The sequence below is a fragment of the Amphiura filiformis genome, chromosome 14, assembly GCF_039555335.1.
Source record: "Amphiura filiformis chromosome 14, Afil_fr2py, whole genome shotgun sequence".
Classification (NCBI taxonomy): domain Eukaryota; kingdom Metazoa; phylum Echinodermata; class Ophiuroidea; order Amphilepidida; family Amphiuridae; genus Amphiura; species Amphiura filiformis.
Window position 1 is genome coordinate 38,575,091 of NC_092641.1, and position 144,179 is coordinate 38,719,269.

The following is a 144,179-nucleotide window of genomic DNA, read 5'->3' on the forward strand; positions in this document are numbered from 1 at the left end:
AAATTGATTCATACTCATTTGATAAATAAAATACAGAAACTGACCTAAACTGCATTTTCAAAAATAAACTAGCATAAATTGACTAAGATCATATTGATCGCGTTATAAAAATAAAAACAAATATTTTCTGGTTGAGCTAGCATTTTTCTGACACCCTGTGGTCTACATTACACGAAAAAAGCGTTAATGGGAATATTCCATTTGTTTTAGGTTGATTAGTATTGCGATAGTGAAAGCATCCTAGTGGTATTCGTAGGTAACATTGGGTTTTGATATCACATTTACTATCACACGTCCTGGATTTATTTTTCAAGATTAGTAATGGCACTTTTGGTTCCTATAAGGCCAATATGTCATCAATCAATGGGCAAAAGGAAAAAAATGTGGAGACATTTTTATTTCGGACTTTTATTTTTGGCCCGTGGACACTTTTGGTTGGATTCGACCATATTATATAACTGCAGTCGCTCCAGCAAAGTGACTGATCATTTTGTATTCCCTAAAGTGATCGATTGTATAGATTTAGACTGCAGTCGGTCGAGTAAAGCGACCGATCGTTTCGCATTCCCTATCGTATCATACATAATAAATAATACATAAATATAATCTAAATTATATATTCAGATTGCAGTGGCTTGAGTACAGCGACTGTTCGTTTCGCATTCCCAAACGTGATGAAAGTATAGATTCATTTAAAAAGGTAACCAGAATTAGACAATAAATGCTGGCGAAGAGTTCCATTATGTCCGTGTTTTCTTTATTTACTTTAAATACAGGACGTCTCTGAACGCCCGAATATGCTACTTTTTTAAACGCCACTGGTATATTTATCTTTTCCATTGATTCTTACATTAAAAATATTTTACGATATTTTTACATTAACCAAAATATTTCCCCAACCTGTCAAGAGGTACCGAAAGCACACAGAAGCACTGTAATTATGATGGTAACCTGGTAGGAAGATCGTTGACAATTACGTTAAGACACAAAGAACATAATAGAACCAGAACTGGAAAACATATTGAAAAGATTGGGCTATTCCATTTAAAATCCACACTACCCCTTTGGAAAATTTTGGAAATATATTCCATAGTAGGAATAAGAATTTTAAATGAAATGAACATATTAGGCTGCTCAATCTGCTCAGATTGTCTATGAAATTCAAATGAAGCTGCCTAATATGTCTATTCCATTTCAAATTCATACACCCCTGTTTAAAAATCTTCCACAGGGGTAGTATGTATTTTAAATGGAATAGCCCACGAAGCTCACCTAGTGGTTCAGCTGAGATATTCAGGTATCAATGTCTCAAATTATAAATAACATAATAGCGAATAATATACCTCTTCAGTGTCTTACAATGGTGTCCGGTATACTTTAATTGTACTGATTGTCTCATATTGATGAACCAACGATATGATAAACCACCACTTTGCAGTACAATAATTAACTATAGAGGCCATCGTATGTGTTTAAACGGTCGCTCATTGTGAAGACACATTTGAGTCTTTAGGTGATGGGGCAGGCTAAAGCAAAATTCCCCGAGTCGGGCTTAAAACACAATAAGCATGCTGGGCGATATGGAAAAAAATTGAAGTTAAAGAACAAGGATACGGTTTTACTGTCAGCCTCTGGATCAAGATATAGAAAATTCTTAATCGAAGTTCAACGGCAATGAATGAATTTCTTGCAGTGTAAACCATTTCGGGAACGGTTTAATAATCTGATATTCGCCAGCATGCGGAATCAGGACAAGGTTACAAGTTGCAAAAAGCCGCTTTCATCCAGAAGCCATTTGAATGGTCACACAAGTACATACTCGTAACATCGCCCTCTGTAGTCAGAATAATACAGAGGGATGCGAAAATAGCGGACGGTTTATATTCATCGGCTATTCGACAGTATATGGTAATCACGCAGTATCTTAAAAACATCTGAAAAAAAGTAACTAACCCCCCTTAAATAATGACCATTATTCAAAAACGGGTAATTGTATTACAAATCTGAAAAATGCGTTGGAAGCAGAATTGATTTCTGCACATTTTGACACCTCGTTAGTAGCAATTGACTAAATATTGACGTCACAGCGTACATTTAAATCAATGTAACCCAAGATTTGAAAGTTGCAGTAAATTGTATTGATTTTGTATTCATTGTAATGGGAGGAAGTATGTGTAATGATATCTGAGTGTTTTTGTATTGTAAAAATGTGTTTGTAAGTGCAACTTTCAAACCTGGACCTCACTACATTAAGGGGGTTCGAAACGATGTTTCTGGAAAACAGAAACTGAATTTAGAACCATTTGAATAGATTGAATAAGTTAAGCTAAATACACTGAGCAAAATAGTTTTTGTTTGAAGGAAATCGGACATACGGTTGTCAAGATATGCATGTTTTTAGTTTCTTTGTATTCTATTGTTTTTTGCCAATATATTGATGAAGTTAATGAGGAAAATTGGCAAAATGTGCTCATGAATATTCATGTTTGCCAATATTATACCAATATCTTATGAATAAACCTTCATACTACTTTTATTTTAAATGATTTTGACATGAAACTTTGCCAATGTGTTTCTATGGCCTAAAACATTACCATGTGATTTTCCCGCCTATCTAATTTGCATATTTGCATAATTAATTAGCATTATACTTAAGGCTAATTAATTATGCAAATATGCAAATTAGATTTGCGGAAAATCACATGTTAAAGGTTTAGGTCATAGAGACACATTGGCAAAGTTTCAGGTCAAAATTCTTAAAGGTAAAAGTAGTATGAAGGTTCATTCATAAAATATTGGGAAAATATTGGCAAAAATTAATATTAATGAGCACATTTTGCCAATTTTCTTCATTAACTTCATCAATATATTGGCAAAACAATAGAATACAAAGAATCTTTCAACAGCAATATCTCAAAAACCGTTTGTCCGATTTGGCTCAAATTTTAGAATTAAGATTATTTTGCATATCTCTCTGCAACAAGTCTATTTTAATCTCAATCAGAGCAACTTGATTTTGCCTTTCGTACCACCTTAAATTAACCGGTATTTAATTGCTTTTTGGGCTATCGTATCAAATGAGATGACAAAATGCGCAGAAACGAATTTTACAGATTTGTAATACAATCGCCCCCTTTTGAATAATGGCCATTATTTAAGGGGGGTTAGTTACTTTTTTTAAAAGATGTTTACATAAATTGCGCAATTAAAGATGCAGTATGTACAAGTAAAAACACTGCCGATACTGCGTGCTATTGTGAGGCAGATGTTTTAATCAATCTCTACAAGTAGTTAAGTTAGATGTTACGTTTTGAACTTGGGAGAGTATAATTATATTTACGAGACATCGCAATCACGAAGTCATCGGTCTATTATACAGCGGTGTGATTGTTTCTGTTGGTATCTACCAATTTGTTCGTAGTGCACATTGTACCCCTCAAGGCAGAACATTCTCCTTGTCCACGTTGTTGTTTAAAACGAAGAAAATGCTCGGCAACCGCTCTTCGATGATCTGTGCTTAGCATAAATATGAGGCCAGGATCAAGAATGGAGTTCGCTATTGCCGAGTACATAGCTAGCTGAGTCATTATTTCTGCGTACGGAGTATTAATAACATGAGAGTAGTCAAATGCCACTATGAGACGTTGAACATGATAGGGCAACCATAGGATAGCGAACGATAATGTAATAGCCAGTAAGACTAGAATTCCTGCTTTTCGCCTAGCGACGGATCGTTGCGCACCAAGTTGGTTACTATGAACTGAACTTGATTGTATAATACGTATAATAATTGACGTATAGCAGAATGATACGATGATGAACGGTATAAGGTACTCTGTAAAGAAGCACGCGAGTTGGCTCCATTTATAGCCTGAATTTGTATTCCAAAGATCGGCAACAAAACAGATTGAGCCAAACCACATTGTAGCCCAAAACCAAGCTTGAATTCCCATGGTAAACGCAAGAAGAAGAGTAATAATTATAGCAGTTAATGTAAATATCCAAGGTTTCCTCGACCCACGTGAACCGGTAAGCGGGAACTTTACAATTCCCAGGTATCTATCAATGCTGCAAGCCGTCAACGAAAATACACACACTGCTGACGTGAAAGCTGGAGCCGCAAATTGAAGTTTGCACCATGTTATGGAGACCAAGGCGTAAGTTCGTTTTTGTCGCATATAGATAAAGAAATATTGCGATATAAGGTAGGCTATATTCCCTATTGCCATTAAAACTAGTAATATATTTGTTCTCTGTGTGGAGAGTTTCCTATCTACAAACACAACTAAGCACAAGAAAAGATTCCCTAAAGTTCCCAGTGCTGTGAATATACCTTGGGGTAGAAGTATATGAAGCTGTAATGTTTCTGGTGGATCGGAATCAGACGAATTTGGCATATAGATGGTGCCATTAACATAATCCGTATAACTATAGTCATAAAATAAGTCCATATCTGTTCTTGAGCTCTTATCCATATGCGTGCAGGGGTGTGTGCCTTTGTATTACACTTATCAATTTTCGAATATTGTTGCAAACCCAAACGCACACCGAATAAACACGATTGTCATGCACTCAATTCTCATCTCATGAAGTACTCCACGTAGGGTACGTAAACTCACATTTATAAATAAATCTGCAAAGTAGTGTAAATCTCTTATCTGTCACTATCTGTCACTCTGTTACATAGCAGATCATAATTATAGTTAAGTGTATTGTCTGTTGTGATATCTCATGAGCACGATTTGTCACCGGAATATCCTTTTTCGTGTTTTTGCACCTAAGAATAACAACTTGAAACGTGACGACTCCTTTCGTCTGGCAAGGTAGGTTGGTAGAAGTGCATTTTGCAATCTGCAATGAAAAAATAACAATGCAGGGGTTAATATGTGTTCACAATCCAAATAGGAAAATAGTACGTAAGAGATATATATTCTCAGAAATATTCCAACAAAAAAACCCATTAAACTGTACCGAAAACGAGCAAGGTGTACCAGCTTGAAGTGAGGAAACAAGTAAAATACAGACTAGACGGTACGACGATTGGGACAAAACACAATTAATGTAAGCGCAGACGTAGGTAAAGCTCGATAGCCAAATATTACCAATACCAAGGCCCACAGAAGTGTTAAACTTGCAAAAACAACAGGGATCAATAGGAACACAAAAGTACACTGGAACATGTGATGAAAATAACTGTGCACATAAACAATATCTCCTTTATGATTGGTCAATAACAGTTATAGCAGATACATATGCTACAGGGTGTGTCAAAAAGTGCAATAAGACAAAGAATCGATATTTACGTTAAAACCAAGTTGAACTTTTCCATCGTTGAAAGTTTTTTATAAATGCCCCACTCAATAATCAGCTTTTGGTTAAATACCACTAATTATGTATTACACGGGTTTCAATGGGAAAATGCCTAATTTCGGGTGGAATTTTCTCATATTCAGAACTCTCACAGTTCAATGCCACTAATATCAGGTGATACTATATGATTTAGATGCCAAATGATCAAAAATTCAACATAGGTTGACCTGAGACTTTTCTTGTTTTAACGCACTGAACCGTAAACACCTTAAAATGACAGTGCGCCCTCGAAGCTGAAAGTTACAATATGATAGGGCGAATATTTACTAAAAACCGAAGCCTGTGCGTATGAATTTTGTTACTATTACAACAAAAATGTCATATAATGAGAGAAAATGTACCATTTTGAAGCATCAAACTCTAAAAAGTACTTTTGGCTATATAACTCGATCAATTTCAGCGATTTTAATGCAGTCTTTTCGAATGCCATGAAAACAAAAAGTTACTCGTCGTATTTCAATGCCTATTAGTGGTATTTAACCTTTTGTGAAAAAATGAAATACATTTTACTGCAGCGATAGCCAATTTGACTTTTCGTCTACGAGACACCATGTATTTCGATTGAGAGCACACAATGCGGAGTAAAGGCATCAGATCCAAAAATGTGAAAATAGCAGCAATGTAATGTTTCTTCTACTTAAAGATCAGGGATAATAAAACTTCTACTTCAGTACCAATAAGGTTAAGAAAATGGCAGTTGTTTCAAATATACCTTTCAGTGTGCTAACAGTCAATATTTAGATGTCTCATGGACAAAATTAAAATGGGGTGTCGCTATAAAATGTGTCATAAAAATAGAAGGGTAAGTGCTAAATTACTTCGTATTTTCACACAAGGTCACTAAGGAATATATCATTCATTATAACGTTTTAAAAACATTTTAAAATTTTAAAATACTTTAAAAGTTCAACTTAGTTATCAAATAAAGATGGATTCCTTGCACTATTGCACTTTTTTATTCACTCTGTAATAGTGAAAAATGAGCATATAGACTAATAGCAGCAGTATGCTGATTAACTATTAAACATACAAATTCTACGTTAAGAATATGAGCGATAATATTGTCTCTACGGATTATATGGGATGTTGGTCTCTGATGTCCATATTGGGCGCAGCGTGGACTTGAATAATTCCTAATATCAACTTTAACATCCATATTATGTGATAGTTTGATATATTCGTTCTCTATCAGCAAAATTATATTGTAATTTGGTTTCTCCCCTATTAATACCAACATTTGAATGAAATTATATTCGAGCGCTCAGAACCAGAAAGCCGTAACTCACTATTACAAGCTCTCACAAAATGTGCATAAAGTTGGCTCCTTGCTTTGGTCTTCAAAAATCAATATTTCATCCACAATGTATTTTGTGTTCTAAAATAAGTATTTGTGGCAAGCACGTTTTGACCTTGCACTCTTTATAACGTTTGAATGTCTGGTTATCTACAGGGCATATGTGAGTAGCGGAAGAGCGCATGCAAACCTCACGATCGTGATAGTGTGGGTTCGAGCCCGTCGTGACAATGCGTGTTATGTCCTTTACCTCAATATACTCCTATCTATCCAGGTGTAAAAATGGGTACTGGCAACGCTGGGAAGGTAACAGACTCGCTGTGGAGGAGCAACAAGATGGAGTCTCGCCCAATCTCCAACGAAAGAGAGATGGACACTCCGTTCAGCGTTTATATACAGGTTCGCCTTTACCTTTATACCTTATAGCAAGGTCATGAAAAGTTTTTGAAAACGTCTTATATTAAAAAAATACTTCAACAACTTTTGAAAAAGTTGTCAAAATGTTATTGTAAAATGTATTTTAGCAAACAATTAATTATATCGAGTTTCCAAAATTCGAGAATATCGAGTTTGTAATACGATATTGCAAAAGTACTTCTAAACAGCCACTTATCACATTATCATTGATTGATAACCAGAGACTCTTTATTATAGACTTTGTTTGCCGTCGTAAACACAAGAATGCTAGAATGAAACCAAATAATAAACGGATATTAAGGCTTTGCAATGAGTTATTCGAGTACCATGTTTAATGAACAGGCACAAATAAACTCTCAGACAGTCTGCATATTTTCTTGATGAATTATCGCAAAATTTCCTCTGCGACAGTCCTTTTTTTTGTATATAACAGGTTGACACATGCTGGTTAACGTTACATTTTATGAAGATTAGTTTTTATAGTGCTGAGTTATTGTCATGACATAAGAGGTAGCCGTATATTCTTTAAAGATTGATATGAATGCAGATTTAAGATGACGTTGAGTAATTCGACCTCTTGATATAAACACAAACACGATGTTTACTGATTCAAAACGTACAGCCTTGTTTCATAAAAATCTAAAAGAAATTTTAATTTTGAACTACTCGGCACAGGAGATTAGTCTACAATATTACTGTACCGAACCCACTGAAATTCCTTATAGATTAAAGCTACAATGTGAAATCTTTTAAGATGATTTTTTTTCTTCAAATCTGATCTTAAATACCAGATAAATCTAGGTAAACAATGTAAATAAACTTTTCTTAACTTACAAAAACTTATTATTTGGCGGTTCCAGACGAAACGTAGCAATATTTCCAAAGAATGTTTACAACTACAGGATGATTAAGAACATTCACTCTTTTGTTAAAAACTTATTTCATTAACAAAAGTAATTGACTAGTTACTTTACATTTTGACGTTTTATTTAGAGCCATTAAAAAGGTCACAAAATGAGTAATTATTGGACCAAATTCTACTTTAGATCCTAAACTAAAGATAATCTATTTTAATTTGTGAATACATGCTGTCTCTATAATGTTGCCAGAAGCCACGGAACTGTTACACTTGTACTTCACGTAGGGACTAAACAGTTTCAAATCACATTAACTCTCAATTATTCCCGTCCCCAATAGCAGTTTAGTGCATTGTTTCTTATTATTACCTCAGATGATCACACATTAATCATTGCACATTGGAATATAGTTTGAACAGTCAGCTACCTGCACAACCGATTCTTTTGTTCTGCAAGGCTCACTCAGTCATTTAATGAGGCAATACAAACGATCGAAATTGGTGTTGAAATGAGCAAAATTTTGAGTTACACCTTTTCAGTGTAAAAATTTTTTCTCAGCCAAATGAAAAGCAATAATTTTCATTTTTCAGTAAATGGCTGGAAAAACTATAATGCTTGATACTGATTTTTTTTAAAATCCTGGTGTTAAACTTAGGCCTGAAATTCAGTCATTTAGTGTAAGATATTCGATTTTTATAGGCTTCAGCTCGGCCCGCGAGCTTTTTCTTGGATCAACCTTTTAGCTTTTCAAAGTAATATAGTTCGCTAATGAAGGATTTTCCCCAACTTTCTAAAGCACATCACCGTGAGCTATATATCATAGTTTTGTCAGAATTTCCGTTTTGATTTCACCATCTTTCACTGTCGGCTGAAAAAAATTTCTAAATCAACACGTGAAATCTAAAGGCTAGTACTAGCATTGTGGATCGATATCCCTGGGTTTAATAGGAATACCGGCATGGCTATAGTGTTGCCAGAACTTCAATATAGCAAAGAAATTCCCAGACCTATAGCGCTCCTACTGATCATGTTTAACCAGAACACCCAATTGGGGATTTAATCGCTGGTCGGGCAATTTGCTTTCAATGAAAAATTGACCTGGATAACAACAAAGGAAATATCGACTATTTCTGCTGGCTGCTCTCGAGATAAAAGTACTCACCATTGCCTACTTTTACTTAGTTTGACATTTTCGGAGCATCAATGGAAATAGGGTAAAACAAAAACGGAAATTCTGACAAAACTATAACATATAGACACACACGATGTGCTTTACAGAGGTGGGAAATATCTTTCTTTAGCAAACTATGTTAGTTTGAGACGCTAAAACATGAATTCCGTAAAAGCTCGCAGGCGAATTCAAGGCCTATAAAATCAAAAATATCACACTAAAAGACACAATTTGATGCTTAATTTTAACACCAGGATTTAAAAAAATGTATATCCAAGCACCAAGTTTTTAACTGACATTACTGAAGAAAAAAAATATTGCTTTATATTTGACCGAGAAAATTAATTTCATAGCAAAAAGGTGTATCTCTGAATTGTGCTGATTTTTACATGTATCGATCGACTTTTAGCGCGACTAAGCATTTCTAAAGAATTGGTTGTCCAGGCGGCAGACTGTGTATGATATATTGCAAATTTCAGAAAATCATTACAATTTATTATTAAAAAATATATTTGACAGACCGTATCGAATAAACTCAAGCGTAACGGTATAACAATTGAAATGGCAGCCACGTTGGTTCTAAGTTTTAAGTGACAGAGAGACATGTGTCTAGTTCGATTCCAAAATCATTCATACCTACAGCCTGTCTCAAAAAAATTGTGCAAGTGAAAAGCGCCCTCTCTGGCAATTAGAAAATACTGTTGTGAAATAATGCTTACATCAACGTCAAGTCTTAGCTCTCAAATGCCATTTGTTCTGTTCAATATGCTTGTTTTAATCTCGAGATATGTTTAGTTAAAGACGAGAGGGTAAAATCACAATTGTGCCACTTTTACTAGGGAAGAGGGATTTACATGTAACCATGGTAACAGTGATAGCATCAAGTTTATCAAGAGTTCCTTCGTGAAATCAAAAGAATGCATCAATTACACAATACAACATTTTTTCGACTTTTTTTACTGTTTTATCATGATGCAGGAATGATGATTCTCCTTTTCCACTTAAAAGAGATTAAAAGATAAATATATATTTCAAATTCTGCTGTAAAAATGGATTTCACATTCTGCTGTTCTGCATGTGCATGTCAATGATTTTATCATGGTAAATATTGTTCTCTTAGTCAGACAAACAAATATTGCGCACTTATACATGTTATAGGTTAATGAACGCGTATTACTTGTTGGGAGAGATATTAGACAAAATAATGCACGCGTGCTGATGTTGATGCGTCTAATGCATGCGTCCCGAAAGGGAGAGTGCATCCAAGACGCATCAACATCAGCTATCATTGATTTACATGTACAGCTCTCTTCCCTAGTAAACGTGGCACAATTGTGATTTTACCCTTTTGTTGTTAAATAAACATGTCTCCAAATTGGAACAAGCAAATTGAACAGAACAAACGGCATCAAGAGCTAAGACTGCGCCCGTGACGTTAAAGTAAGCATTATGTCATAACGGTATTTTGTAATTGGCAAAGAGGGCGCTTTTCACTTGCACAATTTTTTTGAGACAAGCTGTATATCACATGTTTTATTGTATTATCGTGCGAATTGCCCTGTGGTACCTTATGGTGGACAAAATTTAATTTAAATGAGGACGAGTGACGTAGTATTCGATAGGGTCTATTAGCAGAAAGACATTCCTCGTATTCAGAATGTAATTTAGTGTCTGATGTGCTCTCAGGTCCCACAAACATACTGTGCAGAGGTGGGTGAACGAGCCCTTAAGCGTAGTTTGGAGCCCCATGCCGAAATATTTTCTTTTTAATTCCACGATGATAGCTAGCACACTTGTGTAAATCATTTTCGTCTCTGTATTCCTCTCCATTTTCCAATTCGAGAGGTTATTGCAATAGCTGCGTTATAAACATTTATAGCTCTATAAACATTTTCACAATTTATGCATAGTGATATTATACACATCTAAAATAATATGTCACCGACAGCTATTGTAGATGGGTCCTTTTGCACAGACCCTTTTATTTCTTTCATTGTCACGTTTCTGACAATTCCTATTATTGATTAGATACAGAGTAAATATAAATATATATTCTGATGTCGACAGATGTAATCAAAACAATGAAATTAATTATTTAAAGAAACAAGTTTCTCTAAATGATTGGTAAGATATTTTACACAATTGTGATATGAATCTCTTCATTTAGCATGTTTAGATAATAATATTAATGGCACGGAATCCTGGTATTTGTACCTAGAAACGGTACTTAAAGGTGAGACGTCATTAGTCTGTGCTCAAACATAAGCGGTAACGTTATATCCGCAGGAATTACTTGCCAGACTGAAGTAACGTATGCTTAGTGCTACTTATACATTTTGATTACATTACATACAATTGTCATTATAATCATAATGAAGAAAAAACTAATCCTGTCTTTTTTTAAATCCATCCAGGAACGTATCTTGCCCTGAGGTCAGAAAATGTTTTATGAAATGTGTGATTGACAGAAACTGATAACAGTTTCTTCTTTTATTCGCGTTACATGAATGTTACCTTGAAACACGACCATGCACTTCTGACATTCCAAGAGGGCAGATTTAGTGTTAATGTGTGGATTTCTGTAATAATCTTCTGGTATACCCTGAGAAAATCTAATCAACAGTCTTGCGTAGATAACGTGATATGACAGTGAAATACAAGTGTCTTTTCTATCCTGTTCAGCTCTACATAGATTGCTTCGAAACACATGGGATTCTTTTGACGTGATCCATTCATCTTCATGGGAAATTATAGTCCTCCCAGGTAAAATCACAATAGCTAATAATCTTACTCCGTAGTAAATACTGGCTTTTACTTTATGAGCAGACTGAAATCATTCGAAATATCTTGCTCTCAAATGAACACGCACTGTGTTATTGAGTTGTTGATATTGTATTTTATTTCTACGTATCTCCGAGGTAGTAATCTTTTACTAGTTTATTTGCAAATAATGTGCTTTAACAGAGTCGACTTACAAAAGAGCATTTGTGTCTTTTGAAGCACGGAGGATACTTTTACAGGCCTTAGAAAAATAAAACATACGAGGGGCAGTCAGTATGTTTTAAGAGTTGACTCGTGACGTCATTTGTGGATAGTTTTCATGGCATTTCTCAATGATTACATAAACACTGTACTTTTGTCTTTCAAACAACACATGTAAAAATTCTATTACACACATGATTACGTAACAGCATTAGCATAAAATCAATGGTCTAGAGTCACCTGGTGAAATTGAGGCGTTTTTGTTAAGGGAAAAAGAGGCTGAAATGAGATATTGTTGTATTTTCTATATTTTCTATATTTTCTCGGGAATTAAAGAATGGAGAATGCTGCCTTTTGGAACAGTAATAGAACACAAAACAATCAGTTCATTAAACCATGTTTGTTGGGCTGTAAAGGTTTTAGTTTATTTAAAATGCGTGGTCAAATATGTCTTATTTTTGACAAAAACAAGGCTTTTCTTTCTTTAAAAATCTTGATATTGCCAAAAATAGCAAACGTGGAAATTTAAACTTTTTTGCCAGTTCTGTTGACTAATCTCCAAACATTTAAACGGGAGTCTCCCTAGAAAATATTTGAATCCGTGATTAAAATATAACTGTTATTGTACCATTGTTACATTTATACAAAAAGTAGTGGTACAAAGAGACAGGCCATCGTTTGAATGAGAAATTTATTTTTAAAACTTTTCTGTTCATTTCAGCTTGAGATCATCCATAAAAATTCATATGAATATTTAAATTACAATTTTCATAGCATTTTGTAATATTTTAGGCCCTATTTACATGGAATTTAGCAATTTTCGTGCATTTCCACCATGTTGTATATCGGTCATCCCACCTGCGCATGCGCAGATTGTTGTTTCATTTGCACCAGTTATCATCGCACTGAGTACCAGCTCTCACACGTGACCAGTCATTGTATTTTAGTCTGTTTCATTTTGGAGATAATTAATGTCATTTGTAATAACTGCTTTTTCATTTTCGCCATTTTTGCAGAATAATTTTGCTTCCATTCAAGCCCTAAAGTTGTTGAAGTTTCCAGACGTCCCATTTCCACCAAAGTTTTATGGCAAGTCTCATATTTTACCAAATGCAAACGGAGGACCTAGTGTTTATTCACACCCAAAACTAGCCATATGCACCTTGTACTTTTGCTGTTTTTGGACATTGCAAACACGTATTTTTTCTGTAATTTGAAAGGCCCGCCTTTTTGCGTGATTTGGCAGTGTCCCTAGTATATTGATTTTATGCTAATGCTGTTACGTAATCATGTGTATGATATAATTTTTACATGTGTTGTTTGAAAGACAAAGGTACAGTGTTTATGTAATCATTGAGAAATGCCATGAAAACAATCCACATATGACATCACGAGTCAACTCTTAAAACATACTGACTGCCCCTCGTATAATGCTCTTTGTTCTCTACTCTCTCGTTGCCCGTTGTCGCATAGCTCTATCTTTCTCCCTGCGTCTCTGAAATCGACACAAATCATTGGATCTAAAGCAATAGAAACATATTAGTTCGATCTTTCGATCGACCATCGATGCTTGATCGATCCTTACTATTTATGAAATCAATCAATTGGCCATTGTTAATTGTGATAACGTATGAATGTTTGCCTGTATTAATATTGACCAATATAAATTTAGCATTAATTCTGATTAATTAGTTGTTAGATCATTAATAACAAGCATCCATCCAAAGATCGAACGAATTTGTTTCTGGTGCCTAAAAGGACAAGCAAATCAAATTCAAGTCAAATATATCTTACGGTTCATTGGAATAAGTTACAACTGACGCAAAACATGTACATGTTAAATGGAACTATTATGAAATGTATTGTATACAGCTTTGCAAAATGAGCACGAAATGATCCATTCTATTGGTCACGTGATTCTGATTTCAAACATTTTCGCTAACGACCAAATTAGTGTGAAAGAACTTTTTACTAAGTCGTTGAGCGACGAGCGAATGATATTTGACTGATAAGTTTCAAAATAGTACATAGCGCTCCACCATTCGCTCATCGCTCTGTGAGTGAGTCTATTCAGTGGTACGGCTTGTCATAAGTATGTTTGAAGAAACTCGTGAAGGCTAATGAATATTAAAAAGCCCAGCACAATCAATGAATTGGTATATCTTAAATATATGTTGAGAATCGGATAAAATGTGTATTATATCACGAATTTAAAATAAATCAACATTATTTGATATCAGAAAGACATTCCTCGTATAAAATACATGAAAACGTCCCTATCCGAGCCCTTAAATGAGATTTGCTAAAGAGCTTGCGATTTCCAAACATACGTATCATACGTCCGTGCAGCGATTCAAAATCACTCTCATGTGAAGGGATTTTGAATAGATGTACAGGCATATGATACGTATGTTTGGAAATCGCAAACTCTCTGCTGTGTCAAGGGTTGATGATGATATTTTGAATTACCTAGGTTGTGATAGGTGTATTTGAGAGTGCACGTACAAAAAAATAATCATGCGTATCCTGCCCTGAGGTCACAAAATGTTTTATGAAATGTGTGATTGACAGAAACTCATAACTATATGATAACTGTAATCATCTCCCAGCATACCCTGAGAAAATCTAATCAACAGTCTTGCGTAGATAACATGATATGACGGTGAAATACAAGTGTCTTTTCTATCCTGTTCAGCTCTACATAGATTGCTTCGAAACACATGGGATTTTGACGTGATACATTCATCTTCACGGGAAATTATAGTCCTCCCAGGTAGAATCACAATAGCTAATAATCTTACTCAGTAGTAAATACTGGCTTTTACTTTATGAGCAGACTGAAATCATTCCAAATATCTTGCTCTCAGATGAAAACGCAGTACTATCTATGTTATTGAGATTGTATTTTATTTCTATGTGTCTCCGACGTGGTAATCTTTTCGTAGTTTATTTGCAAATAATGTGCTTTAACAGAGTCGACTTACAAAAGAACATTTGTGTCTTTTGAACCACGGAGGATACTTGTACAGGCCTTAGAAATAATATCACATAATGCTCTTTATTCCCTACAATTTTCCCACTCCGTCTCTGAAATTGACTCATATCATTGGATCTAAAGGTCATCCCAATCAAGCTCAAGTCAAATACGGTTCCATGTCAAAATACTATCCGTTCCATGTCAAATTTTAATCTGGATCTGAAATGAAGCACAACTGACGCAAAACATAATGTAAAATGGATCTATTATGAAAGGTAATGCATATAGCTTTGCCCTAGCTGCAACCGATTGGTTACAAACTCGGTGTAGTTGTTACAAAAAGAGCACGATTTCAAACATTTTCGCTAACGATTAAATTAGTATCAAAGAACTTTTTACTAAGACGCTGAGCGACGAGCGTTGATTTTTGACCCATAAGTTTCAACGTAGTAAATAGCGCTCCACCATTCGCTCATCGCTCTGTGAGTGAGTCTATTCAGTGGTACGGCTTGTCTTAAGTATGTTTGAAGAAACTCGTGAAGGCTAATGGATTTTAAAAAGCCCAGCTTAAAATGCAAATATAGAAAATTAAAATAATCTTGGGAATTGACAAAATCAGTCTTATCTCGTACAATCAATGAATTGGTATATCTTAAGTAAAGCAAGCTTTGTCGCTTGTCGCTGTTAGCAAATACAAAACGTATCAATTTCGGTAGGATTTACTTACACCATTAGTTTGCAAATTAGTTTTTAATATTTTATATTCACGAGTTAATCAAATTTAATTATGATGCCGTAGGATAATTGAATAGGAAGAACAGGTTGAGAATCGGATAAAATGTGTATTATATCACGAATTTAAAAGAAATCAAAATTATTTGATATCAGAAAGACATTCCTCGTATAAAATGCAATTCGATATGTCTGATGTACTCTCAGGTCCCACAAAAATACATGAAAACGTCCCTATCCGAGCCCTTAAAGAGATTTGCTAAAGAGCTTGCGATTTCCAAACATACGTATCATACGTCCGTGCAGCGATTCAAAATCACTCTCATGTGAAGGGATTTTGAATAGATGTACGGGCATATGATGCGTATGTTTGGAAATCGTAAACTCTCTGCTGTGTCAATGGTTGATGATGATATTTTGAATTAGGTGTATTTGAGAGTGCACGTACACAAAAATAATCCTGCGTATCCTGCCCTGAGGTCACAAAATGTTTTATGAAATGTGTGATTGACAGAAACTCATCACACTATATGACCCTTTCTTTTTCATTCGCGTTTCATGAATGTTACCTTGAAACAAGACCCTGCACTTCTGACATTTCTGACATTCCAAGTAAAATTTGAGAGGGCAGATTATCTAAGTATTAATGTGTGGATTTCTGTAATAATCTTATAGTATACCCTGAGCAATTCTAATCAACAGTCTTGCGTAGGTAACATGATACGACGGTGAAATACAAGTGTCTTTTCTATCCTGTTCAACTCTACATAGATTGCTTCGAAACACATGGGATTATAGACAAGTCTTTTGACGTGATCCATTCATCTTCACGGGAAATTATAGTCCTCCCAGGTAAAATCACAATAGCTAATAATCTTACTCAGTAGTAAATACTGGCTTTTACTTTATGAGCAGACTGAAATCATTCGAAATATCTTGCTCTCAGATGAACACGCAGTACTATCTATGTTATTGAGATTGTATTTTTTTATTTCTATGTGTCTCCGACGTGGTAATCTTTTAGTAGTTTATTTGCAAATAATGTGCTTTAACAGAGTCGACTTACAAAAGAGCATTTGTGTCTTTTGAACCACGGAGGGTACTTTTTACAGGCCTTAGAAAAATCACACATAATGCTCTTTATTCCCTACACTTCCCTCCATCCGTCTCTGAAATTGACACATATCATTGGATTTAAAGGACATCCAAATCAAGCTCAAGTCAAATATCTCATACGATTCCATGTCAAAATACTATCCGTTCCACGTCAAATTTTAATCTGGATCTGGAATGAAACACAACTGACGCAAAACACAATGTAGAATGGAACTATATTATAAAAGGTATAGTGTATAGACGAATCCAAGTAGCCAAGTCATGGTCAGGATTTGGTCGGACATCTTTGGGTAGCCGCTAGCACCAACCTGGTGCTTTGAGCGTCCAATTGTGCAAATAAAAGCCGCCTAACACCTAGAGAAGATGCAAGGACGAGGAGGGTTAATAGAATAATAGCTAATAATATATATAATGGAGATAATTCCGCAGGTAATCCCGTCGCATCTATTCATACATATAGCCCTTTTGTTCGCAAGTACATCAATGCATAGATACCGTGTATTTGGATTCGTCTATAGAGGAATCCAAATACACGCATTCCTACACCTGACTAGCAGCCTTTAGTTGGGTAGCCGTCGGCTACAATGCACTCAAAATGTGAAATGATTCGGCCTTGGCGGAAATTTTAAACTGCATTCCATCACCCGTTTTACACCTTCCGCGAAAACACATGCAGACAAAAGAATAACACAATACAGTTCCCTTCGACAAAACACACAGCATGGTCTATTCGCTGTTGAAGTGACATAATAATCGGATTAACTACACGCGGTATGTATGCATTGATGTACTTGCGAACAAAAGGACTATATGTATGAATAGATGCGACGGGATTACCTGCGGAATTATCTCCATTATATATATTATTAGCTATTATTCTATTAACCCTCCTCGTCCTTGCATCTTCTCTATGTGTTAGGCGGCTTTTATTTGCACAATTGACGCTCAAAGCACCAGGTTGGTGCTAGCGGCTACCCAAAGATGTCCGACCAAATCCTGACCATGACTTGGCTACTTGGATTCGTCTATACAGCTTTGCCCTAGCTGCAACCGATAACTCGGTATCGTTGTTAAAAAAAGAACATGATTCTGATCTCAAACATTTTCGCTAACGACCAAATTAGTGTAAAAGAACTTTTTACTAAGTCGCTGAACGACAAACGATTTATTTTGATCGATAAACTTTCGAAGTAGTAAATAGCGTTCCACCATATTAGTAAAAACACATTCGCTCATCGCTCTGTGAGTAAGCAAATTAGTTTTTGATATTTTATATTCAATTAAATTAAATTATGATGCCGTAGGATAATTGAATAGGAAGAACAGGTTTATAACCAAATAAAATGTGCATTATATCACGAATTTCAACCAATCATTATCATTTTACAGATATTGTAATTTTATGAAATTGTAGGCAATGTGTGCATTTTATGCAACTTTGCACAGTTTTCATTCGTTTTTGCATTATGATTAACATACTTTAATCGTTAATCAGTGATTTGCTCATCCGAAGGATCGTAAAAATCCTCAAAATTCATGTTTTGGCACCTTTGTTATAGTGTCACAGATGTACATTTTACATGAATCTGTAATGTCAGCACTTTTTAAGGTCACCCACTTTTGCTCAATATTTTTCATGGGACCTGAGAGCACATCAGACGTATCGAATTGCATTTCCAATACGAGGAATGTCCTTCTGATATCAAATAATTTAGATTTTTTGAAATTCGCGATGTAATACACATTTTATGGCAAATGATTAAAAATTGGTATATTTGAAATTTAAGAGGCCTTGTAGTAAATTGCATCAATCTAATGATATGTACTTATAGTGTATGTAGCTGGGATGAAAAGCCGTCCATCATATGAAAATTGTGCCCTTTCGTATTGAAGATAATAGGTTTTTTCCCCAAAACACCCAAAAAAACAATTGAGGCCTTTTTGGGAAAAAAATGCATATCTTCAATATGAAAGATTAACATTTTTAATTGATGGTTGACTTTTCATCCCAGTTACATACACTTTAAGTACATATCATTATATATAAAGTTTACTTTGAGGACTGTTAAATGTCAAAAATGTTCAAAAATATCAATTTTTGATTATTTGCCCTAAAATTGTTATTGTATTGCGAATTTAAATCAAAATCAAAATTATTTGGTATCAGAAGGACATTTATCGTATTCAAAATGCAATTCGATATTTCTGATGTACTCTCAGGTCCCACAAAAAAAACCGTGAAAACGTCGCTATCCGAGCCCTCAAGTAGAGACATTAGCTACATGTATTTCAATGGGGCTTCAACTTTGCCACGGATTTTTCACGGAAAATTGTCTCCTAGTGAGTAGTGCTGTTTCCTTGTTGTTGTTGTTGTTGTTTGTTTGTTGTTGTTTTTTTCTTGTTTTTTTGTTTTTTTTGTTTTTTGGTTTGTTTTTTGGCCCAAATTTCATTTCAGAAATACATTGTGGCCGTACACTACGGACGAGCTGTAAAGTCGGCAAATTGTATTCTGTGTTACAGTGTAAAATGTGCGTGAAGGTCGTATTCATAGGTACCTCAATTTGGTGCGACATGTATCTCATTTGATAGCGCCAGTCAAACACCGTTCAAACCAATCAATAATCCTATAGCTGAAGAGGATAACACGCTTCTACCTTTTTCTATAGAATCCTTAAATAGCTCTAGACTTTGTTTGCTTTGGCTAAATCCTGTTTAAGTGGTGGGTTACAAAGCATTTTGTCTAGTATGTATAACCAACAATTAACAATGAGAGGACATTCCTGAACCTCGTTGACTTAGGGATGATTTGAAATAACCGCCAACTCTGATTGTGTGATATTTATTACCAGCAATGTGGAAAAAGAGACACATGTAGAATCGAAAACAGGTACCATTTTGTTGAAGAAACAGAGTTCAACAAACCATAGGTCACATTTGTTTATACTTTCACTGAGATCACTGCTGAATGGGACTTTAACTAGGCCTTAGTGAACCAGGCGTGTACTTTCATCAAGCTGTGGCTAATAAAAATAATGACATGTAAATTTAATTGATTTACCGTTTTAAAGAAAATCCACGCCTTGTAAATAAATTGTAGGCAGCTGTGTGCATTTTGTGCAACTTTGCAGAGTTTTTATCCGTTTTTGCATTCTGATTAATTAGTGAACCAGGTGTGTACTTTCATCGAGTTCTAGCTATAGGTTTCGAAAAAAAATTCTTAGAAACAACAACAAGTTGTCCTTACGACGATATTACGCGAAATTGTAAACATTGGTAAATGATAAAAAGTATGTTAAGGGGGTACTACACCCTGCCCAATTTTGTGCCTATTTTTGCATTTTTCTCAAAAATTATAGCGCATTGGTGACAAGTGGCAAGGACTACAACTACTGCACTGGAAATTTTATTTCAGCACAGACAACAGTTGTGGAGTTACAGTCAAAAATGAGGGAAACCAATATTTGATCAATAAATCAATGACTACTTGCCTTGAGTTGTTAAATTTTCAGTGCAGTAGTTGTAGTCTTTGCCCCTATAATATACATATCTTACCTGTCACCAATGCAAAAAGAGGCACAAAATTTGCCAGTTACCCTCTTAATTTTAAAGCTTTAAGAATCTGGAGGTGGAATACACCCTCGAGCCCCACCCCCCTCCCTCTTGCACACGCACATTTCATTATTGTTTGAGTGAGTTTGCACTAATTTGATAAAAATCACCACTTTTTAATTGATTCTTGTTACCTTTGTGCATGTTTTCTTTAGTGCCTATAGTCTGCAACATCAAAAGGACACTTTGGTATCAAATTAGCTCATTTTCCTGTTTACGCCACTTAGGGTATAAGTTAGATACTTCTCAGTTGACGCCATTTAGGGTATGGTTTTTGCATGTGCTATGCCATTTAGGGTAGGATTTTGCATGTGTTTCGCCATTAAGGGGTTCAATTTGGTTATGTGAAAATTCGCCATTATGGGTGCATTTCAGAGGTGGTCGGACGCGGGTGGGTAGCACTTTTGTGTGAGAGTGACCCCCCCCCCCCCCGGCCGGTCACGTGCGTCCCGATCAAACTGCGCAATCGCAACATCCACGCATCCATTCGGTAAATAAAACAAATATTGACTGCTTTATTCGGGACATGGTTAAGATTATAGGCCCGCGGTGATCTCAAAACCATGCTATGACCCTCGGCTGCGCCTCGGGTCATAGCATGGTTTTGAGATCACCTTGGGCCTATAATCTTAACTATGCCCCTCATAGCAGTCAATATTTGTATAATATTGTCCTTATCTCACCTAACATAGGTGACGATATCCGAGCATGCCCCCTTGCCCCATGCTGTACCACTCCTCTTACCGCTAACTATTATGACATGTCTTATTGTTTAATTCATTATTGATGGATATTTTGTTCATAGTGTTAACATCAGTTAAAAATCAGGAATCCTAAATTTGATGTAATTTTCCTCAAGAATCCAATGACGTTTGTTTTCATAATAATGTAATTAAAGTGCTTTTCTTCCTTTTGAAAAGTTACCCCTCATTGATAGGTGAGTAGCAATTTTCTGGAATAAATAAATTTGTTTCTGTATTCGGTGACTTCAAAGGTTAAAAATAATTCAAATCTTGATAATTAATTACTGTTTGACGAACTCATGCTGTATAATTACAAAATAAAATCACCCCGTTTATTTCCCGTAAGTACAGTTAGCTCCCGTTGTGAATATCGGCAAAACTCAGACAGCTTCAGAGTTAGACTCAAGCATTAAAAAGCAGGTTATACGAATGCTCCGGAGGCGGACCTTGCGTCATTCAACTTATGAAATCTTAAACCCCATTTTAACAAGGCGTTCGTCAAAAGGTGGATGAAAATGTCATGTAACTTAATTCTTATCGGTGAAGCCTGTGTAACACTTAGAAATGGATTTAGAGAATAGCTTGTCTTGACGCGAAACTCGTTCTTTAGATTTATTTAGCGTATCCTACTTAGTTATAGACCAATGTAGCCATACAAACCTCTTCCGTACGTAAAATGAGCATTTTAGACCTACATGACCTACATTCTTTAGCCTGTTCCCATAAGGACTCAAAATTGTTTATCCGTGAAACAACCTGCTATTCAACAAACCTTATGTTGAAACTAAGTTTGAAACTCGATTACTAATGCATATTCATTATGCACAGAGGAAGAATTCTTCATAGGTTAATGCACAGCTTGACATTTTTAACATTAAATCAACGATATTACTGTTAGGCATTAGTGCTGTGAAACTTTATCCTCGTTCACCTATGTACAATGGAACTTTGGGTGGTACCAAACAAGTTGAGCCCCATTTCCAATGCATAATTTTCAGAAGAAGACTATTCTATTTCATGTAAAGTACTCTAGTCATAATAAAATATCGCGCCTCTTTTCGCCCATCTGTAACCGACATCCGCTCTTAACATATGAATGGAACAAAAATGTTTTATTTATTGATTCGTTAAAATGCATAGGCTTTTAAAAAAACACAAATCCCCCAAAAAAAAACCCAGCAAACAAACAGGATGATTAAAAATGTTGTGAAAACTTTTTGTAAGTTTTACTAGAATCGACATTTTAAAGGGCATTTCGTGATCCACAGCCTCATCCCCCACTTTTCTCAAAAAAAGTTGAGATTTTTATATCACTGGAAACCTCTGGCTACATAATGTTTATGTACAAAATATTTCTTGCAGATTAATTCGTTTAGCAAAGATATCGTGAAATTTGAATTTCTTTCTGGTGCACCAGAACGAAATTACAACGCATTGTCTATGGAGCAGTGTAATACACATAATCATGCATAACTCGCAAACGCAATATCGGAATCAACTGACATTTTGAGAATATGCTTTTTTCGTGGATATGTACTGAAAAATGTCATAAAAAGAGGATGCTAGGATCACGAAATACTCCTTTAACGTTAACTTTTCTGGTAACCTTTGTGTGCTATTTAAAAACATTGTGAAGAAACTGAAAAGGTTTGTGTGTTTGCTTGGCACAGCGCATAAAAGCCGATGGGGAAACTTAATCTAAATTACCAAATTGATATTTGCAAACTGGTTAAATTATATTGCACTGACTTTCTGTTAGTGTTAAAGGCCAAGGAAACAAGTACCGAAATGAGAGTTGACACAGATCAGGTGCAAGAACATGATGAACTGACAAATCATTCTGGTCACGGAACTATATTACACTAAGAATCCTTTATGGCTTCCTATTTAAGATCAACCAGTGCCAAGATTGGCTTTTCCCCTCCCCATTAGAAAACACAAACTACAGAAACTGTTGAACTGTAAATTCTTGATTTGAATCTATAGAGCCTTTACAATAAATTTCAATAATGTTAATTTGAATACTAATGCTATAAATTTAGGAAAAAATCTGTGAAAATAGGTTCCTTATATAGCAGGTGTATTTGGAAATAAGTTCGTTACATTGACATTATTCAATTAGATTATTACAATTAAGTGATCATGGAGACATGATCATCTTGCTATTGACTGATTATTTGTGGCATATAGAGTATATTGCTCAATTATATAGGCATATTTCATAAGTTCGTGGAGCTTGTATTCGAGGCTCATGAAAGGGTTTGTCTCATACTTTGTAATTACCGCAGTTTATAGATATTTAAGCATGTTGAAAGCGCGTTATTCAGCAACGCAGCCAACCAAAAAACAATAAGGTGAATTTGAACGCATATTTGACACAAAACGTGTGATAGCAAACTGTACAAATATGCTAACAATGATTACTCTCTACGCTAAAAAAATTAAGAGTTTGTTTCCAAAAGACGCTAAATCTAATACCTGCCTTGTGTCACATATTTCTGGTGAACAAAGAAGTCACTTGGTACCCCGGGATTCAAACCTTAGACCTCATCTCGCATGCCAAGCACAAGAACATTTTAAAGTTTAAATGACATAATGGATATGTTTGTAACTTTATAGCTTATTTTATATTTTAACTTTTTTCTTTCATTATTTTCCCCCTAAAATTCTCCTATGCAAAGTTTAAATATGGCTGCCATTGGGTTTAGCTTCTTTTGGAGAAAAAGGAAAATTGTTAAAATTTTCTTCTTCGCACGTGGGAGGTTAAAGAGATTTGCAATTATTCTATAAAGATAACTATTTTAGTGTTCCAATGTTGTTAGATACTGCTACTTTTAAGCCTTCAAATAAATTTCACACAAAAAGCAGCCTTTAGAGCAGGCCTTCTCAACTGGCGGCGCGCGCGCCACATGTGGCGCTTGGAGTTAGTCGAAGTGGCGCATGAAGTGACGCACGGTAAATTTACTAGTTTTTTCCTCATCAATTGTTTACAAAAAAGGGGTGAAAATACCATATCTGAGCCTTAATATCTCAGAGCTTCCGGGGCGCTGCCCCCTGGACCCCCGCGGCTGGGGCTTTCACACTGGAACCCTACAGTGGCCATAAGGCGCGGGCCTTCTGGATTCATGGACCCACAGAGGAGTAAGATAAGACAGAGCGCGTACCACCAGTCAAAGTCCCCGTGTATTGTATGGTACCAGTTCTCGCATATTCATGAGGGCCGATTGTTCGATCGTGCTGTGTCAAACAATCACGCCAGCGTTGCGTGCCTTCGCGTATACGCGATAGAGCGTTGCGTGCTTTCGCGATTACGCGATAGACCATGAAAATACGCGGTAATTGCGTAGCAGTCTCGCCTGTCGCATTTCATGGAACAATCGGCCCTCATTATCGGATGAGGCGGAGACTTTGACTGGTGGTACGCGCTCTGTCTTATCTTACTCCTCTGTGCATGGACCCCATCCGCTATATGCGTTCGATCGCGCACACGCTCCCTCGCAAAATGCTCCCTAAACATATTGGCACTTCATTATCACTCAAATTTCCCAGTTGGCACTTCAAATAAACTAGTTGAGAAGGCCTGCTTTAGAGTGAGCGTCTTTTGGAACCAAACTCTTCAAATAAAGCTAAATAAGTTTACCAGTGTAATGAAGAAATGTAACAAGATATGTCACCATCAAAAATGGATGAATTAAGATCAAACATTATTTATTGACAATCCAGATGAACGTATAGTAATATAAAATCCATACAAAGCTATACTTTTGTTGTTTGTTTTTTTGATCAACGCATAACATTTTAACACTGTTATACACACTAACTGAACACCATTTCAACACGTGTATACTTTTCACAACTGCAATTTTGAGGTGATAGGCCTGGAATTGGCATCAATATGATATTGTTCAGAACTTCTTTCCACAAAACACCCGGAGATTATTACGGTTCTCTTTCACTTTCTATCAACTCTGAGTCCCGCCGAGAGATAATTTCTACTATGTGGAAGTTTCATCACTTTCGGCTACCATTACATAAAACGGGCACACGAACCCAACATGGATCCAAGAATTAAAATCTTTAGTAAACCTGTTGTAATGACACTGAGATTACTACATAGGATGGTCGAGGTGCATTATTTCAATATGCCGATGACGATCATGTAGTCACAGTGTTATGGGAATTACCGAAATGGTTATCTACGATCACCTCGGGCCTGTTTTGGTGTGTTTTGTCTTACTCATGTAACTCCAACAGTATCTCAGAAATTCTTTATCATCAATAAATTACAAATGTTTCACGTAACGTTAGGGTTCTTGAAGTTTTAGTCAACTACTCCTCGTGTGTTCAACTAAAGCTTCTATAAATTTTATAGTTAAGTTGAATTAAAGAATAATACTTGAACAAGGCTTACCCCTTGAGATATGAAATAAATGCAGTAGAAAATAATTATTCAAATGTGCATGCTTGCACTCGTGACACTCGTGAGAGTATACTGGATATTAGCGTGAAATGTTTTTAACTACACCCGGACTACACCTTCATTATAAACTCTTCAAAAAAGGTTTGGAAACTTTCAAAAACGGCTGTATATCAGAGATTTTTAAAAATCTATCTCCATATTGTTTATATCAGTGAAAACATTGTTCTTTCCTGTCAACAATGACACCTCATTTGTGACGATAACTTATTCCACGGCTGAGTAACTTTCTTTGAAGACAGAGAGGTCTTAAAGAAAATGTGCCAAACTGACCATTGTCTGCGCTCATCTTATTGCTTAATATGAATAAAAGAATGAATGAAACGTTGTTAGCAGTATTATCATTTTGAATGAAAAGTGCTTGGATGGGATTTACAGTTCAACAGGTAGATCAACGCAAGTCAATCTCTCTTGCTGGTCACTTCTTTACAGTGGTCATTGCAAGAAAATTATAATCAACGATGGTTCGATTATAAGATCTGGATAAGGCTCGAACTATTGGTCAGCCTGAGGCTAGCATATCTCAGAATCAAGTTGTGGCAACTTTTGGATTTTCCCGCAGTATGATCTCCAAGCTAAAAGCCCAGTTTCGTCAGACCGGAGATGTCAAAGACATATCTAAAAGTGACCGCCCAAGAAAAACAACGGCTGCAGAAGACCGGCACATCAGGCTGGCAGCACTTCGAATCCGACTCCTTACTAGTGTTACTCATGTTTACTGATGCAGATGGCGCAGACAATGACAGATTTGGCACATTTTGTTTGAGACCTCCTTGTCTTTCAAAGACAGTTACTCAACCATGGAATAAGCCTTTAATGTTAGAATGTCATTAATCAAGATCAATTACATCAGTTAGAAAAAGGCTTAGCGACTGCAAGTCGAGAGCTCACGTAAGTGAACAATTTTTGTTGTGAGAAATATAATATCAATATATCATGGATATATGCGTCCAATTTCCCCATACCCAGCATATGTCCTACTAGCCTGCAGCTGCGTGTAAATGAGGTATCTGGGACAGTTCTAATTTACCACTTAACTTATATATATTAGTACTTGCAATCACAAATATCTCATTAACTACACTTTATATCAAAATGCAAAAGGATTTCTAAACAACGTACCATGTCTCTGTTATGAATTTCAACTGAAATAGCTCAATGTTCCCCATGGTCATATGCGCCAATCCGGCTTGAAATGTTTGGAGGAGGGACATTCGACCTGAATTGTCAAAAACTGCTTGAAAAGAACAAAAAAGTGGTAATTTTGCCGAAAGGTGGGGTGGTGGACACTCAAATACCAAATTGAACTATGAACTATAACATACATATTGCCATGGGGTAAGTGGGACACTCGGTATCGTATTGGCGTATTTAATGCTGCAATGAAGAGGAGTAGTCAGAGAAGTTACTTTCCCACTTACCTAAATTATCATACTTTATATTATTATTGATTGCACGTATTTCGTTTGAATTTTAAAACTGGACGATGCTCCCTACGGCCATAATGATTGGTAACAAAATTGTCAAGGTTAACAGTATGCGGGGGTGGCTCTGTATGAGGTGTATAATATCTCACTCTAGAGGGGTGTGTAATTGTGATAAATTATGGTATGGGGTGGGTATGCATTGCAATTACGTCCGAGGATTCGTGATGTCAAGGACCTACCTAGTTTTATTACGCACTGGAAGTGTCAAAACTACCACACCATACCAGGGCCGCCGCTAAAGGGGGGTATCCCCCATTCTTAATTTTGTCGGCAAAACCATACGATTCTACCAAAATAGAAGAGTCATATAAAAAATTAAATGTGTTGTTACCAACCTGTGCTGTTGTTGTTATTCCAAAGGTACATTGTTTATGTAATAGTAGGTACTAAAATGCGGAGGAATAATTTTGACCCTCATACCCCTCCCCCTACACACACACCCACACACACTTTTTAGATTCTTGAACACCCTGGCTAAAAGATGGGATCTACAATTCATAATTTTATTAGGGAAAAACTATTTCCGTCGACATATTCTGTAAACTCCTCAATCCGATTGGTCTAGCGACGCCCCTGATCCCTACTACTACATGGTATCGAGACCAGCGGCATCGCCTTTCTTTGTTACAAACTGACGATTCTGTGGATGCGATTGTCGTCGTAATAATGACAACTAGAAATATGTGACGTGTCGTGTCAACAGGAGACACTTTTGGGCAGGATCGTCAATGGAGAAATAGCTAAAAATCTGCCCGGGGTGATTTTTTTCACAATTTCGGTTTGTTGCGAATTTGTGATGTTATTAATGTTAAAAATATTGTCTTATAGTTTCAGGCCCGAATATAACTGGCATCTTGTATTTTTTGAGACATTTTTCAAGGTAATTCCTACTCTCAACATTGTAAATGATATTTTTAAAGGCCGATATCTCAATTTCCAATTTTATAATACCATAACTTACAAACTCAATATCTTCGCTTAGGAATGTCCGATTACATTGGGGAAAACGGCGTTGTGGAGCAATACATGTATATCCATATGTAAAAACCTCAGAATTGATAACATGCCCAAAAGTGTCTCCTTTTGACATGACACGTCACATACATGGCATATGAGTAATGCAAGTGGTGAGGTTTGTATGGGGTGGGTTGGTAGGTGTCAGATTTTTATGTGTTTTTCGGCGTGTTACTGATGTTGTGTAGGAATATTTAGATAAGCTGATTATTGCAAGGGGAGCGGTCATCTCATGCCAACGTGTGGTGTTCTTGGGCAAGGCACTTTATCCTCATTGCCTACTGGGGGATTGAGGTTGGGTTGAATTTGATGTTTGTATAGTTGTTTGTTTCAATGTTGCAATATTGGCGCTGATTAAGCTGCTGCCTGCAAATTGCATTGTGTCTGTTTAATTGTGTTTAATGTACTATTCTAGCAATTTGACCTGCGGGTCACCATTAGAGCTTGAAATAAAACCTTCATTCCTTCCAGCTTTCCAAATCTGCTTTGGACAGGACTGAGACAACTTGGTTTTGCGTTTACACATTTAATCACCATTTTAACATGACTGGTCATGATCGGTAGCGTCTAAATGCCAGTGTCTGTGCACGCAAGGTCAATCAGATATCAGTACTTTGGAAGCACGACAACTTAAATTAAGCTTTCCTTTCGACCGGTGATTCGGAACACGATTTTACTGTAAATATTTACTTATGGATATGCCACTCTAAAACGTCAATATATTTAAAAGCGTTCAATAATGTTGACAGAAAAGAGTATTCATGTACTACGATGCTAAACATAACCACTATAGCAAGTCAAATCGGAACCATTCCAGAGCATTGGACAGTCGTGGTTCCATACCTGCCCGCACAAGTTAGAAACGCAATATCTGTATTTGTACTTTACTTTTATCCGCCGCTTGTTCCTTTCAGCGTCGGGATGCAATTTAGAGGCGTCTTTCCTGGACTACATGAGTATCACGACATCATGTCGTCGTGTTGATATTCTGTAGTCAGAACTTCTGACTATAGACGAATCCAATTTCACGCATTCCTACACCTCAATGGCAGCCATGACCCAGCAAACACAAAACGTTTTCGACATCATTCGCAAAAGGTTATAAAAGGTTGTCAGAAAACGTTTAAATATCGGGTTATATAAAGGGTATATTAAGGGGGTACTACACCCCTGTGTTAAGTTTGTGAATATTTTTGCATTTTACTCAAAAAATAATAGTTATGTATATTATTGGGGCAAGGAATCCAATTACTACACTGAAATTTTAGTGACTCAAAACAAGCGGTTCAGTATATATGATAGGAAACGAGGTACATCCTAGCGGTACCTTATTTCTTATCATAAATAAGAAACCGCTTGTCGTGGTTCACTGAAATTCCCGTGTAGTAATTGGAATCCTTGCCTCTATAATATACATAATTTATGTTACCACTGTGTTATTAGTTTTAAAAAAAAAAAAAAAAATAGACACAAATTTATCGAGGGGTGTAGTACCCCCTTAAGAGTATAAAACGTTTTCATAACCTTAAAAAACATTCTTTGATAATCTACTGCTCAGCAAACAAAAATGTTTTACAGAAAACATTTAAATGTCGGGTTATATAAAAGGTATAAAATCGTTTTAATAACATTCCAAAAACATTCTTGAAAACTTGATACAAAACATTCTGAACAGAATGTTATTTTGGGGTTGAAAAAATATTTTACGAAAATTGTTTGCCCAAAATATTTGCAATAACGTTTTAAAAACGTTTTCATGACCTTTATATAACCCGACATTTAAATGTTATTAAAAGGTTTTGAAAAAAACATTTTAAGAACATTTCTGTGTTTGCTGGGTTCAAATATTTTAACATAATGTTATTTAAGTATTGACAAAATATTTGGTAAAATGTTTGCAAAAATAGTTTACAATAACATTTTTTGAAAACATTAAAAAATATTGTTGTAGTGTGTTTTCATACAAAACGTTTTAAAACGTTATCATGACCTTTATACAACCCGACATTTTAATGTTATTAAAACGTTTTTACCTAAACCAAAAGCCAAAATATAACTTATTTAAAACGTTTTTAAAACGTTTTTGTGTTTGCTGGGGAGCTGGGTCCCCGTCGGCTCCGTCTCACCTTAAATGTGAAATGATGCGGCCTTGGTGGGTATTTTAAACTGCATTCTATCACCCGTGTTACACGTCGACAAAATAATGATGACAATTTACAGCACAAATAAACATTGATTTTTAAACGGCTTTAATCCACCCATTGGGCAGTCACAACACCAGTTTGGTGTTGCGGGGACCCAGTATAATCCCGACCATGACTTGGCTCGTTGGATTCGTCTATACGCTGACGAAGTGATGTAATAATCGGATTAACTACATGTACCATAGCAATAGGTTAAACAATTTTTGAATATACCGTGCTGCACTGTTACGTCCACGCGGTACCTCTGCATTGAACCATATTATGCTGAACACTCCCACCTGTAAGATTAGATCTTTGAAAAGACCGGTATAGTATTCAATCTAAAGACTGCACAAAAAGTAACGCAGCTGTTATAAACACACCTATAGCGTCAGAACTAATGATTGTGTTCACAATATTTTAACACAGAAAGGAGGATGATTAATTTACGCTCATTTTGATACCCTATTTGTCCGATTTTGTTCAATATTAACAACACAGCAGCGTTTTTAACGGAAAGTACCCAAATTTAAAAGTTGCAGCTATTTGTATTGATTTGAAGTCACCGCAAAGATAACTGGAGGGTTTTACGTGCCACAATGCTTGCGTAATAACCATTGATCGCTGTGAACTGTAACTTTTAAATTCAGGTATTTTTCTTTAAAAGCACTACTGTGTGATTAATATTGAACGACATTTGGGAAATGGGGTATCAAAATGCGCGTAAATAAATCAACTTTCTTTCTGGAAAATATTGTGGAAACAATTATTAGTTGTCAAGCTATAGGGGTATTTATAACAGCTGCATTACTTTTTGTGCAGACTTTATGATTCCAGACGGATGATGAGTGCAACATGCTTGTAGTGTAGCACGATGTATTCAATAATAAATTGTTTTCTTCTATTATTATGGTAGTTCATGTGATTATTACATCACTTCGCCAGCGTATATCTACGGTTTGCAAGTTGTGAACTTGCCGTTCATAGAGGTACTAGTGAAGAGTACATAAATTATGCCATGCAAAGAAAATTCTTTTTAAAAAATCTATATATAATCTTTTTGGGGGACACCCTGTAAATATTGGACAGAGGGCAAGACCATCGTAAAGTGCATATTGCATGGTTTCCAGGAGCAGCCTTGTCTATTAAAGAAGCTGTTAATATACCAAAGACTACATTATTTATTTATTGAATAATATATATATCATGATATAATATAGTAGTGAATAATCCGTATTTTTCTGTACCATCGTAAGGTTTTACGCTTGAGTGCTTGAGTGCAAGATCATTTAAATTACTCAATGATGTTGAAGGCCCTTAATCAAATTGAATTTTAGTGTTAAACGGGCCAAAATTGAGATGTATGCATATTGATAATTTGGTCGATTACTATACAGCTAGTCGTGCTAGTCCGGCAAAGAAAAAAGAGAACTACCCAACCCCGCACCTTCCATCCACGTCATTGCAAAATCTAGCCGAGAGGTGGTGTATGAGTGTTAGTTGAAAATACACATGTAGTACCGAGGGTGGTGCCACGATTAGCCCGAGATATTTGGTACATCTGTTATCAGTAAATTGGCTCACACAGTGCAACAATTGTAAGGGTTAGAATTCTAGAGGGTCGTTGTTTACACAAGAAACATTCATCACAAAAGAATGAAGTAGTCAATAAAAATTCCTTTAAAAAAGGAATAGGGCGCCCAATGGGAGCTCTGATGTGATGTGCTGAACCGTTTGGGTACAATTTTCTTCTATAAAACAATAATGTAACCTTAGCATAGTACGCAAAGAAAGATTAGGAAATGTAAAGCATATCTATTACGGTGAGAGAGGTGTAAAATCGTACTGCATGGGATGTAAGAGGATTGGTTTCAAATAAAAAGGAATAAAGACCAGGTTACCATTTCGTTACTATTGTTAGGAAATCATGGAGGGGAGTTGTTTGAGTAGAATTATTTTATTCTGAATATAGGTTTGCATATTTAATTCTTAAGGATTGTTTTCCAAGTGGATTATAATATAGCGGTCGGTGGTAATACCTGACAATATTGCATGCCTAGCTATTGATTTAACGGAAAGTCACCGCGGATACCAGGTTTTAAGAGCATTTGAACTTGTTTAACATGTTTAAGCGATACAAAGATCATGGTGTATTGGGTGTTTTTATTAACCCATTACTTTTGTATTTCCAACAAAAAAGGGAAGCATATACGTACAGGATTTTAAGGATTTTTGCAACTACCGCGCTAGATTTTCCAGGGATATGAGACCATCCATGGTTTTTTTTTTAAAGATAAGAAACCATGTTTATCGATGGAATTCCTAGTTCCTTGATCGACATAGCAGCTTTTTGGATCAAGAAGTCGGACACCATGCTGTTTACCGAGGAAACAAAATACGTGTCATACGAGTGCACGATTATGCCGCCTCTGTTTATTCTAGTAAATCACGCTGCTCTTCACCTGGAAGGTAACGGTAAATCACGCTGCTCTTCACCTTTAAGGTGAAGAGCTCTGTGTTTGTAATAGCGCCATCTCCTGAAAAGTATTTTACAAGACAGTAAAAGGCAAAATTATTAATTTCATATTTCAAGCGTTAATTCCCGCTGTATATAGAACTACTTTACTTGCATTCAATGCATATTAGTAAACAGTAATAAAATCAAAACCAAAACCATGTTAGTTGTGTTATTTATTCTAAGCACATACTTTTTAAACAAAACAGATGCAGAATAAATCTAGAAAGACCGAAATTTGAATAATTTTGCAAAGTCAAACCAATATAGGGCGCCGCCGTAGCGGGCGCCCTAAAAAGCTTCAAAATATCACGTTCGAATGCTGGCGCAATTGCCCAATGCGATGTTAGGATTTTATCATAAATATTTAAACCATTTAAAACCATATTCCAAATAATTGCCTACCAAAATGAACATGATCATAGCATTTACTATGGTGTTTACTTACATATACAGAACTGTTACTTTTTTTAGCGGTATTTAAATTGTAATTTGTTCGCATATACTACGTTTTTCCTTGCGATCGTAAACATGGCGTCTCTGGGTATACCCCTTTGTCACCCGTTTTTAGTGCATCGAGTTGACACTTTAATAGTAGGGCACCTCTTACCCTTCCAAAACGAAAAATATTTGATCTAGATGTCTTTATTAACGGTAACTTTATCAATTCAGCACTTTAATATAATATAAGATAAGATATATGTGCAGATGAATAAAACAATTATTTAATGGAACAAGTAGCATGTAAACTTGTAGAACAAATTAATCTTAGATTAAACATAATGCAAGAACGAGAATGCTGTTCGTTCTTTATATATGTAGTCTGCACTCCTGAGGGAAAAGGTTTAACTTGGGAACAAATTAAGCAAAAATTTACTTCGAAATATTGGCCTCTCACATTGTATTTTCTTTAAGATACTGCATAAAAACATGTATGGGGAAAATTGATTTAAAAGAAAAGTCAATAATGGCAAATGTGTTTTTTTTTTTTTTCTGTTATCTGTTATGTTTTAAATAATCTTTTCATTCATTTGAGGAACAAAATTCAAGTCTCAATATTTTCCATAAAAGTTAACAATCAGGACTTAAATGTGTGCCGTGCTGATATTCATGAATTGAAACTCCAACACATCCTTAAGGGCTCTGTAACCCATTGCGGCTACCCAATGACCCCCTTTTTTTGGTTGCGGCTACCCAATGACCCCCTTTTTCTAGAATAGCATCATCAAAATGCAACAAAAAAATGCCGAAACTGTCAAATTTTGCTCCATTTTTTCAAAATTATGCCGACATTTTCAAAATTTTGCTCCATTTTTTTAAAATTTTCTACCCGATGACCTTTTTAAAATCTCACACTCGATGACCCCTTTTTTACAAAATATTGTACCCAATGACCCCCTTTTTTATTTTTGTTTGTACGCAATGACCCCCTTTTTAATAATAACGCTTTGTATTCGATAGGCCCCTACTTCGCGACTCCGGTAGGCACATACCCGTCACTTCCAAAGTTGAGTGCCCCCCCCGGGGAAATGTACCTGAGAGTACATCAGACACACCAAATTGATTTATGAATGTGAAAGAGTGTCCTTCTGATATCTTGAAATTCGCGATATAACTTTAAATTCATGTATATCTTCAATACAAAAGGTCAAAATTTTCATATGATGGTCGGCTTTTCCTCCCAGCTACATACACATTAAGTACGTAGCATTAGATTTTAAAGTCTACCAAGTTTACCTAGAGGACTGTTCAATGTCAACATTATCAAATTTTTAATAATTTATCATAAAATTTGCATTATAAAAATATAAATTATTTAATACATTCCGTACATTCAGAATGCAATTTGGTGTGTCCAATGAGCTCTCAGGTACAGCAACAAAATACTGTGGAACGGTGGGTGAACGAGCTCTTAAGGTGGATGCAGCGTATAGTCTCCAAGGGATCGTGTAAGTTCGCGGGCAAAAATAGCCGCGTACAATGCCTTGCGCTTTTCTACAACACGCACGTAATTGGTAACACGCACTGTGTGTAGTTATAACTTAGCATGACGCAAGAAAGAGTGAAGCTTAACTGTGATTTACGGATTTTACGTAATTTGAGGGATTTGTCTTCCTAAAGAGTAATCTTGTAAGTATGTGAAAATAAAACAAAAATTTTTTTCGTAATAAAGAATTCGAGTGACGTTCTGGTTATTTTGTATATAAGCACTGTACTTAATATCAAACTCAGCACCACTTCCGTTTTCTCAGATTTCTAATCGACCACATGTAGTGTGATCAAGCAAAATCAGTCTGAACTCCGGCATATTCACTTTTTAGTTTTTTACATAATTGTACATGTATAAAACATTTTTGCAAAGCTACATTTTGCAGAAACCCCATAAGCCTTTTTGAAGTATTGCGGGCACAAAATGAGAGGGCGTACTTTGGTTTAAGTAAACTTTTGTCTGCTGAGAAACAAAGATTTACTCAAACCAAAGTACGCCGTCTCCTTTGTGCCCGCCATACTCAAAAAGGCTTATTAAATTGAATACATGAATACAAAACCCACCCAAGTCCATGAGAAGTAATTTTGAGAAAAAAAAACCTATGTATCATTTAATCCTTTCATTTAGATTTATCTGGTCAATATGGTAAGTTTTATGTGCAAATGAGTGGGTTAAACTGTATTAGCTATGACGATTAGCATTTCAGGGACTCCGTGGGGGTTCATTTTAAATTCTGGACTTGGGTGGTTTTTTGAATCATATACAAAGACAACAATGTTGGAATGAGATCACCACGAGTAAGATAATACAAAATAAAGCGCACAGATATGTATGTTGTTAAGCATACTGCCATGTAATATAAATCAGACACTCCCCTTGATTAAACAAGCAAATCAAGCAATGAATGTGTTACAAGTTGTTCTTTTATACATACTGGATTTCAATCAATGTGTTACAAGACTCAAATCATGGACTTTGGGTGATTCTTTCATACACGCTATTTTTCACATGCTCAATAGACACAGAGGATGAATTTGAGTTGTTCTTTCATGCATATGACAGGCCTATGTACAGCAACAATTTCCTATGCTTAACTCAATTTGGCCAAAGTATGGACTTGGGTGGGTTTTGTATTCATATATATATATTAATGTGTAACCAAACAATATGAAACAATATGAAATAATATGAAGCGACTGATTTTGCTTGATCACATCACATAATATCAAAATATTGGGAAATTATATGAGCGATTTATGATAGTTTACCTTAAAAGTCATTTTATGCTGCATGGCAAAGAATGGTAAGTGTTTATGTATTACAGGCCCTAGTGTGTATTAGCTTTTAGCTTGGTACATTTGGACAGATTCTGATCATTAATGACAATCTAATGCGTAACTTGAGATAATACTTGAGACTTTTATGATTTTAAGAAATCTATATTCTATCGCCCACCCTACCCACCCTACACAAGAGACCACTCGCTGTCCACGTCCTTGTTACATCTCGGTTGGACTATTGTAAAAGCTCACTAATTTTTAAAAGCGGCACTCTGTTAAAACGTCTTCAGAACTTTCAACGCACCTCGGCTCGTCTTATTACCAGGAAGCAAAAATATAATCCCATCACCTGCGTTCTCATCGACTTGCATTGGCTTCCCATCCGACAACGTATTAACTTTAAAGTCCTCGTTCTGGTTTTCAAATCCATCCACCAGCAAACCTCTGCATACATGTCTCCCATGCTCCTTGCGCATACTGGTTCCAGGCGGCTCCGTATAATCGTTGTTTTTTCTTTGCTTTTTGTGCCTAGTTCATAGCGCCTTAGTGCAATTTCTTTTTGGTTTTTGGCCGAAATGGAGATGTATGCACATTGATAATTTGGTCGATTACTAAGAGCTAGTCGTGCTAGTCCGCCAAATAAAAAAGAGAACTACCCTACCCCGCACCTTTCATCCACATACGTTATTGCAAAATCTAGCTGAGAGCATATAGACATACCACCTAGACCTGCGACTGCCCATCCCTTACCACAGCGGGAGGTGAAGCCCCGTATCCAAGGTGATATTGACGGATTGACGGGGTTAGTAGGCGCGGAGATATATCGCGTACATTCTGACGCGCTCGTTTGCATGATTACTGCGCCGTTATCGCTCCGTCAAATGCAACATATTCTGTAGACGCGAACATATCTGCTTGCTTGCCTGGGTAAGTTGTCAAAGTCATTCCTAAGCAGTGTCGGCTCCACTACGCGAGTCAAAGTCACTGGTCTAGGTGCTCGTTTGTCTGGGGCTGAGAGGTGGTGTATGAGTTGAAAATACATGTAGCACCGAGGGTAGTGCCACAATTAGCTCGAGATATTTGGTTCATCTGTTTTGAGTTGGCTCACACAGTGCAACAATTGTCAGGGTTAGAATTCTCGCTATTCGCAATAAGGGCGCCGCCAGCGGTTTGCGATGATCGTGATGTATCATGGGATGTAATCGTGATGTATCATGGGAAAAGGTCGACATCCAAGTCCGCGCAATACGAATATTACCATGCTATTACATAGGAACACGTGACAATATTTTTTTAGTTTGTCAAAATAAAGGTGTTACACGCGAATCGATACTCAATAATACTTAATAATGTGATTTGAAATGTGCACAATTGAATATATGAATACAAAAGCCACCTAAGTCCATACTTAAACCAAATTGAGTTAAGCATGGGAAAGTGTTCCTTTATATAGGCCTGTCATATGTATGAAAGAACAACTCAAATTCATTATCTGTGTCTATTGAGCATGTGAAAAATAGCATGTATGAAAGAATCACCCAATTCCATGATTTGAGCCTTGTAACACATTGATTAAAATCCAGTATGTATAAAAAGTCCACTTGTAACACATTCATTGCTAGAGAGTGACTTTTGAAAAAAAAAAATGGGTTTAATAAAGGAAAGTGTGTGGTTTATATTACATGGCAGAATGCTTATCAACATTATACATACCTGTGCGCTTTATTTTGTATTATCTTACTAGTGGTAATCTCATTCTAACATTGTTGTCTTTGTATATGATTCAAACAACCACCTAAGTCCAAAATTTAAAATGAACCCCACGAAGTCCCTGAAATGCTAATCGTCATACCTAATACAGGTTAATCCACTCATTTGCACGTAAAACTTACCATATTGACCAGGTAAATCTAACTGAAGGAATTAAAATGATACACAGGTTTTTCCTCTCAAAATCACTTCCCATGGACTTAGGTGGCTTTTGTATTCATGTATTCAATTAATTTTTTCTCTATCGATTTGCGTGTAATACCGTTATATTGACAAACTAAAAAATATTGTCACATGTTCCTATGTAATAGCATGGTAATATTCGTATTGCGCGGACTTGGATGTCGACCTTTTCCCATGATACATCACGATTACATTGCAAACCGCTGGCGGCGCCCTTATTGCGAATAGCGAGAATTCTAGAGGGTCGTTGTTTACACAAGAAACATTCATCACAAAAGAATGAAGTAGTCAAAATTATCACATTCGAATACTGGCACAATTGCCCAATGAGATGTTAGGATTACCTAATAAATATTAGTTAAATATAAATGTCAGTGATTGATAGATAGATTGATTGATTGATTGATTGATTGATTGATTGATTGATTGAAAAACGTTATTTATTGTTACTGTCGCTGATTTGCTTTTTAAAGTCTACAGTCACTTTTTAAAGGAACACTCCGACAACCACAACATTGTACCTTATATGTTAGAAAAACAATTATCAAGCACGAATCACATGGTTTTATTCAAAACAAATTCATATTGACCTTGAAAACGAATAAAAACAGCCGGCTGTCAACAGGCGATATTCAAAATTGCCGCGCCGAAATTGTCTGGTTACCTTTGTGCTCAATTGTTGTCAGCCTTCATTTTGTAACTGGGACGTCATTGTCATAGGTTTCGGTGGCCGGGAAATTTGAATATCGCGTGGTGAGAGACGGCTGGTTTTATTTGTTTTAAGGTCAATATGAGTTTGTTTAAAATAAAACCACGTGATTCGTACATAATTATTTTTCTAACATATAAGGCATAATGCTGTGATTGCCGGAGTGTTACTTTAAAAAGGCACTCAAATCCAATAGTCCATTTTAAAAGTCTAATCATGATTTCGATTCATATAACGGTCAAAATTGTTGACACTATGTTATGAGAATTTACAATGGTTACTTATCCCATCAAGGCGAGTATTGAAAAATCTTAATTTAATAACTGAGATTCTTTGATGATTTACGAAATACGTGAAGATTTTACAGTAAGCTTACTTAATCTAAGGAAGAATTTGCCGTAAGGTGGGGGGATCTGATATTGTCATACTGCAGTTACTGTCCGTTTTCCTATACACAATACACAGTGCTCTTACCATTGACGCGTGACCTCTACAAATAGCCTACGTTAAAAGTATGGGGATATGCCTAGTTAACGTCGCTGTGTGAAAAATAACCGGCCAATATTAAAAGTACTCTTCTAAAGTTCTAGAAAATATAGTTTTGTAACATGTCCTAAATTTTTAGCTAATTTAGATGTTTGGAAATATGCGTACTTTGGTGTTTTAGTGTATGTTATAGGTAATAGTACATTGCCTAGTTAACGTCGCTGTGTGAAAAATAACCGGCCAATATTAAAAGTACTCTTCTAAAATTCTAGAAAATATAGTTTTGTAACATGTCCTAAATTTTTAGCTAATTTAGATGTTTGGAAATATGCGTACTTTGGTGTTTTAGGAAGGATATGTAAACGACAGATAACACCAAAAAATATGAAGAAATTATTTCCAAACCGTGTTAAGTCAACAATCATTATGTTGCTCATTTTCAAGAATGCTGGTTAACAAAAAGCAGGCTATTGTCTCATTTCGTGAACAAAGGTCCACATACCATTGTTTCCTCGCGTTTCCTTTATAATCGGTTACCCAACTGAAGCTATAAATACCAGCTCATTGCGATACCGCACATATAAAACAGACACATGTGCACAACCAGAGACGATATGATTTAATCAGTTGAGCTGTTTTCAATTAGTGTTATCTTGGTTTAAAAGCTTTTAATGGGGTTTAAGTCCTGCAAAGGTCGAGGTGAATTATATTGTAGACATGACTGCATCATGTTTCTCCTATCCCAAAATGTGCCCTGCCCCCTGCCCACCCCCCTAAATTGATGCCCATGTGCGGAGCAGGTGACCACAAGTTTCTTCCAACGTTTGAGATCTAGAGATATTATTTGGTCTGGTTGGAACATGTATTCACTATCCCCCATCAGGCATTCTTAGTCAGTGGGAGTGGTCTAGTTCGTAGACACATTTCTGATTGGACAATCGCATGATTTCGGGTGCCGTCTATCAGGCCGTAGACGACCCCACGTCATCATGCGTCTTGATAATTCGTAACACGCGTGTAGAGATGCGCGTATGTATCGCGCTGGATGCGTAGACTAGTGCGGAATACGCGAACGCGCTAGCAGTACGCGCAACAGAATACGTGAAGTTGTAAACAAGTTTCGTTCATTTTATAATGAGGGGAGTTTTTATGACGGTAACTTAGTTTTACTTTAAAAAATTGTTTACAGTTATTAAAATAATATTTAACTGACTAAGAATGAGAATAAACGATAGGAATTTTTATTTTGCCTATCCTCTACCTATGATAGACGACAGGCAGGTCCAATATTTTTATCGTAGTGGATACCGGCTGCGCCGGCATCCACTACTCAAAATATTGGACCTGCCTGTCGTCTATCACACGGTAGAGGATAGGCAAAATAAAAATTCCTCTCGTTTATTCTCTAACTGTATGGCATATGTAAGACATGTACGATGCCGACCTGGTCTCTTTTCTTTTCCCTCGCTGTGGTGTACAAAGAGCATACCGGTTTGTCATTTGGCATCAATAGAGAATGAATTTGGAGAAAACCTTCTGATAATTACAAACACTCGCTGAGCAGCAAGACCTTCCCTCTAAGCTTTTAATCCGATAAGCTGATTATCTATTTGTTTTCATGAATTGGAAGACATTCTTTGATGTATTAGGCAATAGAAACAAATTAGTTCGATCTTTCGATCGATCATCGATGCTTGGTCGATCCTTGTTACTTATGAAATCAATTAATTTACTATTGTGAAATTGTAAAAAATAGTAATTTGTACATGTAGTGATAGTGCCCAATATAAATTTAGCATTAATTCGGATTAATTAGTTGATAATTCATTATTAACAGGCATCGAAGCAGCATCGACGGTCGATCCAAAGATCGAACAAATTTGTTCCTGGTGCCTTACTGAGCTCAATCAACTGAAATTACTGGAGCGTGAGCCACCCAGGCTGGTGGCTTAGCATAGTATTTTATTAACAGAAGGTTTTCTCCAAATTCGTTTCCTAATGTGCGGGGTATGTGCCCAAGACAGCTTAAAACATAAAAAGCTGCAGACTTACACGTTTCACAAGACACATAGCTAGAGGTATTGGTGCCACTGTTCGCTAGCATGATGTGATAACATGTGGTGGCAAAAGCATTTATTTTTGTTTTGCATACCGGCAGAGACTCGACTGGCATTTATAGTGGACAGCAGTGACACATACTTCAGCTTCCAGAAAGCCGTCCCAGCCAGTACCTTGCGTCCTTTTAGAATACTTATGCTAGATGCCACCATGGCCATCAGCTTTTAAAGTCTGACACATGGTTGACACAATGATACAGTGTCTCGATTAAGTTAATTAATTTCCCCAGTCACCTTCAATCATTCCATAATTGAATCGTGCTCGTTGTGTATCAGAAGTGAGTACACCTAAACTCGATATGATATAAGCTATGCGTGTAAGTCCCAAGACTATTAAACAAACATGCGTGGAATTAATTTGATTTTATGAGCAGAACAGAGTCACTCAACGTGTTTACTTTCATTTACTGACTCATTAAGATCATACGCCAGAGAATACACATTTAGCTCCCTTTTTTCTGTAATTTTTTCTAGCGTCATAAGAATTGAGAGGGATAGCCCGAAACATAGCTAGGCTATCAAAATATTGACACAGAATGTCTCTGATACTACATGTATTTGTAATGTACGTTACCAGATGCTCCGGAAGAATTTAAATTGGGGGAGGGGGGGGCAATGATAAAACCTGCATCTCTATCAGATTACTAATACTGACCTTGCAAAAACAAAGCATCTGCTGAAGACTATCACATAACACAGTACCTGGCTAGCGGTAATATGTACAAAGTGAACTCAGTTCCTATTGACCCTTTAAACGGTCCTCTCAAAACACGTCTGTCAAACGCGTGCTTCAATACTGCGTACGCCTTGCAAAAGCTTTCTGGCGCAAAAGCGCGAGAAATAAAAAAAAAATCACTTTTTACGCATGTGTTTGCAGGGAGATTCTCGTTTTGGTAGCAAGATGACGGATCCATGCAAATCAGGCCTGTACAAAGTGAACTCAGTTCCTATTGACCCTTTAAACGGTCCTCTCAAAACACGTCTGTCAAACGCGTGCTTCAATACTGCGTACGCCTTGCAAAAGCTTTCTGGCGCAAAAGCGCGAGAAATAAAAAAAAAATCACTTTTTACGCATGTGTTTGCAGGGAGATTCTCGTTTTGGTAGCAAGATGACGGATCCATGCAAATCAGGCCTGGAGGTCACTTTTTTGTACCATCGATATGCAGCTGTCATTCGTCATCCACAACGAGTCAGAATTACCGGGTTAAATCGGTAATAAAATATTTAAAAAATCTAAATGGGGAACTTAGATAATTACTTAGAACCTCAGAAGGTGAAAAAAAGACGGTTTTTATTTGTTGCTTTTATATTCATACGAGAACCACTTTTTGTCAGCGCATATCTGATCAGCTCATTAATAAAATTACGCATTCGTGGTCACCTTTTGGAAGCAAAGTTACAAGCATTTGATTAGATGAAGGTCCAGTTTTAAAAGTGACAAACTGGCCTATTCAAAACTCCACAGACTAGACATCTGGTTTGAGAGTGGTGAATGGCTGATTTATGCGGTTGGCTTTAATTTAAAACAAAAGTAACAAAAGAAAACTAAAACAAAAGAACTGAAAAATAAAATGAAAGTTATGAAAAGTACAGAGAAGTAAAAACTTAAATAAAAACTGCTTTAAATAACGCTTCATTGAAGAAACTGTGTTGCCTCTTTGTCTCGGCTTGTTGGAATCTTTTTGCGCCTTGTATGGGCCAGTTTGTCACTTTAAAAACTGGACCTTCGTCTATTCAATTGCTTGTAACTTTACTTCTTGAGGTATCTGACCCCTGCTAAATGTTCCAAAAATGTTCCCCTGGTAATGAGTTTTGTTGTCACTGAGTTTGAGCCACTTACAGATGGTCAGATAATACAATTCTAAGATTTGACCCCAGATGACCTTTGACCTGACCCATGCATGATGGTCCTTAATGTTCCCCTGGTCTTGAGGTTTGTTGTCACCTAGTTTGAGCCCTGTACTTCTTACAGATGTCCAGATAACCTTTGACCTGCCCCCTGCACAGTGTTCCAGAATATTCCCTTGATCAGTAAGTTTGTTGTCACGGAGTTTGAGGCCCATGCCCCGTACAGATATCCAGGAAATGCATTTCCAAAATTTGACCTCTGCATGACCTTTGACCCCTGCAAAATGTTCCCTGGTCATGAAATGAGTTTGAGCTCCATACACCTTACAGATATCCAGAAAATGAAATTGTAAGATTTGACCCCAGATAACCTTTGACCTGACCCCTGCAAAATGTTCCAAAATGTTCCCCTGATCATTAAGTTTATTATCACCAAGTTTGAGCCCCGTACCCCTTACAGATGTCCAGGAAATGCATTACTACAATTTGACCTCTACATGACCTTTGACCTTACTCCTACAAAATGTTCCCCTGGTCATAAGATTTAAGTCCATACTTAAACCAAATTGAGTTAAGCATGGGAAAGTGTTCCTTTATATAGGCCTGTCATATGTATGAAAGAACAACTCAAATTCATTATCTGTGTCTATTGAGCATGTGAAAAATAGCATGTATGAAAGAATCACCCAATTCCATGATTTGAGCCTTGTAACACATTGATTAAAATCCAGTATGTATAAAAGTCCACTTGTAACACATTCATTGCTAGAGAGTGACTTTTGAAAAAAAAAATGGGTTTAATAAAGGAAAGTGTGTGGTTTATATTACATGGCAGAATGCTTATCAACATTATACATACCTGTGCGCTTTATTTTGTATTATCTTACTAGTGGTAATCTCATTCTAACATTGTTGTCTTTGTATATGATTCAAACAACCACCTAAGTCCAAAATTTAAAATGAACCCCACGAAGTCCCTGAAATGCTAATCGTCATACCTAATACAGGTTAATCCACTCATTTGCACGTAAAACTTACCATATTGACCAGGTAAATCTAACTGAAGGAATTAAAATGATACACAGGTTTTTCCTCTCAAAATCACTTCCCATGGACTTAGGTGGCTTTTGTATTCATGTATTCAATTAATTTTTTCTCTATCGATTTGCGTGTAATACCGTTATATTGACAAACTAAAAAATATTGTCACATGTTCCTATGTAATAGCATGGTAATATTCGTATTGCGCGGACTTGGATGTCGACCTTTTCCCATGATACATCACGATTACATTGCAAACCGCTGGCGGCGCCCTTATTGCGAATAGCGAGAATTCTAGAGGGTCGTTGTTTACACAAGAAACATTCATCACAAAAGAATGAAGTAGTCAAAATTATCACATTCGAATACTGGCACAATTGCCCAATGAGATGTTAGGATTACCTAATAAATATTAGTTAAATATAAATGTCAGTGATTGATAGATAGATTGATTGATTGATTGATTGATTGATTGATTGATTGATTGAAAAAACGTTATTTATTGTTACTGTCGCTGATTTGCTTTTTTAAAGTCTACAGTCACTTTTTAAAGGAACACTCCGACAACCACAACATTGTACCTTATATGTTAGAAAAACAATTATCAAGCACGAATCACATGGTTTTATTCAAAACAAATTCATATTGACCTTGAAAACGAATAAAAACAGCCGGCTGTCAACAGGCGATATTCAAAATTGCCGCGCCGAAATTGTCTGGTTACCTTTGTGCTCAATTGTTGTCAGCCTTCATTTTGTAACTGGGACGTCATTGTCATAGGTTTCGGTGGCCGGGAAATTTGAATATCGCGTGGTGAGAGACGGCTGGTTTTATTTGTTTTTAAGGTCAATATGAGTTTGTTTAAAATAAAACCACGTGATTCGTACATAATTATTTTTCTAACATATAAGGCATAATGCTGTGATTGCCGGAGTGTTACTTTAAAAAGGCACTCAAATCCAATAGTCCATTTTTAAAAGTCTAATCATGATTTCGATTCATATAACGGTCAAAATTGTTGACACTATGTTATGAGAATTTACAATGGTTACTTATCCCATCAAGGCGAGTATTGAAAATCTTAATTTAATAACTGAGATTCTTTGATGATTTACGAAATACGTGAAGATTTTACAGTAAGCTTACTTAATCTAAGGAAGAATTTGCCGTAAGGTGGGGGGATCTGATATTGTCATACTGCAGTTACTGTCCGTTTTCCTATACACAATACACAGTGCTCTTACCATTGACGCGTGACCTCTACAAATAGCCTACGTTAAAAGTATGGGGATATGCCTAGTTAACGTCGCTGTGTGAAAAATAACCGGCCAATATTAAAAGTACTCTTCTAAAGTTCTAGAAAATATAGTTTTGTAACATGTCCTAAATTTTAGCTAATTTAGATGTTTGGAAATATGCGTACTTTGGTGTTTTAGTGTATGTTATAGGTAATAGTACATTGCCTAGTTAACGTCGCTGTGTGAAAAATAACCGGCCAATATTAAAAGTACTCTTCTAAAATTCTAGAAAATATAGTTTTGTAACATGTCCTAAATTTTTAGCTAATTTAGATGTTTGGAAATATGCGTACTTTGGTGTTTTAGGAAGGATATGTAAACGACAGATAACACCAAAAATATGAAGAAATTATTTCCAAACCGTGTTAAGTCAACAATCATTATGTTGCTCATTTTCAAGAATGCTGGTTAACAAAAAAGCAGGCTATTGTCTCATTTCGTGAACAAAGGTCCACATACCATTGTTTCCTCGCGTTTCCTTTATAATCGGTTACCCAACTGAAGCTATAAATACCAGCTCATTGCGATACCGCACATATAAAACAGACACATGTGCACAACCAGAGACGATATGATTTAATCAGTTGAGCTGTTTTCAATTAGTGTTATCTTGGTTTAATAGCTTTTAATGGGGTTTAAGTCCTGCAAAGGTCGAGGTGAATTATATTGTAGACATGACTGCATCATGTTTCTCCTATCCCAAAATGTGCCCTGCCCCCTGCCCACCCCCCTAAATTGATGCCCATGTGCGGAGCAGGTGACCACAAGTTTCTTCCAACGTTTGAGATCTAGAGATATTATTTGGTCTGGTTGGAACATGTATTCACTATCCCCCATCAGGCATTCTTAGTCAGTGGGAGTGGTCTAGTTCGTAGACACATTTCTGATTGGACAATCGCATGATTTCGGGTGCCGTCTATCAGGCCGTAGACGACCCCACGTCATCATGCGTCTTGATAATTCGTAACACGCGTGTAGAGATGCGCGTATGTATCGCGCTGGATGCGTAGACTAGTGCGGAATACGCGAACGCGCTAGCAGTACGCGCAACAGAATACGTGAAGTTGTAAACAAGTTTCGTTCATTTTATAATGAGGGGAGTTTTATGACGGTAACTTAGTTTTACTTTAAAAAATTGTTTACAGTTATTAAAATAATATTTAACTGACTAAGAATGAGAATAAACGATAGGAATTTTTATTTTGCCTATCCTCTACCTATGATAGACGACAGGCAGGTCCAATATTTTTATCGTAGTGGATACCGGCTGCGCCGGCATCCACTACTCAAAATATTGGACCTGCCTGTCGTCTATCACTGGTAGAGGATAGGCAAAATAAAATTCTATCGTTTATTCTCTAACTGTATGGCATATGTAAGACATGTACGATGCCGACCTGGTCTCTTTTCTTTTCCCTCGCTGTGGTGTACAAAGAGCATACCGGTTTGTCATTTGGCATCAATAGAGAATGAATTTGGAGAAAACCTTCTGATAATTACAAACACTCGCTGAGCAGCAAGACCTTCCCTCTAAGCTTTTAATCCGATAAGCTGATTATCTATTTGTTTTCATGAATTGGAAGACATTCTTTGATGTATTAGGCAATAGAAACAAATTAGTTCGATCTTTCGATCGATCATCGATGCTTGGTCGATCCTTGTTACTTATGAAATCAATTAATTTACTATTGTTAATTGTTAAAAAATAGTAATTTGTACATGTAGTGATAGTGCCCAATATAAATTTAGCATTAATTCGGATTAATTAGTTGATAATTCATTATTAACAGGCATCGAAGCAGCATCGACGGTCGATCCAAAGATCGAACAAATTTGTTCCTGGTGCCTTACTGAGCTCAATCAACTGAAATTACTGGAGCGTGAGCCACCCAGGCTGGTGGCTTAGCATAGTATTTTATTAACAGAAGGTTTTCTCCAAATTCGTTTCCTAATGTGCGGGGTATGTGCCCAAGACAGCTTAAAACATAAAAAGCTGCAGACTTACACGTTTCACAAGAGACATAGCTAGAGGTATTGGTGCCACTGTTCGCTAGCATGATGTGATAACATGTGGTGGCAAAAGCATTTATTTTTGTTTTGCATACCGGCAGAGACTCGACTGGCATTTATAGTGGACAGCAGTGACACATACTTCAGCTTCCAGAAAGCCGTCCCAGCCAGTACCTTGCGTCCTTTTAGAATACTTATGCTAGATGCCACCATGGCCATCAGCTTTTAAAGTCTGACACATGGTTGACACAATGATACAGTGTCTCGATTAAGTTAATTAATTTCCCCAGTCACCTTCAATCATTCCATAATTGAATCGTGCTCGTTGTGTATCAGAAGTGAGTACACCTAAACTCGATATGATATAAGCTATGCGTGTAAGTCCCAAGACTATTAAACAAACATGCGTGGAATTAATTTGATTTTATGAGCAGAACGAGTCACTCAACGTGTTTACTTTCATTTACTGACTCATTAAGATCATACGCCAGAGAATACACATTTAGCTCCCTTTTTTCTGTAATTTTTTCTAGCGTCATAAGAATTGAGAGGGATAGCCCGAAACATAGCTAGGCTATCAAAATATTGACACAGAATGTCTCTGATACTACATGTATTTGTAATGTACGTTACCAGATGCTCCGGAAGAATTTAAATTGGGGGGGGGGGGGGGCAATGATAAAACCTGCATCTCTATCAGATTACTAATACTGACCTTGCAAAAACAAAGCATCTGCTGAAGACTATCACATAACACAGTACCTGGCTAGCGGTAATATGTACAAAGTGAACTCAGTTCCTATTGACCCTTTAAACGGTCCTCTCAAAACACGTCTGTCAAACGCGTGCTTCAATACTGCGTACGCCTTGCAAAAGCTTTCTGGCGCAAAAGCGCGAGAAATAAAAAAAATCACTTTTTACGCATGTGTTTGCAGGAGATTCTCGTTTTGGTAGCAAGATGACGGATCCATGCAAATCAGGCCTGTACAAAGTGAACTCAGTTCCTATTGACCCTTTAAACGGTCCTCTCAAAACACGTCTGTCAAACGCGTGCTTCAATACTGCGTACGCCTTGCAAAAGCTTTCTGGCGCAAAAGCGCGAGAAATAAAAAAAAAATCACTTTTTACGCATGTGTTTGCAGGGAGATTCTCGTTTTGGTAGCAAGATGACGGATCCATGCAAATCAGGCCTGGAGGTCACTTTTTTGTACCATCGATATGCAGCTGTCATTCGTCATCCACAACGAGTCAGAATTACCGGGTTAAATCGGTAATAAAATATTTAAAAATCTAAATGGGGAACTTAGATAATTACTTAGAACCTCAGAAGGTGAAAAAAAAGACGGTTTTATTTGTTGCTTTTATATTCATACGAGAACCACTTTTTGTCAGCGCATATCTGATCAGCTCATTAATAAAATTACGCATTCGTGGTCACCTTTTGGAAGCAAAGTTACAAGCATTTGATTAGATGAAGGTCCAGTTTTAAAAGTGACAAACTGGCCTATTCAAAACTCCACAGACTAGACATCTGGTTTGAGAGTGGTGAATGGCTGATTTATGCGGTTGGCTTTAATTTAAAACAAAAGTAACAAAAGAAAACTAAAACAAAAGAACTGAAAAATAAAATGAAAGTTATGAAAAGTACAGAGAAGTAAAAACTTAAATAAAAACTGCTTTAAATAACGCTTCATTGAAGAAACTGTGTTGCCTCTTTGTCTCGGCTTGTTGGAATCTTTTTGCGCCTTGTATGGGCCAGTTTGTCACTTTAAAAACTGGACCTTCGTCTATTCAATTGCTTGTAACTTTACTTCTTGAGGTATCTGACCCCTGCTAAATGTTCCCAAAATGTTCCCCTGGTAATGAGTTTTGTTGTCACTGAGTTTGAGCCACTTACAGATGGTCAGATAATACAATTCTAAGATTTGACCCCAGATGACCTTTGACCTGACCCATGCATGATGGTCCTTAATGTTCCCCTGGTCTTGAGGTTTGTTGTCACCTAGTTTGAGCCCTGTACTTCTTACAGATGTCCAGATAACCTTTGACCTGCCCCCTGCACAGTGTTCCAGAATATTCCCTTGATCAGTAAGTTTGTTGTCACGGAGTTTGAGGCCCATGCCCCGTACAGATATCCAGGAAATGCATTTCCAAAATTTGACCTCTGCATGACCTTTGACCCCTGCAAAATGTTCCCCTGGTCATGAAATGAGTTTGAGCTCCATACACCTTACAGATATCCAGAAAATGAAATTGTAAGATTTGACCCCAGATAACCTTTGACCTGACCCCTGCAAAATGTTCCAAAATGTTCCCCTGATCATTAAGTTTATTATCACCAAGTTTGAGCCCCGTACCCCTTACAGATGTCCAGGAAATGCATTACTACAATTTGACCTCTACATGACCTTTGACCTTACTCCTACAAAATGTTCCCCTGGTCATAAGATTTGTTGTCACCGAGTTTGAACCACATACCCCTTACAAAGTCCAGATAATGCAATTGTAATATTTTACCCCCTTAATGACCTTTGACCCCAATTCCATGTTCAAGTTATAGGCACCTGGTAAAGCCGATGCATATGTGCAAGTGACGTCATTGTGCTATGTAATATGTGGCAGAAGAAGCATTTTGAAGGTATTTGGTTATATACCAGAAATGCCCCTTTAATAATCTATAACCCCAATTCTCTTTACACCCTATGGGCACTGGATATAGGCGATACATATGTAGGCGATACATATGTACAATATTTGAACATAAAATGTTACTTATAGGTTAATGAATGCGTCTTACTTGTTGAGAGTGAAATTGTACAAAATAATGCACGCGTACTGAGATGTTGATGCATTAGACGCAGCAATATCTCATATACGAGGAAAAAACCGCGATTTTTGCTGATTTTATAACAAAATTGTCACTAAAAATGTTGGAAAATACGAGCAAATATAAATGCATCAACCAGCAAAGAAAACGAATCAATCCTACGATCCCACGCGATGCGAATGCGTGCGAAAGCACTGCGTAGTACGCGGAGTTCGCGCCCGTGCAATTATACAATATTAATGCACTCCGCGTATTTCTCTAACGGCTTTTCTGATTTGCTATGTGGTTCTAAGAGTGTATGAATTTGTTTTAATTTCTTTTTCTTCAAAGAAAGCTTTTCAGATTTTAGCTATTATATTAAATAACCTTTCATGTGGCTCATAGTACGGTTAAGAACGAAATCATCAAAGTCATCACAAGAACACGAATCGGTCTTGGCGCACGAAACGTGATAAGACATGCTCTAATTTGAAGACACCGAATAGTAATTCTAAATAAACTGGGCTCAGAAAGAAACTTTCACGTGGTCTTGTCTTGAAAATCTGTCCATCAAAATAAACCAAAATTACACACAGGATTACTTCAAGACTCAATGTCAATTATCCAAACGGTTACTTTACTAACACAACTGAAAAATGTACTGGCATGGAACCGCTTGCTGTATCACATGTCGCAGCTTGGAAATTTCAGCAACATAGAGTTTTTAAAGGCACATGAAGAAGTCAAAACAAATTGAAATGAAGGTAATGTCACTTACCGTAACACAGTAATCGGCTTGAGGTCCAGGGAACAAGAGCACCATGGTTAGTGTGTGTGCCGATGGTGTGTGTGTGTGTGGGGGGGGGGGGCACTTGTGCCAGCATTCTTGTGGGGTACTGTGTAAGTTACAGCGAAGCTTGTGCGGTACATGGGGTATAAATCATGGATCCCATAAAGAAAAAATTGCATATAGGACCCCATAAGGCCAGAAACGTCCAGAAATGCTATTTTTAGAGATACATCATAAGGCCACAAGAATGGTGTGATAAGAAAGATACCCCAGAAAGAACCACTGGCACATTTTTATATACACATAATGCTGGACCCCATGCACATGAATCCTGGTGAAGGGGGATGGGGGTGGCTGCGTATGCTGAGGGCATTGTTGTTATTGGGGCGTGTAGAAGAAGGTATTCGTAATATATTTTTCGGGCGCACGGAGTCGTATGTGTCCGTGTTCGCCTATGTCGGGGTGTGTTTATGTTCGTTGGGTACTGGTGTTTATTGTTGGCAATCTTGAGACAGGGAAGCAAGTTGATGCTTTACACACTTATCAAATGGGCTATGACATGTGGTCCAGGAATCCGGAAGCTGTTCCATGTCAGAATGCTTTTTGCTGATGTGTCAGTTAGACAACTGCTTGGTTACTGACATGTGTTTAGAGAAGAATATTGAAGTAATCCTGTGTGTAATGTTGGTTCATTTTGATGGACAAGATTTTAAGGCCTTTGATGTCTTTTCTATTGACGGATTATGGCATTATACAGTAAAGGTCCGTTCATACTACCACCGCATTTGCGATGCGTTGCTTTGCGATGCCGATATATCGATTACTTTTGCCGCAACTCAACGCAACTCGTCGCATTTCCAAGTAAAAATGTATTTAACTTTATTGCAATATCACAATGCAGTAGTTTGCAGTAAGATGCAGTACGGCAACGTACCGCATCGCAAAGCAACGCATCGCAAATTCGGTGGTAGTATGAACGGACCTTTTAAGCCAAATAATTAAGGTACCAGTTACGTTCGCCCCCTGTATATCCTAAATAAAGGCAGATATGTCATAATGAGAACCAACACCCAATAGCTGCATCTTTTAGCTCGAATTTAAGACCACATTCGTTGAAATTGTTCAAGAAATAAAGACACGACGATCAAAAAACCCAAGGAAGATTCAAATTTAAAAGTTGCAGTTTGCCACATTGCATGCCCTATTAATTTGTACATAAAGCGTTCGCGAAAAAGAGAACTAACACCGTGCTTTCATTGATTAGCACGAAAAACTAGCGTCGTGCTTTCATTGATTAGAACCACACAAAAGTGCAACTTTTTATTAGATATCTTCATTAGGTCTTGGATCACCGTATCTTTAATTCTCAACCAATTTCAACAAATAAGGTCTTAAATCAGAGCTAAAGAATACAGGCATTGGCTGCTTGTTTTAATTTTGACACATTTGTCTTTATATAGGATTATACAGGGGTGAACACAACTGCTACCTTAATTATTTTGCTTACTGTATAATGAAGGGAGCTCAAGGTCTTGATCACGGTTGAGCGCTGGGGTGTGTTTTCTGATTTGAAGGGCCTCCCGCACCAGGCGGGGGTATTCTCTGTCTTCACGATTCAAAACCTTATCCAAGTCAATTTGGTGATTAGTATCAGTACTCTGTTCAGACACGGCAGATGATGTCATGCTGGGGGCAGTGGATTAATGTTCTTTAAGTCTCTGTCCCAGTTCCCACTTCCGATGTATGATTTTGTGCAATCGGTGACAGGAGTATATGCAGGCACAGCGTTTTTCAATTGGAACTGATGGGTCCTTAGGTGAGACAAGGATTTTGTGAAGAGTCGTGTGGGGTGTGAATCTGGTAGCTACCCCATATGTTTTGAATATTCCAGCCCTCAAACGTGATCAAGGACTTAAACTCCCTTCATTATTATAATGCCTTAATCCGATCAATAGAAAGGACATCAAAGGTCGAGAGCAGGACATTCAACTCCATCAGTTCATCATCGGAACCCTCCTGATGAGGATCGAAATGTTGAGGTAAATATCTCATTATGTTTGTGATTATGTTGAATGACAGTTTAAATCTACTTTGCTTGTTTATCTACCAACACGTGTGAGTATATACACAGTGAAACAATTAACTTAATTTTTTTCTTTATCAAAATGTCTATATTTTGATTAAGAACTGTTTTATTTCATTCTATAATCCCATGAAACAATTAACTTGCTATTTATCCATAAAACAAAAATCTATTAAAATTGTAACACATTGTTCAGTTGTTATTTAAAAATAGCTCAGTGCCAAACGTGACTTAAACGATTTCTGGAGCAATAATATCAACATACTATAGTAAGAAAAATTGGATAAATATAATCGTGTTTGGAAAACAAACTGAGAGGCAGCCAAATATTTTAATGAATTTATTTGTTTTTAATTTGCCTAAAATATAGTCTTCTCGAAAGCAAAAGCCCGTAGCCATTAACAATTTGGCATGCTGATAATGAGAAATGGTGTATTGATTAATATAATATAAATGTTTAACCATTCCGTTCACATTTTCTCTGTTAATATTTTTTCTTGTTGTTGTTGTTCTTATTTTAGGAATTCTGACACAAAAACCCGTCCCGCTTATGCCGATAACGGAAATAGTTCAACAAGCCTACTTTCCAGGCAAATGCAGAATGCTTAAGGTACTACACCCCTGGCCAATTTTGTGCCTATTTTTGCATTTTTCTCAAAAATTATAGTGCATTGGTGACAAGTAAACTATGTATATTATAGGGGCAAGGACTACAACTACTGCACTGAAAATTCAGCAACTCAAGGCAAGTAGTTATTGATTTATTGATCAAATAGTGGTTTTCCTCTTTTTGACTGTAACTCCACAACTGTTGTCTGTGCTGAAATAAAATTTCCAGTGCAGTAGTTTTAGTCCTTGCCCCTATAATATACATATCTTACTTGTCATTAATGCGCTATAATTTTTGAGAAAAATGCAAAAATAGGCACAAAATCGAGCAGGGGTGTAGTACCCCCTTAACAGAATACGTTTAAATGTCGGGTTACCGGTAATATAAAGAGTATAAAATGTTTTAATTACATTCTGAAAGCAAATAGGGAAACTTAATGCAAAACATTCAAATATTTTGCAAGAATGTTTGCCAAAACTATTATGCAATAATATTTTTGTATTGTTTTTTCATATAAAAACGTTTTAACAAAGTTTTCATGACTTTTATATAACCCGACATTCAAATGTTATTAAAGCATTTTGATCCGAACCAAAATGTCTTTATAACACGTTTATAATGTTTTAAAAACATTGTTGGGTTTGCTGGGTTTACAGTACTTACCCATAAATGTTTCCGAAGTAAACTCCAGCGAATTACGTCTATGGGTATTCCGTGAAAAAAATATCAATATTATTATCCAAAGCTAACCAGTTGACGAGAAGCGCTGTCGCGGAATGACTGATTGTCATGATTGCTATACTTACTCCCGTGCTTACTATATTACTTAATGGGACATGCGCAGTAATATGGAACATGCGTGGCCGCGTAGTTCAACAATAAGTCATGTGCAGGAGGATCCTTTGACTGGCAGCCTCATCCCCTAACCTCATCCCAACATTATCATCAATTTTCCGTATCTAAGTGTCTTATTGTGGACAATGACGCAGACTCAGTTTCGAAATGAGGCCACGATCCTCTTAGGCATTTTTTATGGAAATAACGTTGAATTGAATTGAATTAAACTGAATTGAATTCAGCGTGTCCTGTCTTACTTTAGGCATCAGTATGGTCTTTTATTTCATTCTTCATCTTGAAAATCATAGCAGCTACCGGTAATGAATTCAGTCGTACTAAATAAACATCTCAAAAAAAGTAACTAACCCCCCTTAAATAATGCCCATCATTCAAAAATGGGCTATTGTATTACAAATCTGTAAAATGCGTTGGAAGCAGAATTTATTTCTGCGTATTTTGACACCTCATTTGATTCGATAGTCTATAAAATAATGAAACACCGGTCAATTTAATGTAGTGAGGTCCAGATTTGAAAGTTGCACTTACATACAAATTTTTACAATATTTCCATTACACTGAATACAAAATCAATACAAATTACTGCAACTTTCAAATCTTGGGTTACATTGATTTAAATGTACGCTGTGACGTTAATATTTAGTTAATTGCTACAAATGAGGTGTCAAAATGTGCAGAAATAAATTCTGCTTCCAACGCATTTTACAGATTTGTAATACAATCACCCGTTTTTGAATAATGGTCATTATTTAAGGGTGGTTAGTTACTTTTTTTGAGATGTTTATAAGTGAAACAGGACATAAATTATATGCTTAAGGGAATACAAGCAAATTGGCAATTCCCACCATGAATACCACACCAGGATTACCTTTACAAATTACAAATGTTCAGGTAACGTCGGTGATCTTACAGTCAATTACTTCTGGCGTAAGTTTTATAGCATTGAATTCAACCTTATAATAAGTTGTATAGTTGATGAAGAGAGTGATATACTGGAGAGTTTGCAAAATGACGTTTCTCATTTACTTCCCACTTTTATGTCAACTTTTATGTGCATTGCTCATTCATTGTAGGGCATTTTACAGTAGAAATGCATTTCCTTAGCATACAATGGAGAGCATAAAAGCAACAACATGAAAATCTCTCTGTGCCGCGGCTTATATATAAAAGAATAACACAGTTCACACGGTTTTCTTGAGAAACAAAATCGTCGTTTCACACAATTACCTATTGTGTCGTTGTATGTGTGGTTATCGTGAAAATTGCCGTTTTACATTATCATTTATCTCACATTGAAATACAGCGGTGTTATTTGCGTTGTATCTGACAAATATTATTGCCGTTTCACATAACGACGTATACGGTGCTTTAGTGAAGTGTTTTTGACTAAGCTATCATTCATTCTTTTTATGAATGTCTTCTTTAGATTGGAAGTAAATAGAATATTCTAATAGTATAGAAACAATGTATTTTAGCAAATTTAAAATTCGACTTTCTCGACATACGTATTCTGTAAGATACGTTGTAATAGGTCTGTCACACTACACCGAATAGGTCTTCCGTACAAGAAACGGATGGCATTTTAGTAAATCCGTTGTTGTTCGTCAATGATCGTTTTATGTTCTTTTTATGTCCTGCTATCATCCGCCAAATGCGTTTCGTGTTAGGTGATGTTCGTTAAGTCCGTCGGCAAGTTTGTGCATGCACAAAACTTGAAACGGAGTGTACCGAATACACATGTTCGGTATTTATCCGATGTGTGTACGTATGGTGCTGCATATTGCCGGAGTTTGTTCGCTCTCCTTTCGTTCATGTTCGTTCTTTATTCGTTGCACTCGGCCCGTGTTCGTTGCAAATACGTTCCTGTGAGGCCTTCACCACCGGATAGCATATTTTTGCATTCGGTGATGTACGTTGATCAAAACCGTCTTAGTGTCACACTACACCGGATCGGTCTTCCGAATAAGAAACGGATGGTATTTTAGCAAATCCGTTAGTGTTCGTCAATGTTCGTTTTATGTTCTTTATATGTCCTGTTATTATCCGCCAAATGCGTTTCGTGTTAGGTGATGTTTGTTTAGTCCGTCGACAATACGTTTTAAGTTTTGTGCATGCACAAAACTTGAAACGGAGTGTGCCGAATACACATGTTCGGAAGTTGTCCGATGTGTGTTCGTACTGTTCTGTATATATACCCTGGGTATGTTCGTTATTCTTTCGTTTATATACCGCGGGTGTTTCGCAGGCGCTTGTGCCGGAAGTAGGCCTATGGCGAACATGTGCATCGATCATGGGGGGGGGACTTTCTGAAGGGTGTGTGACGCAATATCATATTTCCCCCAGTACTTTAGTGACTGACAAGTAGAAAAAAGGGGGAAAGGAGAGAAAAAAGAAAAGAAAGTGAGAAAAATTGAAGAGAGAAGAGAAGAGAAAAAGTTAAATTGCACGTAATTTAGTATTAGGCCTATGCATGTAAGTAGTATTGAGGGAGGGGCACTTTCTGAAGGGTGGACGCATTATCAAATTCCTACCAGTTTTAGTGATTGACAAGAAAGAAAAAAGAAGAGAAAACATGGAAAGGTTAAATTGTATACGTTATTAAGTAGGCCCAGGACAGTAGTACTATAGTAAGCCTAAGTATAGGCCTGTGATTATTATAGACAGTGCTTAAATGTGGTTCCTTGGCCCAAAAAGCCTGTGAAAATTACTGCCGGCCAGTCCATATGCAGGGCCCGTGATATTTTGTCACCAAAGTCAGTATTTAAGACGGACTTATAGGTCTATTCCTGACTTTAACATAGGGCCTATCAATCCATGCATGCTTTACCTGAAATTACGAGTCTGAAGTCTTATATCTAAGTGTCAGTGGATCAGTGTAACATTTTAAATTTTGCAAATTCAAATCGGGCCTTCTTTGTTTTTTTATTTAAGGCAATAATAGTGTAAAAATGGTGCACTAAAAACAATTTTCCAAATTTTCCATTTTTAAAACTAAATTTATACACAATAGGCCTAGGCCTAATAATGTAAATAGGCCCTACAGTCCCCATGCAAATGGCTTCAATTGGACCTTCATTTTCAAAAATGGACAAGTCTTCCTTTTTGCTTCTGCTATGGACATCCACGTGTTATTTTTAAAACAATTGTTTATATTATACAATAATGGTGAAAACATTTTAATGGCTTCAATTAGGCTTTCGTTTTTTTCGGTACTAAAATAGTACCCAATAATAGTGCTAAAATTGATCCAAAAAATGACAAATGGCTTCAATTGGGCCTTCATTGTCCAAAGGTTTCTCACCTCTATTGCCCCGGACGCTGGTTGCCCTGATACCGTATATCAGATTTGTAGCCCTTTTGTACTTATTAGCCAATATTTGACCTTTTTCGTCAAAATTTACCCCCTTAAAAGTTGTCTTTCCCCACTTTGTTCACCCTCTGAAAAAGTGCTTGCTACGTCACTGCCTCTAAGGGGTCAAAACCCTTTCAAACACCCTCTCCTCCCCCACTTTTCTGATAGGGTGGACGTCCCTGTTGGTGCCACATGCGACGGATTCGCCGGTCATTTGTCGGACGTTGAACGATTGAATATAAAACGCCTGCAGGATTATTAGCGGCCACAACGCATAGAGAGACGAACGGGAATCAGACCCCAAATCCGGACATTTGTCGGACGTTGACCCCCAAATCCGGTCATTTGTCGGACGTTGAACGATCGAAAATAAGACGCCTGCAGGATTATTAGCGGCCACAACGCATAGAGAAACGAACGGGAATCGGACCCCAAATCCGGTCATTTGTCGGACGTTGAACGATCGGATATAAGACGCCTGCAGGATTATTAGCGGCCACAACGCATAGAGAGACGAACGGGAATCGGACCCAAAATCCCACCGAATCTTCTGCCGGACTGGTGATTTTCCACCGAATAAAATATTTTTGTATTCGGTGATGTACGTTGATCCAGTCCGTCGTAGTGTGACAGACCTATAATGTAAAGCGGATGACGAACTATCATGTGTAAGAAATGTCATGGGTCAGAACATGTCATTCAGTCATTAGTGAAAAATCGGCATTTTGCATATAAGAGGAAGGTCAGAAATAATGGATATTTGTTATTCATACAATTTGTTATATTATACATAGACAATTATTCCCCATATCGTTTTAGTACCAGCGAGTCTCATGATTTACTTTGATTCAGTCCCCAAGTTTACCACTTTCCTTGTTCTGTTCAGCTTATATTGGCAGACCTGATGTTTCATAAACTAGACTTCAGCAAGTTGACAGGAGAGCATTTCCTGTTTCGGGATAGATGCGTACCTTTGGCGTACTCCAAATCTTCTTTGTTCTAACTGGATAATTGGTAGCACATTGGCTATTCAAAGCAAATGACTAGTTTGCAAGTACCATTTTTAAAGGCACGCAGAGCTGTTATCACATTAAAGCCTTAATGTACGATCTTTTTTCAGAATATATCTTTATTTTTTTCAAAACCGATTTTTGTTTTGTTTTGGCATATTTGTAATACTTACACATGTTCCAACTTAAATCTATGAGCAAACTGTCAAATTCGCCCTAGTAAAACGGGATGATAGGGCGAATATTTTACTATAAACCTGTACACCGAGCATATGAATTTTTACAACATTGCAACAGAAATGTCATATAATGTGAGAAACTATACCATTACGAGGCATCAAACCAAAATATACTTTTTTTGGCTATATAACTTGGTAAATTTCAGTGATTTTTAAACTAATCTTTTCAGATGCCACACAAACAAATAGTTCATCGCCGTATTTCTATGCATCGCCCAGGCACTATTAGTGGTATACAAGCGTATAACCTAAAACGCATTTTCATTTATGAATATTGTTTGATATAGACACGAATCAGAGAAGACATCTTGACCCTTTTTGCTATTTTGCAAGATCGGGATCTTCTCTGCTTATATTGAGGCATATTTCGTCACTATCGACCCATGTTGCATGCAGTACAGGAAATTAAAATAAACATCTAAAAAAGTAACTAACCCCCTTAAATAATGGCGATTATTCAAAACCAGGCTATTGTATGACAATTCTGTAAAATGCGTCAGGAAGCAGAATTTATTTCTGCGCATTGTGACACCTCATTTGATGCGATAGCTCAGAAAACAATAAAACACCGGTCAATTTAATGTAGTGAGGTCCAGATTGCACTTACATACAATACAAAAACACTCAGATATCACTACACAGATTTCCTTCCATTATACTGAATACAAAATCAATACAATTTACTGGAACTTTCAAATCTTGGGTTACATTGATTTACATGTACGCTGTGACGTCAATATTTAGTCAATTGCTACAAATGAGGTGTCAAAATGTACAGAAATAAATTCTGCTTTACACGCATTTTAGAGATTTGTAATACAATCGCCCGTTTTTGAATAATGGTCATAATTTAAGGGGGTTAGTTACTTTTTTTGAGATGTTTATGAGAAATGCATGCGAAATGTATGTGTACAAAGCCAAGGCCAACAAGTATCATGTAATGGTGTATCCATTAATAATGTTATCATGAACTCTCCGTGTTAACATGCAATTATAAATAAAGATAGTTTGGATTGTACTTAGGGGATGTATGTAATCCGTCCCAATGATCAAGTTGATATATAGGCTGCATGCACGCATTAAGAGAAGTGTTGTGTTTTATTGAATTACTTACACATGAGATAAACAAATTGAATCAGATTTTATTGAATTTATATCTATATAGTGCTTGTTATATAAACTTATATTACATAGTATTTTCGCATTTTCGCCCGTGGTGTTCTCTGTTATCCCTTAATCAGTGATAGCTTTACGTTATCTCTTTAATAGCCAAAAGAAAGGTTCCGAACTGCTTTTTATTTGTCCTCTCAGGAGAATCCTACAAACTCCCTTTAATCGGTAAAATCTGCCCTTTCATGTAAAAATGTAGTGTCTGTTTTGGCGATATATTATTTCATTTGAACTTTGTATGCAGACTGACTCAAACGTTTGTGCCTCCGAGGTAAAATAAGCTTATACAGGGTGTCCCTGAAAGAACTGTATCGTCGTAAACGTAATTCCTTTGATATTTTAACGCCCAAACCAAACATAAATAAATAACATAGTTGCTTGAGGAATAAATCAGCTATTACATACTTTTTGAAATTTGAAAAAATTGATCACACCGTTCTTGAAATATAAGAATTTCAGGAAACTAACTCATTTTCAAACCTTTCCACAGATTCAAATATCAATCAGTGACCTATATTAAGACGGCCAATCACTGCGCATGAGGCGTCTATTGTCATTGAATGATACTTGACTCCTTGTAATGGATTGAAAATGAGGTAGTTTCGTAAAATACTTATATTTCAAAAAGGAACGATCTATTGTCACAATATTCAAAAAGTATTTAATAGAAGTTTTATTTCTTAACCCAATCAGTTACTTTCTGTTGGTTCGGGCACTATTAAAATTACCCAAAAATTAAAGTTTCAGATGATACATTTCTTTCAGGGACACCCTATATCTGTTTTGTAATTGTTCACAAATACTGAAATACATGATTTTGACTTCGGCCGGCCGATCTTGTGACATGTACATTCGTGACCATAATATCATTACTATAATAGCCTCTAATCATGTAATGTAAAGCTTGTCAAAATACATGATCTCTACGAATACTAACGTAATAATATAACAAGTCAATACAACCGGCAGGATATTAAACTCGTCACGTTTTTCAAAATATCAGTTACGTTGGCTGCTCTAGCATAGCAACATATTTCTTTCATGTGTTAGTAAAAACCTTCATCAATCTGGCAGGATGTTTAGGTACTTATTCTTGTTACGCATTTCAACACAGGCTTTTATGTTTAACGAGTTGAAGATACTGTGGGTATATTTATCGGTGCCCTTCAGGGCCTTTTAAGGCCATGGAGGACAACTTAAAAGTTGAGTATAATGTCTATCACAAGAACCTTTTAGTATACCAACGAAATATCCAAAAACTAGCTCTATTTTCTAAACATACAGTTGTTATGATGATCCATCCAAGGAAGAGGAACGTTATAAGAATCACCATTCACCATCCCAATCCATTATAACTTACAAGCAAACTGACACCTACAATTTTCCCACTTTGAATTAAGCTATCTACCCAATTGACAAAATACGTAACCATTACCTTGTATGGAATGTAACGTTTTACGGAACAATCAGTGGCAGTTGAGATTGGAGGAATCATTTCTCTTGGCCCAAAGGCTGACAGTAAAATTGTTCAATGGATTGTTGGGAGTTACCTTTTTTTCCTCGTTCTTTATCTTCAAATATGTTTCTCATTTCTCTTATATGACAGCATGCTTTTATAGGCTTTCAGACTGGCTTGAGCATTTCGTTTGAGCCTGGTCCCATCAGAACTAATGTGTCTTCACACAGAGCGACCGTTTAGATAAACAAACAAAGCTCCCGAGTACGCGAGTGGAAGATCAAGGATGAACCATGACAACAAGAAAGTTATACCAAGAAGAAATACCCCAGGGCAATACCGATATAAAATAGAAATGTCCGATTTTTTCTGTGCCACCCTGTAACGTAATCCTAAGGTGCATCTGTATGGTGCATTTGATTTTAGAACCACTTTCATGACAATACTGTTCCTGTTATGATGACACTTGAAAAATGTATCCCTAATTTTCGAAAAGTCCACTTTTTATTGTAACTTAAAATTAATGAACACCTACTAAGCAGCATCCGTGAAACTTGGTGACCCATCGTAACTTCAATGCAGTTGGCTTTCGATTCATTCACGATATAAACCATTGGAACTATGAAACGATAGCTTTGTGCTCGAAATCAGCAAATTGTAGTTATGTTCACATTGTGTAAGGCACTCTTGAACCTTTTTCTCCCACGAAAGTATCTCTATTGTGCACTCTAATTTCGTACTATTCATTTGTTTGAATAAAATCCCTACTCATTTATATTCGTTTTGATGAGATATACTGTTAAATTTGATTGAGTTTATTATCACTTTGAACCGACAATCTTATCAAAATAAATCCCGTTTTATTTCGACAAGTAACTATTCATATTGACAAGATTATAGATTTCTATTTTGACAAGATTCTGTTAAATCCCCCTCTGACAAGACAAACTACACAAATTTGATAAGTTTGTTCATTTTTGACAATACCAAATTTGATGAGTTTCTGTCACTTTGATGAGAATATCCCAGTCATTTTGAAAGAAAAATCTGTTATGTCCCCATCTGAATAGTTTCTCTTGGCAAATTTGACTTCAAAACTAAGTCGATCGTTTTAAGAGTGTATTGCAAACATTGGGTATGCATGTTATTTGAAACGACACAAAATAATAGACAATGTGAAACTCCTTCTGACAGGCAAATTGTATGTCCTTTAACAAATTAAACCTGTTATACATGGTATATAAAATTATATTGAATGTATTTATACATGAAAGTCCCGCCACAATATTCTAAACATTTTTGATCACCAACCCGCTCTTATGAACCTTCAATCTCATTTAGCCGTTTTCATATGCATTATTTAATCATTCATCCCGACATAATAATGGCAAAATTGATATAGAAATATTTGGTCAGAAATGATGGGACAATTAACGATTAAGTAAATCTGACGTATTATTCTGCGCTCAAGAATTGGCTAGGCTACTTCAGAAGGAGCTTGATAGTCATTTCGTAGACAGTGGGAGTGGTCTAGCTTGTAAGCGCAGAATTTCATGAGTTCCTGCATATTATGTCGTCTATCACACGATAGAGGATATGGTCTGCGTCCTTAAGCAACACGCTTGTCGAGGTGTGCGCTAGCTGCGCGTAAGTAGCGAGTTGTGAGCGTAGTGCAAATCCCTATCGTTTATTCTCTAAGTAACTCAATGGCAGGTTAATCTATTGGTAAATTAAGTCCCTGTCTTTGATGACTGCATATCGTGACTTAGGCTACTATGATAGTGTTTTCATTTTTCTCTATTTTCTTTTCTTCAATTTCAATGAAATTTTGTCCACCATATTCCTCAAAACAGAATTATTATAGCTAAATCGGTACCATCTTGTTCAGAACATGAAGGTCAGTATGCTTCGACTATATATATAAATACGTATTTATTATGTTTCTTACTTTCTTACTTTGTTGTTTCTTGCTTTCTTTTTATTTACAACATGTCATTTTCTCTTTTGCGGATACAAGGTAGCCTGAAAAGGGCTGTTTGATATGTCCTTGTTCTTCTGAAGTGAGTTTACTGTGCTGCTTTACCCTCTACCTGGTTGCCTCCTTAACGAATACAGGTTTCAGCCCTAGTCCTCATTGCATAAATTGCATTGCGTACCTTCCTTTTGCGCCGTATACTTACGAATGCATCAGTAATACGGTTGCGAAGATGTTGGAGGCTAGCTGGTGATCCTCGCTCATAGTGAATGCGTTCCAAAGCATAATGCTATTATCTATCCATGTCATTAACCGTGTGTTTCGTTTTAATCTTTGATGTAGCCAAACCTCATCCGTGGACAGCGTGAAAAATGGATGCAATTTGTAAAGAGGGCATATCTTCAAAAATTGTGAGCCGATTGGAATAATTGTTTTAATTTATTAAAGCTAACGATTTAATGTTTCTTAAGGTGGGCAATACTTTGTGTTCCCAGCCTCCCTTGACCGGTCATGATGGAGAAATTGGTGTTGTATCTGTCTAGTGGGTGCCGAAGTGCTATTTGTGGCTTTATAATGAGGCGCTGAGTATGACACTATTGATGTACTTTGAACTTTGAATGCACTTATCTCATTAAATTTTAATAACCAGGTAATGCTCCAACTGTGTACACGATATGCTGTGTGCATATGGGGTGCATTTGTTTCATAACCACTAAGGTATGGGGCATTTTTAGTTTTAGCTATAGCCTCTCTCCAGAAGTATTTGATTATATATTTGCTCAAGTAGCATTCGATGCGAATTTTGTTACACAATTTGATGCGGTTCCTTTTATGGGCATTTAAAGCCATATTATAACATTTGCTGAGGAAGACGCCCTCACTGAATTTTTTAAATTCCTTTTTTACACGATTAAATTGTACTTTATTAAACTAATATACCCTGCAAAAATCAAGACTCTAGGTGCTGTAGTTTTGTCAAAATCCGAGATTTTGAATAAAACGCCGGATCCGGCGCTTTATTATTACGATGGAATTATAAGTCGAACGCATACACGATGTTCATAACACACAGTACGTACACGGCGTGCGTAACGGTGATATACACAACAAAGGGTCGTACCACAACATGACCGAAGGAGTGGTACGTATTGGCGACATGTGCGCTGGTAGTAAATTCCAATTTTCTTTGCTTTGCCGTAGTTGTTCGGCTCAAAAATAAAAGGGATATATCTGACAGTAAAAGCTAACATTTTATGGCAAAAGAAATGCTAATCTATTTTGTTTGAAAATGTTATAATATGGCTTTAAGTGCCTAAACGGCAAAATTAGGCTACAGCGCCCTTTCCAGCCTTCTCTGATATTAATCTCCATAGACTTTGCATGTAAAAAAAAAAGAATGGCATTCAAGTTTAAAATACAATTTGCACAAAATGCTAATTGAGTAAGTACGTATGCAATGCACTAGTTTTCGAGAAGGGGCTATACGGAATATTTTTATGTATTATATGTCACTGGAATGTATGGTCTTTTCAACAATAAGATGTCCATCTGAAACATAGGTGGGTGGATATACGGTGTAATGTGTGGGTGTAGGTGTTTTTAAGGTTAGATTTTGGTATCTGAAGAAAGCTTATAATTTTCTCAAACCCAGTAAATTCATTTCAAAAGTGAGCAATTCAGTACTCACCTTTAAAAATTTACTAGCCTAGGATGCCTTTTACTTTGTATTTTAATGCATTATACAGTGTCTGAAATATATGTCTGGTAAGTTTAGTCTTGTTTGTTTATGCAACGAAATAAAACCTGTTCTGCGCGAGGTTGTGGGTCGAATCCATATGAACTGTTTGTAGTCTTGATATTTTCATTTCAGTATTTCATTCATTCACTACTACTGTGATCCTGACTGAGTTACAGTTATGTTATTCTATTTTTCAAAGCAAGTGTTGTCAGTTGTTACACATATAGGTGCCCTTGAACTATCGGTGTTCTCTAACTACCATTATGTTAGAGTGACGAAGAAAATCGTCAAAATCGTAGCAAAAACACAACCCAAAGTTGTCTGAATTTTGCTCCATCATTTCCAATACAAACATACAAATATAATTTTGAATTTTGACCCCTGTTTGACCTTAATTCTTCTTCTTCTTCTTCTCCTCCTCCTTCTTCTTCTTCTGTGCATCAGCAACTGAATAGTTTCACACTGCAGTTTCACTAATTCACCCATACCAAAAGTGCCTGACACTTTACTTTGAAGAGGGCAGCCTAAGTCAAATTTATTCAGTACCCTTCAGGCATGCCAAAAACACTTTTAAACCTTTGTTTAGGAAAGATTAGGTAACCAGACATTAGGTCTCTTCTTCTACTAAGACAGTGTTCGTCTGAGACAATGCCGCCACTTGAGGGCGATCGGCCGTAGAAACGGTGATACAATTTATTCGCTAAATACGCGCTGCTTAAACGCGAATAAAACATTTTCTTACGCGCTTGCGCCACATGTTATATACACAAACATTGAAATCCTTGTACTGGGGAGTCGTCTTACCGCAGCAGCTAAGGGCCGGAGTCTATAAAATGTACTAGGCCTGACTTTATTGTAGGCCTCCTTATTACCGAATCTAATCAAATCAAATCTGAAAACTTACCCACTTCTGGAAAATTTACCGATCTAGCTGTTATGAGCGAAAGACATCAAGTGACAACGCCTAGCTTCTTACCGAATCACCTTACATGCCTGAGTGAACAAACTCTGAAACGCCTTTGTTAATTGATAACAATTACGCTATCAATAAATGCTTACTCATGTATGCTTCATTTCTGTATAGAAAATACATTTATTCGCTAAATACGCGCTGCTTAAGGGCTGGGGTATGAACGTTTGGACAATATTTATTGTGGGACATTAGAGCACATCAGACATATCGAATTGCATTCTGAATACGAAGAATGTCATTCTGATATCAAATAATTTTGATTTTTTGAAATTCGCAATTTAATACACATTTTATGGCAAATCATTAAAATTGATATTTTTGATATTTAACAGTACTTGAAGTAAACTTTATAAATCTGATGATTTATACTTAAAGTGTATGTAGGTGGGATGAAAAGCCGACGATCAATTGAAAATTTTGACCTTTCGTATTGAAGATATGGATTTTTTTTCCCAAAACACCAAAAAAAATTAGGTCTTTTGGGAAAAAAATCCATATCTTCAATATGAAAGGTCAAAATTTTCAATTGACCGTCGGCTTTTCCTCCCAGCTAAATACACTTTAAGAATATATCATTAGATTTATATAATTTACTTCGAGGACTGTTATATATCAAAATTTGAAAAATATCAAATTTTTATAATTTGTCATAAAATTTGTATTATATTGTGATTTTCAAAAATGAAAATTATTTGATATCAGAAAGACATGCTTCGTATTCAGAATGCAATTCGATAGGTCTGAGGTTCTCTCATGTCCCACAAAAAATACTATCGAAACGCAATAAACGCTCATTTTAGATCCCTTAAACGCGAATAAAACATTTTCTAACGCGCTTGCGCCACATGTTATATACACAAACATTGAAATCCTTGTACTGGGGAGTCGTCTTACCGCAGCAGCTAAGGGCTAGCTCCCCTTCATAAGTGCAGCAAAGAACCGGAAAATCAGGAGTAGACATTAGGATGATCAACATTTTATTATTGAAAGAAAACCATCCTTACCACTAGTCAAGAATTATTGACTTATCAAAAATATAGTCAGGACACAACTGCTTAGTGTTCATTTTAGATTATACAAACATAATAACAACAATCCTTTAAATGCCTAAATTGAGAGACACATATTTTCTGACATCGTCAGAATCTTGAATGTAACCATCTTTAGCGTTCTCTGAACGCCATCTTCCATGCTTTTTAAAAAACCTATCTGGGACGCCCAAGTTAGCCGCAGCCGTAGCACCTCCTGCTCTTAAACTATGAAGAGAGAACTTTTTGGGATCCTGTCCTATCTTCTTTGTAGCATCACGGAATACTTCGCGCGCTCTTGAGTATGAAAGTTGTTTGTTCCTAAGCTTAAACGAGGATGATTTCTTGCAAAAAGAAAGCCCGCAAAAAATAAAATGATCTGATAATTCATTCTCCAGTAACCCTGATACTTGTACGAACCGCGTCACCATAGCTACCGGACAAGAGACTTTCCCAGTAGCCGATATGATAACCCACGCACCTTGCCTGTATATATACATTTTACTTTTCTCCACGAAAATATGAGCAAATTCTTCATGCAATTGGATGTCACATCTTTTAATATTTACCAGTTCACTAAATCTAAAAAATCCCGCGTATCCCAATAAGCACAACGTACTGACGCGAAGATCAAGTAATGACGCGGAAGGATAGGCAAATTGTGAACAAATCTTTAGAAGCATAGAAGCAGAGACTGGGGATTTTTAACAACTGGTTTTGATAGAATTATCTTTAAACCTTCTACAACTAGATGCAAGAATTTTGAATCGCAAGGATTATTGAGATTAGCAATATCGTGTCTCCACTTAATACCGTAAAAAGCTGCCTCTATTCTTGAAAACGGTGCATCTCCTTGAAACATTGAAACTAAATAACTTGCGACATGTTCAGTATTGCTCGGGAGTGATGGAAACCCTCTGTTGCTTGCCCATTTTTCCCAGGAATCAAACGCCGCATTGTACTTGGAAGATGTAGAAGTAGCTCTCGAAGACTGTAACACATGGTTTAGAATACTTTGCAAATCGTTTGGAATGTTATGAGACGCCATGTTGGTACTATTCATACTCATAGGTGCTTTGGGTTGAACGTAAACTGAAATAGCAAAAAAAAACCAAAACAAACAAACAACAAGGCCGTTGGCTATGCAATCGCATCTTAAAGCCAAAACAGATACGGGTCCAATTTAATTGTAATGTACCAAATTCATCAAAAACCCATATTCTATAGGCCTATACATATAATTATATTCCTTAGCAATTATGTCATTTGATATTATTCCAGTGACTTGTCTCTTACACCAGTCACAATATACCTAGCCCAGTGGCTATTTTCTTCACAATTTTTTCCCAGCGACTAACCCATCGCCTGGCCCATTGGCCTTGATGCCCAGTGGCAAATTGTCCATCGACTTACCCATCACCCAATGGCGATATTCATACTTCACGACATTTATAATTGTCATCAGATGCAATTTATCTAGCATCTAGCCTAATTACCATGACTGGTCCTTGAAATGTATCTGACCCAAACAATGAGCGATTGTTACGACCATGAATAAACACACCACGAGAATCTGTAATCTCAAACACACTTGATACTATATATCTCACACTATATCTGGAGAAAAGAATGGGCCAGAATGAAGAAGATGGCCATACAGGGATCACCAAAGTACCTACTGCTTTGGAAGCGACTAAATGAAAAATAGCTTTTGTGACGAGAGCTAACGGGGGAACTATCCAGTTGTTTTCTCCTTCCCAAGATAAAGAAAAAGCATCGACTCTATCTGACCCTCGGCACCAGAAACTGGAATTGAACTTAGGTAATTTTGAGTTCATTTCATCGGCAAAGCGATCTACTGTGTGAGGACCATAAATGTGCCTGGACACCTCGAATAAGCCGTAAAGTCCCCCTCTGGTAATTTTTACTTTTTTACATATTTGCAAAGAGCATGTTTCAGGGATTAAAATGACACCTCAATGAACTTAATATGAAAATCAGAAGCGAAGTTATGGCTTGTTAAAGGTTGTCATAAATCAAAACGCGAAACCGAGAAAAACGCGTTCAAAGTTAGGGAAGCATAATGACCACTCATCAGATGGGCCTCAGAAAATGTAAATTATTTCATATTTCCACTTATTTCTTTAAAATAAAACTTTGTATGTGTTTAGAAGAAAGCTTAAACATTTCAAATCTGCAAAAATCTCAACTTCGCCAAAATACGAGATTTGCATATATTTTCACCTGTAGCTCGAAATGAAGTTTGCCGAGTTTACGGCTCATTCGCCGCGTCCAGCCACAAATGTTATCTACAAAAGAGAAAAACTCCGATGACACGCCCCAGTCGTCCCAGTCTACAAATCTACTGATCTCATCTGCCAATTGATTCTCTTCTCTCGGTATCCACTGCACGTCCAACGTCACTGCCCGATCTCTACAAAAATTGTGAATAGCTAGACTCAAAACATGTAATTTCAAATTCATGGATCCAGATTGGTGTATAGAAACTGCATTCTTATCTGTAAAAACTTTGACAGAACTGGAAGTAATCCTTGAAGAAAACGAAATCAAAGCATAAAGTATGGCATGCAACTCTCTCCAAGTAGAACTCCAACATTTCAGTGTCGTCCCAGGTCCGATTGCTGATGATGTCAGAACCTAAAATAAAAGCTCCACAGCCTGTACTACTGGCGTCACTAAAGACAAAGGTATGTGGAACAAGGTACTTAGCAAAATCACGCTTAACTGGAATTTTAAACTTGGACTTCCAGAAAAACAACTCGTTAATACTCAAACTACTGGAAGGAATATTAAAAAAATCGTCCCATGATGTTCTCTTAATAATCTCGTGATGCAGAAACCGTGTCATAAGCTTGGTGGTGTTACCTAAAACAGGAAAGGTTGAAACAATCTTGCCAGTGACTGATGCTAACTTCCTGGCAGATGTTTTAGAAAGAGAAGAAATCAAGGAATTGATCGACTCGATAATATCCTGAATCCGACTTTGAGATATCTGCAAAGATCCATCTTTACTGTTCCACAGCAACCCGAGCCATTGCAACTGCTGTGTGGGAACCCAGACAGATTTTTCGCAATTTGGAACTAGACCAGCGCTAATCAGATCTGACTTCACTTTCTTAGCAATAATAGAACATGATGCTTCATCTGGAGCCCGACACCAACCGTCATCTAAATATAAAACAAGGAAAAACTCCAACTTTCTCCAGTGTTTTACCAATGGCCTCAAAGTTTTCGTGAAGACATAAGGAGCTAATGCCAGCCCGAATGGTAGAACGGTAAATGTATAGAATCTGTTTTTACCATTGAGAAAACCACGAGAAACCTAAATATTGCTGATGTGGGGGGAATATATCTATGGTGATATCTGGACTTCAAATCAAATGAAAATAAAAATCTCCTTTTGAAATATAACTAAGAGCAGTTTGCCAATCATCAAATTTCACTTTATCTTTCCAAATATGGACGTTCACATGCCTTAAATCTAAGATTAGTCTAAGTTTGCCTGATTTCTGCACCGAAACAGACAGTGGATTAACTACAGTTGGTTTACTATTTACTTCTACTGCTAGCCCTGCACTTACTAATTCTGAAATAGCTTTGGAAACAAATTCTGCATGAGCTATGGAACACAAGTGTTTCATAGCATAGGTCCTACAGCGATAATCTTTCTGGGTTTGGAATGTCTCCCTCTATATATAATATCCCAGGAACAACCCATGGCGCTGAGTTTATACTTACTGGTCGCTTAAGATTATTGCGATTTCAACTGCGAGACAGGACTAGAAGCTTTTGTTATTGTAGGAAAGTGCTTTTACTTGATTGATTGCTAATCAATAACTCACAGCTTGGCGACTGATTGTAGATCACTATAAATCGGATGTACTGTTGACCCCGCAGTTACGGTTAAGAATAATAGACATACACCGGTTAGTCCATGCTAAGCCAAATAAAAAAAATCATTTGTTGTACGTCCACCTCCTTCCTCACTTTCTGGGATCAGTCTATATTTTTTTCATTTTTCAATTTTCATATTACATTAAAAGCTTTCAATACATGAGTGAAATGTTAATGCGTATAAACAAGATTATTAGTCAGCATGAATCACTTGCTAGTGTCTTTGTGGAACTCTAAGGATCTTACCCCTCATTAATGATGGTTTCGTCGTTTTCTTGGCATATGCTGAAATGCCCGAAAACTGCTAGCAATGTCAATTTTACATGAAAACTGCTTTATTTGGTCAATTCAGCAAAAAAACAAAAACAAAAATCAACAGCCCCCTCCCTCCTCACTTTTCCAACTGGGATGCGAAACGAATTAAACAATTTTATGTGGCCATATAGCCGGGTGCTATGTTGGTATGTTATCAGACCAAAAGGATGTATGCTACGTGTCGGATGTATGTACTGTACTTCTTTTGTCGTGTTACAATAATCGTGATAAAAAGTCCCGAACATTTCTTTTAAAATTAGAGATAACACGCATTCTGCTGTTTTGCTTTTTGAACAAGAACTATTGTGTGAGCAAAATAACACGGACAGTTTTTTCTTTCGGGTGGTAGAATTGGTTGTAAATTGACAGATTTACCGAGGTTTTTTGTAATTTTTGTTTCCATAAAATGTTACTAGAAAAATGCCAAAAATATCACATTTTTGGCCAGTAAATTTTAATTTTTTCTGCCTATAAATTAGTTTCGACTTTAAAGTAAACATATATATGGGACATATCATATTTCATTGAGGTGTTCTATGAATGCAACATTCGCAAAGATCATGGTGCGTCACAACAAATTCCCAAAAATATGGCCACTTGCATGATTTATTTAGGTATTTACGTTTAAAACGATCCCTGCAGCATAGTCTTTACCCAAGACGAAAATTTAAAGTGTGCGCTGAATTTATGCGTGACCCTATCATATTATAGGGTGCTTGCACGGAAGGTCATTCGTTCAAATCATCCTCCAGACACGCTCCAGAAGACATGCAAATGCATGGAGTACAATACCAATTGCCTGTTTAACTGGTATTGATCAAAGTAATTCTTTTGTACTCCATGAATTTGCATATCTTCTGGAGCGTGTCTGGATGATGATTTGAACTAATGACTTTTCGTGCAAGCACTCTATATTCGGGATCACAGCGGCCTTCGCCGTTCAGCCAAAGTGTTTTTAAAATGCATAAAAACAACTTGGTTTTAATGCTAATTATTGCATGTTCTGATTATCATTATAAAATAGCCGAGTGGGCGAGTTTTCGCTGAAATATTTTTGTGTAAAAACTGCAGCATTCTATGTGGAATATATGAATATTAACTGCACAACATGCAGAACGATTCGTGATACCCAATTGTGGTACAGTTGGTGTTGTTTAGCAGGGGGAGAATTTTATTTCAATTTTATATACGTCAAAATATTTTTTGAATTTACTGAAAATAAACGCTCAAAAAATGATGAAAAATCTAATGTAATTTTTACATAGAACCCCGATAAAGATTACTGTGTCGTTTTTATGGTAATCTAATCTTCTATTTTCTAAAAAACATCTTGGGGTTCTATGTGAAAATCTTGAATAAACTGGGGGAAAACCCAACGTCTATACTCCGGGGACTATAAATAATAGGCCTACAAGAAAATGGCAGATTCCCTCAGATAGGCAGATAGGCCTACATTGTACGGACCGATATATCAATACCATGATGCACGATGCAGTCAAAGTTGATATTATCTATTGTGCTCAGCACAATACACGTATTGTTGTATTTCTATTCTATACCCAGAAATGTTGGAGTTGCCTATAAGCTATATGTTTAAAATTCAATATGGCTACCAGCAACTCATGTGGTTCAATGGATTAGCGCGCTGGACTTGGAGATACTGTATGCAGCTGCGGCGTATGTTCGAGTCCCACCTCTGCCAAACTGAAATTGACTTTTTTTTTTCACTTTCATATTTGGGAAATGGGACTGGGCGAATTTATGTGTGATTCGAATTATGACAAGTTTTGAGTTGAAATGCCAATTCGCCACTTGCACGGTTCGCCATTATGCACTATGTGCGGGAGAGCCTCGAACTGGCAGCATACATGAATGGGAATTGAACCAGTCATATAACATTCTGTGTAAGGTTACGTAATTCTTCCTTTCATGTATGCTGCCAGTTCGAGGCTCTCCCGCATATAGTGCATAATGGCGGAACCGTGCAAGTGGCGAATAGGCCATTTTTTCCCGGGAATTTTCTAAATCCGGGTGGTGTCGCGTAAGCCGGAAATTAATCTTTTCTAAAACAAGAGAGACTTGTGCCAGAGACTTGTGCCAGTCTAGGGAGTGTTCATAAATACTTTGGTGGGGGATGGTTGGAAAAGTTGGAACCTCGGACGTCAAATTTTTGATCCCCCTAAAAAAGGTGGATTTTTTATTCCCCCTTTTATGGTCTAAAATTTTTTGATCCCCCTTCATGTCCTAAAAAAGAAACCAAAAATATACATCACTAACAGTAGCATAGATTTCTTTTTGGGGTTGGAGAAAATTTCTTAAAGTCTAGTGAATGCAAAAATTGCTATATTGAAGCTAAACTGGTGAAATATAGTACAAAACCGGAATTAATTTGCGCGAAGCGCAAAAAATTGGCACTTTTTAGTTTAAAATTACCAAATATGGGGTTAATTTTGGTTAGAAACCCATATACAGGCCACAACATTGGGGGATGATTAAAATATTAGGAGGATTTATCCCCCATCTCCCCGGGATCTACCCCTATGGTCATTAACTCATTAGCTAAAAAAATAACACTAATAATAATAACAATAATAATAATATTAAATAAATATTAAAACTTTAAAACTTAATGTTATAAAGTTAAAATATTCCCACTTTTATTTTAAATCATTGGCCATTTATTTATATAGCCTATAGTATAAAGATACCACATAATCTACATTTCAATGTGAAAGTCTGAAAGACCATAGTTGAACCAGAGAAGGTGAGATTTTGAACATATATAGGCCTAGTTCAAAATTTAATAAAACAATATAAAATAATAACAATACTATTCAATGTTGCTACACTAAATATATGAAAATAAATAAAACGTATTACTAAAATGAAGCAACCTTCTCAGCAAACACAAAACATTTTCGAGATCATTCGCAAACGGTTAGAAAAGGTTGTCAGAAAATGTTTAAATGTCGGGTTATATAAAGGGTATACAGACGATATATAAAGCGTTTTTCAAAAAAAATATTCTAACATTATGTTATTTAAGTGTTGACAAAATATTTCACAAAAGAAATGTTTGGAATTTTTATTAAAAATAACATTTTGAAAACATTTTAAAAATATTGTTGTTGTGTGTTTTCATAACCAAACATTTTAAAACGTTTTAATGACTTTTATATAATCCGACATTTAAAGGGGAATTTCGTGATCCACAGCATCATCTCCCCCACTTTTTTCAAAAAAAAGTTGAGACTTTTACATAATGTTTATGTACAAAAAAAATCTTGCAGATTAATTCGTTTAGCAAAGATATGAATTTCATTCTGGTATACCAGAACGAAATTACAACACAGTCTATGGAGCAGTATAATCATGCATAACTCGCAAACGCAAAATTGGAATCAACTGAAATTTTGGGAATAAGCTTTTTTCGTGGATATCTATACTGAAAATTGTCATAAAAAGAGGATCATCAGTGCTATGATCACGAAATACTCCTTTAATGTTATTAAAAGGTTTTTACCAAAACCAAAACCCAAAATACAACCTGCTTCCAACGTTTAAAAAAAATTAATGTTTTGTGTTCGCTGGGTTAGGGCCTACTGCAAAAATGTATGTGTACAAATTGGAAAACACTTCAGATTTATTGTACTAATTTGTTAAAAAAAAAAAATAAATAATAATAATAATAATTTCATTGTAGGCTGAAAAAACTTCTCTCTCAGCCTATACCAACCGCGTGCAGTTAGGCCTATATGGCGTTTTAATTGAATTTAGGGCCTGCAAATATCGCAAAGCGCATTTTAATATAACATTTTTCTGCTAAATTGGATTGGTAGGCTATTGTTTTGTTAAAATAATTACACAAAAACAAATGATACGAGAAGCAATATTGTATAAATAAAGACAAAATGACAAACGTTTTCAACTGAGTGTTTTTAAGTTATTTGACAAGTTTATAATATTCATCATGTTCATGCTGTTTGTGTGGCCTATAAGATGTTGCGAAATGATATATAGGCCTATATTTAACATGTTAAATTAGGCCTATGATAAAATTTTTTTTATAATTTCTTTAATTTAAAACAAAATCCTATACATTATAGTATATAATATTATCATCGTTTAATTATAATTATTATTTCGTTGTTATTTTTTAAATCGTAATCATAAAGAATAAATTAAGTCATGACATCCTGCTGCTGAATCATACTATCAGATATCTGACTTTTGCAGTTCTGAGTTTGATCATGCTAATTATCGATTATCATGTCATCATTTTTGAGAGCTATTCAGCTATGATAGGCCTACATGTATGTTTCCAGTGCGTAAATTCTTATCCATGACAATCGTCGAACGATTTTACTTTGTATGAACTTTGAACTTTATTAAATCCTATGGTACCGGTATCTGATTTGTTGAGCCAGTCCCATAATCGTTGCTATGCATTGTTATCATGCAGGCAGACGCAAAACTGCTGATAGCCTATAATGTTGGCAACGTCGAATTTGCGACGGCGTTTTAGAATATACTTTAATACAATCACCACCATGCGTACACATTCTCAGAATCACGTATTGACTTTATCCCTTTTACATCAAGCGCACGTCCTTTTTCAGGTTGGATAGTAGCTGGATTTTGATTGGTTCACATGCCATGAGGTCATCGCGAGATGGCGTGTTTCTCACAAGAAGCCTAAAAAGTTTATTACGGGACGCTAAAGACGTGGGAAGACTTATTGTTCTTAAGAACTACGGATGTTGGTGATGAAATAAGTGGAAGTTTGTATCCTTGCTCAATAATACTTATTACAAATTCATTTGCACCAATTGAGCGCCAAAATTGAACAGACGTTTTGAGTCTTCCTTTAATGAAGGATCAGAAGTCCCCGGTTCGTAATCATAATAGTTCTTCGTCATGTCATAAAATAAGTTCCGGTAGATCCGGTAGATTAATGATATCAGAGGCGTTGAAGACCGATGTTCTTGGAAGATCTATAAACAAACAAGGCAAGAGAAAAAACAATATTTCCTATGCCAATCTTTTATATAGGCATAGACTACTTGCCGCGTCATCGACCACACCCCGCTGGTATGCTTTCTTTAAAAAGACCAGCGCCCCTATCAATTAACGATCATCAAGATCATCACACAATATTATATCCATCATGGATCAATTATTTTATCTTTACCATGTCAATTCATGCCGGTGCAAAATTCATGTTTTAATTAAAAAACTAACCTGTTGTCCTTTGCAGAGATTTCTGAGAATCAGTGGTTGATGACTGGGGGGCCAGTAGGTGGGGGGTGGGGGCCACTGGGTCGCTTAAACGGACAGTTTGCTCTGAAATGCCCTGGTCGCCCACATCCAAAACAGTTACCAGAGCTTTGCGGTGAGAATCCAATTCCAAAACTGCGTCTGTTGAATTGGTTAGAGCCGCGAAAAAAATCAGCAGAAGTAGCCGCCATGTTGGATTTGAAATTTGGGTCTTGAGCACGGCGCTTGGACGAATCTGATTTTTGACGAATTTGGCATTTTTTACGAGCTGCCCCACGATTCTGTGCTGACCGTATACGCTTGTCATCTTCACTATCTGACGCGAGGTCATCCTCTTCGTATTCTTCTACCGCCAACCAGCCCCCGTCACTCTTGTCTGCGAGACGAATCAGCTTATTTCTGTGTTTAATACTCGCAGCAGCCTGTTTTAGCACTTCTTTTGCTTCACCCACTTTACTCTTCTCAAGAAATACGCACGCTTCTTCAACTTTATCTCCTACCTCAGTATTGAACCGCCATTGTTTCTTGTTGCTTTTATAATTGAATTCCGGTTCTGGCGTTTGTAGCTTTTCCACTTTTTCCCTGGTCAGCACACTTTGATCCGTAATTTCCTTGCGAAAACTATCCAGTTTGCCTTCAAAGTAAGACTTGAAATTGTCTAACAATCCTGCGAATTCTTGTGTAGAACCAGTAGGTTTACTCTTGGCCCCTTGGCTTGGTCCCGATTCCTCCTCGGACATAGTAATTAATAACCGATGTACAACTGACTGCCACGAATCGAACAAGCATACACGCACAACGCCTAGCTTCTTACCGAATCACCTTACATGCCTGAGTGAACAAACTCTGAAACGCCTTTGTTAATTGATAACAATTACGCTATCAATAAATGCTTACTCATGTATGCTTCATCTCTGTATAGAAAATACATCACTTCACGGCAATATACATTTTACGAGAGAAATTTGTGAAGTAATAATTAACCCTGCAAGCTGATTTGTTCGACAAATAAATACATAGACAAGTCAAATTTGAACAAATCGCCGTTACAAATCGTAGCGTAGCATTAAAATCACAAAAAATAACTTTGCTGACAGGAGGACTCATAATCCTCTGTTGAGAGGGTCAACGCATTGAGAGTCCATTCATGTTTATTTAAATAAAGCGCCTGAGGTAGAGTCTTTTGTCTTGAAGTGTGAACAATGACCCACTTGATCACACAAAAGGGAGCAGTCGCTTACACATGCCCTTCTTTTGATCTCCCATTGATACATATGTCCGAGGTTAAGCAAGACGCTAGTGTAGTAGTGGTGCAGTAATCAATCAGACGTTCTTATTGAAGTAGGACTCATGAGCAAGAAGTCCAATCGATTATATGTAAAGTTGTCGTTACAGTTGAAGTAAAGTTTCAAACTTCATTGAAAGTAAATTAGATAGCTCGTTCTGCTCATAATACATAACTCAGTCAGCCACCTGGACAACCGATTCTTTAGAAATGCTTAGTCGCGCTAAAAGTCGATCGATACATGTTAAAATCAGCACAATTCAGAGATACACCTTTTTGCTATGAAATTAATTTTCTCGGTCAAATATAAAGCAATAATTTTTTTTTCTTCAGTAATGTCAGTTAAAAACTTGGTGCTTGGATATACATTTTTTTTAAATCCTGGTGTTAAAATTAAGCATCAAATTGTGTTTTTTAGTGTGGTATTTTTGATTTTTATAGGCCTTGACTTCGCACGCGAGCTTTTTACGGAATTCATGTTTTAGCGTCTCAAACTAATATAGTTTGCTAAAGAAAGATATTTCCAACCTCTGTAAAGCACATCGTGTGGGTCAATATGTTATAGTTTTGTCAGAATTTCCGTTTTTATTTTACCCTTTTTCCCTTCATGCTCCGGAAATGTCAAACTCAGTACTTTTATCTCGAGAGCAACCAGCAGAAATAGTCGATATTTCCTTTGTTGTTTATCCAGGTCAATTTTCCATTGAAAGCAAATTGCCCGACCAGCGATTTGGTAGCCCAAATCCCCAATTGGGTGTTCTGGTTAAACATGATCAGTAGGAGCGCTATAGGCCTGGGAATGTCTTTGCTATATTGAAGTTCTGGCAACACTGTACATTTTTGTAGCCATGCCGGTATTCCTATTAAACCCAGGGATATCGATCCACAATGCTAGTATTAGCCTTAGATTTCACGCGTTGATTTTGAAAAATGGTCAGCCGGCAGTAAAAATGGTGAAATGAAAACGCAAATTCTGACAAAACTATGATATATCGCTCACGGTGATGTGCGTTAGAAAGTTGGGAAAAATCCTTCATTAGCGAACTATCTTACTTTGAAAAGCTAAAAGGTTGATACAAAAAAAGGCTCGCGGGCAGAGTTTAAGCCTATCAAAATCGAAAATCTTACACTAAATGACTAAATTTCACGCCTAAGTTTAACACTAGAATTTGAAAAAAATACAGTATCAAGCACTACAATTTTTCCTGACATTTACTGAAAAAATGAAAATGATTGCTTTTCATTTGGCCGAGAAAATTAATTTTACATCGAAAAGGTGTAACTAAAAATTTAGCTCATTTCAACACCAAATTCGATCGTTGTATTGCCTCATTAAATGACTGAGTGAGCCTTGCATAACAAAAGAATCGGTTGTCCAGGATGCCAACTGAACTGTTCAATTCTGTATGCGTAGCGAATTGAATAAAAGGAACTTGGTAAATTGATAAAGAGTTATTATATCATTTATACATGATGATCAAAATTCTGCTCTCTCTCTCCGCTTATTTGAATCAAAATCAAAGAAGACATCGTTGATAATGTAGTCTCAAAATAAGTGTTTATATGAAAAGATCCTTCGTAATTAAATACATTACATATTAAATTAATATTGACATTGACTCAAAGACATAAATAATACGTGATTCGCATAAATCATTCATCAAGATAACAATTTGACATTTTACCCAGAAACAAGAATATTGTGTTCAGTTACAGTACCGACTTAAACTGTTTCTGGAGCATTAATAATGTTAAATTGTAAGGGAAAATTGAAAATTTACAACCACGTTAAGAACAAAACATGGCGGGAACCAAAACCCTGATGAATTTATTAATGCTTTGTCAATGGTGTATCAAAAAGTTGCCGAATAGCCCAAATCGTATATGTAAGACGTTTCGGTGGATTAGGGAAGCGCGCCGGGGGCGCTGCTTCAAAAAGACACATTGCCTCATTTCAAATATATAGTTTTAGTTTTGGTTTTGGTTTTGGTCACGTGGTTTCCTATTGTCCTGCCTAACCACTTGAATCATAAGATATCAAACTCATTGTTTCTACCTTTTGTTTAAAACCGAACATTTGTGTCAGTCAGTTTCGGTTTTGGTTTCAGTTTCTTATAAGTGGTGTGGATCGTAAAATTATTTGATTTGAAGTTACCTACTCTAAGTATACAAAAGAAATGTTTAAATTTCGCAGTGCAATATTCACGAGGAGAGAAATCGAGCATGGTAATCTACATTGCCTCATTTCAAATATATAGTTTTAGTTTTGGTTTTGGTTTTGGTCACGTGGTTTCCTATTGTCCTGCCTAACCACTTGAATCACAAGATATCGAACTCTTTGTTTCTACCTTTTGTTTAAAACTAAACATTTGTGACAGGTAGTTTCGGTTTTGGTTTCAGTTTCTTATAAGTGGTGTGACGAATAAAATTACAGGATTTTCGAGTTACCTGATCTAAGTATACAAAAGAAATGTTTAAATTTCGCAGTGCAATATTCACGAGCAGAGAAGTCGAACAAAACAGTCTACATTTGAAAGCATTGATTTAGTTTGAAAGCATTGGCTTGAGACTACGAAATAGCCTAAGCTGATTTCACTGTGAAAATATATAGACCATCGAAATATTTGCATTCGTCATTACAAAATGGGCCACTACTGTAATTGTATAGGTGCTATAAACAAAATCGATTCATGTCCTTAATCCCATGTACCAGAATCGATGGAAGGCCATTATATGACCTCTAATAACCTAATGGCTTTTACTGAAGCAATTTTTACTGCAAAAAGTAGAAGATAGAGGGGAGAAGATTGGGGTGAGTGTGTGTGTGTGTGTGTGTGGGGGGGGGGGTTGGAGGGCAAGGGGGATATGGGCCGGGAGAGAGAGAGAGAAACATATGAGAGAGAGCACTGGAAGTGAAAGAGAAGGGGGAGGAGAGGTCGAGATGAAGATATCGAATGTAGGGGAGGAGGAGGGGAAGGGGTAATTTAGGAAAGAGGTGATTATATAGGGAGGGAGCCCCTCTTAAAGAGGTATGGGTTGTGCTTTCCCGGGGATAATAAACTAATTCATAATCAAATCATCTCCATGCATCGTTTATGTTTCATACAAACAAACAAATTCCCCACCCCACCCCATCCTTCAGTATACGCGCATTTATATTATGATTTCTAGGCCTACAACTCGTGAGTGTAATATGCCACCTACCTTCGACAGAGAGCATCAACTGTTGTCCGCGGGATAGATTTCCGATATCAATCATGATAATAATTATGTTAGCACAATAGGCTATTGTATACTTCTGGTTATATACCCTATACTGTGTCCTCCCAGCATAATAGTGTTATGATTGCAGATCAGATCAGCTCTACTTTTTAATCCCTTGATTTTTGGTTTCTGAACAAAAGAGAAACCAAAACTATATATTTGAAATGAGGGATTGAAAGACGTGGTTTACAAAACCGAATAAGTCTAGGCTAATTCACCTGTGAAAAAATATAGACCATCGAAATATTTGCATTCGGCATTACAAAAAGGGTCACTATTGTAATTGTATAGGTGCTATAAACAAAATCGATTCATGTCCTTAATCCCATGTACCAGAATCGATGGAAGGCCATTATATGACCTCTAATAACCTTTTACTTTTACTGAAGCAATTTTTACTGCAAAAAGTAGAAGATAGAGGGGAAAAGAGATTGTGTGGGGGTGGTGTGTGTGTGTGTGTGTGGTGGGGGGGTGGTTGGAGGGCAAGGGGGATATGGGCCGGGAGAGAGAGAAACAGATGAGAGAGAGCATTGGAAGTGAAAGAGAAGGGGGAGTAGAGCTCGATATGAAGATATCAAATTTAGGGAAGGAGGAGGGGAAAGGGTAATTTAGGGAAGAGGTGGTTATATAGGGAGGGAGCCCCCTCTTAAAGAGGTATGGGTTGTGCTTCCGGGGATAATAAACTAATTCATAATCAAATCATCTCCATGCATCGTTTATGTTTCATACAAACAAACAAATCCCCACCCCGCCCCAGCCTTCAATATACGCGCATGTATATGATTTCTAGGCCTAGAACTCGTGAGTGTAATATGCCACCTACCTTCGACAGAGAGCATTCAACTGTCGTCCGCGGGATAGATTTCCGATATCAATCATGATAATAATTATGTTAGCACAATAGGCTATTGTATACTTCTGGTTATATACCCTATACTGTGTCCTTCCAGCATAATAGTGTTATGATTGCAAACCAGATCAGCTCTACTTTTTAATCCCTTGATTTTTGGTTTCTAAACAAAAGAGAAACCAAAACTATATATTTGAAATGAGGGATTGCCAGCGCAAGTCCGGTTAGATTCTTTTGAGGGGAGAGGGCTCGTTGCCATTTTAATGGCAACAATTCAGCATGCTTATCCCACAACAATGATTTATTTGTTGATAAACCATAAATGTTTGACCATTCCATCCAGACTTGTAATGGTCAAGAGTACTTTGTTTTTGTTTGTTGGTTTTGATCTTTTTTGTCATTTTTTTGGTTTTTGTTGTTGTTGTTTTTAGGCATTCTGACACACAGTCCCAGCTACGCCTTTGAACGATGCTGTAAATAGCTCAACCAGGCTACTTTATAGTATTTACCCATAAATGCCTCTAAAATATTAAAACTGCAATGTTTCGAACTTTGTCAGAATAAAAATATTATTATCTGAAGCTGACTTGTCGATGAGAAGCGCTGGCGAGGAATGCTTGATTGTTATTATTGGTATGCTTACTACTTGCTACTGTATGCTACTTGATGGAGCATGCGTGGCATTATGGAACATGCGTGGTCGCGTTGTTCAACAGTAAACCATTTTGATCTCTTCATTATAGAGTCATCTCCTTCCCTAATCCCAACATTATCACCTTTCCATATCTAATTGTGTTTATTGTCTGCATTGATGATAACGCAGACTCATGTTTCGTTGCCAAATATATAGTGATGGTAATTACGACCCCCTCTGGCTTGTACATGAGTGTGCCCTGTCTTACTGATGTAACTCCAACATCATATCTAAGACATTTACCCTCACCATGTTCTTTTATCTCCTTATTCTTCTTACAAGTCATAACAACTACCGGTAACCGACAAATTCGTACTAACTGTAAGTGAAGAAACACATAAAATGCTCACGAAAATACAAGCAAATTGGTAATTTTCACACTTTAACTTTTTACATTACATTATTGTTCAAGTAATAATCTCAGTGCTCGTTCAGTTAATTTCTCATGGCTCATTAAATTCCAGCTTTTAAAAGTTTTCTAGTTAAAGTTGAGACGGATATATCGAAATGCCATTCCAAACTCACTTCGACTTTAACTTCTACTTCTACGTCAACTTCATTCATTGCTCAATCATTGAAGGCGTTTCAGGGTAGATTGGTTTTGAATAGATAGACAGCAAAGTAACTGCATTTCGCAAACTCTTCATTTACATACTGGGTGAACAAGCAAATACTTGAATATAGACCCTCTGTGCTGCACAAGTAACACTGCTAGAAAATCAAGCTTATGTATGTGGAACTGTGTCAAAGTATTGACCTTTCCGGTAAATCCCGAAAGTTATTGGGATTGGACCTCCGATGACGTATTATCAATGCACACACAATTTAAGAAGACCTGTATATCAATAATTTAAAGTGTAATTCAAACTTTTGTGGTGCAAAAAATGGCTAAAAGGGTCCTTTTGTGGCCAAAATTTGCAGCCGTATACTTTGCAACTGGACTAAAATGCCAATTAATACAGGCAGACTTTGAGAATCTCATTCATTTCACAGATTGCGATTTTTTTTATGCCAACGCTTGATCTGTGCGTACGCAAGTTCAATCAACAGAAAACCAGTCAGAGTTGAGTGATTTCGAATTTACTTAACTGGTGTATGCGTAAATTCCTTTTGACCCAATTCGGTGTAGAAAAGGGGATGTACAGGATTAATTACCATAGCAATGGGTCAAAACTATTTTTGAATGTATTGTCCTGTACTATACGTACGCTGTACCCCTCTGCTTTGCACAATAAATTATCAAAGAATATAGGCAAAGACTTAAATCGTAATTCTATCTAAATTTTACATTATGTGCGTCCGTGTACGTTTCACTTGAACCTGAATGATTAGTGTCTTTGAAAAGAGCAGTATTGTATTTAATATATGACTGCATGCATACACAGGACTGACAGGTGATGAGTGCAGCCTGCTTATAGTGTTGGGCAATACATTCAAAATTTATTTTAACTCGGCATCGCTAATGGTAATTAATCATGTTACTTCATTACTTGTACAACGAATTGCGTGATTTTTTTTTGCTTGTGCAGTTTGTTAAGGAGCAGACTCTTTCAAAACAACGGTATGTTTACTTGGGATGGCAGATGTTAATCACCTGATGTCTAATCTGAAAACCATACCCTAATGAGATAAACACTTTTTTCTAAAGTTTCTGGATTCCCCTACAGTTATTGCACATACGACTCTCTTGCACGTACACGGCGATAGGTACCAGGAGTTTTTCAGGGTAACTTAAAGAATAAAAAGAAGATTGATAGTGTCTGTAATCCGTCTCAATTATCAAGTTACATGTGTGCTGCATTAACGCATTTAAGAGAAAATTACATATTTCTTGAATTACGTACATATGAAACGCGAGAGATATCATTTGAATGAGGGCCTTCATTTATCGTCTTGATACTTTATTTCATTATGTTCTTCCTGAATACCCCATTGCCTTGTGGTGTTCTTTCCTTCCTGTAATTTCTTCATCTGACAAAACGCATATCCGTGAACATAATATCAATACCATAATATTGATGATAATGGTCTCTCTTTTACATAGAAATGTCGAATACATATACTCGCGGTGCATCAAATAGAAGCAATAAACGATGTCAATATAATCATCGGGATGTTAAATTTTTAAATCAGATATCGGTTACGATGACTCCATTAGATTGTGTTAAAAGGTGTTCAATAATTCGTTATTCTCATGCGATGATTAAGGGTAGACTGTACCATATGACTCGTCGTTTCCAATATGTACAAAGCCTGTCTCCCTCCAAAAATGGTGTGTCCAAAAGGGCTGCTTTGTTCCTAAATGGTGTAGTTTGACGCAATTCATATTCTAATATTCATATTGTTTATTATCTAGGTATTAAAATACTTAGAGAATAAACGATATGAATTTTAGTTTTTAATATTCTCAATCGTGTGATGGACGACAGCAGGTCCAAAAATTTTGAGTAGTGGCTGCAGGCGCAGCTGGTATCCACTACGATGAAAGACCTAAAAAAATATTTAGTCTTGGTTTTGGGAAAAAATGAGTATCTTCAAGACGAAATGTCAACATTTTCAAATGATGGTCGGCTTTTCCTCCCAACTACATACACTTTATTTACATATCATTCGATTTATAAATTTAACTTCAAGGACTGTTAAATGTCAAAAATGTCGTCGATAATTTCGTGAATTTTAAAAAAATCTAAATTATTTGATATCAGAAGGACATTGCTCGTATTCGAAATACACAGTTCCCACAAAAAATACTGTGCAAACGTTGCTATTCGTTTGCCTTAAAGTGTCAAAAGGCGAAAAAAGTCGACCAGAAAAATAATTCAAAATCAAAAATCTTCAATTTGAGAACTCATTTTGGACATTTCCGTGTTTTTTTCATTCATTTTAATATTGTATTTCCAAGCTTGGCAACTAGAATTCCAGTCGTTTTCATAAAGCAAAGTTGTTAATCAGACGTTTCTTTTATTGAATAGTTACTCCTCTAAAGAAATTGTGCACTTATTTTCTGGAATAGTGCATTCTATCTCGCCTGGATTAATTTAATTAATCTCTCGTTTGGGCATGTCTCACAAAGATCATATTATGCTCATCTTGTCAAAAATCAATCAATGTGACCATGGCACACCATTTCTCAATGATTTCCAATGACTATACACATTAGCGAAAATATGTTTTTAAGTCATTGAATTGACTATGTCCTATAGTACATCGACGATTGTTCACTTGTGTAAATTATGACTCGTTCTTGTAACGGTCTGAAGACACAGAATAATGTTCTAGAGATATTTTATTGGTTGGCGCCCGGGGTTGGCGCAAGACTGAAGAATTCACTTCCCATTCGCATTCGTTCAGCATAGCCTTCCTGTGTCCAATCAGTACATTAATGAGTTGAACTTTTCCGTCCAAATGTTGGGTATGTTTGCTAATATTGATTTATTAATTTATTAATAGACAATATTTTAAATATCTACTGACAGTTAAATTGCGTGTCCTTTAACGTGTTCTATTATATGTCATATAAGAACCAGCAAATCAGTATAATGAGAGCCGCTGTTGCACAAAATTATGTTTGATGGATAATTATAGATCAAAGTACCGCCAGAATATTCTCAAAATTTTGATTACCAACCACTTTAAACCCTTCAGTCTCCCTTAACCTGTTAACCATTCTGAACTGCATTGCATGTGCTCAATAAATGATTAGCCTGCTTCTGAGTTTTAGATGTAGCCGAGTAGCCTACAAATATATTACTATAAGATAAGCCACTAGTTTGTGAAAATTAAGTCAATCACCGATCACGCGAATCTGAGGAGCATGCAGACGATGCTACAGACTTGGAATAAGTAGTGGTCGACATTTGCCTTTCTTAAAACGTAAATTGGCGAAAAACTAAACAAAATAAGAGTACAAAGTTCATTTTTCAAAACCAAATAAGTACTGTTTTTCACTGACCTGACAGTTTCGAGTGTCTTGGGCGACACTCTTCTTCAGAGTGATCTATGTCCACACACCTCCGGCGAATTTCGGCCTGTAGAGGGTGCACTGCTCGCGGAGATGATTGGGTCATAGATGTGACTTAGAAAATGGGCCCCCTCGTCTCTGTTCATGACTTGCGGGGATTTCTTCCTTATCCAGATGGATTCCATGAACCTTCTTGATCTCGCGTCACCTTCCTTGCTGAGAATTTTGGACCCTTGCCAATCGATGACGTGATTTTGTTGTACAGAGTGATCGGCTATCGCAGATTTGCTGAGTTCGCTTTCAGACTGTTTTCTGGTCTGACGGGTGTAGTTCTTTTTCAAACCCGTAACTTTGAAAGCCGATCACTCTGTACAACAGATTGTACACTCTGTACAACACAATCACGCATTCAAGTGCGCCGTAAGCGACCGGTAGTTCCTGATACGCGATTACAGGGTCAATGGCCGCTTCCACGCAGTAACATACTTCTGAACTTGCTGTCAGGGTCCTGATGAATCATTGTCCTTGAAGTCTACCATCTTCAACAAATGTGACCAACATTATTATTGTAAGCTTCCTTTCCATTGTACAATTTCTAATGGCTAAATTGATTGCGAACTTGTTGAGATCGATGTACGGGAAAACCGACGCTTTTAAAAACACTGTCTTATGCAGCTACCCAGGCTTTAACTATTATTAACAAGTCTCTTTTTACGAAGAAACGCGTGTTGAGGACCAAAATAAGTAGCACATTAATTGAAGTGGTTTGAGACAATCACAGTATGTCTCTCTCTTAATTTAAAATTGTAATACACAAAGTGTTGCCCGCTTTACTTAACCGGTCATTATAGAGAAATTGTTGTTGTTTCGGTTTAGAAAAAGGATTATAAATTACCTTAACATAACACGCAAACTTTTCTATCAAGTCAATGTCTTTTCAGACAATGAGTCCATTTATTTTTACTTGACGTTCGAGACAGACTCGAAATTTGAAGATTTAAGATGTGAGGATTCAAATCTGTTCTTGCATGTAGAATCTGTTAAGGATCTCAGCATTATTTTGGCGGATACCCATTACTACACCTAGGTGGAGAGAGGCAGTAGTTTAAAAGGCAAACACGGCACAATATAGTGTTGTCATGACCGTGATCTGTACCTGCGACCCTCCACACTATCGTATTCAGTTATGGCAGAGCAGTATGAATCGAATGTGTTTCATTACGCCACTGCATCGATACCACCCTTTGATTTTGACCCAACGGTGATTGTTTTCGTGAGTTCATTTAAAATATTTAATTTCAATTTTAAGACTATGAAGACGTCCAGCAGAAGAACCAAGTTTTAACCACGCCTTAAACTGAATCCTTTGGCCTGTAACATGTACAACTATTTGTACAAAGATAACGTAGGCCCCATTTAATGTATTTTTATCCGTTGCACTTTTTACAAACACCCATTATTACTTGCATTTCAGACAATTAGAATAGTCGTTGCATTTTAGACAATTGGGCAGTTAATCACAGTTTGCATTTAGCATTATTGTCTGGGTTGAATACGTGCGCGTTCGGAATACATTTCGTGATTAGGTTTACTCAAATTCGGCCACAATGGACAAAAATTGGGTCAAATGTATTTACGACGTGTCATAACCCACCAGCACAGTGTGAACCCCAAAAATTTAGTGGGATAAAATGATATTGGAAAAGAAAATTTTGGTCAGTGTGATATTTGGCTATTCATCGTTTTTGTTAATCATTCTATTATTGTACCAATATAAATACTACAGCTGACCCTTCGTCCTCTATACTGAGACTACACCTATTATTATGTATTATTGCTTGGTATAAAGAAGCCTCCCTACCTCCACCTACGATCGCCATTGGAAAAGCTGAGATGAAATGAATTGTTTTGCTTCAAATAAACACAAAGGGTCCTCCCACAATTAGTCCGTGTTATTTGGTGCAGGTGGTTAGTTATCGCATAGTGAATAAGACACTTACTGTCGTTTTATCTTTTCTGTTTCGGGAGCTCTATAGTTCAGAAACGAAAACGCATGGGATTATGTGAGTTGATCTGTTCCTTGAATTCATTGTTAAGTTTGATAAAAAAATGAAAATTATTTGATATCAGAAAGACATTCTTCGTATTCAGAATGCAATTCGATATGTCTGATGTGCTCTCATGTCCCACAAAAAATACTGTCGAAACGCTCAAAACGCGCATTCCAGATCCCTTAAGAATTGAAAATTATATAATGTTTTGTTAGAAAAATTAATAAATGATCACATCAAACATCCGTGCGTGCATGTTGTTTGAACTTAAAATGTGTGTTATTCTTCAACCACTGCCTCCTAATTAGTAAAAACAAGTAGGGCTTAGCGTATCTGCTTTGATAAATCCCGCAGATATACCGAAGATTGATTCAAAATAATATGAGCACAGTCATATAGTATCTACTATACTGCACTTAGTGTGCTGCAGGTAGTCATGCCGTCTCTGGGTAGACCCCTTTGTCACCTGTTTTAGAGCACCGGGTAGACAATCTCAAGTAGGGCACCTCTTACCCTCTTAAAATGTAGATTAGTGTATAATTTGATCTTTACGCTTAAAATCCGATATTTATTGTAAATGAAAAAATGCAGATGAATAAAACACTTATGATAGAAATAAGTGACATTTTTAGAACATATTATTTTTAGATAAAACACAAGACGGAAAGAAGAAATTTATTCATTCTTTACGTTCTGCTCTCCCGAGGAAATAAATGTCACCTACTTTGTTAGCTGCAAATATGATGGTTCGTTTACCTGTGGGAGCAAATTGATTTAAAATTGATTTAAAAATAAGGGCTTCTCACATAAAAACAATGTTTTCTTTCTTTTAGATACTGCCAAAGTCAAAACAAATTACCCGCTATGTCATGTATTTACTTAGTAAAATTGATATAAAAGCAAAGCAAGTATAGTTAGAATATTTTTCAATCAAGTTGTCATTTTGAGTGACAAGAATCAAGTCTCAATATTTTGCATTTGTGTGTGAAAAAAACCCAGGATTTAAATGTGTCCCATCAATGAATGCCCATGCTGCTATTTACAAACTCTAATCAGGGATCTTGAAAATTCGTGCGTAAAAAACTGCTTAGCTGCGTACAATGCCTTTTTCTACAAGACGCACGTAACTGGTAACACGCACAGGTCATCATCCGCGCGATTCTCATCATCCCGCAACGTAACACTCTTTGTATATATTTAACTCGTAAGGTACCAGATGAAAAAGGGTAGCAGATTAAGCGCACATGAAAATATCTCTCTCTTTATCTCTCTCTCTTTCCCTCTTGTCAGATGGCGACATGTCGGCCATATGTGCTGCTGTTACCCTTACAAGAGATGTTGCAATCCACCCTTGTCTTTTGCCATATTATCATGGACGAAGAATAGTGCACGTAGTGCGATGGACTTGAGACTATGTTCACCGACGTGAGGACAGTGACAAAAATTAAGTCCTTATAGAAATACGCGGGTCATACTGCAGTTACTGTCCGTTTTCCTATACATAATACACAGTGCTCTTTCCCATTGACGCGTGACCTCTACAAATAGCCTACGTTAAAAGTATGGGGATATGCCTAGTTAACGTCGCTGTGTGAAAAAATAACCGGCCAATATTAAAAGTACTCTTCTAAAGTTCTAGAAAATATAGTTTTGTAACATGTCCTAAGTTTTTAGCTACTTTAGATGTTTGGAAATATTCGTACTTTGGTGTTTTAGTTAATGTTATAGGTAATAGTACATTGCCTAGTTAACGTCGCTGTGTGAAAAATAACCGGCCAATATTAAAAGTACTCTTCTAAAATTCTAGACAATATAGTTTTGTAACATGTCCTAAATTTTTAGCTAATTTAGATGTTTGGAAATATTCGTACTTTGGTGTTTTAGGAAGGATATGTAAACGACAGATAACACCAAAAATATGAAGAAATTATTTCCAAACCGTGTTAAGTCTGCAAACCACCATGTTTCTCATTTTCAAGAACGCTGGTTAACAATTTCGTAAACAAAGACCACACACAGTTGTTCTCTAGCGCTCGCTTTATAATCGTTCACCCAACTGAAACTATAATCCCAGCGCATTGCTCCATTGGGCTATTCCAGATATTATCCACACTCCCCCCAAAGATGACATGGTTAAAAACAATTTTTAATGTGGGATTTCCCATGGGTGAATTCACAAAACCATGTGGGATTTCCCAAGGCTCTCATATATAATAGTGGGATTTCCAAAGACCAAAGATGACAAAATCAAGATCAGTTTCCTTTTTCCATGGGAATTTACCACAATTTGCTGCGATTACTCTGGGAAATCCCAAATACCCAAAGATGGCATCCATGAAAATCACTTTTTACATAGGAATTCCCGAAAACCCAAAGATATGTAACATTTTAAAACATTTGTTTACAAATATGTTTCACTTTCAAGATGGGAATTAGTAACTTCATTTGTTTTATTTTAATTTTAATATTGTTTATTGCCCAAGAAACTAATAAACAAACAAAATCAAAAAAGATGTATTGTGCAATTGATGGAACGCTAATGAAAAAGCATCAAGGCCCACAGTTACAGACCTTTACTCAGGGAAGTATATCGACCTGCGATTATTTTAGGCCTACTGTTTATAAATATTATCATGCAAGACATGCACATTTGCAAATAAGAAACTCATAGTTTATCATTTTATGCATTATGTTCAACTTCAAATTGACATAACATATTTCATTAAAAATTGTATTGTAAGCTATTTTATTTTATAAACATAGGCCTAATATGTCATTAGTGCTAGTATACTGAGCTATACCTAAAATAAAAGTAATAAAACTAAATAATAGATGACGAACACAACCTTTTTAACACAGACCTTCATGGCTAGAAAGCGAATGTGATTGATTTTGCCACTTAATTGTTGCATTTTTAGATTTATACTAGTCTTTTTTCATGTAAATACGTTGAACACAGAGAAGGCATTATGTTTTAAACACCTGATTCACTCCTATTTATGTGGTTTTCAAAACAATAGAATGTGTTTAATAATTATTGATACTCTAATATACCAGTGCTCCTTTATAGCAGTGCAAGAATTCTGCCAATGCCATTAACCTCTGCCCCTAGCTTGCCCTATTTGATCTTAGTAACTAAAAGTGGTAAGTTTGAACTCTCTTTAGCTCTAGTACTAGCTACTAGGCATAACTTGCTACTACTGTGACACAGTACATATTTACTATTTAGGAAATTTAAAATAAACTTGAACAAGAATACTAGTGTCATAACAATTACACATATTTTATAAATTAAATAATTATCTGATGAAGTAAATAAGTAACATGTGTACAAATCTACAAAGAACATAGTGATATTTGCTATGAATATACCCTAACTGTAAACCGTTATACTCTGAGAAATACATGTATACGTCTAAAAATCCTGAGAGTCAAATTAGTCATCATTAAAAAAACAGTTGTGTACATTATTTAACATTTTAAAATTAATGTTTAGCAAATTACCACATAAAAGTATGAGTATATATAAAATTGAGTATGATTTTGATGAAAATTGTGAATTTTAATTAAGTATTGTTGTTGTTGTTGTTGCCGACTTCCTGCAAAGTGTCGTTCGCGTGTTTTCATGTTTTTGGCCGGGGTTTTTGGCATAAATCTTGGTATATGAGTAGGCCTACAGTGGCCTATAAATTTATTTGCAGGCATATTCAAATTAGGTTTTAAATGCCTTTCAGACTCAATTTCATACAGCTGCAAACTGCATGTTTATTTTGGGCAGTTTTAAAATCAATATTTATCATCATCTCTTCAAAAGTATTAACAAAGAAACTATTGAAATTTAAATATGGAAGACAGAGATATATGCAATCAGATATTAAAAAGGAAAAATCATGTGTGTAGTGAATGTTATAAATAATTTTTTAAAAAGGCCTGAATAGTCCTTGAAAATTTGGTTCATTTTCAAACAAACAAACAAAAGTAACCGTAATATTCTGAAGTTGAGTTTGGGCTTGTAAAAGTTGGTGAAGGCCAGGCAAATATGCAGGATTTATTGGGGGTCAGTATGTCCAAAAAGTGGACCTTTTTTAAAATAAAACTATACTTGGGCAGATATGTGGACCCAAAACCATCTACAAATTGCCCTTTTTGGACCTTTTGAATGTCTATCACCAAAAACCTGAGTGGACCTTTTGTCAATGTTTTTCTCCTACTTTTGGACCTTTTTATTGGTAAAAGGAACAATAAGCAGACCTTGACCTCTGTGGATTTTTTTTTTGGGGGGGGGTTGTTGAGGGAGCGCTGCCGCAGCTCCCCTGTATGGCTTAGCCTTACGCACACCAGGCCCATAGATAAGAATTTCAAATTTTTATTTATGCCCTTTGGAATTTTTAGATACATTGTTTTAACAAAAATTGTTTTCTATTACCTGTAGCCCATTCATAAAACTTTTTGTTTCAAAATTATACTGTTGATATACGTACGTCTGCAACAAGCAAAATGAAATTAATAACAGTAAATTTTTAGATTTATAATATTAGCCTTTTTTTCCAAAATTGCAATATCAATCAAAATTAACCCTCAGTGTTACACAAACACAAAATATTTTTAAATACTTATTTTGTAAACAAAATCTAACTTTGGTTCAGGCCACCAGCAAAAAAACAAATTAACTTGTTTGAATAAGTAGGCTATAGGCCTACTTTGAATGAAAACATATTTTAATGTAAGTCATGACACATCCCATACCCCTATATATTTGCACACACATAAACAAACAAACATATAAACAAACACCACCACTAACAAACACACGGACACCAAGAAACAAACAAGCTAACAAACAATAAATAAATATTATATATAAATATATAGATAAATAAACCAAATAAATATTAAGAATAACAGACCAAGAATTATAAACAAATAAAATAAATTTGAAATAGGCAAAGGATGTTCTGTAGGGGAGAGCGGGGAGTGTTCGCCCTAGGGGCAGGTTCACCCACCCCTTGTTTCTCAGCACTACGGCTATCGGGGAATTTGGTGATGGCAAAATTAGGTGACATAGGTCATTATAAACTTCTCATATTAGCTACGCGACATATAGGGACGTGTTCATCGAACTGCAGCCAAAACAACAACAAAAAATACCCCAAAACGTAATTTTTTCTTGCATTAATAATGTTGTATTATCATTGATACATAAATACAGATGGTTTTAATGGAAATCTGTATTGGGAACATATGGGATTTGTCAAAGATTTAATGCAGTTATAAACTCCTTATTCGATTTGTATTTTGCATACCCTGAAGAAAACACAAAAATGTGCTCAAGGGGCACGTTCGCCCTTTTGAGGATGGGGCATGTTCGCCCTATATCTTCCCCGGGCGGACTTACTCCAAACTGGAGGGCGAGCCCGCTCCATCAGCGTATTATGCAAAATATTCATAATTATACCATTAAACAAGGTTAAACTACTGAAAAGCATGTTTTTTAAAGTTATGTTGTATCAGTATTACTCATACCACCGTTTAATATGTCCTAATCCACAATCCCCCGGAGTTGTAAACATGGTACGTTTAAGCTCACTTTGGACCCCTACATTTTACCCTGACCCGACCCCTGCAACAAATCTAGTGAGTCCCCAGAAGAGAATGAATGCCCTGTATACTCTTGCTAAATATGAAATGTTTGCATTTAATATGTTATTGTTATGCAACATGTGCAATGTTTGAACCTTTTTTGTCAGGCGGCATAGGAAGCGCAACACGTGACGTACGAGGCTGGCGAAGATACAGGGCTGACAGCCCCATTCAAAATCCGGGGGAGCACTTCAACTTTGGAGGTGACGCGTATGTAGGGCTGTTAAGACCCCCCTTTTTCAGCATCGCTGTCACCCAAAGACCCCCTATTGTTTTACGAACACATGCTGTCACCCGAAGACCCCATATTTTTCTATTTGATCTGTCACCCAAAGACCCTTACAAGTTCAATTTAAACAGCAACTTTCATTTTTCACTGATTTTGTTACTTATTTTGAAAAAACAATGAAATTTGAAGCCATTTAGAACTAGAAATTCGATTTTCGAGGTTTTTTGGCGCTGTTTCGGCCCTCACCCAAAGATTCCATTAAAAAAAAGGTCATGTTCTCACCCAATGACCCCATATTTTTACATTTTGCTCTCACCGAATGCCAAAAATCATGCTCTCACCCAATGACCCCATATTTTTTACATTTTGCTCTCACCGAATGCCCCTTGGTGCGAAAGTGCCAGCCCTACACCTATATCCATTTCATATTGAAGTGCCCCCCCGGTTCAAAATACACGGTTAGCAATTACAAATGGAAAATTAACATACTTGCAGTGGGGTACTTTGTCAAACCCCGACGGTTTTAAAGTAAGATAATTTTGCTTTGACACCACATAACAAAATTAAAATTATTTGTGAAGATTTCATGATTATGTGTTAATCCAATAGCGACCTCAAAATTGGTGTTATCGCTTCCATCACCGCCTGTTTTTTGTGATTAGGGTGAAAGTACCCCACCATATGGGTGAACCTGCCCCAATATGATGGGGCAAGTTCGCCACTTTGCAAACCTTTTTTGTTTGCTCTATCCTGTTGCTATTGTAAGGCCTATACTGAGTTCTGGGAGTGTGGCCGTATATAGCTAAGACGTAGGGTTTTCACATGGGCTAATCAGGTCATCCCTAACCTTAAAATTGACATCGCTAGACTGGTCAGAAAAATATAGGGCGAACACTCCCCGCTCTCCCCTACATGTATTTCTAAGCTAGGTTTATAGTGTTCTGAAATCCTTGTAGTTCATTTTGGCATTACAACAATGTTTCAACACAATTTCCTCACAAATATTGCTAATTATTGTGCCCATTGCATTAAATGGATATAGATTGATCTAAAATTCAACAAATTTATGGTACCCGACAATCTGCAGCTTTCTCAAACAAATTTGACGGTGTTTTTCTTCAGGTTATTTAAGTGGAAAGCTGATGAAAAACACAGCCAAATTTGATGATGTCCTGCGATCAATGTTAAAAAGCTGTAGATTATCGGGTACCATGATTTTTTTTCTTTAATTTTAGATTAGAAGTATTTAATTCCCTATTTTTCAGATTAAGGCCTATATATTGTCACATTGTTAAATATTGAATAAAAGTAAACTTAATACATCATAATACTTTAGTTGGACTTAAAGTGGCAATTAAGTCCAATTTTAATATTTGGACCAAATTTTTTTAATAAGGGCCAAAAACTGTCCCTTCTGAAAAATTTTAAAAAAAACAGCATGTGCATTGTATTTTACAAGCAAAGGTTTATTTTAAAGTTTTTGCGAGAAGTGTAGAGGACTGGGGGATTCACTTTAAAATAATAAAAAAAGTATTTAAAGAAAGATGTTTTGGAGTAAAAAAATTAGTTTAAAACTGTAATGAATGACCGACGTTACTTTAAAGGTCCGTGACCCGATCGACAGCATCATCCCCCGATTTTTTCATTGTTGATGAGGTTTTGGTATCACATAATAGATACTATTTTTCTCATTACTATCCTGAAATTTGACGCTCCAAGTCGATGTATTTCCGGAGAAATCATGAATCACAGCGGTTTTACAGGTATACCAGTTTGTAAACAATAAAAATTACTTCGGATCATGGGAAGAGAAAAAAGCGAACTACGCTAAGTGCTGAGGAGACGGTCCGCCGTATATAATTTAAACAATTCCTTGATTAATTCAGTTGGTGAAATAGCTCAGTTGGCTAGCGCGCCGTTCTTTTACCCAAGAGGTACCCGGTTCAAAACCCGGTATCGGAAGGTTTTTTTCCTCTCCATTTTAACCCAAACGTTTTTATATTAATTTGAAATGTACATATTGCAAGGGGAAATATATTTTGTTTCCTTTTTTTCTGAAACGGTACGAAAAAACAAAAAAAAACCAAATATTTTCCGTTCAATACGGGCCGGGCATTGCAGCATGTCAGCATTCGTCATACGAACGGGAATTGTTGTTGCATGCCTACCCAGAATGCAATTCACGTATACAAGGTATTGGATTGCAAATTTGGCTATTTATTCACATTTACGCTGAAAATGCTCTCGTTTTTTTCACAAAGCAGCATAAAGGGGGAGATATTTGATATTATTATGTAATTTTAAAGACAATCCATATCCAAAACCAATAGGGTTACCCCCCTTTAAACAATGAAAACAAAAATTGTGATCCATCAAAAAACAAACCTTTTATATCAATTGTACATTTAAACACGGTTCAAAAACTTGTACTATGGTCTTTTTTTCAAATGTGTGCCCTCAAAAAACGAAAAAAACATGCTGAGTGATTGCTTTCTCCCTTATCCGTATATTTACACTTAGTAATATGTTCATGTTATTTACACATTAATCCTATTTACCTTTAAAAGAAAACATAATATTTTATTTAACATATATATTTTGTGGCTAAACAAAAGAATAAGAACAATATATTTGTTTTCAAGGTTTTTTTTTTATAATCATGGTAAAATAGTGCACTTTCTCTTGCTATATAACAAATATTGATTGTTTTTAGGTAAAAAAAGTTAATGGGACCTAATCTACCTTGAATTTATATTTATAATTTATTATTTAAACCAATTAACAAATTAAAAAAAATTATCAAGTTATATATATTATTTAAAGTCAGTCAACTTTGTTCAATTCACCCCAAGTGGATCTGATATGGGGTAAATAGAACACCAAACTGATTAATTAGCTAATAAAATAATAATATGCATAATTTCATCATTAAAATCTACTATACCAATATTCAAATATTTAGGAATCAATACCCTTAAATTAGTATTGTTCACTCAATCCTACCACTACTTTATGGTTAGTGACAACCTTTAGCTTTTCTTCCGCTCCAGTATCAAGTAAACCCATGAAACAAAACGCAAGGCATGGAGGGGGGGGGGAATAGAACACTCGGTATAATGTTGCCCGATTTTGTTGATTGAGGAAATTCTTAGTATCCATATAATTTCATATACCCCACATCATGTTTTGCCCTCTCTGTGTCCAAAAGCATCCCTGTCCCCGCACATACTTAAGCTTTAAGGGCAAAAACAAAAGACATTATTAAAACATCACTTTATTGAACACCATTGCTACCCAGTAAACAAAAAAACGTTTTACAGAAAATGTGTAAATGTCGGGTCATATAAAGGGTATAAAACGTTTTAACAACATTCAGAAAACATTTTTGACAACTTAATGCAAAACATTCTAACATAATTTTATTAAGTGTTGACAGAATATTTTGCAAACATGTTGGCCAAATTTACAACTAATTGACAACACTTTTAAAATGCATGTTATTGTGGTGGTTTTTTTTCTTTCATATAAAATGTTTTTCAAATACCGAATCCAAAACGTGTTTATAACATGTTTAAGGGTATACGAGGTATTGTTGGTCGAAGCAGCCAAAAAATAGATTTTCATTTATATCTGAATCAATATATTATTGAAAAATAACACTTTGGTGTTTTGCAAAGTTCATTCTACAAATCATATACTTTGAAAACTTGCTTAATTTATTGTTCTTAATGAGTTACGTACGTTTTACAAAAGTGTTATTGTTTCAGCCCTCTTTACAACATAACTCAAGCACCGCATGACCTACAAAAGTATATCTGTGATATTTGAATTCTTCTACACGCTCGCTACGAATTGAGCAATGTGATTTTTGCTCAAGCTCACTACCATTTGCAAGATGCTGCGAACTACTTTTTGTTTTGGCTGCTTCGACCAACAGTACATCGTATACCTAATAATAACGTTTTAAAACATTTTTTGTGTTTGCGGGGAAAGCGATTTGGGAAAACAAATTTATACTATACACTTAAAATCAGAGACTCGAGCATGATACAACTGTTTGCGCCTTTGTTTAATCAAGAGTTCTATTGTCATATTTAAATCTTGCACGTTTAACAACGGCTAGTATCGTAGAACTTGGAAAAGAGAAAGAATTTGGACATAAAAAGGTTACAATTTTCTATAGATAAGATAGAAAAGTTTTTCGTTTTCTATCGGGAAGCAAGATATAAATCTTACTCTAACCCAACCTTAACCTTAAAATATACCCTGATCATAAACTAACCCAAGTCATAATCCTAACCCTATATGTAATACACCATTTTACCCGTCAATTATAAAATCTCAAATTACCAAATTCGAATTTTTGATGCCAGATAATTATATGGGCATTTTCAATCAAACTTTGTTTAAATTTTTTTTCTCAATAAGAAAATTAAATCCATATAATGGTTTTCCTGGAGAGTTTTGGATTCAAACAAACCATCAGAAACAAAAATTGCTACAATACGGCTATTTATAATACCTACTCATGATTTTCTGATTATGGTCTGCAGGTCGTCTTCTAAATGCTGATTTTACCTTTTCAGTTTATGTTTTTGTTGTCGTTTACACTTTTGGATGACATTGTTATTTTGAAGTGTTAAGGGCTGGGGTAAGGGCAAACTTACTGGTAACTGGAGAGAGGAAACTACGAGGAATCCCAAATCTCAGCGCCAGGTAATGACTGGGCTGCCATGTGCAAATGTTCATTTATTTTGGAAGGTTCATGTTGTTTTAAATTTGGGTGGCGTTTTTTCCGAAATTTAATATTTTGGTGATATTTCAAGAAAGCGACATGCCAAAGACAAATCTTTTTGCGCATACTCTGTCATTGTTATTTTTAATACAACTCTTTTCTGCATACCTACGTTACAATTGGTTTTGGTGATTTAGTAATTATTATAAATTTTGTGACTGCATTTTGGCATTTTCAATGCGTTTTAATCTTACCGTGGAATTAATGCTGATATCTGGTCCTGCTCCTTTTATACTTTCTGTCTGGTTGTCGGCTTTTGCTAAATAGAATGCAGATTGGCTCGCCAGACACCGAGTGATGTAATGGTTGGGTGGCCGATCGGTCTAAGGCGTTGTAATTGATTTATTTGATGCTGCTTTGATCGTCGCTGGTTCGAAACCTTGTTATTTTTTCATCTTTTTTCTTATGAAACATCACAGTTTAATATTTTGCAAAAGTTTATTCTACAAATCATATACTTGCTTGATTTATTGTTGTTTTAGTTATGTACGTTTTACAAAAGTGTTGTTGTTTCAGCCCTCTTTACAACATAATTCAAGAGTCACAGGACCTACAAAAGTATATCCGTGATATTTGAATTCTTCTTGAATGAAATGATCAATGCAATTTTTGCCAAAGCTCACTACCATTCGCAAGATGCTGTGCACTACCAAATCGCATCAGTTGCTAACCTTAATCGTACAGATGTTACTCAAAAAGGGTAGCTAAATTCAGCACCAAGAAAAAAGTAAAATGCTGGGTAAAATTGAACTCAAAAACTCCTCAAAATGTGTTTTCAACACCCTCTCACCCAATGACCCCCTTTTTTGTTTTACTGAACTCTCACCCAATGACCCCTTTTTTGTTTTCCTGTCACCAAAAGATCCTTTTTTTTCCAAAATTTTGGGAAGTTCCTGATAATATCTCACTTATGACCCCATTTTTTCATGAATTTTCTTTAAATTTTTGTCATATTTTGATAAATTAAATAAAAAATAAATTGTATCAACTTTTATATCATGACCCAAAATTATTCCCAGACTCACTGAATGATGCCCTTTTTTGGTCAGATTTTCCAAAGTCTCACGGAAAGAACCCCCTTTTGGGACCTTCTCACTGAAAGACACCCCTTTTATGGTGTTTAGGCTCTCACCGAAAGACCCCTAGTTTTGAACTGCTGTCCGCACATCCTCGTCACTTCCAAAGGCCCTCCCCCCCCCCGGGTCCGGGGGGTTCTTGGCCTCTTGACTGGTCTTGACTGGTGGTTTTATGTGTGTTCGTCGTAACTGTTAAATACTTGCTTAGGGTGAGAAAACAACCGCATAGTACTTGTTTTGGGTCCTTTTTACACTACTGAAAAATACTTGCTTTGGGTACTTTTTGAAAGTTCTTGTATGCGGGTGATATAGGCCTACATTTTGAAATACAAGTGGCTCACCGGATCCGGACCTGCATGGGCCCAATTCGTAAAATACTTTGCCTGTACAGTGCTATGAGCTTATTTTACGTTTGGTGCATTTATCATGAATCTTTTTATCCGTTATTTATCATTATTATTAGTACTATTAATATTAGTATTATCATTATCATTACTATTATTATTAGTATTATTATTATTATTACTTTTTTATAAGATATAATATTGACAGGAAGGTGAGTGGGAAATCCCAGTGTCATCTTTGGGTGAGTGTGGTACCGCATTTTAATGATGGGAACTCCAACTCAAAGAGGCATTTTTGTGATGGGAATTTCCATGCAAGAAGATGTGGGATACTACATTTTAATGATGGGAATTCCACTAAAGATCCACTTTCATCATGGAATTCCCATGCATTATGCACCTTTCATGATGGGAATTCCCATGCAATATTGAGAAGAGAAGGAGTGGGAAATCCCAGTGTCATCTTTGGTGGGGGTGTGGATAATATCTGGAATAGCCCATTGTACGTGTAAAAGCAGAAACATATGATGTGTGTATTTAACCAGAGAAGATATGATTTAATCAGTTGAGCTGTTTTCAATGAGTGTTATCTTGGTTTAATAGCTTTTAATGGGGTTTAAGTCCTGCAAAGGTCGAATTGAATTCTACTGTAGACATGACTGCATCATGTTACGTAGACTATATCGCTAGCTATCGTTGGTGGCAGCAGCATTTTTCTTTAATTATATATTCATATATTCATTATGTATCAAGATGGCGGTCTCTAATTCTGTGGTGGCAGCAGCATTTTTCTTCAGTCACGTGATAATGGCACCGGTGGATAATACACGGGGGAAGCCGACGGTGTCCACACCTTTTTGTATTGCGCTGGTATAGGAGTTGCAAGGGCCTAATATTATATGACAGCTGCCATACTCCACCAGTCTATTTCGTAATGTCATCAGTCCATGATGTTGTAGGATATCCACTCCCCTGTAATCTTTCATTGCTCCTTGAATGATCCGCTTTTCAATAACGTCCTTTTCTTTTCTCATGACCAAAGTAACGGAAGTTTCTATCGCTAATAGTACTTCTTAAAATCAAGTCTGTTCCAGTTTTTTCCAACAGCTTCCAACGTTCAGCTGCTGGTCCTTCTTTTTACCAGGACACTCTGGAAAGTCGCCTGTGGCACCACAATGACCCCTGTCATTCTTAATTAAAGCATGTCGGAGCCTCCAGGCCATATTCGTCCAGCTTGGGTAATTTTTGGTAATATATATCTGCAGGGTAATACCTTGATCGTATAGTAAATGAGTTAAGGAATCCACTGGTCACATTTATATTTACATATGTATTGCAATTACACAGCAAAAAATAAGGAGTAAAGTGCTACCGACTGAAGTATGTTGATTAAAAAATAGACCAATTATTTACTCATCAACGGGTAAAAAACGATATTTGACACAACTCTTTGCCAGAGTAAAAAATGGTCAATGGAAAGAAGTAAAATATTTTAATCGCCACATTGTATTTTACTCAAATCGCGTAGTAAATTCAACACGCGGAGTAAGTTTAATTCGACGACGTATTAAAATTCATGTCATCATGGCGTATAAAAGCGGAGCCGGGATGCGGAGGTGCAGTGTCTGCGCTGGTGGAATGGAGTTTGTCAGCAGTACAACCAATATTTGAAGGTACTAATTATTCATAACTTTATGTCCATATACCTGTTACACAATTTAGAAATCTTATTGTATGATTTGAACCGGATATAGACAGGTTTTTAGGTTAGTTAAGCTTATCAGTATGGGCATCGGCTCACCATGCTAGCTGTGTACTTGTATATTTGCGATCGTATATCTTATGTACTAGTCTGAGCAACCTCGAAGTACATACGCTGATGTGGACCAGGCCCGGGGACCAGGGGCGTAGCAGCAAGTGGATAGGGTGGACAAAGTCCATGGGCCCCTGAGCAAAAGCGAAAATGAAGTGGATAGGGATAGGGCTGATAAAGGAGATGTTTAGAAGGCCTCACACTACTCCTTGTCCATATGCCCCAAAGCTCTTGCTACGTCCCTGATCCTGATGTTGACTCGTGCCACATAACTTTTTTTTGCAGTTATATGTAGTAGGAGAGTGAAACCATTGCAAAATATCACTTGAAATTTTTTTCCATAGGCAGTTTTCTTTTTCAGTGCATTTATAATATTGATCTATATTTTACTTACAGATCAGATGTGACTTTGGGATTTTTGTGCTGCCCTACCTCTTTCCAGGAAAGGTATTGAAGAAAGATGCACGAACGTCAGTCAACAGGTAAATTTCTATCAATAATGTTGCATTTAACTTGCCAATTTCTTTTTACATTTCAGAATACATGTAGTTCATTGAATGTGTAGTTCATGAAACCTCAAATGCCAAGGGGAAAACCCCATGTAGAACCTCTCATCCTCACCCGACAGGTGTTGGCTATCGTGAACTTTGAATAATCAAGCGCGAATCTTATAATTATCTTGTTTACCATTTCTGTAAATTCTTGTCTCCTAAAGTTTGTGTCCCCTTGAAAATAGCATTGCCCGCTATCACAGGAATAATAATATAATAATTATAAAGATATTTTAAATATTTGCAAAATCGCATGAAAGTAGAAATGCCAATGCAATGGGTGATTACAATGTAAATTACATGTAAATATGTCATATTTGCTTTAATATTTCAAGAATTTCAGCAAGAGTTTTCATTTTGGTTATATACCATCTGACCAATTATAGACAGTTTAAAAATAAGACATCCATAAATTTGGTTATTTATATTTTAAACCTTCCATCTACTTCATCACTTTCGAGTACCAAACAAATTTTGATTTATGGTTGATACAATGAAAAGGTGGTGGATTTTCTATTTTAAGGCAGCTTTATTTCACTTGAATAGTCCCAATCCATGAAATTAATGTCCTTTATTACATTTTCTTTTATTTTACATGTTTCAGGAAGGCACAGCTTTGGACTAGTTCCTCGCCAACTTTACTGGACGCACGCTGCCATTTATATACTTGTGAAGCAAGTTGAATCCAGAACAGTGTTTTTATAATGGACAGGCAAGCTTTTTCAATGCGCAACAGTGATGAAAGTTGTAGAACTTGTGCACAAGATATACCAAATCCTTCACATACAATGACTTAGCATATCCAGTACATGTACAGGCTGATCACTGCTATTTGGCAGTTCCTGGACACTATATCAGCTACTAAAGAACCTGGTAACGTTAGACCATTCTTGAGTGTTAAAACATAATGAAGTGAAGACTTAATTTCTGTCCCTTTTAAAACACTCAGCATCTATAACATTAATTTTCAAATGACTTTTTCACATCAAAAGTTTTGGGAGAGGTGACCGGCTTCTATTTTATTCTATGTTTGCTCACATTGGGTAATGAGACAATAGACATGCTATATTGTGATTTATTTGATACCTATTTTGAAAATAAAACCAGGAAAATGCAGAATATTATATTTAATTTCGTATTCTTTTCATTCTTTTAGTTTAAAATACTGCTTTGTTCCAGCTGCAGATGGAGCCACAATACAACTCGAAAGTGTTTTTTGCTCAATATTTGTTGAGTAAAATACGTTTCATGTTGCTCAAAATGTTGAGTAACACTTTACTCTTCATCATTTTGCAAATCTTTTCACTTAAGTTTTACTCAAATAATGAGTAATCGTTTTAATCAACACTTGCGTAAACCTTTACTCAAGGTTAAACGAGTAAATTTTTCCTTGTTTCAGAGCAAAAAAGGGAGCTACTCAATATTGAGTAAAATTTAATCAACAAACGTTGAGCAAATATGACTCCATAGTCAATGAGTAAAATTTACTCTCATCTTTGAGTAAAAAAGGGAGCTAGTCGAATTTTGAGTAAATTTTACTCAACAAAAGTTGAGCAAATATTACTCCAAGTGAAAGAGTAAATTTTAGTCTAATCTTTGAGTAAAAAGGAACTACTCAATATTGAGTAAAGTTTAATCAACATGTGCTGAGTAAACAATTAATCAACCGAAGCTGAGTAAAAATTACTCAAAATTCGACTAGCTCCCTTTTTACTATCGTGATGAGTAATATTTTACTCAATATTGAGCTTTTATTTTTTGCTGTGTATTGAGTTAATTATAACAAGTAATAGCTTATTTGCCACTCCGGGGGAAATCATGCAAATGGGGGAAAATAAAACCCATTTTAATGAGCCTTCACGTATTGAACCCATACATTTCCCTGTGAGCGTTGGGTTTATTTTTCTCACTATTTGAACACAAACACCGCTAGCTCAGGCATCGCTTCGACTCGCCTTCAAGTTGGTCTTAACCATGGAATTATGGACACTTTTGGGCCTCGTAACTTGACCAATAAATCTGTGAGGTCAAATTTGAGCAAAAATGCTCAGTTTCATACCAAACATACAAAGAAACGGGTTTTTTTTTGACACAATTGTTTTCGGGAAAAGTAACATTCATTAAGTCTTTGCCATTCTATACTTTTATATACTTTAGATCAATTATGAAGCCCAAAGGACATAATTTCAGGGTTTATACCAACCTTAGCGCCCATGACTCGCATCCATACTGTTGCTAAGCACGTGTCATTAATGAGAGCAATGAGGTATTTTAATGGGGAATTAGAGCAGTTAAACCCGGTCCAATTCCCTATATATGATATATTTCGGCCAATTACCCGATTAATTGTCCATGTACAGTGATTCAGCTGCCCATCAAAAACATCTCCGAACAAATTACATGTCAAATGTTGGTTTATTACTTGGGAAACGTGTTTTTTATTAGTCTGTTTACAAACTAGTAAAAAACGGCAGTCGCTATATAGTAACTACCAGAGCAGATTCTGTGTCTTTACAAGTTGGAAAGGCAAAATAAGTATGCTGATAAAGATGTACGTTTTATCATTTATCATGTTTATTGCCCATGGTAACGTACATTACAAATAGTTTCCGTAACATTTTGCGTTAATATTTTTTATCGCTCTCATTTTTCCACTTTACGACCCTGAAGTGTTTTCTACAGCAAAAAAAAAGGAACACACCGTGTTTTCTTCACTTTTCTAGCCAGTATTCTGGAGAAGAAAATTGAAGTGAATTAAATGGCTCGTTTCTGCTAATGATATCAAATTAATTCCCTGCATATTTGCTTAAAGGTCTCAGGACTTAGGGAATAAACCAAAAGTTTGATGACGTTCTATAAACGAATGTCCTTTTGTTAGGGGGAGGTGGCCAAAAAGTCTGATTAACTTTTTTAAAAACTATTTAAAATAATCGGTAAAAGAGGATCTTTTGGGGTTGGGAGTTTCAATATTTCATACGTTACAGGGAGGGAGGGAGGGAGGGAGGGAGGGAGAGAAGGAGGGAGGAGAGAAGGAGGGAGGAGAGATCAGCCTAGAAACAAAAAGCATTTTCGTTTATATGACATAATCGAACGTTTTGGTTGTTGCCTTACTCACAGAGGTATGATATTGAGTTCGGATGCGGCAGGTGTAAAAGATAGAATGCAGAAATGATAGAAACAACAGAAATTGCAGAAAATGCAGAAATGGAGATACTGAGTATAGATTTTAGGAGTTCTAAAGTTTTATAGTCATGTTGTGCACAAGTTTGTTGTTTGGGAGTTGGTAGTTTGAACGCCGCATGTGTGTGTGACGTAGAATGGGATTCTGGTACATTTTCAATTCTGGATGAATGAAAGGCACTAAGTAAATGATTAATAAAGAGTTATTCTGTCATTCATATAATTGATCAAAATGCTGCTCTCTCTACGCTTATTTGATTGAAAAATCAAAAAAAGATATCATTGAGAATGTAGTCTCAAGATGATAAGTGTTTATATGAGAAGATCTTTCAAAAACAAATAATATGACTAAAAAACCAATCGTGAAGAAGTAGAAGTGTGATAACTGCCGTAATATGTGGTCCGCATAAACCATTTATAAGATAACAATAACGTATTAGATATTTTACCGAGAAACAAACGTCTATTAAATGTGTAAATGGAATTATACACATTGTTTAGTTATTAAATAGCTTAAGGCCACTTAAATACATGGCACTTGCAGTACAATATTGTGCGCATTTAAGTCAATGTCTGTGTTAATATTTCTTACAATTTAACTTTTTATTACTCCAGAAACAGTTGAGCAATAAAAAGTTAAATTGTAAGAAAAATTGAAAAATTCCAACCACGTTCAGTAGTGAAATACGCGAGTTACGTAGACTATATCGCTAGCTATCGTTGGTGGCAGCAGCATTTTTCTTTAATTATATATTCATATATTCATTATGTATCAAGATGGCGGTCGAGTCCCGTTCCCTGTCTCTAATTCTGTGGTGGCAGCAGCATGCATTTTTCTTCAGTCACGTGATAATGGCAGTTATTGAGTTAATTATAACAAGTAATAGCTTATTTGCCACTCCGGGGGAAATCATGCAAATGGGGGAAAATAAAACCCATTTTAATGAGCCTTCACGTATTGAACCCATACATTTCCCTGTGAGCGTTGGGTTTATTTTTCTCACTATTTGAACACAAACACCGCTAGCTCAGGCATCGCTTCGACTCGCCTTAAAGTTGGTCTTAACCATGGAATTATGGACACTTTTGGGCCTCGTAACTTGACCAATAAATCTGTGAGGTCAAATTTGAGCAAAAATGCTCAGTTTCATACCAAACATACAAAGAAACGGGTTTTTTTTTTGACACAAATGTTTTCGGGAAAAGTAACATTCATTAAGTCTTTGCCATTCTATACTTTTATATACTTTAGATCAATTATGAAGCCTAAAGGACATAATTTCAGGGTTTATACCAACCTTAGCGCCCATGACTCGCATCCATACTGTTGCTAAGCACGTGTCATTAATGAGAGCAATGAGGTATTTTAATGGGGAATTAGAGCAGTTAAACCCGGTCCAATTCCCTATATATGATATATTTCGGCCAATTACCCGATTAATTGTCCATGTACAGTGATTCAGCTGCCCATCAAAAACATCTCCGAACAAATTACATGTCAAATGTTGGTTTATTACTTGGGAAACGTGTTTTTTATTAGTCTGTTTACAAACTAGTAAAAAACGGCATTCGCTATAGTAACTACCAGAGCAGATTCTGTGTCTTTACAAGTTGGAAAGGCAAAATAAGTATGCTGATAAAGATGTACGTTTTATCATTTATCATGTTTATTGCCCATGGTAACGTACATTACAAATAGTTTCCGTAACATTTTGCGTTAATATTTTTATCGCTCTCATTTTTCCACTTTACGACCCTGAAGTGTTTTCTACAGCAAAAAAAGGAACACACCGTGTTTTCTTCACTTTTCTAGCCAGTATTCTGGAGAAGAAAATTGAAGTGAATTAAATGGCTCGTTTCTGCTAATGATATCAAATTAATTCCCTGCATATTTGCTTAAAGGTCTCAGGACTTAGGGAATAAACCAAAAGTTTGATGACGTTCTATAAACGAATGTCCTTTTGTTAGGGGGAGGGGGCCAAAAAGTCTGATTAAATTTTTTAAAAACTATTTAAAATAATCGGTAAAAGAGGATCTTTTGGGGTTGGGAGTTTCAATATTTCATACGTTACAGGGAGGGAGGGAGGGAGGGAGGGAGGGAGAGAAGGAGGGAGGGAGAGAAGGAGGGAGGGAGAGATCAGCCTAGAAACAAAAAGCATTTTCGTTTATATGACATAATCGAACGTTTTGGTTGTTGCCTTACTCACAGAGGTATGATATTGAGTTCGGATGCGGCAGGTGTAAAAGATAGAATGCAGAAGTGATAGAAACAACAGAAATTGCAGAAAATGCAGAAATGGAGATACTGAGTATAGATTTTAGGAGTTCTAAAGTTTTATAGTCATGTTGTGCACAAGTTTGTTGTTTGGGAGTTGGTAGTTTGAACGCCGCATGTGTGTGTGACGTAGAATGGGATTCTGGTACATTTTCAATTCTGGATGAATGAAAGGCACTAAGTAAATGATTAATAAAGAGTTATTCTGTCATTCATATAATTGATCAAAATGCTGCTCTCTCTACGCTTATTTGATTGAAAAATCAAAAAAGATATCATTGAGAATGTAGTCTCAAGATGATAAGTGTTTATATGAGAAGATCTTTCAAAAACAAATAATATGACTAAAAAACCAATCGTGAAGAAGTAGAAGTGTGATAACTGCCGTAATATGTGGTCCGCATAAACCATTTATAAGATAACAATAACGTATTAGATATTTTACCGAGAAACAACGTCTATTAAATGTGTAAATGGAATTATACACATTGTTTAGTTATTAAATAGCTTAAGGCCACTTAAATACATGGCACTTGCAGTACAATATTGTGCGCATTTAAGTCAATGTCTGTGTTAATATTTCTTACAATTTAACTTTTATTACTCCAGAAACAGTTGAGCAATAAAAAGTTAAATTGTAAGAAAAATTGAAAAATTCCAACCACGTTCAGTAGTGAACAGGGAGGGAACCAAAACCTAATGAATTTATTCATGAACTGCCAAGAAGAACATTTGCATGTGCAGAGAGTCTTAAAAGACGCATTGCCAGCGCAAGGCCCGTTCTTTTTAGTTGAGAGTGGGCAAAACCCTGTTGCCATTAAAAATTCGGTATGATCATATCACAAAAATGGTTGATTGGATAATATACTATAAATGTTTGACAATTCCGTGCACGTTTTTCCTTGTTAATAGGTTTTTTAGGCATTCTGTCACAGAGTCCCAGCTACGCCTTCGGACGATAGCATAAATATCAAAAAGCCTACTCTATATGGTACTTAACCCCCGGATTTGACCCATAAATGTCTCCAAAGTATTCTTAAACACTTGAGAATGTTCCTGCAACCTCATTGGTTCTTACCCGTGTGATATGACACAATATCACACACTTTAGCGGGTGGGTGTCGACGCTTTACTCATACGAGCTATTTGAACCAATCGGGGAGCATAGCAACAACGGGACTGATCGATTATAAGCCCTAAGTAATTCCATGCAAAATGTAAGATTTAATTTGATTAAAATTTGATATACTTATGATATTTTTTATTTGAATTGAAGTGTTTAAGAATGAGAATAAAGGTAATGTTTTTATCATTATTTTTGGCGTAAAACAACTAAAAATAATGATGTCACCCGTGTTACACAATACCTTTATTCTCTAAATGAAACTCTAATGTTTCAATTCTATAGCTATTCCGACAATATTATTCCAAAGCTAACAAGTTGACGGGTAACACTACCGAGGAATGCCTGATTGTCAAGATTGGTATGCTAACTACTTAGTAATGCATGCTACTTGGTAGAACACGCGTAGCATTATGGAACATGACCGCGTAGTACAACAGTAAATCATTTTTATCTTTTGATTATCAGAGTCATTTCCGTGCCTCATCCCAACACTATCATCTTTCCATCTTAAGCTGAATTTATACTACATGGCTGGGCGACAGCGATTGGGTTTTAGCTAATGAGATATGGCGCTTTTTGTTGCGTTGGGAAATGGCGCTCATTTGTCAAATACCAATCGCTCGTCGCCCAGCGATGGAGTATAAATTCAGCTTAAATGTGTTATTGTCTGCATTAAGGGTAGACGAGGTATTGTTGGTCGAAGCAACCTAAAAATCGATTTTCATTATCTGGATCAATATATTATTGAAAAATAACACCTTGATGTTTTGCAAAAGTTCATTCTACAAATCGTATACTTTGCAAACTTGCTTAATTTATTGTTGTTAATAAGTTATGTACGTTTTACAAAAGTGTTGTCTGTTTCAGCCAGAGCTCACTACCATTCGTAAGATGCTGTGAACTACCAAATCACAACAGTTTAAAATATTTAATAACCTTAAGGATGACACAGATGGATTACAATGGATTTAAGAATTAATTCGAATAAGATATTTCAATTAAATTCAATCAATAATTAATCAATGAATCACCCAATCAATTATCAAAATGGGTGTCGTGTTCGGAAGTATATCCTGTCTTACTTATGTTCTTTTATTTCCTTCCTCTTTTTAGAAGTCATTACAACTAGACCGGTAATTGATACATTCGTACTATATTTAAGTAAAGCTCACGAGAATACAAGTTAATCGCAAATTACACATCGAGATTTTTAAATTACACAATCTTCAAGTAACCTATCTTTCAGTTAATTACTCCTGGAGTATTCAATTCAAGCTTCTATAAGTTTTATAATTCAAGTATAAACGATGGATATATTGAAAAGTTTGCGAAATGTCGTTACAAAATTTTGACGCGCCATGTCAAAAGGAGATGTTGGGCAGGTTAACAATTTTGAGGTTTTTACATATCATAAATATAGAGATATTTTGCTCCACAACGCCGTTTCCCCAATGAAATCGGACATTCCTAAGCGAAGATAATATGAGTTCGTAAGTTATGGTATTATAGAAAATATTATAGAAATTGAGATATCGGCCTTTAAAAATATTATTGACAATGTTGAGAGTAGGAATTACCTTGAAAAATGACTCAAAAATACAAGATGCCAGTTATATTCCGGTCTGAAACTATCAGACAATATTTTTAAACATTAATAACATCGCAAATTGGCAACAAACCCAAATTGTAAAAAAATCAACCCGGGCAGATTTTTGGCTATTTCTCCATTTACGATCCTGTCCAAAAGTGTCTCCTTTTGACATGACACGGCACATTTACTTCTACTATTACTTCTACGTCAACTTCATTCAGTGATCAATCATTGTAAGACGGTTCACTGTATATTGCTTTTGAATAGATAACCTTTTAGACAGCGAAATCACTGCATTATTTTCGCAAACTCTTCCTTTCATATACCACGGAGGGAATGGAAGCAAATACTTAACATAGACCCTCTATGCTACATAAGTAACACTGCTACGGATTCCATAAAAGAAGAAATTAAAGTTATGAACCGTATCAAAGTATTTACCTTTTCGGTAAATCCCGAAAGCCTTTGCGATTGCACCCCGTTGAATTTTGCAGTCTTGCGCAGTAAAGATGTGAGAATCGGTAAACGTCATCAGCAGGGATCCAATCACAAAAGAGTTCGGAATTTACCGAAAAGGTCAATTATTGATCGTACCACATTTCCTTTTATTATGGGGCTAGCATGATTGAGGACAACTATAATAGTGAAATATCATGGTAAGGTATAAATTATAGTAATATTAAGTGTCAGGTTTTACTACGAGATGCGTATACAGTAGTTTCATTTTAGTAAAAAATATGTAGAAGGAGTTCGAGAGGAGTATGTTATCCCTTGTTATATACCAAAGACATAGGTTCTTGTTGTTTGACTAGACTACTATTAGAATAGACTAGACTAGACTAGAATAACTAATTTAGACTAGACTAGATTAGACTACGTACTGTTTTCGGTGCTTCGCTTTGGGAAAAACGTACGCTTTTGAGAGCCCCTCGGAGCAAAGGTTTTGACCATTCACCTCTTGGGCAGTCAATATCTGTATACTACAATCAAACATAGTATTTGGCCTATTTGACCCTTAGATTACCTTGTCCCGGGTTGGCGAAATGTTAAACATCATTTTCGAATGCATGGCTCGTTGTGTAGACCTATTACCTGCATTTCAGATTTATCGCATCACTACGCGCCTTAATCACAATAAATGCGCGACATTTGAAATCCGCACACTTTGCAATTGGACTACAATGCAATTAATTTCATAGATTTCACAGATTGCGATTTCTTATGCCAACGCGTGATCTGTGCACACGCAAGTTTAATCAACAGAAAGCCGGTCAGAGTGAGTTAATTTTGAATTGACTTAATTGACGTATGCGTAAATGCCATTTGACGGAATTGCGTGACTCTCTGTTGATTTATTTTCTCGTACATATACTGTATTTTAGTTAGGGAGCCGACTCTTTCAAAAACACTGATTTGACAAGTCTTAAAAGGGCATTTCGTGATCTACAGCATCATCCCCCCACTTTTATCAAAAAAAGTTGAAATTTTTATATCACCTGAAACCTCTGGCTACATAATGTTTATGTACAAAATATTTCTTGGAGATTAATTCGTTTAGCAAAGATATCGTGAAATTTGAATTTCGTTCTGGTATACCAGAACGAAATTACAACACATTGTCTATGCAGCAGTGTAATACACATAATCAGGTATAACTCGCAAACGCAAAATCAGAATCCACTGAAATTTTGGGAATCAGCTTTTTTGTTGATATCTACTGAAATAAGGATAAAAAGAGGATCACTAAATACTCCTTTATCATATACCTGCTTTGTTGTTTATGCTGCGCGTTTTAATAACTTGCGAGGGCAGATGATACCAAGAGCTCTTCGTGGTAACTCGTAAATTATAAAAGAAGATATATTATTTTATACTTAGTGGGTGTCTGTAATCTGTCCCAATTATCAAGTTACAGATATGCTACATTAACGTATTTAAGGGGAAATTGTATTTCTTGAATTACGTACACATGAAAGCCCATGAAATGAGAGACGACGTTTGAATACGGGCTTTCATTATCTAGCGCTGGTATTTTTACACATTATACTTCTTTTTACTTCCTGTTGCTATTTATTATTGCCTCCCTGGTAACCCCATGCCCGAGGGTGATCTTCCCTGTTATTCCTTAATCGGTGTTCTGACAATACGCATATCCGTGAACTCAATATCAATACCATATATTGACGATAATGGCCTCTCTCTTACATAGAAATATCGAATGCATAAAACTACATACTCTCAGTGAATCAAATAATAGCAATAGAACATGTCAATATAACCATCAGGATATTAAACGTGTCATCTTTAAAAAAATATCAGTTACGTTGACTCCCCTAGCACGTGTATATTGTGTTAAAAGGTGTTCAATAATTCTGATGGGATGAAAGCTGGACTGTACAATATCACCTCGGGCAATATCACCCGTCCTTTCCAATGTGTACAAAGTACCTCTCCCTCCAAAAATGGTGCATCCAAAAGGGTTAATTTGTTCCTAAATGGTGTGGTTTGACATGTTTGACGCAATTCATATTAATACTAAGCAAACAGCAAAAACGTCCAGCTCTTCAATAATTTTTATTCCATACAGTTTGACAGTTGGTGAGATTTTTCATTTTATTTGGAAACGTCCAGAATCCATTTTGTGCCACTTAAAGTTTTTGTGTATTATTGCTTTAGTGACAATAAAAAAATGGACAAAATAGTCCAGTAGTTCCATTTATCTATTTTATTTTGTCTTTTGCCGACAATAATCTTCAATGTCTACCACTGGCTTATCATATTTTGTAAATATTTGAACACATTACAAATGTGCGGTAAATTGGGCCCACAAGATTTCAATTTTGGTAATGGGTTAACATTTTCAGTAGAATCTAGTTAATAAAATTCCAAATCTGGTCTAATATTTTCACCATTTTCCATAATAGAAAAGTTAATATTGATATAACGAAGGTTCTTTATCTAAAGACTCTCTTTAAATATTATTATTCGTCAAAATTTCTTTTTCCGTGAAATAAGCCCTTTTTATCGAACTGCTTTTCAGGAGCTCAGTTTATAGCAACGCTCAAATGTTAGTCACATTTACAAAAAAGCTTTGAAATTTTAATACAAAATGCGATTTATTAACCAATAAATGTTACATACATTTTAAACCACAGAATCAAATACAAAGAACTTGATATTTCCGTTAAATTTCAGTACAAAGTATATAGGTTTGTTCCTGATCCATGAATACTTCATAAGGATAAATAAGGGCTTTAAGGGTACGAGATCTGAACTGCCAGTGAATTTTGAAGATAGAAATAATCATGAGAAGAATAAAACAGGAGAGGGAGCTGACTTAATATGTCGCTTGATTAACCAGCATTCGTTCGTTAATTCTACAGATTGTATAAAAAAATGTATACTATTTTTCACAATTTCTAAAGTTTTGTTTCAATAAAATCGGTGGCCTATAAGCGAAGTTATGACCAATTGTTTAAGGTAGTCCTAAATCAGCTTGGACCACTTTCGTGTCTTTGTTTAGCAAACGTTACTGAATTAAGTTGAATCACAAATCATCTGGTCGGTGCTCTCAAGATGTGTAAATTTAAAACAATTGAGCATTTAAAGTGGCATTTTAATTTATGAATTTGAAATAAATATCATATTATCATTTATTTACTAATGTCAATTCAGTGACGGAAAAAGATGAAAGTCCGTTGCCATTAACCATGCTAACAATTCGGCATGCTCATCTCATAAAATTGGTTGATTGGTTATACTATAAATGTTAAAACATTTCGTCTAGATTTTTCTTTGTTAACAGTCGAATCCTAGCTACGCGTTAGGACGAAAACATAAACAGCTCAACCAGCCTACTTTATAGTAATTACCCGAAAATGTCTCCGAATTAAAACTCCAATGTTATTAATTTTCTCTATGGGTATTCCCTACAGAATATCAATATTATTATCCAAAGCTAACTATATAGTTGACGAGTAGCCCTGGCGAGGAATAACTGATTGTTGTCATAATTGGTATATGCTTTACAGGAAACATAAAGTTTTACAGAAAAGGTTTAAACGTCGGTTTATATATAGGGGGTTTAACGTTTTAATAACATTGAGAAAACATTTTTGAAAATTTAATGCAAAACATAAAATTCTAACATAATGTCTTTTCGCCAGAATGTTTGCCCAAGAGTGTCCGCGAAGTTCAACAGTAAATCATTTTGATCTGTTGATTAGCAGAGTCATGATATTCCCTCATCCCAACATCATAATGAACATGATCATCTTTCCATATCTAATTGTGTTATCGCCTGCATGCATGACGACGTAGACTCGTATTTCATTGCATAGGACAACGAGAACTACTACGACCCCTCGGGCTTGTTCTTGAGTGTGTCCTGTAAGTAACTCCAACATTATATCTCAGACATTTCCCTCACCAGTATGTCTTTTATCTCTTTCCTTTTCTTACAAGGCATAACAACTATCAGACTATCGGTAATTGATACATTCGTACTAAATTCAAGTGAAGACACACATATTTTATTCTTCTTTTTTTTTTTTTTTTTACGACATGGCATAACTGGGCATCAACAGCAGAGACAAATAAATCATTTAGAAGCTGCTGACGAGGATGCACCCAGAAAGCGATTAACCTCCCTGCTAAAGCTGGCCCTCGATCTAATGGCTGGAATTTGGGCAGGTAGAGAATTCCATAATTGGGCTGTAGATGGTAGAAATGATCTTTCATGGCTGACAAGGTTTGATCTTGGGACTTCCACTGCTAGGTCATGGGATCTCACAGACAGTCGCAACCTGGGGTCATGGACATGGATGTCTGGCATCAGCTGGCATAACAACTCAGGGGCCTCCTTGTAAAACATACGATGGAAGAGGGTGGCTGCTCCAACTGCCCTGCGGTGGCTCAATGGCTGAATACGATGATCTTCATACTCATTTGTTGGCAGACCAATGACACGCTTAGCTCTATTTTGGATGGAGTCAAGCTGAGCTAGTGAGGTGGGAGTTGCACCAGTCCAAGCACTGCTGGCATATTCCATTTTTGATCGTATCATGGCCTTGTAGATGATGGCTCTCTGTGCAGGTAGAATATAGGGCGAAGCTTATAATAGTGCTTGTATTCTCACGAGAATACAAGCGAATCGGAAATTGGACGAGAATACAAGCAAATCGGAAATTTGCACCCTGAATACCACATCGATATATAAATTTTCAAGTAATAACGTCAGTGCTCTTTCAGTTAATTTGTTGAAAACTATATGTTGAAGAATTTGCGAAATGTCCAAATTTACTCTGTTACTATACACTTCATATGGAAGACGTGACCTTACTCTTTCACACAGGGAGTGTGAATTTCAAATGGGCCACCTAAATGTTTTCTTCCGTGGCGCGAGGTGGTAAATCCTGACGAAGATCAAACTTTGCAAGAAATTGCAACATTTTCTGAAGGTTTCGGCTGAAAAGGGGAAGTTTTCGACTAAATGACAGGCGAAATCATACAGACTTGACATTAAGTATGGAATATTTCTGTACGGAGTGCTAAGAAGGGTCTGGAAAGGGTCTGAATGAACATTATATATTTATTAAGGGTATACGAGGTATTGTTGGTCGAAGCAGCCAAAAAATCGATTTTCATTATCTGAATCATTATATTATTGAAAAATAACACTTTGCTGTTTTGCAAAAGTTCATTCTACAAATCATGTACTTTGAAAACTTGCTTAATTTATTGTTAATGAGTTATGTAGGTTTTACAAAAGTGTTGTTGTTTCAGCCCTGTTTACAACATAACTCAAGAACCACGGGACCTACAAAAGTATATCTGCGCTATTTGAATTCTTCTACACGCTCGCTATGAATTGAGCAATGTATTTTTTGCTAAAGCTCACTACCATTCGCAAGATGCTGTGAACTACATTTTTGTGTTGCTGCTTCGACCAACAATACATCGTATACCCTTAAGGTGTGTCGGGAGATGGTGTAAAATAATTGTTTGATAGAAATGTGCTTTCCATGAGTTTACATTATGGTACTCATAAATGTAGTGCATTTGCCTAAAACGGCGGATTTAAGGGGGCTGAATCTGAACTTTGGCAGGGACACAATTTCGGACATTATGCAACATTGTTCTATTAGTACCAATTTTATTGGGGTTCGTCAGAGCTGAAATGCACTTGCAATGTACCAATTTTTTGCAAATGGGAAGAGCTTAAAATATGGCTCTTAAAAGTGGTACGTAATCAGAAAGTTTGAAAGTCCCCCATTGGGGACAAATGTTATAAACTTACTATACAAAAACATCTGCGCGGATTCCTGGTTGTCAAATGAATTCATTCTGTTTATTTGTGTACAGTAAGTTTATAACACTTGGTTCCAAGGGGCCATACACTTTCTGAGTACGTACCCCTTATTAAGGGCCATTTTTTCAAAAGCTCATCCCACATTCAAAACTTGTACAGTGCAAGTGCATTTCAGTTCTGATCAACACAAATTTAGGTGTAATACATATCACTTCAATCTTCAATAAATTTGATAATATCAGCACAATGTTCAGAAATTCAGAAATGTTACCCCCACAAAAATCACATTCAGTCTCCTTAAATCCGCTATAATTTACTAAATTATGAGCACCATAATGACTTCAGGAAGAAATAATCCCATACTTAATGTCAAGCCTGTACCACTATACCTGTTTGTTTTTATATCCATGGTTATCAAGCATGTATATTTTATTAAAGATTTTGTTCAAACGTTTTACTGTCGTTTTTTCTCGCGCCAAAGATTATCTAGCAATATATCCTATTTGACAGAATTCCTAGATGAATCCACTCTAAGGCATTATGTGCTCAATAAATGATTAGCCTGATTATGAGTTTTAGGTAGAGTACTATAATTATTACTATAAGAGAAGCCACTCGTTTGTGCAAATAAAGTCAATAGCCGATCACGCGAAACTGATAAACAGACGATGCTACACTTAGATTAACCGATGCTACACTTGGATTAAGTGATGCTAGACTTGGATTAAGTAGCGATCGAAATTTGATTTTTAAACTAATAAACAAAAGATGAGTCTAATTGCGATATTAAAATAAATTACAGGAACTGTTAATTACAAATACTAATGTGTTACTTGAGACCCAATAGATAGATTGCGATGTTACATACGCGCTGCGTGGACATCCATTACCTTTCAAAATGAGTATTTTTCGTGGTGAAAATTAGGCGCGTTTCATGAGCCTCAACATGCCGTAAAAATCAGCATATTTCAACGTGTGTTTTATACGACGTTGGTGTCCAAAATGTGAAATCGCAATGTCATTTTTTCAATCTCTACGTATGAACTTCGCATTTGAATTAGGTCAAATTTTCGTACATCGCTTTAGCTTTATTATAATGATTTCTTACAAACAAAATGGATCATAATAGACTTTCCTTTGTATGTTCAATATCCTTGGTTCCATTTAATATATTCGCCTGCACGGTCGTTTCAAACGTGCAGAATGTTGGCTAAATATGTGACCTCGCTTCGTCACATGAGAGTGGTTTTAAATAGTTACACGGGCGTATGATCACAGCGTTTAGAAATCGCAAGCTCTCTAATATGTTTGCTTTGACATGTACGTAAATATTAAGCACGAACTTTAATCACGTAAGTCAGTGGAAGCTTAAGGTGGTATTTGAGGCATTTTGGACGTCTTCTATGCATGCTTTGAACAGACTAATTGAGTAGGGTAAAGAACACTGATCAATACGCTTTTTGTTTGAAGCTAATCGGATTTTTACAATGTGCACATTTTATATTTCTTTGTATTACATTCTTGTTTATCACTAATCAGTACAATTAATGAGCTAATATGACATAATCAATGCTCATTAATATATAATTTTTGCCAATATTTTGGTAAAAAAACAATGCATTAATATGTTCATAACATTTTTGTTTCAATATTTATTATATTTAAACTTGGTCAATAATAAAGAATGATTGAATAATATATAATGTAGATTGCCGCCCTAATTTACATAATTATTCAAATTAACTAAAATTATGGAAATATGCAAATTAGAGGGCGGCTAGATTATATAATACTTTGGAACATATTAAAAACACTTTGACCAAGTTTCAAGGCAAAAGTCTGCAAAATAAAAGTACCATGAACATTTATGCATTGATTTTTAGCAAAATATTGACAAAAACTACATATTATTGAGGCTTTGCAATGATTTTAGCTCATTAACTATATTGATTATTGATTTTTAAAAACACAATAGGATACAAAGAAAATATAAATTGATGTATTATAGAAACCGTATGTCCGATTTGTTCTAAGCAAAAGGCATATTGATCAGTGTACTTGACCCTACTCAATTAATCTGTTTGAAACATTCGATGGGATTAAATTCAATGCTATCAGGTTTTATTTTCTTTTTTCTTGTTTTCTTCCATATTTCTTTTCTTCAAATTTTTATGAAATATTGTCTTTGAAATCTACCATCCTCAAAAAAAAATGCGACTAATATTATTATCATTGATTACTTTAAGCTTTCTGTCCATTATCCAATTTCTGATCCCTGATACCGAAATTGTTTAGAATCAATCTTTAATAAAGATTCATCGACGTGAGGGAAAAAACGGTTTTAAAAACCCTGTATTATGCAGCTACACGCAATTACCTCAACCTAACACGCAAACTTTTCTATTCGATCTCAGCATTATTCTGGCTACCCATTAAGGGTACCTGTACATGATTTACGAATGTTTATGAGTCCAGTCTTTACCGCTAGGGCACGGGGCAGTTGGACGGAGACGAGTATAATGTAAAACATAAATCTCATAATACTGAGTTTAGCATTTTGTTTACATAAAATAACACATTTTGTAACGAACGAACGTTTGGAGAATGTCTCAAACAAACAATGAAGACACTGATACAATGATGAAATTTAACAAGTCGAACAAAAACTTTGTTTTTTGGAACTGCACCTAAAAGTTAACGACGTGGTGATATTATCACTCGATATCAACAAAAGATATTGCAACAATATATGGTCTCATTCTTTTTCTGGAGTTTTTGAACATGTATGTGAAATTGCTACAACAATGGTTTGCTGGTAAATAGTAAAAACAGCTTTGGACTAAAAAAAAGAGCGTGAGGTGCCATATTTACGGATTTAGGCTAAATTCAAATTTGATATAAAACGGGTGTTTTGATCGATTACAAAAATATGTTTTTGTCATTGATTGAATTGTGTCTGTCCATCAATACACTACACTACAATTTTAATTCCTAGGGCTCTTTGATTTCTTCAAATAATTTGTTTTAATGACAGAGTGAATCACCAGGCCCTCCACGGTTGTTTGATATAATCATTTATTAATGTTTCTGACAAAACATAACATAATTCTCAATTCTAGACCTTTACAATTACTAACAGCTATCACGCTAATATACACATAATATTAGTTAGCTATTTTTAAACTTAGATTTTCTTATCGTTATCAAATTTGCCATCTGTGCTGCCTTTTTGTGGTAGTGTTTATTCTATAAACTGTACATTTGTGTGAAAATTGAGGGCGCTATTTACATATATATTAAAATTAAAATTAAAAAGTAGTTTAAAATTTGCCTTGCTATTTTTATGATGCTTAAATGCCATTATATAAGTGTCTACCCCTTGTAAAGTTGCAAACAAATTTAAGATAAATAGCGCCATCAGTGTTCAACGTTGCTTAAAAATGAATACATTTCTACATGCCATCAAACAACCGTGCCTCTAGAATTACGCAGAAACAAAATGATCCCACCGCCTTAATGCACATACGGTAGGTGGAGAGAGGCACTAGTTTAAAAGGCAACGCTTGCAAACTCGACACAATATAGTATTGTCATGGCCGTGGTCTAAGCCTGTATTTGCATAGATTTGCTCGAAAATTACTTCATCTGGACCGATTTGGGGAGCCCTTATCAACCTAGTGTTAAACATGCCAACAAGAAGATGCACGCGCTATTTCTAACCGAGAGTCGTGCTGAACTGCCTAGTATAAATTAAGTAGCCAATGCAAAATCTAGCTGAGAGGAAATTAACTATTTTGCTTGAAATAAGCACCAAGTGTCCTCCCACAATTGGCCCGAGTTATTTGGTTCAGGTGGTTAGTCATCGCACAGTACATAAGACACGTTAGGCTAGGCTCTAGAGGGCCGTTGTTTGTATAAGAAACATTCATCGCAACAGAGTGAACTCGGATCGCACACCGAATAAATCACTAGCAACAGAGTGAACTCGGATCGCACACCGAATAAATCACTAGCAACAGAGTGAACTCGGATCGCACACCGAATAAATCACTAGCAACAGAGTGAACTCGGATCGCACACCGAATAAATCACTAGCAACAGAGTGAACTCGGATCGCACACCGAATAAATCACTAGCAACAGAGTGAACTCGGATCGCACACCGAATAAATCACTAGCAACAGAGTGAACTCGGATCGCACACCGAATAAATCACTAGCAACAGAGTGAACTCGGATCGCACACCGAATAAATCACTAGCAACAGAGTGAACTCGGATCGCACACCGAATAAATCACTAGAATAAATCACAAGAACTCGAGGCGAATGTAATCTAGTCATATGTTCTGTTGAGTGTGATAAAAATGTTATGTTCTTTTCAAATTTCTCATATTATTTATTTTTAGTTTTTATTATTTCCCGGAATTAGATGTGCATTCCGTTCATGTTGTTTGAACTTCCAGATACTAATTTCGGTTTCTCTAAACAGGGCAGGGCTTGGAAGAGGCGAATGATGGGTTTCCAGATTATGGGTAGGCCTACCGAACTACCGAAGTAAGCATCACACCTATAAAACAAACAGAGTTGATTAAGTTGTGTCAAGTTGGGTCTTGATCATTGAGAGACGCATTTCATATTAGTTTAAAAAGTCAGGGAAGGTATATGGGTAACGGGTTTGGGTAATTAGAAATAGGCCTATCACGAGAAGCGCCCGACCCGAGAACCGCGAAATCTAGTTCATAATATTATTTGTTGTTGTTTGAATTTGTGAGGTAACTCTCTTAGTTTTCTTATACCCAAGTTAATAAGCACACATCACCATTTAGTTTAGTGTTATTTACTTGGAGACGTCAAATATATGTATTAATGCAACAAGTATTCGTTATTCAATATATTTTAATTCCTTTTTATCTTCTGATGAAATTATATATTGGACATCGAATATCTGGTGCGTGCGTGTATCATTGCGTTTACATTAATACGTAATTATTTAGAAGTTAAACACGACTGGAAATAGAATAGACATATTAATATTGAATAGCAAAAACTTAAATGTGTGTTGTTCTTCAGAGTAGGGCTAAGCGAATCTGCTTTGTTAAATCCTACAGATATTCTGAAGATTGATTCAAAATATTTGCCTACATATGAGCACAGTTATAGTATACAAATATATACTGCCATGAGAGGTTCTTGTTAAAACTATGGGCCCAAGGTGAGATCAATAGTACTATTTTCCTGAGGGGCGCAGCCCCGAAGGAAAATAGTATTAATTGATCTCAACGAGGGACCATAGTTTTAACCAGAACTTCGAATAAAGGCAGTATATATTTGTTTTATATACTTCATTAATATATTCTTTGTTTATTGATTGGTTAAAAGAAAATTATTTGACGTTTGGGCTCTCCAGCTTCTATCCTGAGTGAACAGCACGACCAATTTAAGCACAACCTATATTTTGCCCTTCAAAAAAATCGAATAGGCTAAAATCGGGCTAACCAATTACAGCAGCGCGAAATCACGCTATGGCAGTTTCGCGTGCGTGTATGGAAGCATAAGTGTATCATTTTGAGCAAAACCCTAGAATCGGTCGCTATACCCGGGTTTCGCCAGCCCATTCTTGGGTTTTGCTCCCCAAACCAAGGAATAGCTCACCAAAACTCAAATCGGGTAGCAATTCTAGGGTTTTGCAGGCCATTCCTAAGAATGGGCAGCAATACTATAGTATAGCCTCCGAATCTTGGGTTTAGCCAAGCAAAACTCAAATCCGGGTAGCTATTCTAAGGTTTTGAAGCCCATTCTAGGAATAGCCCGCATGAAACCAGGGTATAGCCCCGAATCCTAGGTTTAGCAGGGTGAAACTCAAATCGGGGAGCAATTCTAGAGTTTTAAAGCCCATTCCTAGGAATAGCTAGCAATACCATGGTATAGCCTCCGAATCTTAGGTTTAGCTTGGTAAAACTCAAATCGGGTAGCGATTCTATGGTTTTTGTCTATTTTTAGGAATAGCGAGCAAAACCAGGGTTTAGCCGCAAAACCCTAGTTTCGCTCCCCATTCCAGGGTTTAGCTATGGAAACCTTGAATCGGGCTTGGAAACCCTGAATCGGGTCTGAAAACACTGAATCAGGTGCAATTTGATACGGTATTCGTTGTTTATACGGTCGAACAGCATGATATGCCCGGTGATATTCTGCAAGGATACAAGAGGTCATTTGACCTTTCTATGTTCAAAATATTATGACATGTTAGGCATGCATGCATGTTTGTTCCTCTTTGTCGTTAGTGTATTAATTATCATCATCATCACCATCGTCATCATCATCATCATCATCATCATCATCATCATCATCATGAATCATCATCATCATCATGAATCATCCGTCGACCATCCTCTCATAGCACCACCACCGCACCAACAAATATCAGATCAAACAATTTACTGCAAGTCCTCAGAGAAAATTAAATTATTAATTATACAAATATTTAAAATCATGTTTTTACACGCACAGCGTATCTAATTACAATTATAAAATACAACTGATAAATTGAGCTGAAGTAAAAATAAAATAGTCTATTAATAAAAATTCCTTTAAAAAGGAATGTGGCGCCCAATGTGAGCTGGACGGGATATGGTGAATTCCATGGTGATTAGATTTGGTATTATAATGATTTTTTTATGTTTTTGTAGAAGATGATCAAATACGAGAGAAATGCTTCATGGAATGAAGCTTTCGTGTCAATTTGCGATTATGTGGGGTGGGAGTTCTGGGGGCCGTTGTAGTGAGGATATTGCTTTGGATATTGAATATTGTTGAATTTCGTTATCAGGGCCTAGGGTATATGATGGATAACTAGGAGACACAAATAAGTAAGCTTCCCGCTAGGCATCTAGACACTCATTCTTGTCACACGACGAATTTCGACAAAGTCATGTAAACGTAATTTCGTTTTTCACCCGACCTCCGTCCAGAAACAATCCTGAAATGTTGAAAACTTGGGGTCGGCGCACTCATGCCAGTTTATAAGGTATAGGCTACTCTGTGTCTTTTGTAGCCAACCATGTGGCTAAGAGACGCTAGGAAATACTTAAACTAATACAAAACAATCATACCCTCCTTTCATATCAAACAATACCAAGAAATTGACAGGCCTGTTAAATCAAGGGTAAGATCGATCGTTATTCTTCATGAAACGGGCACAGCCCATTTTTATGTTATTAATTCTGCTAAAAATTAATTAATAAATAACAAAATTACGTCATAATTATGACTTTAAGTCGGCCATAGAACTCTATTTTAAACAGACAAAATAGCCATTGGGGTTTCTTTCACTTTACCTTGCTAGGAACCCATCCCAGCAGTTAGGCATATTACAATAAATATTATTTTGCAAATAAACTTCTGACCTTCAACACAGTCATGTCTTCTAAATTTATTCCTTTCTCTGCTGACCAGGGTTGATTTTCGTTAATTAATGTTTTGTTTTTTATCAGAGATAGTCACCACAAAGATACTGAGCTGTATTCAAGCACATAAACCATTAGTGATTTCATGTTTGGTCAGTGGTTGTGTTGGTCAACTATAATTAATTGGTGTTTGTTTAAGGATTAGGTGCACTGTGTGCAATCACTATATTATCAATAACCTCAATTAAACAATCATAGTGCAAAATTTGACCTTAATTTGCAAAGTATGAGTTTTTGTACTCACATTTTCAAAGGTCATTCAATGAATGCACAAATGTATTGGGGTTAAAGAACTGTGCCCTGATAGATGAGCATGTTGTAGATTCTTCACACTGTAAACAACTAGTTCATGTGCAAACATGTTCAAAACATACATAATTAGAATGGTCAAATGTCACCGTCTATCGGGTTCTAAGAGGCGGTAAACTGGTTTAAACCATACAAAGGTCACGGGTTATTTGGTGTTTTTATAAGTCCATTAATTTTGTATTTTAAACAAAGAATATACACACATCATTTTATCCCGTGCATATCAGAAAACAATAATAAAATAAAATCCTAGCATATTGTGGTTTTATTTCTGAGCTGGGCATAATTTTAGCAAAACAATTAAGGAGTAAATCTAGCAAGACTGAAATTAGAAGCTTTTCACAAAGTACATGCCTATATGTGGCCCCTCCGTAGAGGGCGCCACAAAAAGTGTAGGGCCTATTTTGAAAATAAATATTGTTTACACTAGAAAATAGGGAGGGGTGTATTAAATCCTTTATGGCACAGATATGAATTAATCAATTAATTAAATAATTCATTCATTCATTCCTTCATTCATTCATTCATTCATTTTCATTTATTTATATATTTATTTATTTATTTATTTATTTATGTATTTATTTATTTATTTATTTATTTATTTACGTAAAGAAAGAAAGAAAGAAAGAAAGAAAGAAAGAAAGAAAGAAAGAAAGAAAGAAAGAAAGAAAGAAAGAAAGAAAGAAAGAACGGAATTTAAATAAATAGCAGGCCGTCTTGGCATGAATATAGTGATGAACATGTTAAAAACAATATCGTGAAAACAATCCAACAATTCACTTCATGTGTTAAAACATAATTTTATTTTTATTTACTAAGCATGGCTTTTTAATACACTTTTTAATTGGGCATGGCCGTCCACATGGTAACGTCATAACATTCATGTCACTACAACAAGGTTAGTTAATTAATGACATTTGCGGAATTTTACCGTATCTCGTATTGACATAATTAGAAGTCCTTCGGTTTTACGAGCAAAACTTCTTTTCAGCTGCGAATCCGGGGTTTAGCGGCACAAGTGTATCATTATCGAGCAAAACTGTGGTTTTGCTGCCCATTCTTGGGTTTAGCCACGAAACCCTAGATTCGCCACCAAAACCTGGGTTTAGCGGCACAAGTGTATCGTTTAGCGAGCCAAACCGTGGTATTGCTACCCATTCCTTGGTTTGGGGAGCAAAACCCAAGAATTGGTCGCTATACCTGGGTTTCAACAGCCCATTCTTGGGTTTTGCTGGCTATTCCCAGGAATGAGCTTCAAAACTCTGAAATTGCTCCCCGATTTGAGTTTTACCGAGCTAAACCTAAGATTCGGGTGCTATACCCTGGTTTTGCGGGCTATTCCTAGGAATGGGCTTCAAAACCTTAGAATAGCTACCCGGATTTGAGTTTTGCCTGGCTAAACCCAAGATTCGGCGGCTATACCATAGTATTGCTGCCCATTCTTAGGAATGGACAGCAAAACCCTAGAATTGCTACCCGATTTGAGTTTTGCTGGACTATTCCTTAGTTTGGGGAGCAAAACCTAAGAATGGGCTGGCGAAACCCGGGTATAGCGACCGATTCTTGGGTTTTGCTCAAAATGATACACTTGTGCTTCCATATGCGTGAACCATTCCGTCGCATCGAATGCGGGCACGCGGAAGGCATGGTCAAAACTACTATTTACGGCTTGGAGGTACTATTTACGGCTCATCCGGGACATTGAAAATACTATTTACGGCTTAGAGGTACTATTTACGGATAGGAGTACTGATGGTAGAACTATTTTTGGTCATGTGATCCACTTTTAACCAATCAATGAACAAGAATATATTAATGAAGTATATAATATCTACTATGCTGCAGATACAGCATTTCGACTTTGTGTGCAGAACATCTGAATGATGCATAAAACCTGTTTCCTAAAGTCAGTACTTGGGAAAACAGTCATGCTCTCTCTGCATAGACGCCTTTGTCATCCATTATGCAATTTCTGATGACTAAATTAAAACCGAACTTGTTAAGAGTTAATTATCAATAATGGTTCGTCAACGTTTGGGAAAATCAACGCTTTTAAAACACTGTATTATGCAGCTACATGCACGTAAACGGTCACTATTACATGTATTCACAAGTCCCTTTCTACGTCCTTCCTACTTATTCAGAGTAGGAGTATAAAGGTCAGATGTCGGGGAAGAGAAAGACCCTAAAAACAATACCGGTGTACATCATATCTCTCGGTTTGTACAATGGGGCATAAATCAAATAAACATATACATACGTACAGGTGTGGAAAGTACTCGCAATGTTTTGGTCGATCGAAAAAGACTTTAAGTTATCGGAGGCTGATTTTTTCAAGGCCAGTAATCAAAGTGACTTCTAGTGTTAAACGGGCCATAAACAAGATGCTTGTAGTATTTCTGGCCGGAAGTCATTCTGACCTGTCTGGTATAATATTTGTAAGCCTTTAGAGAATCTAACTGAGAGGTAATTACAGTGTTGGTTGAAATAAGCACCAATGGTGTGCCCACGATTAGCCCGAGTTGTTTGGTACATGTGGTTCGTAATCGCACAGTTCACGAAACACGTCAGGATAGGCTCTAGAGGGCCATTGTTTGTATGAGAAACATTCATCACAAAATGAACTCCGAATAAATCACCTGAAAAGAACTCAAGGCGAATGCAATCTAGTCGTATTTTCTGTTGAATATGATATTCTTATAAAATTATCATTCAGTTTTGGTTTTTATTATTTCCCGAATAGAAGTGCATCTAGTGCATGTTGTTTGAACTTAAATGTGTGTTGTTCTTCAACATCTGCCTCTAAATTAGTAATACTAAAAACGCAGTAGTGCTTACCATATCTGCTTTGTTAAATCCTGCAGATATACCGAAAATTGATTCAAAATATTTGCCTACCATTATGTGCAGGTTATATAGTATCAATTATGCTGCTACAGCATCTCGACTTTGTGTGCAGAACAGCAGCATGATACAAAAAAAAACCTTGGTTTCCTCAATCAGTATCTGGTAATCATGCCGTCTCTGTGTAGACCCATTTGTGACCCGTTTTAGTTGCACAGGGTGGACAATTTTAAGGAGGACACCTCTTTCCCTTTTAAAACGAGGGTTAGAATACAATTTGATCTTTACATAACTTCAACTTCAGAGCTTAAAATCCCTTATTTATTGTAAATATTTATTGAAAAATGAAAAAGTACAGATGACTAAAACACTGTGAAATAATTATGAGCATTGGGAGGGGGTTAAATTGGTGGGGGTAAGAATTTTTTGGCGAGATGAAAATGGGGGGGGTAAGCACTTTTTGGCAACTAGAGAGATGGGCATTCAAGCGATTTTTAGCACACATTCATGGGGCACCTTTTAAATAAAACGCTCTAAAAAGGCATAGGAAAACAGTACGGAAACGCTTAAATATGCATATCTTCCTGCTCGCAGCGCTCGCAACGTTCTAGACCATTTTTAAAAGGTTTGTAAATTGGGAGCCCAAAAATTTGGCATGCGCAAGGGGGGCAAAGAAATTTTGGCAGGCCGAGAGGGAGGACAAGCGATTTTTTGCGAGCTGTTTGGAAATTTTACCCCCCCTCATAATTATTGCACAGCCCCTTATTGTAACATAAATTAAAATGTTACATATTAGTTTTAGATAAAACACAATGCGGAAAGGAGAAAGTTATTCATTCACTACGAATATGCTCTCCCGAGGAAATAAATGCCAACTTTGTTAACTGTAAATAATTATTATGCTTCGTTTAACTTTGAGAATAAATTAATTTTAACGAAAATTGATTTAAAATATTGGCCGGAGTGCCGCGAATTATTTTTTGTTAACATCTTGAAGGTGTTATAGGAAGCTAAAATAGTCCTGGGGGATGCACATTATACCCGGGTATATACTGGACTAGCAGTTTATATGAGGCCCTAAATGGCATATTTCAGGGTTTAGTCCAACCTTAACGCCCAGGACTCACATCCATACTGTTGCTAAGCACGTATCATTAACGAGAGCAATGAGGTATTTTAATAGGGAATTAGAGCAGTTAAACCTGCTCCAATTCCCTATATATGACATTTTTCGACCAATTACCCGATTAATTGTCCATGTACAGTGATTCAGCTGCCCATCAAAACACAAACATCTCCGAACAAATTACATGCCAAATGTTGGTTTATTACTTGGGAAACGTGTTTTTTATTAGTCGGTTTACAAAGTTAAAAACTAGGTCTAACTACCAGAGTAGATTTGGAAAGCAAGAATAAGTATGCTGATAGAGATGCAAGTTTTATCATTTATTGCTCGTGGTAACGTGCATTACAGGAACATCTTGTATTAATATTTTGATAGCCTATATCGTTCGAGCTATCGCTCTCATTTTTCCACTTTGTGACGATGGAATGTTTTTTGACAGAAACAAGGGAACAAAATGTGCACTTCTTTAGCCTGTACCCTGCAGAAGGAAATAAGTTAAATGGCTCGTTCTGCTCATGATATTGAATCCGTCCCACACATGTTTGCTTAATGGTTTGGGGACTTAAGGAACAAAAACAAAGGTTTTATGACGTCCTATTAACGAAAGTCCTTTCATTAGCGGAGGTGGTCAAAATTCCGATTAACTTAAAAAATAGTTAAAATATCGGTAGAAGATTATCTTTTGAGGTTGGAACGTTCAATATTTCATGCTTACTTTACAGGGAGGGAATAAGGGAGGGAGGGAGGGAGGGAGGAAGGAAGGAAGGCAGGGAGGAAGGCAGGGAGGAAGGAAGGTAGCCCGGGGAAGGTAGGGACGTAGGGAGGGAGGGAGGGACGTAATCGAACCTTTTTTTTGCTCTCTTACTCACAGAGTTAATAGCATATCGAGTTGGGATGTACTCGCTTCTGATACACAATGGGCAGGGTGCAATGTTGGCGGCATAGCGACTTAAATGAAAGGTGGCTGGGGATAATTGAGTTATTGTATCATTTTGTGTATTTAATCAGAATTTTGTTTTTCCGCAAAAAAAATCAAAATCAGTCGGAACTCGGAAATATTAAATTTTAAAGTTTCTTATGGGATAGTAACAAGCATTTATAAAGCGGAATTTTGCAGAAACCCCAATTGAAATTGAATAACTAGTTCCAAAGATATAAGCAATTAGAGAGTTTCCAAAACAGCAGGAAAAAAGGGAAATATTTATGTTGTTTGGCTATATATCTCAAAATCAATATTCCTGAGTTGCGAATGATTTTGCTTGATCGCACCACATATGAATACAGCAACGAAATAAACCCCTCAGACTATTTAATTACAATTTAATATTCTGTGAGTGAACTCTATAATTATGTACAATGGGGCATGTAATTTATTGGAGATTTAATTAGCTTTTTATGCGTGTTTACAGAAAGCCGAAATAAGCGATTTTAACATTGTTAGTAAACCTGTAATATACAGAAATGCACTGTGCTAAACATCAACATTATGTTAATATACGATTATGAGCAATTTAGATATCAATTCAGGGAAAAATTAAAACATAATATATAATATATAATAATGCACACATTTCAGAAAGTGCAGAGTGAGTGTATGAAGATAACAATATTTTTTTTCTTTTTCGTGTTTTTTTTATCACCCAGACAAATTTTTGTGTACGCAATCAAAATAGTATTTGGCAGAGGCATTGTGCCTCTGGACGCGTGACCACCCGGTCGGCAAGCATAAGCTCGTTAAAGCTCGGCCGTTACATTTATCGATGCGTCTTGTAAATAAAAATCTTTAAAAGGCATGATTTTTTCTCTTGCAAAGGCAATCTGCCACCATATTCCACATACGTACGCCTCGGTACAAAGTTATTAACTATATCAGTTCGGGGGCACTGCTAATTCAAAGACGTCTCTGATATCAAAGACGGGTCAGTGATTTCACATACGGGGGTCTGTGATATCACATACGTCGTGCTTTTTTTACAGTTTGGGGCTAGATGCAGCATATCGGAAAGAGGGTGACTGTATCGGAATATGCTTTCCTATGTTTAGCAAATATCTGCCTGTGCAAACATCATATCTATCTGTGCAAATTCTGACAAATGGTCCCAGAAAACACTTAGATTGGCAAAATCGAGCCATACTATCCAACGTTTTGAAGTAACAAAAAATCCCAAGTCATGGGGGGAGTGAATATTTTGGCAAGGCAAAAAAAATAGGGAACAATGAATTTTGGCCAGTCAACGAGGGGGAGGGAAGCGATTTTGGCACGCATTGTGGCGGCAACTTTTCAAAATGACTTGAAAAATGGTAGGCCCCTACGGAAACGTTCAGGCCTAACCTCGTGGCCTGACTCTTGCACACGTGCATGGGATAAATTCGGAGAAATATGGACACTTGTATTTTATTGATAGGGGTAGGGTTATGTTATGATTATGTGGCTCAAAATAGATCAACAAATTACGGTAAACCAGGCGCGTGCCCCAGGGAGTGGGGCTTTGGGGCATGCAGCCCCGGGTCCCGGGCCCCGGGTCTTAAAAGAAAATGAGGGAGACAGAGAGAGAAAGAGAGAAGGGAGAGGGAGGGAGAGGAAGGGGAGTGATAGAGCAGTGGCATAGCCAGGCCCGTTTTTTTTGCGGGGTGCTGATTTTGAAAAAGTGTTTCTTTTTTTTCCAGGGGGCGATTTTGTAAAAAGTGGACCTTCTTCACAAACTTTGGACCTTTTTTGACTAAAAAGCATAAAAACATATTTTTTGCTCACTACAAAAATTGAAGGGCGGAAAAGGGAGGGAAAAGAAAAATGTCTACTTTTTCGTTCTGATTTCCCAAAAATTGAAAGAAATAACCCGACAACTGAAAACATATATAAAATAACTGCCAATATACCGGAACGAAAATGTTACAAAAAACAGGACAAAATATTAGCAAAACTGGGTTGAAAATTTTGTTTTGCCAAAGCCACCCAGGCTCATTTCAATATCCGGGGATTTTTAGGCAAACGAAAGGGGGAAAAGTGGAAAGAAAACAAGGAAGAAAACAAGAAGAAACGAGGAAGAATAGGCCTACGTTCTGAGTCATTGCGCATCATAATTATGTTCATGCTTGAAATTTGTGACGGGAAGTCGCATCCACTGGAAATCCATTCTAAAATACATATTATGCATTATCATGACATGGTTATGGCCTATAGGCTATGCTTAATCATGATGGTCGAAAAATAAGTTAATAATAGGGGCCTAATGCAAAATGATGCACCAATTGGCTTTTAGTTTGAGGATAATATTCCCCTCACAAGTCGGGTCCGTTGAAATCTGTTACATGTATGCCCAAAATAATACGAATAATAAGTGTAAACTTTTACACCAAATGACTTTATTGTGCCTTTCATAACTTTTTGAAAATAATTCTCCAACTTCTGAGGGAGCACATCCCCTCAGGCACCCTTCTCCGTCAAAAAAGAAAAGGCTAACTTGCATTTATCCATATAGGCCTAATTGAGCAGGTTCATACCCATGCAGAAGTCAGGTCCGCAGGAAATTTGTTAGGAATTATAGGCCTATCTTTCATAGATATAATGACTATAGGCCTATTATAGCACATCCCCCTCAAGCAAAACAGAAAAGACTAAACTTAGGCTGAATTGAAGGAATTATTGAGCACGAGTGTTAAATATAGGCGGAGACTGGGGTAATTGTGGCCCCGGGGTAATTGTGGCCCCTTTGTCTTTATCAGGGTGTCTTTATACACCAATCCGAGAAGCGTTTACTGTATTTGGCCCTCTATTGACGGCAACACAGATGTACCAGAGCGGGAGATTTAATTCGTAATTCAATACTCATGATTGTGTATTGAATATCACTGTTGTGTACAATTCACGGGTACAATTCTGTATAGCACACAATAAATAATGGATAGAACCCCCGACCTCGGGACACCGCAGTTTTACATCGGGGACACCGCAGTAATGGCGAAGTCGGATAGGTGTATACTAAGCATTGGTCTAGGTGACTTAACTTTATATTGTATGAAAGAGTGGTCTTTATGTTACTGTTTGGTGAAAAAATATTGAAATAGCATTAAATTTTTATGAGGGGGTCTAATTAGCGGAGCGACATCGCAAATGGCTCTAAAAAAAGTGGCAAGTCCACTTTTTATTCATAGGGGTGGTACTTATTGGTTGTATCACTGACTATTTTGTATGTGTTTGACATGAAAGGTAATCATAACAGTTCCCATTGATATAACAATTTTATAAAAGAATTGTTTATTTTAATGAGCTAAATTTGCATATTATGTAATACCCGGCTTGGGGTAAATGTGGCCCCTGTTCATGTCTTAAGCAAATTACTTGCATCTGACCCCCTAAAAAGCTATTTTGGTCATTAATCTGTTATATGTTAATCAAATTAGCCATTTGGGGTCATTATTGAAACAAAAAAGACATATTTAGTATGTTTTCAAGCAAAACAAGGAAGTATAATGAACAGTCAGATCCGGCCGCAGTTTCGGCATGCAAAAATTAGCATAATAACAAGTATTTTACAAAATGCCTTAAAATGCCCTTTTCTGGTAAATAAACCAGTCCAAATGGCCTAGAATTATCGCAATGACTATAAAACATGTTATTAATAGTTATCAGGAAGAACTGGATTCACAATACTCTTTAAATTCTTTATTTTGTTCAGGGGCCACATGGCCCCAAAAACATTATGTTAATTATTATGCAAATTGCAATTATATTTATGATTATATTTATCACATCTTATAGGTACCCATTGCCTCTATCCACTCATGCAGAAATTGTACTTCTCCAGTTCATACTTAAAGAATTACATAGGGCCTGCACTTTGGCTCGACATTTGAAAGGGGCGTGAATTCATTTTTGGATACGCCCCTATTATAATTAGGTAATACTCGACTCACACACATTCCCTATATGTATATACATGTACCACATGTAGGCCCTAGTAAATCTGCCTGCTGTATTGTGCCGTTCTTAAGAAAATACGGTAGTTAAACACGATTTCATCAAACATTATAACAATAGCTCTTTTACAGTGTGCAATCATCCCGGGAAATAATTGGGCAATAATAGAGGATGTGCGTGAAATTATTGATTGGCTCCATACAAAGGAATTGAACCGGTGTCCTTCACCGTAATCATGGCGCAATGCAGTGCATTCAATCAAACGTTGTCGTCAACCTATTTGATCGTATAGTGCATTTGTTATGTGTGTGAGACGAGCTGTCGCGGTAGATTGCAATAGCTTGTAATCATGCTTTTGTTGAATGAATTTGAGTATTCCGCCATATTTACGGTATGATACGTCATAATCTAGGTGATTATTTGCATTGGATGTCTTGAATACGCTGGCGAGGTTGTGTAATAATCGGATTAATGCTATAACAGTAGGTGAATACAAGTTTTGAATATATCGCGTTGCAAAGCCCCATTCAGTGATCCCAGCGAAAGTGAAAAAAAAATCAAATTGTTACTTTTATAAAAAAATTTAATGAAAACAATTGGCAAAAAACCCAAGAAAACGGCAGTATTGACGAAGTTGAAGCCCCATTCAAATACATGTAGCTAATTTATATATACTGTCAGTATATAAATTACAGATTCACGTAAATGCATTATTTTTGTCTTAAATAGGCCTACACGGCTTAGGGCTGAACCACTAGCAGAAGACACCAAGTTGATGTTTTATGACCTTTGACATTCTTTTGTGGCGAGTGACATGGTCAGTTCAATTCACGCCGAGTGTCCTTGACAGGTTTAACTCTGCTTCAGTGGTCATGAAAGAATTCAAAAGATAACCACTGCCCCAACAATCCCAAGCAATTGTCTGAAACTGCTCTTCGGATGATGTATCATAAGAACTCAGTCGTCAAATGATGATAGTCATATAATGACCAAAAGATTATTACTGACTACATCATTGAAGACTGAGTTCCGCAGTCTTAATACAAAATCTGAATTTTGATGATTTTTACGATCGTCCGGATGAAAAAAAAAATCACTGAATGGGCCGTTAGTTCCCTCCTCTCCTTACACTGGCAATATGAATCAAAGAAAAATAAAGAAAAAAATAAATAAAACAAGAAAAAAAAGACAAAGAAAAGAAACAATAAAAGAAAAACAAATATGAAAAGTTCGAACAATATTTGATTTATAAAATTAATGTGACCGTGATGAGGCTCGAACTCACCACCTTCCGATTTAAAGTTCGAAGCGCTAGTGTACCAAATTCTGATGCCTTACCAAGTGAGCTGTGCTCCTGAGATACGAAATAAAAATAAAATAATACACTGTATACCTGCTTGTGTCGGTAATTGATTTACTCAAATTCCATAATGGTACAGTGCAACAGAGCAAAAATGCCCAAAATTTAAAAGCTAGGCCTATATAATTTATGACCACTATACACTACACATAAAAATACTAATACAAGGGAATTTCAACGTAAGAATCCAAACAATTAAGTACCAACATGCACAGCATTGTCCTTATATTACATTTGGGTTTTAACAAAATGTTATCAAACCTCTACTGTGATTGGCAGCTGCACAAGGCATCTCTTTGATAGTTGATAATGGCCATCCATTCAGCAAGTGGCTACTAACTGACCTTGACAGGCTTGAATGAGCACTGTCATCTGCTACAAAACCATCACACTCTAGGACCTGATCACTCCATAATGCTACAGGAGCACAGTACTTTGACAATGGAGTGAAAGACTATTATTATTGATTAGGCGCGGATTTTAAAAGTACAGCTCTTATGCGTGTATAGCAAAAATCATGTAACTAAAGTACTAAATGCATTCTGCAAAATGCGCTCTGACCAATTTATAAAGCATTTCATTAGCTTTAATTTGACATATTGTTTGACATATTTGGAATTATGGTAAATCATTAAATAAAATATTTATTAATTAATCAATTATGTCAATTAATTAAAAATTTAATGCAAATATGCATATTTCTCTGACAGAATTGTAGGATTTGACAAGAGCCATCTTTCTTGTAAGTTTGATTCTTATAACATACCGGTATCGTATTGCGTCCCGTTATAGTTGCAGAAAAAAAATACGTGTGCAGGACACACACACACACACCCCCACACCCCCACCCACACCCAGAGGATCGTACCGTTTTACAATCGTATAACATTCATTGGCGCTAGTAGTAGTAAATTCCAATTTTCTTTGCTTTACCTCACTTGTTCTGCTCAAAATTAAAAGGGGACATATCTGACAGTAAAAGCTTACATTTTATGGAAATTATGTTTAACTATTTGCTTAAACAGCACAAAACAGATAAATCAGACAAATTTACTATACATAGGCCTATACATGTATGGTATGCCAAGGACTGTTTAAGAATATAACATTAGATTTATGATATTTACTTCGAGGACTGTTATATATCAAAAATGTGAAAAATATCAAATTTTAATAATTTGTCATAAAATTTGTATTATATCGTGAATTTCAAACAATGAAATTTATTTGATATCAGAAAGACATTCTTCGTATTCAGAATGCAATTCGATATGTCTGATGTGCTCTCATGTCCCACAAAACATACTATCGAAACGCTCAAAACGCTCATTCCAGATCCCTTAATTTGGTTAATTTTCTTTGTCTTTTTTTTTCTTTTCTTGTTTTATTTATTTTTTTCTTTATTTTTCTTTGATTTATATTCAGCATCGAAGTGGTTACGTAATTCTCTTGGTTACCGGATCACGCTATTTTGATATGCCTTCAAGTGCCATATACTTTGTGTGGTGATTGTTTCGATCGTGGTTCATAACTCAAGCGCGTGATCCCGTTGACATAGTAACATTACGTAACTTCGATACTGAATTGCCAGGGTAAGGAGAGGAGGGAACTAAAGGCCCATTCAGTGATTTTTTGATTTTTTTTCATCCCGGCGATCGTAAAAATCATCAAAATTCAGATTTTGGATACTAGACTGCGGAACTCAGTCTTCAATGATAGTCAGTAATTTTTATATTTTGGACATTATTATGACTATCATTTGAGGACTGAGTTCTTATGATCCGAGGAGCAGTTTCAGACAATTGCTTGGGATTATTGGGGCAGAGGTTATCTTTTGAATTCTTTCATGACCACTGAAGCATAGTCAAACCTGTCAAGGACACTCGGCGTGAATTGAAAGACCATGTCACTCGCCACAAAAGAATGTCAAAGGTCATAAAACACCACTTTGGTGTCTTCTGCTATCTAAAGGCCTATGGCTGATTTTGTACCTTTCGTCATTGTCATAGATGTGCTAACATAGCTTGCTAGTGCAGTGGTTCAGCCGAAAGCCGTGTGTCTAAGACAAAAATAATGCATTTACGTGAGTCTGTAATTTATATACCGGTACTGACAGTATATAAATTAGCTACATGTATTTGAATGGGGCTTCAACTTCGTCAATACTGTCGTTTTCCTGTTTTGTTTTTTTTGCCATTTGTTTTTCATTAAAAATTTATGTAAACGTAACAATTTGATTTTTTTTCACTTTCGCTGGGATCACTGAATGGGACTTTATAGCGCGGATTATTCAAAACTTGTTTTTACCTACTGCTATATAGGCCTAGTATTAATCCGATTATTACATAACTTTGCCAGCGTATTCAAGACATAGGTTATGTAGGGATAAACTGTACATGGGTATAGAGGCCCTGCATGCTTTTATCGATTGGCTCCAAACAAAGGATTTGAACCGGTGTCCTTCACCGTAATCACGGCCATCAATTATTCCATGTCACGGCGCAGTAGCCTACAGTCCATTCAATCAAATGTTGTCAGTGTGCGAGACGAACGATGTATAAATCTGGAGGTCACATCATCACTTATCATGCTTATTGTAAAAAGTTTGTCCAATGCATATACTGTGTGTATTGTTCCCGGTATTGTCAATGCAGTCAAGCAAACAGGTATTATATTTTGAAAAGGACGCTATAGTATATTCACAGGGGTGTCTTGAATGGCCAATCATATGGGACATAATCAAATTGCAGTGACTGCTTCCTTTGTTACCACATGTCAGTCATTTTGTGATTATTGGACCATGTAAACCTGCAAAAAACGAGCCAAAGTGCAGGCCCTATGACATGGTAAAAATGCAAAAGGGGGCCACAATTACCCCAGTTTCCCCTAAGCCTAAAACTAAAATTCGCGGCTCAGTTGGAAATCTGTAAAAAATATATGCTCCGAAAATAACCAATAAACAGTTTTGATGTGTCCGGAGAATTGAAAGTCTGCAAAATGTCGTCGAGGGAGCAAAGTTATTCTGCAGCATTTAAGCTCAATTATGAAAAAGAGCAACATTTTTTAGCATTCTCCGATTTCTCACGTTCACTTGAAAGAGTGTATCCCGAGCCCGCGATTTAATTCATAAATTGGATAGTAAAATTAGCAGGAGCTAGCAGGCACTTGGGCTAGCTACAACCCTGATCATGCTATAGGCCTACTCGCAAAATTATTCCCGTTGCGCCAGTTCACGTTCACAATATCGTTTGAGGCTGGGTTTTGAGACTAGGGAGTATGTGATTTATGAGACGTCTTTGAATTATGATACTGTCAGGTGACTCGGCACTGAAGAGTCTTTGATATCAGAGACGTCTTTGAATTAGCAGTGCCCCCGAACTGATATTAGCGATAATGGAGATAATTTACTTAGTAAGCTTAATTTACGATCGCACTTACCCATAAATGTCACAGTAATGGACTCCAATGTTGCCAATAATATAGTCTATGGATATTCCGCACAGAATAATGACATTATTATCCAAATCCAATCCAAGAGAAGAGCTAGCGAGTAACGGCTAGTTGGTATGGTTTATATATACCGTGTTACTTGAACAGGTGAAAGTCAACAAAAGAAAGAAGTTCCGGAACATGCGTAACAGCGTAAATATAGTTGTAGAACATGCGTAACTGCCTGAGTGGATGCTACAGCAACAAATCACTTACAGGAGTATTTTGTACAGCGACGGCAAGTCCTCTCTGTCTGACACTTAAACACCGACTGCGTGAATGCCTGGTTCAATAGCCAATCATTTGGTGGAGACTCTTCTCTGGAGTCCGAAAAGGGTTGAAGTGAGGTTTTATGGCATTAATTTTAATGTTAGGGATAATGTTAAGATTTAGAGTAGCGTTATAATTAGGGATAGGGTTAGGTTAGTGCAAGTGTTAGGATTGGAGTTATGGTTAGGTTTTGGGTTCGGGTTCGGCTTATCTTTAGGATTAGGATTACGGCTTAGGTTATAGTTTAGGGTGTAATTTATGGTTATGGAAGATAGGGTTTAGCGTATAACTAAGTTGTGGGGTTTACGAATTAATGACCCTTCTGGCTATCGACCTGTATAGTCATTTCAAAAGTTACTCTTATACCTTCATTGAATAACTTTAACCTTCAGTCACTTGAATTCAATCACGTTTTGAATACATTGTGAATACTAAAAGCATTGGCCCACTTCAGACAGGCTTACAAAAATCACACAAAATATTTTCATCCCTAAGGGACTGCGCAATAATTATGAGCCCTAATTGTGGCAATCCGAGAGGGGGGGCAAGCAATTTTTGGGACACAAATTCATGGCACCTTTTAGATAAAAGGCTTTAAAGGCTTATTACGGAAATGCAAATTTCCATGCTCGCTGTGCTCGTAATAGTTATGAGCCCTATTTGTTGCAATCCGAGGGGGCAAGCAATTTTTGGGACACAAATTCATGGCGCCTTTCAAATTTATTTATTTATTTATTTATTTATTTATTCACGGTATACAAATAGCCGGCAGGCAGCATAGGCTTAAAAGCGCCGGCTTTACAAAATACAATTTACACATCAAAAATAAAAGGCTCTAAAGGCTTACAAACATTACGGAAACGCTTAATATGCACATTTTCCTGCTCTACACCATAGATTGCAAAATTGCAAAATACCACCATTTCTATTTCAAAGTGATGATTATGATGGCTACTTATCAGACAATTCTCCTTTAAGCAGTTGCATTGGGCTGTTCCAGTTGAAATCCATACACCCCAAATGAAAGACATGACCTTCATCTCCTACACAGGGAGTGTGAATTTCAGATGGGGTTACCTGAATGGGTAATCGAAATTTACATCCCTGGAGATTTTAAAAGGTCATGTGTTCCAAAGGGGGTGTATGGATTAGCCCATTGCATTAAAGCAATAGTATACGCTTTCTCGCTCTCTGTACATAATGATAAAATCACATTATTCTAAGTACAGAGAGGTTTTACAACACTACGGTAGCTCACCATGTTGAGAGTAAGTAATTCTGACGTATCTCGATGGTAGCGGAAATTACAGTAAAAGTCTGCATATCGAGACCGTTCGCTCATCTTATGTAGTGCAGTTTGAATTACAAACATGACATGTTACTTTTTATTCGTGAAAAGTCACATTGAAGGCAAAATGGACTGATATTCTGTAAACGTGATAAAGCGGGCAATATATCAAGAGCTTTGCAATAATTACGAGCCTCAAGGGGGATAATATTGACAAGCCAAAAGGGGGAAGTAAACTTTGGAGGCTACACAAGGGGAGGTAGGGGCTTGGGATGAGCGATTTTTGAACACCTTTTGAATAAAATATATCTATAACATTTGGAAATTCACCCAATTATTGGATCCCAAAATAATGTGACATCTGCGAAGGAGGGGGACAAGGATTTTTTAACAGGCATTGAGGGGAGTCAAGCTACATTGCCAATATCAGCAAGTATTATATTTCGGTAGAGATATACAAAAGAAATTATTTACAGAGACTTACTCGGATAATCTGCTTTCCTAGGAACTCCATGTTAATTGGAGTTTGCAAATATACATTATCCTTTTGTGGCAGTGATACCAATATCTACAATTACCTGAATATTAACTTTAACTCGATTCGACACAAAGTTTTGTGCAGTAGAGGCTCCAACGGGAGCGTGTGGGCATTTGACCTCAAACTTCATTGGCTGTATTCCATAGTGGCGTATCCTGGGGCATGCACCGCGAATAAACAACTTTTGATGAAATGCCAAAATCGAGTTGTGTAAATCAAACATTCATTATATTTTGTAATTGATGTGAAATTAGTATACTAAACTAAATAAATTTTATATAACTTTCAAAATAAATAGACACATTATTATATTACTGGCAAATTGAAAACAAAAAGTACAAAACGATACGTCACTATGGAAAACACGCACATATCAATTTGTATGCGCTCTTTTTTAAAAGTCATTGTTCATTGAATTTACAACCGTATGACAAACCAGGCGAAAATAGTAACTTTTTGCACAAGATTTGTAATTTAGAGAATTAACCATTACTCATTCAAGTGACTCTAGTATATGGACAATATAAGTGTGCTTTTTTATTTAATGACATAAAATTTGAAAAATATTGTAAGGAACACTTGAGGGTTTGACTTTTAAAACCTGCATTTTGGTCAAAAAATGTGCTTGGATAGGTAGTTTTCAACAGAATTTCCACATTCGCCTTGCTATAACATTGAATTGTGTTATCTGGTGACCTAGTGACTAAAAGTGTTTTTAGGGGGGAATCTTAGCTTTCGTTTGATATAAAAAAAAAAGTTCTGATTGGATGAAGGGAACACTTGAGGTTGCGAAAAAAACAATCAAAGAGGCCCAGAAGCTTCACAGCTCCAACATTGCTATGCACTCAACCGTGTAGTGTAATCAAAGACTGTGGTGGAGACATTCACTGCTTGTTGTACTCTGCTTGGAAGCTCTTGGGACAAAAATGTGTGCTCAGGTGTATCGAGGTGGAAACTGTGCGCATGATGGTTTATAAGAGAATTGTTTTTGTATAGAAACCTTTCCATATGAAACGCAATACCCGAACCTTATTATAACCTTAAGCCACCTCCGTCGCTCTGTAATCCCTATGGCGTTACTTTTCTTCGAGGTGATACGCCACTATGACATACAATGTTTTCAATTTAGTTGATATTTCTTAGTTTGCTTACTATTATCAAAAGTGGCGTATGGTCGATACGCCACTATGGAAAATACAAAATTTCATTTAGTAAAGATACGCTCAATTAAATGCATTAAAAACATATGTGGCAATTTTCAACAACAAAAAAGACCAATATCACTATACGCCATTATGGAATGTAGCCGACGACTTGTGCTTTCCAAAACGATAAATTACCCCACAATTTCAAGAGCTAAAGAGGTGACTGACTGCAAGGAGTAATATGTTCATTTATTACATTAATATCATGTTCATTTAGTCATAATAAGCTGCACCTGGAAACCAGACAAGCTCAATTATTATACACTGTTAATAATTTTAAAACAGAACCATTATGCCAAAATAATTCTGTTCAACCGGGAAAAAACAGAAACATTCTGTAAAAAAGTTGGAAACGGACGTCCGTGAAATAATGTAGTTTCTCCGTGTTTTTTTTTTAAATGTTACTGGATCTTTCTTACAGAAAACCGAAAAAGTTCAGAAACACATACCAGCAAGTTTTCGTCTTTTTACTGAAATATTTCTAATAATGTGAGCCTTCGCCCATTAATAATGAGTGCTGCATTAACATCTGCTTTAAGAACGAAAAAGTAATAAATTAAACCTGGTCTGGTAGCGAACATATTAATTAATAACCAAACCACACCTGCAATTTATGTTAGAATTAAATTATTCAAAATCATTCATGACAATAACAACGAGGCAGGCTTCAAACACCATCAGGAATCAATAATTTTTCATCTACTATTTTTCTTTCGGATGGAGGTCTTAGTCTGGAACTTATTTGTGACGTGTCATGTCAAAAGGAGACACTTTTGGGCAAGATCGTAAATGGAGATATAGCCAAAAATCTGCCAGGGGTAATTTTTTCACAATTTGGGTTTGTTGCGAATTTGTGATGTTATTAATGTTTAAAATATTGTCTGATAGTTTCAGACCGGAATATAACTGACATCTTGTATTTTTGAGACATTTTTCAAGGTAATTCCTACTCTCAACATTGTCAATAATATTTTAAAGGCCGATATCTCAATTTCCAATTTTATAATATCATAACTTACAAACTCAATATCTTCGCTTAGGAATGTCCAATTTCATTGCGTAAAAC